The 114,988-nt window shown below is 57.8% G+C and overlaps 1 protein-coding gene and 1 long non-coding RNA gene across 8 annotated transcripts; both read right to left on the bottom strand.

Moving 5' to 3' along the window:
- Positions 1-47,028: 47,028 nt before the first annotated feature.
- LOC106979899 (uncharacterized) lies at positions 47,029-51,877 on the bottom strand. Of its 3 annotated transcripts, XR_008288979.1 has the most exons (4): positions 51,652-51,877; positions 50,808-51,001; positions 47,258-47,409; positions 47,029-47,184 (listed from the first exon to the last, which is right to left on the bottom strand). It is a non-coding gene; the product is annotated as an uncharacterized LOC106979899 (long non-coding RNA). The 3 variants fall into 3 exon arrangements; XR_003424186.2 differs by having other exon boundaries at positions 47,029-47,409; positions 50,877-51,001; XR_003424185.2 differs by having other exon boundaries at positions 47,029-47,409.
- An 11,591-nt stretch (positions 51,878-63,468) lies between these two features.
- On the bottom strand, positions 63,469-96,669 carry NFAM1 (NFAT activating protein with ITAM motif 1). 5 transcript variants are annotated; one of them, XM_027070584.2, is made up of 7 exons: positions 95,879-96,496; positions 91,873-92,397; positions 82,540-82,869; positions 81,228-81,340; positions 74,777-74,860; positions 66,868-66,955; positions 63,469-65,248 (listed from the first exon to the last, which is right to left on the bottom strand). In XM_027070584.2, the coding sequence occupies exons 2-7, from the start codon at positions 92,252-92,254 to the stop codon at positions 65,223-65,225; spliced, it is 1,023 nt and encodes a 340-aa protein (XP_026926385.1). In that variant the 5' UTR covers positions 92,255-92,397; positions 95,879-96,496; the 3' UTR covers positions 63,469-65,222. The 5 variants fall into 5 exon arrangements, with proteins under 5 accessions (XP_026926385.1, XP_053082851.1, XP_026926387.1 ...); XM_053226876.1 differs by lacking the exons at positions 91,873-92,397; positions 95,879-96,496 and adding an exon at positions 96,566-96,669; XM_027070586.2 differs by lacking the exon at positions 91,873-92,397 and having other exon boundaries at positions 95,879-96,480.
- Positions 96,670-114,988: the final 18,319 nt, after the last annotated feature.

Here is a 114,988-nt window from a genome sequence, read left to right on the forward strand (position 1 = left end):
AGGCCCCAGATAGGGGTCCCAGCAGGGCCTGCGGCTGGACACGCGATCAGAGATGCAGAAGAGGGGCTGCCTGAATGCTTCATCTCCTGGTGCCAAGACCAGACCCAAGCCCCTCACTCCACACGCCGGGGGGGGGGGGGGAAGGGACGCACTGGGCGGTGAGCCTTACCAGCGGCTGCTCTGGCCCCAACGCATTCTCGTTGGAAGGCCGTGAGTGAGGCCTCTTTGTGCCTCAGTTTCCTCATCAGAAGACAGGAGGGCCTTTCTGCCCGAGAGGGCGATGGCAAGGCCCCAACCAGATTCTGGCGTTGACTGCCTTTCGTCAAGCGCAGAAGGTGGTGAGGACCGAGCCCTCCTTTTTAGCAGCTGTGACCCCGAGGAGCTGCCCTTGGTGTCCTGTGGGGGCCACACCAGTGTCACACAACCACGTGTTGGACAGAAGTGAGGTGCGGTCAAAGGGCCTGGATGGGAGCCACACAGATGCCAGTCCTGGCCCCATCTCCTCCCAGCTGGGGAACCTGCTGAGGCCTCAGTCCCCTTCCTTGTCAAACAAATAAAAATACCTTCAGCCCAGGGCTGTGTGTCAGTCGGTCTAAGAATACTGTAATCCCAGGCACTCTGCGGACACACAGGACCTGCCACTTTTCCATGTTTCTCCTGCAAGCGCCTATACCAAAGCCCTGTTCAGTCAGTCTCAGCCTCCAGTCCAGAAACTGAGACTTCCTGGAGACGGTATGAGATTCTAGGGGTTTGCATCTTAGAAGAGGAACCTGGACAGGACAATAGTTATGCAAAAGCAACGAATCCCTAATGGTAAAATTTCTGCCAAGAGGCAAGGAAGGGAAAAAACACTGAGGATAGAGGAAAGTCCTTCCTAGAGTTCTGAAATCACCCCGCAGAGACGTGCAGTATTTGCAGGGTATGCATTACACGGCCGGCATTATACCAGGGACCAGAGAAAACAGCAATCTCCGATGCCTAGGAGGTGCCCGTCAAGAATGAGTGCATGAGCAAGAACTGAGGATTATAGCACCAAGGACTCGACCACTGGCTGCTTCCACTGGTGGTCAGTAGGCCACCCACGTGGCACCAGGACAGCATGCACAGCCGTGGCCCAGCCCAGTCTCTCCTGGGAAGGGGATCTCCATGGGCACAGTGGATGGGATGGGTTCCCTGCGTGGACTCGACGTCCTTAATGAGGACTGACAAAGCCATGCCTGGTGGGACCCCAGGCCTAGAAGACTCCGTGAAGGGAGCAGTGAAACAGCTTCAATTCTGGAATTCACACTCCCTGCCCTGATAAAAGAATCGCCACGACCAAAGCCTAAAGCGAGGGCCCACGTTCACAGCCACCAGCATCCTTTGCTGTTCATTCCCCTGTGGATGTGTGTCCTGTGGGGACAGAAAGACCAACAGCTGCCCTGGGCCTGGTCACCCAATTGCTGTGAGGCCCCAGTCACCTTCGGCCCCTGCTCTGAACCGTGGGCACCTCATCTGAGAGAAGTGAACGGTCACCTCTGCCACGAAGAACCGGGAGGTGGCAGGTCCGTGGAAACTCACGGAGAGTCGCCCTCCCCTCCCCGGGGTCTGAGCATCAGGTGAGGGGGTGGGGTGCCCAGCCCCTGGCCTCCCACCTCACCAGGCCCCACACCCTGCATGCCGGACGCCCAGGCCTCCGGCCCACATCCACAGAGCTCAAGGGAAGGGGGACAGCTGGATTCCTGCGCTGCCGGTGGGGGGCCGGGGGCGGTTCATCACCCTCCGACGGGTGGTGATCAGGACAACCAGGTGCCGGCAACCTTCCCAGCACAGGCTCCCCTGCCTGGCTCACACCGCACGTGACCCCTGAACAAGCCTCTCCACTCGTCTGGGCCTCAGCTTCCCCACCTGGAAGTGCAGGTGAAAATGCCCACCTGTGAGTCGTTACATCCAGAGTCTCTTCAGCGCCTGGCACTTAGTAGGTGGCTTCTGGGATGTGGGCGGGACTCCCCGGCCCGGCACACCCCCGTCTCACCCCTGCACACCTCATTCACACTGCGCCTGCCTCCCGGAAGGCTCCTCCCCGTATCTAACTCTCCCAGGCAAACCCGTTTCCCCTTCACGCCTTACACCCACTACCTCCTCCAGGGGTTTCCTCGGTCATCTGCCAGAATTCACCTTGCTTCCTCTAGATGCCTCTAGTGCTGTTAGGACCCTGGCTCTAATCCTGGATAACTCCCAGTTAACCAAGATTGACTGCAGTTAAAAAAAAATTTTTTTAAGGTTTATTTATTTTTGAGAGACAGAAAGAAACAAGAGTGTGAGCAGCGGAGGGGCAGAGAGAGAGGGAGACACAGAATCCGAAGCAGGCTCCAGACTCCAAGCTGTCAGCACAGAGCTGAGCATGCGGGGCTCGAACCCACAAGCCGCAAGAACCCGAGAGCCGACCTGAGCCGAAGGTGGACGTTTAACCAACTGAGCCACCCAGGCACCCCACCTCCAGTTTAAATAGAACCCTGTGCGTGAACACAGCAAGCTTACTCTCACCTCAGGAGTCTTGCACGGGGCTGTTCCCTCTGCCTAGGATGCTTTTCCCCAAGTCTTAAACAAGGCAGTCTGCTTCCTTTCTTTTTCCTCTCAGGGCAATGGCAGGGGCTCTGTCTGCTGTGTTCAATGCTGTAACCTGTGTACCTAGAACACTGCCTGTGACAAATGGCCACGGGGACAGCAGGGATGCTCCGTGAAGGGTCCTAGGCTCCTGCTGGTGCTGCCCCATCCAAGGGCTCCGTGTGGTCACCCCAATGAGTAGACACCTCCGCTGACCCACGGACCTAAAGATAAACTTGGAGGTGACGCAGTGCGTATCCGGAACGGGCCGGGACCCATCTCTTCTGGACGAATGCTCTGGGGAAGATACCTAACGCGAATCGTTTCTGTCATCAGGACACAGAGGGGCTTGACAAGGACCAGCTGCCGCCGCCGAGGGACAGGCTGCTGGAGCGCCGATGGGCTCTCAGCAAAATTGATGGCCACTGTCAGAAAATGATTTCCCCACGGCCTGACGCCAGTCCTCAGAGGAGCTCAAATCCCAGGCAGCGATGTCTCCTGGGGCGGGCGGGCGGCCCGCACCTGGCCCAGCTGCTTCCCAAAGCCGGGAGCCCGCGATGCCCAGGAGACAAGAGAAGCCTACAGGGCCGGCACCCGGGAGGCCGCGCTGAGAGGCTGTGGGGCAGCAGGGGGCCCTGCCCTCTGGGGAAGAGTGGGGGCTCCTGCCTGTACCCCCTTAAATCAATCTGTACCTCCAAGCCCAGCGCCGAGCCGGGCACAGCGCAAGCACCCGGTGAATGTTGAATAAATGAGGTAATAAATAACGATTCTAGAAAGCGTCAGGGGACACCAGACCAGCGTCTGGAGAAGGGATTCAGCAAATGGACAAGGAGGGCGGAGGGCCCAGGACCCTGGCTGCCCAGTGCCCGCCCATCCACACACCTACCCAGTGAGGGAGGGAGCGCGGCAGGGGAGAATGGCCCAACCTGGGCCAGACCGCACCTCCCAGCCCTCCTCGCACAGTCTTCAGGTCATACCCCGGCAGAACATTCGCTTTTAAATTAGCTGGGCCTTCTTTTTTAAAATGACAGGAAATTGAATCTGATGCTGCAAAGCTGTTTCCATAGTTTTTTAGAAACATCCAGAACTGGGGAGTGCCTGAGGAGACCTGGGGACACATGGGCAGCTGTAGCCCACCCACAGAGACTCCCACGGGACCCAGTCCTGTCCAGGAGGAAAGCTCTGGAAAGGGTCAGTTCATCACTGATCACCGACCGCCTAACACTGGAAAGTGGAAGAAGTCCGCTGGGGTCTCGAGGTGCTGGCACCAAGCTCGGGGTCCAGAAGGACAGACCCCCATCCTGGTGGGCTCTACTGAGTCCCCGTGGAAGGGGCGCCGAGGCAAAAGCATAAGCTCAGGGACGGACTCTGAGGGGCGGGGGGATGGGGAAGGGGGTGGCAGCCAGGCAGGTGGAATGGGTTGGCCAGGGGCAGGAAGAAAACATCCGCTCGCTCATTCACTCAACAAACGTTCACGGACTCCACCTCCAGACAAGGTGCTGAGCTGGCCAGGGGGGGTCAAAGCTGAGTGAGACTCCCTCCAACCTAGAAGGGTCCTCTATGGGCTGGCGGTGGAGGCAGGCTCCCGGGCGGTGTCCTGGCCCGGGCAAACCATGCCTGCTCCGGCCTCGGTGCCTTTGCTGCTGCTGTGCCCTCTGCCCGGAATGCCATCTCGTTCCGTCTGGTCAGCTCTTGCCTCAGACTCAGCCCAAATGTCCCTTCCTCCAGCAGGGGCTGGGTGAGGGCCTCCTCAGTGCTGACCTCACCCCGGCAGTGCTCCACTGGGGAGCTCCTCCAGGGCAGGGCCACACCTGGCCATCGCAGGTGTCCGGGGTCCAACCCTGGCACCAAGCAGGGGCCGCCACAACTGTGAACTGAGAGCCAACCAAGTCTGCGGACAGGGACGGAAAGACAATGAGAACAGGGGCCCTCACTGGCCACCGGGAGCCTCCGGGGCGGCCCAGGCAAAATGCCCTGCCGCAAGATACACGAAGCCACGCCCGTGCCGAGGCAAGAACACAACCGGCGAAACCCCCAGCCTCGGCAAGAAATCAGCACTGCTGCCCACGGCTGCTGTCCCCTCCTTCCAGAATACACAGGGCCGTAGCTCTTCCCTCCTGCGGCTCCCCACTGCTGCTGGGGCCCAGGAGAACAAATGCTCACGTCTACTGGCTAATACAGACCCCACGACCTACCACGAGAATCGCTCCATTTGACAGAGAAGCAAACCGAGGCCCAAAGACAGAATGCCTTTCCTGATCCCGCGTCCAGGGGAAGCGCCACTCTTGGCTACAGGGGCTCCCCAAAGGGACCGGAACTGGCACAGCTGTCCTTAACACCATCCATGCCTACTTCTGCCTCCTCTGGGACGCCTCGTGCCCTCTCCAGCCTTTTTTTTGTTTTCTGAAAACCAGGATCTGATCGCATCAGTCCCTTGCTCAAGTGCCGCTGATGGCTTCCACTGCCTCCTGGACCACATCCCGGCCCCTCTGGGGAACTTTCTGGTGTCCTCCCCATCACTGTACTCCAGTCACAGCTAAGCATCGCCCTTCCTCCAAATGCTGGGTGTCCTCTGAGCCTCGGTGCCCACCTGCTTCTCTCCCTGGAACATCCTTCCCAGACAAGTGGACTCTGACCCGGCCTTGAGGCCCCGCTCAAAGGTCCTTCACCCTCAACAATCTTTCCAGACAGCCCAGGCCCTGGGCAGCGCTGGCCAAACTACCTGTGTGCCTCCTGAGACGGCTGACAGAGCTTTCCTGGTGCCTGGCCCCGTCTGACTCATCCCCCACCTTCCCCACCCGCCCTCGCGCGGCACACCCTCAACATTTGCTGAAATGAATAAATTATCTCATTTAGCCACAGAGCACGCCCAGCTCGACTGCCGGCAGTTCAGCCAAGAGCCCTCGTGTGGAAATCACCACAATGAAGGTGGCAATATTTCACCTCGCCCAGAAATTTACTGCGAGTTCTCCAGTCTCACGAGTGTGTGCGTGTGTGTGTGTGTGTGTGTGTGTGTGTGTGTGTGCGCTCGGGCAGTGCTGGGTGACAAGAGCTGCGAATCTCCTCCTCCTCCAAATGGGTCTCTGGCCTGTCAGGTTCACCCAGGCCCTTCCCCAGGGCCACCTCGCTGTCCTGCAAGGTAGGCGACAGGGGGAAAAAAAACATACCTCCATTTCACTGAGGTGGAAACTGAGGCTCAGGGGCCACGTGATCAGTGGGCAATATCAAGCTACAAACGAAGGGCTCTGTTCTTTCCTCCCTATTGGGTCTGGGCAGGAAAGGGGACACCGCACACAGCAGTGGAGAAACTCGTAGAGGGTCGGCTGCGGGCCTTTCCCATGGCCGGGGGGCGAAGAAGGGGACAGGATGACCCCTCCCCCTCACGGACCTGGAAAGAAAAATGGCAGCCAGCCAGCAAGGCCCCATTGGGTAGCTGGCTTCAAAGGCATCTATGAGCCAAGAGGAGCCAGATCCCACTCGAGCCCGGGCGGGGAACCATCCCTGCTCTGCTCACGTGTGCCTGCCCGTCCCCTGGCAGCGCCATTGGCCATGCTCCCAGAGCCCCATGGGGCAGGCAAGCCCAGGCAGCCTGGGCCCACACCGGAGGCCCCTACCAGCCCCAGTAGAGGGACATGTGCCAGGGGAGGCGTGGACTCTGACCCCACCACCACCGCTGGCCCACTTACTTGCCAGAGGCCCCGGCCATGGCCAAAGGCCCTGCTGGGGCATCCCAGGCCCCAGTGGGCTCACCGGGCATGATTTGCATATGCTAATTGGCCACACATCCCTTGCTCCCCTTGCCAGCTTGTTTGGGGAACGGCTGGATCCGGCTATACCTGTACCGTGCTGATGTCACGCCAAGCTATTTCCAGCCTGGTTGCCATGGAAACCACAAGGCCTCAGCTCCAGTTAGGAGTTCAATATATAATTTACTTACTCCCCCATCCCCCCAGCCCCACCCCAAAGAGACTGGGGCGTATGGGGAACAATCGACTAAAATATACAACAACACCCTCCACTTCCCTCGGTGGCCTGTAAAGAGGAGGGGAGGAGGAGATGGGGGGGGGAGCATGGCGCAGCAGAATGGTAAATCCATTTGGGAAGAAGGGGAGACGACGGGGAGGAGAGAAGAGCTTTCCTCATGAAGAAGAAGAACAGGGGCTGGCATTTAGGGACGATTCCAGGGATTGGGCTCAGGCCTGCTAAGGCAGGCAGGATGCCACCCTCTGCTCCCGGGCCCCCAGCCCCGCCTGGCCAAGCCTTCATCAGGGACCTCAAGTGGGGAACGACTCCAGGCCAAGTCCCCGAGGTGCAGGTGACAGCCTCGCTCTGGGAGACCACGAGGCTACTGTCTTGCTGGCACCAGGGTCTGCCATTCAGAAGTCGTCCCAAGAAGGGGGCACTGGCCACCTCCAGACCCGAGCGGGCAGGATACCCCTGACCCGCTGCCGGGAGTCCTGCTGGCTCCGTTCCGCAGGCGTTCCCTGACAGCAGCTTCAGCGTGCCCTGTAAGCGGTGCTGGGGGCTGCAAGAGGGCTGGGACACGGCTCCACATGCGGGGAGCCCCCAGGCTGGGCTGGGGAGGACAGATCACGACACCAGGCCAAGTCCACGCCGAGTGACAGGAGCACAGGGCCTCAGGGGCACCAAACCGGTGTGTGATGTTTGGGGGCAAAATCAGAGGTGGCTTCCTGGAGGAGGTGCCGGCCTGAGCGGAGGCTTACCGGGTGAGGACTTGGCTAGAGCAGGAGGGCACTCCGGGCAGCAAGCAAGCAGGAGTGAAGACCAGCACAGTGCTCCTCCGGCCCTGCCCTGTGCCCACATGCAAGGAGACCAGAGGGCCAGGCACACCCACCGGTGCTCCAAGCTTGAGCTTCCCCAGCCCCACTCCCGCCTAGGCAGCGGTGGAAGGCTGTGGGGGCCTCACTGTGTGTGCCGAGCGGGGCAGGGGCCTCACCCCAGGTCTCTCTCCACCACGTGCCACAGCCTTCTGGGCCTGGCCATGCTAGGACCCAGAGGGGCTCTGGGCAAGTCATTTCCCTTCCTGACCTCCATTCCCTCCAGAGCCCAGAGAGGCAAATGAGAACAAGCAGTCAATGAGCAGAGTTTTAACCTTCCACCGGTGCCAGAACATTACAACCATCATATGTAATTCTCATGAGCATCAGGACCCCTATTTCCCGGATGAAGAAACAGAGGCAAGGAGTGAACACGTAAATAAAGCGTCAGGGGTGACATCTGAGCCTCCCCTTCGCATGTGCAGAGGCCTAGACAAACACCCCATGGGGGCAGCAAGGAAGCCAGCAGACAAGTCCTAGTGTTCTGATCCTCTAGGCAGGGCCCCAGAGCAATGGGGCTCCCCGCCCGGCCCCTGGGCTCTCCCAGGAGCTCCCTTCTCGCTCATCCTGCCCCACAGGGGCGCCCAGGTCCTGCCCTACCACACAGTTCTGCCTGCCCCTGTTTACCACCCTGTCCCACCACTGCTGCCTCAGTTCAACAACAGGACAAGGGAGCACAGTGAGCACCGCCCCCCCCCCAATTCCTCGTCACAGTCCTCCAAACTGGGCCCTTCAAGTTTTCCACCCCCACCCCCACCCCATCTTCCATTCTCACCCCTGCTCACTCTGCTCCAGCCACACTGGCTTTCCAGCAGTTCCTCAATCTCAGCAGATACATTCGGGCCTCTGGGCCTTTGCACGTCCTGTTCCACCCATTAGAAATGCCTTTTTCTCCAGAGAGCTCGGAAGAGAACACTGAGAACTTGGCTGACGAAGCCAGACAGCCTGGGTTTGATGCCAGCTTTGCCACTTAGCACCTGCTGAGCCTGGGCATCATCTGTGAAATGGGCATGATGACCCCCATGGCCTTGCTGTATGGCAGATGCAGAGCAGTGCCTGGGTCGGTTGCAGTCAGCTACTGTTACTGGGACCACCTTACAGCTGCATGGCTGGCTCTCTACCTCCTGCAGGTCTCTGCCCCAATGTGCCCTTCTACCTTGGCCCCCCAACCTGACCACCGCCACCCACTCCCATCCCCTTACCCACTTTCCTCCCAAGGCTATGCTGGCCCCTGGCAACATCTGTCTGGCAGGCTGATGTCCGTCGGGCACAACATCCAGGGAAGACGAGATGGTCAGCGCTCGGTGCGTGCCTGGGGACGGAGGGAGGGACGGGTGCACCAGGACACAGATGAAAGACGGACATGTGATCCACAGGCTTCCCCCGGGCTCCAGAGCCATCCCTAGCTGGGAGTCTGAGTTCACCAGCCACACGGTGGCAACCACAGATTTGGGGGGACTCAGGCACTGTGAATACCTAGAGCTGGCAGGAAACGCCTCTCACAGGGGGCCCCCTAGAGGTGGGGGCCCCTGGTCAGCCCCCAGGGCCGGGCACATTCCCAGCTGGGTTTGTCCACGTGCACGGCCGTTCCCACTCCCCCCACTGCCCCAGTAACGTACACACAGCCTCCCAGGAAACTGCAAAAAATGAGTTAATAGAACATTATGGCTGAGAATTTAAATACACAGGAGTCAGGCAACGCAGACTTACAGTTCCCCAAGCAACTGTAAAAAGCGCACAAGCAATTCAGGAGCAAGGGCTGGGAATGGATTTAAGGCCTTCTTGTGCAGAGACGGACCCAGGGGCTGCGGCGGCCTGACCTGTCGATGACGGACAGAGGCTTCAGACAGATGGTCCCCGGGGCACCGGGGACATGCAACTCAGGCCACAGGGCTCACTGGACACAGCCTGTTTGGGGATATGAGAGAGAGGCTCTGGCGGGGGCCTGTGGCCCCGTGAGCTGGGCACTCGGCCTCCCCCTCCCCCCCCAGCTCTGGCCACACCCACACCCCAAATCTGGCTTCTACGGCCAGCCCACCCTGAGGGCTCAGGGGTCCACACGCAGCCTGCACTCCCGTCTACTCCATCCACAGAGACGCGTCTCAGGCGACAGCTTCCCACACCCTCCGGTCCCCTCTTCAGCAAAACTGATTCTTGTCTATAATTACCGATTCAAGAAAACAGGCTCTGGGGACACTGCTGGGTTTCTCCCAACCCCACCGCTTACGAGCCCTGTGACCTTGGCCAAGCTGCCAGCTCACTGTGCCTGTTTCCTCACAGAAAACGGGGGCACTTACACCTGCCTCACGGCACCGGGACAACTGGATGACTTCACACACGGGAAATATTTAGAACAGCGCCTAGCACATAGTAAGTGTTCGATAAACATGAGCAACGATTATTGCCATCGTTACTGTTTTCCCTTCTAATTCAAAAAGAATCTGAGGCAGCGGGAGACACACACTGGATCCTCAGCAAGTGCAATAAAAAGAATTCTTTCCCTCCTTTCTTCCAGCTAGTAGACTTACCCACGGCTTCCTGTGTGTCAAGCCCTATGCTAAGCACTAGGGGCGGGGGCGGCAGGGGCAGCCGTGAACCCTCAGGAGATTGATACAAGATGACCTTGGGGGAATGGAGTCCTAACTCGTACTTCAACACACACTGTAAGGTCCTTCAGAAGCTAGCTACAAATCTGCTGGGGGCATCTGGCCCCCATTCCACACGGAGACAGAGAGCAAAGGGCGGGCTCAAAGACATCGGAGCCGCAAGTAGCCCTTTCCTGATCATGACATTGAACGTCAGCAGGGAAGGCCCAGGGTCCCCCCTGGAGAGGTTGCAAGGAGGGGCTTGTGTGCAACAGGCAGGGCCTGACATGGGCCAGGGAAGGCTGGGGAGACGTAGGGGCCGATGTTCATTCCTTCACTGGAGAAGCCTCCCTCCAGCGCGGACTACGGCCGTGGGAAAATTCCTAGCACGTTGGAGCGAGCGAACGGACGTGTATTCTGGGAGCCCAGGTTCACACCACTCACCTGGCTCAGTTTTCTCTGGCCTCCGGTTCAGAGGCTGAGGTGCTCACTGCACAACCCGGCCAAAGATGCTGCAGCCCCAGGACGCCAGGGGAAGGCCAGGTGGCTGGAGAGAACAGGGCAACCTGTGCGGAGGCCATGAGACAGGAGCGGCTGGGCTGTGGAGACGCTGGAGCCGGAAGGCCCTCAGCTGTCACCTGCCTCAAGTGACCGGCAGCCCAGGGAGGAGCTGTGTGTCTCGGTGAGGGGACAGAATAATGGTGAGAGAGGTGGGGATGCCCTCTCTGGGGAGGTGACACTTGAAGTGAGCCCTGCACGGTTGTGGGGTGCGAGCATTCCAAGCAGGGATCCCACAAGTACAAAGGCGCTGGGGCAGAAATGACCCTGACATGATGGAGGGACAGGAGAGAGGTAGGCGGGCTGAGCACTGAACAAGACCAGACTAGGCCCCCCGAGGCCGGCCAGCTGGCAGAGGACGGCCACATTTCCTCACCGAGGCAGACGCAGGAAAAGCCGAGAAGCAGCGGGCCCTGTGCTTCCGCGCACAGATCCCACGACGAGGGGTTTGAAGCCAGCTCTGAGCCTCAGTTTCCCCATCTACAGAATGGAGCTGACAGCTAGATCTACTCCAGGAGGCTGCTGTGAGCATTAACGAGCCACTGTGCCCCCGAGAAGGTGCCACTCCAGCGTGTTATTATTCTTTTTTTTTTTTTCTAAATGTTTTAACGTTTATTTATTTTTGAGACAGAGAGAGACAGAGCATGAACGGGGGACGGTGAGAGAGAGGGAGACACAGAATCCGAAACAGGCTCCAGGCTCTGAGCTGTCAGCACAGAGCCTGACGCGGGGCCCGAACCCACAGACCGCGAGATCATGACCTGAGCCGAGGTCGGCCGCTTAACCGACTGAGCCACCCAGGCGCCCCCAGCGTGTTATTATTCTTGTTATCACTTCTATGGGACGGGGCAGGGACCGAGGACACGGGATGAAGGAGGTGCAAAGCAGCCACGGAAACAAGTAAACGTGAATTAATCTCACTAGGCCCGATGAAGATCTGGGAGGCATGGAAACCAAAAGACAAACAGAAGCGGTGATAGCAGAAAATAATCTCCAATTTGAGAAATCATCCGCCCTATTGGTTCTGAATCATGCGGTTCGCTAATGTCCTTTCACAGCCATTGTGATCTCCCGGCCACCTGGAGAGTATCATTGCCCCCATTTTACAGGTGAGGGCACTGAGGCTTACAGAGGCCAGATGGCTGGCTCAAGGTCACCAGTGCACCCATGGATGAGGGAAGACCAGAGGAATCCAGCACCTGGTTCTCTCCTTGTCCCTGGTCTGGTCCCTCTTCGGCTCATGCTCTGCACAGGGATGGGGCTCAGGACACCACTGCTGAATGAATGAACGAATGAACGAATGAACAAACGAATGAACAGACGTCAAGCATACGTAAACCAGGCCACACGCCAGCAGCTCTGACTTCTCAAAGCAATCAGGCCCCTTGGCCAGCCTCCCTGACGGGACCTTTGCTTCTCTTGGGCTCTTCCCCACAGGGCACACAGGTGCTCAACGGAGCCACTGAAAGGTGCTGGGGACAGCAGCCATCTCTGCTGGGCACCCCGTGCTATTCCAGGACCAGGGTCAGGCAAGGGGACGTTCCTCCCCCAGACGCCCAGGACAGCACCAGCTCCCTGGCCAGCTTTGGGATGGGAAAACCTCCAAGAGAAGTCCCCTGAGATGTCCCCTCTGCCTGCTGGCCCTTGGTCAGCCTCCCCCCTCTCACCTCACCAGGCAGAACTCCCAGGGCCAGGCCCACCTGACCGTCCCAGCAACACCGTTCCCTGCCCGGCAAACCCTGATTTCCTCCTCCGTGAGCACCACCAAGAAGCAGGGGCTGCCCCCAGCCCAAACGGTGACTCGCTCGGCTGCGAGTGACACCAGCGGGTGGAAGGGGGGCCCTAAAAATTTAACCCAATTCTGCTGCTGTCTGTGCGGCGCTATGGGCCCGGGCATCATACCAGGCCAAGGTGGGCAGGATGGTAAGGAGGGGCCACAGCCTTGCCTTCAAGGAGCCCACGGTCCAGACCAGGGTCAAAGCCAGGCACACACAACCCCAGTGAGGGCCTGCACCAGAGGAAAAGGCCCTGAGGACAGGACAGAATGTTCACAAGCCAGGGCTTGGAGGAAGAGGTCTAGAGGAACCAAGACGGCCTTGGACGGAGAAAGAGACCACTCCTGGCAGAGGGGACCTCAGGAGCAAAGGCCCAGAGTCTGAAAGTGCGTGGTGCGCTGGGAGGTGGAGGCCGTGGGGTGAGGGGTACCACGTCCGAGCCTCCAATTCTGCCACCCTGCTCACTCTGAGGCCTGTGGGGCCCGTGCACCTCTGTGAGCCTCAGTTTCTCAGGCTGAAAGTGGCCCTACCTCAGAGGGTTGCTGGGGGGCGGGGAGGGGCTCTGAGGCACAGGAAGGCCAGGGGCTTCTGTTACTGTCATCCTTGCAGAGATGAGGCCGCTTGGCGCCTGGCTGTCGATGCCACAGGATGCCTGCAGCGGTGCCCCACCCGGACACCCTTCTGGGCCAAGGCAAGGGTTTCCCCGGCTGCTGGAGGTGTGGCTGCTGAGGGCACACAGCTGCCCCGGTCATCAGGCAACACGCGGCACAACGGCCTTGATCTGGGGCAGCCTGGCGGGGCCGCCCCGGCTCCGGAGCACCGGTGGGGTCCCGGGGCCTCTGCTGTGACTCCATCGCAGCCCAGTCTCACCCCCTGGCCCCTACAGATGTTGTGCCAGGAGTGCTCCCCAGTAAACGTCCTGCACAGACGCCCGGGCGAAGCCAGCCTGTGACAACGTGGCGCCTTCTCTCTTAGTTGCGGCACGAGGCCACGGAGTAAATGCCCAGCAGACATGAAAACAGGGCACCTTCACTCGCTCTAGTGGGGGCGTGTGCTGGTGCCCAGATGGCTGGTGCCAGCCCTGAGCCAGGATGGGGGACATCCCCAAGAGCGACCAGCACCGTGATGCGGCAATGCGCTCAGAGCCCCGTGGAGCTGGGCAGCATCCCCGGCCCGGCACTTTCCCACTCTGGGCTTCAGTTTCCTCATCTGTAAAACCACCACTGCGGTCTGGATGGGGCTTTTAAACTGGCGGAGCGGCCACCTCCACTCGCTTGGGGGTGGGCTGCGTCAGCCTTGCTCACCTTCAGAAGAGGAACCCAGAGGGGGCATACGACCCCCCGCCCCACCCCCGCCAACATCCCGCAGCCAGGCAATCCCAGAGCCGGAGCCCTGGGCAGTCCGCCTGGCTCTGCTAATGCCCACCTGGCCACTCGGTGTTTCAATGAGCACTTGCCAAGTGTCCTTTCTGGTGAGGAGAGTGCAAGTCTTTCTCCACGGCCTGAAATGAATCCCCGTGGCACTGGATCAGGAAGGGGAAGGGAATCTATATGCACTCAATGACTACTGTAGGCCGGCACGTCCCCAAGGGACTCTAACCCTCACAATGGCCACATGAAGCCGGGGGTCCTCTCCCGACCTCGGGGGGCGGGGTTGAGGCACAGAGCGGCCACAGAGCCGAGCCAGTGTTCTCCTCTTGTTTGACCCTGAAGCTGGCACTGCAGCAGTGGGGTCGCGGGGAAGCCCCGAGCAGAATGTCAGAGAACGCTGCTGGATGCAGCCCTTCCTGACAGTGTCTCTACGTAGGCACAGACTCCGTGCTGAAGGAACAGAAGGAAGGAGTGGTGGAGCCATGGCCCTCAGAAGACCTTGCCTGATGGAAGGCCCCTCGAAGCTTGGCCGTGGACCTACCCTCCCCCAACCTGCTGATGAGATAACTGCCAAAGGTTGGGGGATAGGCCTCCTCACCAACCTAGCGAGGGTCAGTGGGAACCCCAGGAAATGAGGAGAGAGGAAGGCTCCCTAATTTTCTGACTGGGACCTTCAAGGCTTGAGGGGAGGCACCACACGCAGGCATTTCATACACATCACCACAGTCCTTACATTCAGGCTTTGATGGGGGGCGGGTGGTGAGCCATTTTACAGATAGGGAAACGGGCTCAGAGACAGCACTTTCCTTACCCAAGAGAACACAAAGAGGAGGAATGGAGCTAGGCCGTGAAGCTGAGAGTTCCACACCTGGGGCTATGAGGGCTCCACTGATTCCCAGAATCCCGCAGAAAAGTGCATACGTGACATCTGATTTTGCCAAGTCCCACTCCCTGAAGGTCCTGCCTCATCAGGCACCAGGCCTCTGCCCCCAGATCTTGCTCCAACCTATGTGCTGCCTTCCACTTCCTTGAATGTATGGCACTCCCTACCACAGGGCCTTTGCACAGGCTCTCCCCCAGACTGTCACTGTTCCCTGCATCTGTCCATTTAGTTCCTATCTATCCCTCCGATCACAGTGCTAGGCCCCCTCCCCCAGGAAGCCTCTCTGATCTCCCTCCATCTTTGTAGCCCTTGTTTCAGTTCCACCGTTATTTTTACAACTGTGAGCATCCAATCTACCGTCACTGTGGTTGGGTCAGGACAGCACCTCTGTACCACTCTGGCTGCCCTGTCCCAATGTTCCCTTCAGCAAAACTGGACATACCTCCTGCAGAGTCCAGCTCTCCAGAACATATTCCTCAGTAAATAGCCAGGGTGGCCTGGGAAGGCAGGTGGCCTGGGGTCCTGGCCGCCCTGAGGGGTGTCCTGGAGAACCTCCCCGAGGCAGGACAAGATGGGTGCCTTCAGGATCCAGGTGTCTGATGGTCCCGAGGTCCAGTCCTCACCAAGGGTGTGTATGGAGGCAGTTCAGCCCCAAGAACCCAGCAGCGCTCAACCCACAGGGCTCAGACCCCTTCTCCAGCACGGCCCCCATGCCACACCCCACGTTGAGTCTGGTCCAGCCCCTTTTCCCATCCCTATTCCCTTGGTTATAAGTCCAGTCCTTAGCTTCAGACTGTGCAGGGTCAAACCCCAGCTCACTCACTCCCTGGCCACGGGACCCTGGCCAAGTCACTTACCCTCTCTGCGCCTCCTCATCTGTAAAATGGGGAGAGGGACCGCTCTACCTCACAGGGTTGTGAGCGGAGTCAAGTGGAATATTTAACCCGAGCCCAGCACACGGCAAGGGCCTGACACACCCTCGGGAGTATCATTTACTCTCGCGGAATTCATTTGCTGTGGCCTGTCCTCCAGAGGAAGCCCACGGCACAGGCCTCGGCCAGGGGAGGGCATTCCGGGTGGGGGAAGGGACACGAGCATGGATGGGGCAGGGGACCCACGGGCACACTGCTGCTCTTGGGCCGGCCCTCACCGACGCCGGAGTCCAGCCCGTGCCTCCCAGCCCACCGCTCATGAGGCCTGGGACACCCATACCCCTGACCTCAGGCCTGCTCTGTCCACACCCACGTCCCGCCAGCCTCTTCCACCGGCTCATTCCACCTCCCCGCAGCCCTCTCTGATCCAGGGCGGAGAGCCGGTAGGGTCCCCCAGAAGCAAGGCAGGTGAATCTGATGAGCCGGTTCTCCTCTTCCCGGAGCCACCCGGCAGGCAGCAGCAAGCAAGTCGCAAGCATAGCAGTCACACCATGCAGCAGTGATAAGGAGGGAGCAGAGCAGTGGGAATGCCTCCCTTCCTGCCGGGAGGCCATAAACCTGTCCTTCATCCCAGCTCTCAGCCTGCCAAGGGCTGCTCACGTCCGCCCGGCAACGGCGGGGAGCGGCTGTCGAGTCTGGCACCCAGCCTGGACACACTCGCTTCGAAAGTGGCCGCAGGACAGATGGCGGTGCAGGACCCAGGAACCCACACGCCCCTCTCCAGGAGAAAGAGGGAGCACAGTGAGGGGCAGAGCGAGGAGAGGAGAGGGGACGAGGCTGGGAAGCCATGAATGCTGGGCTCTGTGCTGGAACGGCAGGAAGCCTTGGACCGTATAGGGGGAGGCAGTGACGAGACCGAAGGGGCAACGGGAACAGGATGGCCACAGTAGATACATGCTGGAAAGCCACCTAGGAGGCCATTGTGGGCACGCAGAAGGGTGGAGATGGGGTCTGGCCTCAGAAGTGGCACGGAAAACTGGGAAGCAGCCAAGGGATGGCCTGTGGGGAGGCCAGTGCCCTCCCACACTCACCCTCCTTCCCCCCCATTCCCCATCCAAGCCAAGCCCTAGAGAAAGGGTAGCCTCAAGCTGGTTCGGAATGGTTCAGTGGAGGGGAGCCTGGGTGGCTCAGTCGGTTAAGCATCTGACTTGGGCTCAGGTCATGGAGTTCGAGCCCCATGCTGGGCTCTGTGCTGACAGCTCAGGGCCTGGAGCCTGCTTTGGATTCTGTGTCTCCGTCTCTCTCTGCCCCTCTCCTACTCATTGTGTGTGTGTGTGTGTGTGTGTGTGTGTGTGTGTGTGTGTGTCTCAAAAATAAACAAACATTTAAAAAAATGGCTCAGTGGGCCGTAGAGGGAGTGTGGGCTCAGGAGCTACAGGTCCTCACTGCCTGCTGGCCCCTTTCCTCGCCCTCCTCCACTGGGGAAGGGCTTAAGCCCTGGACAGGGCCCAGGGCCCAGCCCACACCCCTCCTCATCTGAGTGTCCGTGTGGACTCTAACCCAAGCTAAGCAGACAGCCGCTGGTCCGGGGCCTCTTGGGAGCCACCGGGTAAATCTGAGGCCACAGAGGACTGTAGGACACCGCCCTCCCATGCCATGAAACTGCTTCCCCATCTGCAGCATGGAGCAACGATCCTTCCTCCCAGGGCCTACAGAAAGATTGCACAGTGCACTTGCACAATGCAGGGCATGAAATTAGTTCCTTCCCTGGGAAGCACTGGCACCTTCAGTATGTCACCAGATGTCTCGCATGCCTACCCAACAGCATGCTCCCTCAGGGCATTTGCACATGCTGTTCTTCCTGCCCAGAACACTTTTCCTGGTTGTTCTGGGCTCAGCTGCCATCTCCTCCAGGAAGCCCTCTGTGGCTCCCCCGATTAAAGTCAAGGCCCCATGAGGCTCCCCCACCAGAATGTAAACTCCATGAAGGCGGGATGGTGATTGGTTTGCCCGCTGCCGTATGTTCTCATAAATATTTGCTGAATGCACGAATGAGACACAGTGACAACCATCCAGACCTTCAGTGACAACACAGGGCCATCCGGGGTTGATGGGGCCTTGAGGGCTGTGGGTGCCTATGGAGGCCTCTGACCTAGCCTCCGGGGTCTGGGAAGGATTCCCAGAGGAGGTAACACCTCAGCCTGAAATCTGAGACTTAAAGCTGCAAGGCCCCCAACACCCACCTTCCAGACGGGGAAACTGAGGTCTACGGTCAGGGGCCTGCCCTGTGAGTGTCCTGAGAAGCTACCCTGTTCCACATTCGAGGCTCTGCCGAGTCCCCCCCCCCCCGGGTGGCCCACCCCGCTCCCAGGGGCCAGCCAGGGCCCACCCAGGGCCACCACCTCCTGTCCTGGTCATGCTGATGGCAGGGCCGCTCAGGGCTAGGGCAGCGCTGGCTGAACGGCTGCATGGCTGAGTCGGGCAGCTGGGAGCAGCGCAGCTCCGAACCAGCTGTTTGGATGACAAACTGCGTTCAAGCTTCATTAGGGTAATCACGGGCTCCCCTCCCGGCAGCGCCGCGGAGCGCGACTGTCAACCTGAACTAATCAAACCCGGCCCCGGGACACCCGCCCGCCTGGCTGACAAGCTGCGAAGCTGCTGAGCCACCTTGCGCGGCACAGCTCCGGGCCGAGGCCTGGTCCAGCTGGGCCCTGGAGAAGGCTGGCCTCGCAGAGACCCACCGCACGCTCCCCCCGGTCCCGTGAACCTCAGAGGCCCTGTAAGGGCGAGACCATCGCGACTATCACTCCCATTTTTTCACAGCTGGGGAAACTGAGCTCACGGGGGAAGCGATTTGGCCAAGGCCGCACGGCTATAAGGTGGGGGAAGGCAGGCTGGACCCCAGGTCCACGGGGGCCCCCACCACTCTCACTCCCACTGCCTCCCACACCCAGGCACCCCTACTTTTTCCTTCCTCCCCAAGGCCCAGCAGGCCAAGCCTGGGGCTCAGACGCTGCATCGGCTGCGTGGCCTGGGCGAGCCCCTCCGTGGATCTAGGCCTCGAGCCTTGCACCCCAACAGGGACATTAGGGGGAAAGCGTGCTGCCACACACTGGAGCTGATGCTCCAACAGGCATTGTCGTCTGGGGTAGAATCTGCCTTGTGTGGGGTCACCTCCTTGCTCAGCTGACCACTCCCCCCCCCAGGCACCTGCTGGCCAAAGCCAGCCCCACACCCTCAGCATCAGAACCTGGCTCCTTCCTTCAACAACTGGGGAAAATGAGGCTCAGAGAGGTAGTATCAGAGATAATGGAATGTACGGGAAAGCGTAGGAGCTTTAGAGGCAGGGACACAGTCACCCGTGCACCCATCCACCCATCCACTCACTCAACAAACACTAGCTGAGAGGCTACAACGTGGCAGGGCCCCGGTGTTTGCTGAAATGAGCAGATGACGAGAAGGATGGATGAATGAATCAATGAATGGCGCTGGGGCTGCAGCCGTAAACGCAACAGACACCACGCCTGCCTCCCGGAGTTTACGGTCTAGTGGGGGGAGGCAGATGCTTAACAGACAATTAATTCCAAATGACACGGGCAGTGAAGAAAAAACATGAACCAGCCTGATGACATCCACCAGGAGGGCCCAGCATGTCTGGGGAGGTCCAGACAGACAAGCTGGAGGAGGCGGCACTCCAGCCGAGCAGCGAAGGGAAGCTGAGGGCAGACGGGAGGAAGGAACTGCATGTGCAAAGGTCCTGAGACAGGAAGGAGCTTAGGGCTTTTGCGGATAAAAGGTCCATTCACCTATGTGGCTGGAGGGCAGTGACAGGAGCTGACACAGGCAAGACCAGGGGGAGGATCGGGATCTTTCATCCAAGGGCAACGGGAGCCGCCGGTGGGGTGTCAGCAGGAGTGATTTCTGGTGCCAGGCGGAGAGTTAGCAGGAGGGTTCAAATCCCACTTCTGCCAACTTCTTCTAGAGCAATAACACGGACAACTCGCACAGACATCACACTGAGTGAAAGCCGCAGACGCGAAAGGAGACACGGGGGGACTCCGTTCACGTGGAATGCCCAGATGACAAAGCCAGCTTCCACTGTCAGATGCCAGGTGGCGGCAGGTGGGTGAGGACCGGACGGGGCATGAGGGAGCCTCCTGGGGCACCGGGGCTGTTCGAGGTCTGGACCTGGACGGGAACTAGATAGTTCTATGTGGATGTGAAAATCCACCCAGCTGCAAACTTAGGATTTGTGCACTTTTCTGTATTGAGTTACACCTCAAAAAAAAAAAAAAAAAAAAAAATCAACAAGCACAAAATCCTGTCTCCATCATGAACGAAATGTGTTCCATTTCTGCATCTGCAAAAATGGTGACAGGACCTGCCTCACTGCGCAGAGGGTTTGAGAGGATGATGCGTACAGACTGTGCACAGGCCTGGCCAATGGCCCCTACACCGTGAACGCTGAGCACACCGGAACAGAAATGCATCTGGCTTCCCTCACACTCGGCCCTCTGTGGGTCTCAGTTTCCCCATCTGCAAGGAGCCAGTGGTCTTCACCGCCTCGGGGACAGCGAAGGAAAAGGGGTACAAGCCCTCATACCCAACCCACCGTAAGCCTATCTGCTCCGAGCCATAAAAGAGGAATCCCGAGGGTGGGACCCATGGTTCTTTCTCCCTGCTCTGCACATGGTGGGTGCTGAATCAGGCCTCGAGGTGCCTGCTTCTAAACTGGGCCCTTCCTGCACACCATGTGCCAGACCCTGGGATACAGGCCATAGGCACGGGGGCAGTGGGAACCCAGGCCAAGGCGCCCAGGCAGGGGCCTGGGCTGGAGCTCAGGGCAGACTCCTGTGAGATGGGTTCCACGAGACCCCGGATGAGCAAGCAGACAAAGCCGATTTAATGTACATGTCACCGGAGGGGCCGCACAGACAGGTGCTTGTCATACCACAGGCCGCTGGAAGGAGGGAGAGGCCTGGTTCCCTGGCTGGAGCCTGCACATCACAGTGGCCTCCCGGAGACCCTGGACAGCCAGCGTCACTGCCGATATTCCTGCAGGCTCAGCTGTCCTCAGGGTCCCTTAATATCACCTTCTCATGAGTCTGCCAATGACCTGGGGACAGGTCGAGGGGTCAGGAGCACATGCAGCTCCATTTCACAGAGGGGAAAACCGAGGCTCGGAAAGGGTTAGTGTCCGAGGACTACCCTAAGTGGCTGGGATCTCCACAGTCACCCACCGGGCACGCCCCAAGTTCCCGGAGGGTAAAGCCAGAGTGCCCTGTGCCCTGTCCTCCTCACCACCTGGGGGCCACCCACGCACGCAGCCTGTTCACTCGGTCAGATGGTCAGTCAACAAACATCGACGGAGCACCCACGTGTGTTGCAGGCACCGTTCTGGGAGCTGAAGGTAGAACAGTGGACAAGCCTGCCGGGGTATAGACTCCAAATCAACAACAGCCCCGTCTGTTAACTCACTCAGCCGATGCCAAGAATAACCACGGCGGTGAGGGCAACACACCCAGCGCCCGTCCCGTGCCAGGTGCTGCACTGAGTACCACTATCTCATTTAAGCCTCTGAGCAGCCTCAGGAGGGAGGCACCGTCATGCCCACTTTACAGATCACAGATGCTCCAATTCAGTGACTTGTCTCACAGCCTCGAAGGGGGACGGGGTCTAACCTTAAACATGCAGGCTCCTCAATCTCGTCCGCCTGTCGAACGGGTGTTAGCCCTTCACACGCGTGAGCTCACAGGACTCGGTGCCCATCCCAAGTGTCAGGTCCAGGCCCTGGCTAAGTGTACCGCCCAGAGCTGCATACCCTCCGGCCCCGTAACCCAGCATGGCTGTGGTCTCTGCCTACACTCCCAGGATCTGGGGTCGGTGAGGCCACCGTAGACCATCCCTGCCCCTGGGGACCCTACCCGAACCAGCTTAGCCACAGCGAAGACCCTAGCTCTGTGCTGGTCCCCGTGACGCACGAGGAGTAAGACAAGAAAGCAGACGGCCCCATCTGGGATGCTCTCCCTGCTCCACCTCCCCTAACTGGCACTTTCTCTTCCCTCAGGTCTCAGATGAAAGCCTCCCTGACCACTGTCTCCGTCAGCATTTGCCCCCGTGCCCACTTGTCTAGCGCCCCACAGCTTTCCTACCCAGCTCTGTCTACAGTCTGGTATTAGACATGTATTTCATGTTTACTAGTTGACTGTCTTTCCTGTGATACCATGAAGTCTGGGACCTGGTCCGTTTTATTCACAAATGCATCCCTCCTAACCTCACCCCCCAGCACTGGATCCGGTGCATTAGTAGGGCCCCAATATCGTTATTAACTGGAAAAATTTGCTGGACGAATGTCGACTGGCAGAGGGAAAAGCCTAGAGGTTGTGGGGACACGGTGGGGGCATCTGTTACCCCCTGAGCTTGGCAGGGGGAGGGGAATGAGGAAGTGTTTCAGGCAGAAGGCACAGCAGTGGCAAAGCCCGGTGGCAAGAAAGCCCTGGGCTCTGGGGACCTCCAAGTGCAGTTACTGGGCATGGGGGTTGCAGAGGGTGAGACCGGGAGGCCAGGACGTCCTGGAGGCGGTGACGGGGAGCCCTTAGAGGGCTCCGGCTTTGGGGCAGGGGTCCCCCAGCATTCAGATCACCTTCCAGACCTGCCCAGATTAGTTTGGCCCCAGCAAACCTTCACCTCGAGGCCCGCCCATGATGAGCAACCCAGGTCTGTGGGCCAACCATCACGTCTGTTACCCACAGGCACTAGGGAGCATGGTCCTGGGCACCCGTCCGTAGGTCAGGGATCCAGCCCACCACCCATGTGGACCGCAGCCTGTGACCTTGGCCCTGTTAGTGTGGCCTGCTCCAGCCAAGCAAACGAGCTGGCACCAAGAGACAAGCAGCTTGGGTGAGCCTTCTCGCTGCAAAGGCCAGCATGGCTGCAGGCGGCAGGCTATGTCACTCACGTGTGGCAGCCAGGACCAGCAGGGGGGACGGCCGTGGCGAGAACTGGCTGCATCCAAGGGAGCAAACAGCTCTCACGCCCCACGCCAGCCCCACCTGGCACAGCTGGGGTGGTCAGGTGGGGAAAACCACTCCAGATGTCCTCCCTCTCCCTAGGCCTTGGCTCCTACCTCCCCTCCCCTTGGACAACCTCAGCTTTAATCCCCAGTCTTAGCTGCCCCTGGGCCCCTCCACCCAGATGTCACCCAGCTTAAGCCTGTTCCAGGTATCTCATCTCCCTAAATGACAACTCCACTCCCTTGCCAAATGCTCGTTCCAGGAACTGGGGCCCTATCCAGGCCTCCTCTCCCCCCCACCGCTGACTCTCCATGCCACTCTCCCAGCTCCAGCCCTACTGATCTCCCTCACACCCCTGTCTGTACCTCCAGACTTGCTCTAAACCTTCTCTATCACAGGGAGAAAATCCAAGCCCTTCCAAGAACGATCTGGCCCCTGGCCCCTGGCCCCTACCACACCTCGTGTCTACCAGGCTCCAGCCACACCGACCTCCCTTCTGCCCCTCAACGAGCCAAACTCAGACCTGACACAGGGCCTTCGCGCTGGCCTCTAGTTGGGATGCCCTTCCTCCCGATTTCCTCATGACCAGCCTTCCTCGTCCTTCAGCTCAAATGTCTCCTCTTGGGAGACGCCTCCCCAGAGCACCCTGGCCAGTGGTGGCCTCATCAGATGACAGTTTCACAGTCTGTACCTTCTTCCTTGCTCATTCTCCGTCTCCCCAACAGCATGGGAGCTGTAGGGTGAAATGCCTAAATCTCAGTGGTGACTGCCATATCCTCAGGGCCTGGCACATAGTAGGTGCTTCATAAATCTGTTCAGTGAATGAGTGAACGAACTGCCGATCCCCGTGGTACAGATGGATCCGACCACACCAGGGGCTCCTGGGACCCTCTGGATGCTGCTGCTTCACGTCCAAGGCCTTGAACTATGTCTCCAGGCTTGACTCGAGTTCTCCTCTCTCCTCCGATTCCCAGGCCCATGCTCTGTCGGGATGCCCTCCCTGCCCCCTCTCTCCCAGCAAACCCTACTCATGCCCTCACTTTTTCGGACCTGCTGAAACCCATACCTTCTCCTCCTGCCTGTCTCTCCCACGGTTCTCGGCCCTTTCAGCCTCTACCCCTCCTCACCCTGCCATTGACAGCCTGGCATCGGCTCCCACCCCCACCCCCTCTCTTATTACATATGCATGTGAGCCCTGGTGCCACTGCCGGTACTTGGGGTTCCCCCATCCTGCCCTTTCGTACCCCGCCAAGCCTTCGACCTCTGCTGTTCCCTCTGCCTGGGTGCTCTTCCTCCTCTCCTCTGCCGCACAACTCCTACGCATCCTTTAAGACCCAACTGGAAATGTCACCGCTGGTGTAGAATCCTGGCTGGTTCTTCCCATCAATCAGGACCCTACTGGTTGCAAGAAAAAGAAACCCAACTCCAGACGGCGTGAGCAAAGAAGGGAACGTTGTCTGTTTATGTAACGGATAATCCCAGGGGTGGTTTCAGGCATAGCTGGAACCAGGGGCCCAAAAGAAGTAGAAGATGTTTCCACCAACGCTCTGCCTCCCTCCGTGTGACGACTTTATAAGACTCCCTACCCTAGACGTGGCTGGAGGAAGAGCAGCTGGAAGCCCCACAGCCACACGCTCTGGGTTCAGCAGCCACAGCCAGCACTCTCAAAGTTCCAGGGCAGCCTCTGACGGGCCCAGATAGGCCGCGTGCCCATTTCTCAGGCAATCGTCACGGCCAGGAGCACGGGGCGTTTGGGCCCACCTGGGTCTCACGCCGTGGGTCCCAGGACCTCGGCGTGCCAGGAAGGTAACGCTCTCGGGCCCCGACCCCATGCCATACACACCCGCCCCCCGGTCTCCACGCATGCCCCACGCTGCGGGTGCCGTCCACCCCCACCCCCACCCCCGGGGCCCTGGCTGCTCACGGCTCCACGGCACAAGAAACCCCATCTCCCTCACAGCCGGGTCCACCCGGCGACAGCCCCAGAAGAAACTTTTCGCCCGATTCAGTGGAGGTGGGCTGTGCCGAGGAGACTTCCATGTGCTGGGTGTGTAATAACGGGTTAACCGTCACCCCTGGCAGGCAGCAGATCTGCATTTTCACGGAGGCCTCAGGGGGACACAAAGCTTAAATGGCAACGCAGGCAGGCGGGAGGGGGGTGCCCAGGGGGGCCCTCGGCAGAGCCCGGTCCCAGCAGCCCGGCCTGCGGGGGCCACTCGGCCAATAACGAAGAGCTCGCTAAGGGGCCGCGAGTGGAAGGGCTGGGAAAATAATTACCGAGGAGGCCGGGGCGGGAGGCGGGGAGGCTGGCGAGAGGCTTAATGAAACTGCTAACGCGTTAGTGATTCCTGCCTGCTCGGGAAAGGCGGAGGCAGACAGCCATGTTGCCAGCTCCTGCGACGGAGTCTGCCAGGCGGGACCGGCTGGGCACGGCGCGAGGCGGCAACAATAGGCACCTCTTCATCATCCGCCTCTCGGCACGTGACTTCCAAAGGGCGATCTTAATACATTAAAGTCCGGATGACGGTAGATTTCGACACGTCTCCCGTTCGATCGGGCTGCAGTCCGTTCGGATGCGTGCGAAACGGAACGGCTAGGATTCTGATCGGACGCGGAATCACGGGGATCTAGGGACCGGGGCAGCGGGGTGTCCGGTTCCATTTTCCGGTTGGGAAACTGGGGCCCCAGGAGGTTATCCACCTCTCCGGGGCCAGAGTTGTTCCAAGAGAGCATCCAGCCCTTTAATCCCTCCCACGAGCTGCCCCTCTCCCCGGCTCCGCATGTCTTTTCATTCTCCCAAGAGCTCTGTGAGGTAGGCAGCTGCCCCCTTTAGCAGATGCGCCCAAAGTCACAAGGCAAGGCCAAGGGGGCAGGAGCTCCCCCCCGACCCCCCACCCAGGGCACACAGTCCTGGCCCGATGCTCCATCATCCGCGCGAGGACACATCAATGCAAACTGTTCTGTGGTTCTCAGTTTACAGACATCTCCTTTCAGCTCCAGATGAGACAACAGAGGCACAGAGAGGTTAAGTGTTGTGCCCAAGGCCACACTGCTGGTTGGCTACAGAGCAGTAACTCAGAGCTGGGTTTTCTGACTCCAGAACCATGCACTTTTTGTTCAAACACTCCAGGGGCACAGTGGGTGCACAGTACTCCCCGGTACGTTGATGGAGAGATCTGGGGCCACAGAGAAGCCCAAGGTTCTCTGCGCAGCAAGCAGGAGTCAGGGCGGCTGCCTGAGGCAGAAATGACCACAAAACAGTGCTCACTGCGCTCTATGCTGCATCAGGTGTGTGCCACGCAGTGAGCACAACCAAGGAAACTGAGGCTCAGAGAAGCAAAGTCACGTGCCTCACACAGTGACCCTCAGCCAGTGAGTGGCACAGCCCAAATAACTCAACCATCCCATGGGGTGGTCCCGGCCCAGCTGCTGCCTACCCCCAGCCTTGAGCAGGCATCTGGCTAACCAGGTGCTCCTGGAACCCAATGTGAGGGATGGGCTGGAGGCCAGGGATACCAGGTACCAAGTTGGACCCGCCCCCGCCCCTCCCCGGCCCTGGATGCACAGGAAAGGCTGGCAGTCTGAGGAGTGGGCATGGAGAAGGGACTATCAGTCCTCAAATACTCAGCAAAGCGTCCCCTATCCACACCCCGGTCAACAGCCTGGTCCGAGGGACACAAGGGGTCAGCAATTTGGTGACTAGCTGGGTGCCCCTCACGTCAGAGTCTGGTGCAGACAAGATCTGCAACGAAAGGCTATAAGGAAAGGCTGACCTCATGGGTGTCCCTGTAGAGCCTTCCAGATATCCCCGGCCTTAGAAAAAGACTATTTCCTAGCAATCCCAGCAGCTCATGTGGCCCCGTCCCCATCTGCTCCTGGACTTACTTCCCCAGAGAGGCCACCAGGGGAAAAGGCCACCTCCGAACCTCTCTGTGGGTACAAGACCCCAGAATAGGAGGCATGTCCTGGATGAATGAATGAGTGACCACATGAATGATGGAACAAGCCAATACCACCTGACCTGCTGCTGTAGTCATTTCCCACAGCAGCCTGCGCTCAGCAAGGAGGCTCTGCCTCTGCCTACCAAAAGGGACTCCCATCCCACAAGACCAGCCCTGGCCCCCAACCATCCCCAGACAAGGAAACGGGGGCTCAGAGGGCCCAGGGCCTCGTGAGAGGTGGCAGCACCAGGATCTGAACCCGAGTGGCTGGGCTTGAGTCTGCGCTTCATCCCCAGGCTCTGCCTTGTTCTCATTTTCAAAGATGAATCTGTACGCACTCCCTTATCCGATCCCCACTCACCCCGGGGGGCATGACCGTGCCCGTCCATGGACCAGGACGCTCAAGTGCAGCGCAACATAGGGCCCAACGCAAGGTCACATGGTCACCAGAAAGCATGAGGTCTTAAACCTCTCCCATCTCCCGATCCTCATCGTCCCTTCCGCACACCAAAGCTGCCTCCTTCCCCATCATCAACGCAGTAAAGAGGAGGGGGAGGGGGAGAGGGAGGGGAGGGGGAGGGGAAGGAGAAAAGCCTCCCCCCCAGCCCACAGCAGGCTCCTTTCTGGTCAGGGGAAAGGCCTCTAATGAAGGCCCAGCAGATGCTGGCGGTGTCAGCCTGGGAGCCCTGTGGAGCTGCGGGGCGCGCATCTCTGCTCCCAATTAGCACACAGGTCCTCCATCAAAGCGCACGCCTGCTGCCAGGAGCAGAGGCCAGAGGGACGGCCCTTCTAACAGTAGGAAGAGGCCACGGCTCTCTGGCAGGCCCTGGCCCCTACCCCTTGCCTTTCTGGGGGGAGTGCAACCCCCCTCAATCCCCTCACTCACTCACACCCTCTCCAATCAGCCAGCTCAGGGCAGCCGCCGTCACCCTGGGGGACGCGCTAATGAAGATGGCCGACATTAATCTCTTCCCTCTCCCGACAGGTCAATTTATAGTTCCATGGGGAGCCCTGGCGCTTGGCCAGAGGGCCTGACATAACTCTCCCTGTTCCCCGGGAGGACGTCGGGGGTGGGCTCCATGGGGCAGAGGGGGCTGGCGAACCCAGGGGACGGGGCAGGGAGGGCCCTTCCACCTGAACGCCCATCATCACTGCACCAGCAAATCCAGGAGGGACCTTGGCCCCTGAAGGCGATGGGCTGAGGGTCAAGGCCTGCAGGTATCTGGGAGCAAATTTGGTCCCCAGCTCCCCAATCTAGGGCACCCTGCTCACCCGTAGCAGACCCCAAGGAGACAGGAGGCTTATGACTTTCCACTCCTCACTGACTCCCGTGGGGTTTTGAGAGCCCCTCTAAGGAGCTTCGGTTCATCTACTTCTGCCAGACTCGCCAATGCTCTTCTCTCAAAGATCACCGAGCTAGCTGCTCTGGGTCTGGCCCTGGGCATGCATCAGCCCAGGCCCCTACTGTCCCAGAGCTCCCAGTCTGGCAGGGGAGGCTGACTGACACAGAAGCACGTTTCACCATGCTGCATCATGTGAGAGCCATAATGGTGGGACCTGACAAGAGCAGGGGTGCCCGTGGGAAGGAGCAGTGAGTCCACCCGCCTGAGAGAGGTGAGGGTCTGGGAGGACTCCAGGGAGCAAAACCCAGCCGGGCCCTGAGGATGAGCAGTTCAACAGGCAAGAAGACCCAAGGGAAGGGATGTTTGGGGCAGAGATCGTCTCAGAGGAGACGCGGTGTTGAGGGGCTCTGTGATTAGGGGGCATCCTGCTGACAGTGGTAAGGCTGCAGAAGTGGGCAGGGCAGACCACATCGAAGGCCAGCCTCAAGGGACAGCTCGGGAGTGTGGCCTAGTTTAGGTCTATGGACAAGCTGAAGAGTTCAGAAGCCCAGAGCTGCCTTTAGAAAGGCCATCGTGTCCCAGACTGATGGTTGAGGCCGGGGAGGAGAGGTGGGAATGTCCAGGCCAGAGGGTAAAAGGAGGGACAGACATTGAAGGGGCAGGACCATCAGAACTCTGTGGTTGCTTTGGATAAATGGGCAGGTAGAGGTGTCTGGGAGGCCACCGGCCTGGGGTCTCCAATTTGGGTGCTGGTGGAGGTGATGTCATTGGTCTGGGATAAGAGAAGGAGTGGGAACCCAGAAGGCCCCAGCAGGGCCCCAAACCGAGGCCTGGGCTTAGGAGAAGCCAGCCCCCAAGTGTTGACCCTGGGTGCAAAATTCTGAGCAGTGCTGGACTCCCCCTCCTAAAGCCAATTCACCTCACGGAGGAGGTGAAGTCGGGGGGTGCTGCTCCCCTCCCAGACACTCCGGGGAGGAAGCAGGAGCCTGGCAAAGGCAGGGTGTGAGGTGAGGTGGCTCCACTGTGCTGGACAGAGCCCTCCTGCTTGGAAGCATGTGGGCCAGGCTGTCCCCACCGCCCCCAGTGCCCAGCGCTGGTCTGCACTTACTAGGTGCTCCACAAATCTCTGCTGAACCCACACCCCCGCCCCTCCCAGTCTCCCACTGTTCCTTCAGGGCTCCCCACCAGGTCTCATCGAATCCCCTCAGTAACCCTGGGAGTGTCCCCATTTTCCTAGGCTGGAAACCCGGGCCCAAAGAGCTAAGGGACTTGCTCAAAGCCTCTCTCAGTTTCTTGGTGCTATAGCCAGGATGGAACCAAATGGGTCCAAATGACCCCAAAGCACACACTCTTAAAGAAAGGGGGAAAAAGAACAAGGCCGAAATAAAGAACCTCGATGCTTACAGTGGCTGCATTATGGTGGTGGGACAATGGCTGATTTTTTTTTTTCTTCTTTCCTACAATGAAATATTCATACCCTCGCTCTGTGGCTGTGTGTGCCCTCGTGGGGAGAGCTCTGGCTTTGGCGTCAAGCAGCCCAGGGCTCAAATCCTGGCTTGGCCACTTCCTAGCTGGGGGCCCTGAGCGAGCTCTTTGCCCTTTCTTAGCCTCTGTTTTCTCATCTGTACAATGGGGACAAACCCCCCCCCCCCCGCTCCGGAAGAGCCGGTCATACCTGGCGCACAGTAGGCACGCACTAAGTGCCAGCCTTAGAGCATCACACCCCCGCGTTCTCGCCACCTGTCCGGCCTCCAGAGGGAACTTGAGACGCCCCCACGTGCCAGACGCTGGCGCTGGGCAGGCACCGGGTCCCCGGGGCGGGCGCCCACCCGCCCTCCCGCCTCACCCTGCCGCGCCCGCGCTGCCCCCTTACCCTGGCGGCCGGAGGGCCGGCATCGGTCCCGCAGGAGAGCCCGGGCAGCGGGGCCGGGCTCCGGAGCGCGGGGCGCGGGCGCGGGCAGGGCGCGCGGGGGCGCGGGCCGCGCGCTCCGGGCCGTGCGCCCCGCGGCCGCCGCGTCCTCGCCTCCAGCGCGGGCCCCGCGCGCCCCGGCCGGCCCGGGGGCAGGCCCTGCGCAGCGCCGCGCCGGGTGGGGGGCGGGCCTCGTGGGCCCTGGAGAGGCGCCCGGGCGGCGCGGGCTCCCGGCGGGCGCGGGCGGCGCCGCTGCGGTGGCCCCGCTGCTGAGTGGTGGGACGCGATTTACTGGCTGCAATTCCCGGCGCCCCTCGATGGCACTTAAGAGAGACCGGGAGGGAGCCGGGGAGAGCGGGCGGAGGGCGGGCGGGCGGAGGAGGGGCGGCGGGAGCCGTGCGCGCCGGCGGGGGAGGGGCGCGGGCGGGGGCGGGCGGGCGGGAGGTGGGGAGAGGCCCGGATGGAGGCGGCGGGCGGCCGCCGCGCGCGGGGCTGGGGTGGGGGGGGGGGGCCCTGCCTCCAGCTCCCGCCCACCCGCGCCCAACCCCCCCCCTTCCACGCAGTGGCGCCGCTGGTAGGGGTTAGGCCAACCCCCCCCCACCCAACGGGTCCACCCCACCCCTTCCAAAAAAAAAAAACCCTCCATCCAACTAACTGGCGCACCCTACCCCACCTCCCCCTTCACAACCACCCCCCCCCATCCAACCGGCCCACCCGGCCCAGCCTCCTCCCCCTTCCCGGCCCCCCCATTCTAACCAGCCTGCTCCACCTCCACGCCTCCTCCCCATCACCTCTGTCACTGGAGATCAGAAACTTGGCCCACAGGCCCGATCCAGCCAAAGCCAGCTTGGTTTGACCCCGTAGTATTTTTTGGTTTTAATGAACATTAATCCCGAACATTTAAAAATCGGGAATTCTCACATAAAAATCCACATTTCCAGCTTAGTTTGGAAAAGAGGAAGCTCAGGCAGAAGCCTGCCCCCTCGGACTGGCAGCAGTCTTGACAAACACCAGCCTGCAGTCTGCACCAGTCCCCACCAGGCCCACCTGCCTGGCCCCAGAGGCATGTGCTTTCTCTTGTTTGGAGCCTTTCAGACCCCAGTGCCTTTGCAGGTCCCTCTCCATGGGAGGCCCACCCCCGCCGCTTAAGGCCCCTCTTTTGGGAAATCTCCTGGCACTGATCCCCCGCAGGGGGCCACCCAGTCCCACCCTGCCCCCACAGCCCCCAGGAGGTAGTGGCGCCTGCCCCGCCCTGTCTGAGTCCTTGCTGGCTGGCACCACAGGCCTCTGCGGCTGCGCTCTCGCCACAGGGCTGCTGCTCTCTGGCTGAATTCTCCCTCCTATCCTGGCTCCGGGCCTGGCCCACAGTAGGCGCTCAGTAAGTGTTGGCTGAGTGGCAACCAAAGAAAGGCCAGGATAAGGATTCTACTAGGCGGCCCGGGCCATGGCGGGCACAGGGCACCGGTCCCTGCAGCTGATGTTCATTTTAAAAGCCTCAAATGTTCGTTCAGGGTGGCTCTTGCCAACCAAGGAAGCTAATGATTTCCACGCTTCATTTTTCTCCACCTTAATCCCACTGCCAAGGCTTCGGGGCCTCTGCTGCCACTGCCCTCAGACTGGCATCAGATCCCTCCCAGAAGGTACAGTCCACCTGGGGAATGTCCAGGAAGCTCCGGGAGGGTCCAACTGTGCCTCCCTGGCACCTGTCAGGTCCCAACAGGCCTCAGGGCCACAGGGGGTGGAGGGCAGCAGCTGGCCAGTGCCCATGGGAGGGACAGAGGAGCCCAGACGGCCCTTGTTGGGCAAGGCAGCTGTGATGACTCCCCAGGGCAGGTTTCTCCAGTATCCCTTCATCCTACTGCTTCCTGAGCAGAGAAGGGGATGGGGGGGGGGGAGGGGGAGGGCAGGCAAGAGCCACCCCTTTCCAGCCACCAGACACACCCCAGGTTTCATTAAAAACCTGTGTCACAAAACCCAAACAGACACCAGGATCCATTTTACAAAGAAGAAACAAGTTCAGAGAAGATGACCTTGTTAAGGTCACAGGTTCATAGGACACTAAGCCAGAAGCCTTCATGGCCCTCCAGAGTGCCCCCGCCCTGCTGGGAAGTGAGACCTCAGGGCGAGTTCCAGAGCTAAGTCTAAGAGGTAGGACCAGTAGGTGCTGGAGGAGATGCAGGGACCTGGATCCCTGAGCTGGCTTTGAGCAGTCCTCCCTCCCAGAGCCTTGCACACCTGGGCAAATGTCCAGGAACCTGTCATCCCCCTCCTGACCATCTCCTGGCCACAATGACCCAGCCAGGTGCCCCCTCAGAGAAGGGGCCGGAAGGCAGGCCTAGTTCAATAGCCAGCAACCCTGGACACATCACAGAACACCTTTCTAAGCCTCGATGTGCCCATCTGCGATATGGGAGAAGAGCTGAGCCTCGGTGGTTTTCAGGGGGCACAAACAAGACAGCACACCAGGAGGCAAAGAGGAGAGAGCCGGGAGGTTAAGTGCCTGGGTTCTGGGGTGAGGTGGCCCGAGTTCCGGTCCTGAGTTCCCAGTCTCCCTGCTGTGACTCACCTGCTCAAAGCCTCAGTTTCCTTCTCTGTAAAAAGTGTAGGGCAGATCATAGGAAGACCACCTGACCTAAGAGACCGTAATGAGGCTGATGTGGGACGATGCCTGTAGAACCACTCAGCATAGCCTGGCAATCACAAGGTTCAAGGTGTGTGACCTTTATGAGGGAGACAGAAAGGAACAGTTAAGAGCGTGGGCCCTGAGGGCATGCCAGCTGTATGGCTTTGGGCAAGCTACACGACCGTGCCGGGCCTCAGTTTCCCTGTGGGTAAAGTGAGAATATCTCTGACCGTTCCCACATCGTCGAGTTGTGCTGGGGATCGGATTAGATAGCTCAGCTCTGGTAGGAGTAGCCTGGCACCAGCCACGCTCCAACAGCATTGGCTCACTTCTCATTACTCTCGAGATTGGTAAAGGCAACCAGCCCCAAACTCAAGGAGACTCTCTTGCTGTCCTTAGGAGCCCACGGGCACGATTCCCAGCGTAGTCGGTTTTAGAAAACAAGTAGATCGAAGTTCACATTCCCCTTCTGCCAGCTGGGGCCCTCGGGGCCTCAGTTTCCTCAGCTGGAAAATGGGGGCGGACGGTGCCACACGTGAAGCAGGCCACCTCTACGAGCTGTGTCTGTGTCCTCGGGCTGTGCCCGCCCACTGCCTCCCACCAGCTCCAGGATGAAATGCAGACAGCCCGGCCGGGGACTCTGGCAGCCCCCCAACCTTGGCCAGATGGGGAGCACCTGACCCCTGTCAGCCCCTTGACCGCGGGCCTGGAAGGTTGCCGAGCCTACTGAGCCTTGGTCTAGCGATTGGCAGGTCTTGGGAGGACCAGCTGAGCCCCTCAGGGTTCAGGATTGTCCAAGAGGCCATGGAGAGGGGCCCACCTGGAGAGAGACTCCTCAGTGAGGACTTCCCTGCCTCCTCCCCCAGCGTCAGCAGTTCCCAGTCCTATTTTCCTGTCTCTGTGGTGACAGCCAGCATTTAAAATCATCTTGATTCGGCTGTGTATTGTCTGTCTTCACTCTCCCTCCCCCACGAGGACCTAAGTCCTGGGAGAACCGGGATCTTTATTTGTCTTGATCCCTGCTGTACCTCCGGCATCTAGAGCAGTGCCGAGCGCACAGTAGGTGCTCAACAAACATTTGGCCCCGGAGAGAAATTCTCCACTGGTAACATTTAGCTGGAAGGGTAGGATGGCGGACCCCCTCTGCCTGTGGGCAGCTCCCCTTCCCAGAAGACAGCCCAGTGCAGCTGCTGTCCCCTTGTTAGCTCAGTCCCCCCCCCCCCCACAGCGGGGGTTGGGAGGCCTGAGTTCTCCCACACTGCAGCCTGGAAGCATGTCACTGTCACTGCAGTGTAACCGGGCCTCTTGGGGTGAGGGAGGGACCCGGGCAATTTTCTGGCTCACAGCTCATTCCAGTGCTGCCTGGTGATACAGACGGACCCAGGAAGGTCCTGCTCCAGTAGATGCAGACTGGGACTCCTGCCCTGCAGCCCAGGAGGGCTTCTCCACCCCCGGGACTGGAGGGGCTTCCCAGCTGAGCCCCAGGATGTGATCTGGGGGCTGGGCTCCCACCCCCTCCCCTGCCACAGCCCCTCACGTGTGCGTGGAACTCCCCCGTTACAGTTTACAAAGTGCGTTCACAGACATTATCACATCGGCTCCTAAACGCCCCCTAAAAACCACAATAAATCTCTCACTCTGGCTCCGGAGCCCACCGGCTGCCGTGTAATCAGTGAGCAGAGGGGCCTCAGGGCCCAGAGCCTGCCAAAGCTGAAGGCGGCAGGGGCAGAGGGGGATCCATGTGGGCGGGTAGCAGGTGGCGGGTGGCGGGCCCAGCTGGGCCGCTGGGGGAGTGGGGAGCAGGTCCCGAGGCCCAATCCCGCGAAGGAGAGAAATGCTGTCTGGGAGAGCCAGCCAGTGAGGCTTGAGGGGAGAGGTTTACAGGACCCGCAGACCGGGCAAAGGTGAGGGAGAGGACCAGAGGGTTCCTTAGTACTTAGGAAAGCCATCAGGGAGGTAGGCTGGTGGCCAGGCACCAGGGGCCCAGGGACACGCAGCCCCAGCCGCCCTCTCGCCTGCTTTTCTTTCTTTACCCCCTAGAAAACAGCCCTGAACCATCTCCCGTGTGTGCCAGGCCTCTGTGCATGCTGTCCTCTGTCTGAATGCCATTACTGCCTTTTAGAAATCCTAACCCTCCTTGAAGGATAGTTCAGAATCCCCCCAGTTGTAGGTCCCTCTCCAGCTCCCAGAGGCTATACCTCAGGCCCACAGCTCTGCCTGGTCTCTGTTCCCTAAATTGCCAGGCCCCTTCCCCTCTCTGAACCTTTTGTGCCCCCCAAGGGCAGTGAATTCGCAGAGGCCGAGACCCCACCCTCACCCCCGCCCCCCACATCCCCACATATGGTCGCAAGCAATGGCATGAGGCTGGGGGTCACTGGTTGGGCAAACGCCCCAGCCCAGACGGTTGTAGGAGGTACCGAGACCCCCACATGACAGGCCCAGCAAGCACTGCCCCTGTGTTTTCAGCCTAGTACCCAGCCCTGGGCAGCCACAGAGAAAGAAACCCCCAAATGTCTAAGCCAAATCAGCCAGCAGCCACGGTTGGGTTTTTTTGTTGTTGTTGTTGTTGTTGTTGTTTTTTTACCATTTCCCTTGATTCTCAAAGTTATAGGAGCTCAACTTACAAACTGTGGAAAGTTCAGGAAAGTTTAAATAAGCAGGGTGAGGGAGGGCCTGGCCCGAGGGGGCTGCGGCTGGCCTGGCAGGCATCCCGCCCACAGCACAGCGCGCCGGGGGCTGTGTTCCCCCCTCTGCCGCCTGTCCATCGGGCAGGCGTCCGGGTAAGCTGTGGGCTCGACCTCTGGGCTGTGGAGGCGGCCGGCCGGGCGCAGCTGTGGTTGTGGCAGTGTCGCAGCGGGTGCGGAACAGGTGCTGACTTGTCTGCGGTCACCTCTGAGAGGATCGGTGTTTTCCCTTTTCCTTGATATGAAAACCAGCTGCTGGGCCCGGGCCCTGATGGGTGGAGGCTCCACGGTCCCTGTGAAGTGTTCGTCATGTGGTGTCTGAAGCGGGTCAAGGCAGTGGACGCCAGGGAGCCGGAGGTGGAGGGTGACTCATGGGGGAGGTGCCCACCCTCCCGGGAATAAAGGAGTCCCTCTGTGAGGCCTGGGACACAGACTCTGGGTCTAGGAGCGTGGACTCTGGGGAAGCCCCAGGGCCTGGCTTTCCACAAGTAGCCCAGGTTTTAAATGGGCCGGGATTATGAACAGACCTTCCTCCAAAGAAGATAAACAAACGGCCAATAAGCACGGGAAAAAGTGCTCAACTCAGTCGTCAGTCAAAACCACCATGCGATACCATTTCTCACCCACCGGCCCGGCTATCATGAAAAGTCAGGCAATAACAAGTGTTGGTGAGGATGTGGAGAATCGGAACCCCGATTCTGGTGGGAATGTCAAGATGGTGAAAGCCACTGCGGAAAACATCTGGCCACCTGTCAAAGGCTAAACGCGGTTACCCTACCACCCAGCAAGTTCGCCTGGAGGCACATGCCCAAGAGAAGTAAAAAGACGCGTCCACACAAAAATTTGGGCATGAATCTTTATAGCACCCTTTGCATAATCGCCCCAGGGTGGAAACAACCCACAATGCTCCCCAACTGAGGAATAGAGCAACAAAATGTGGAAATGGGGTCTACCCAAGCAGTGGAATATTATGTGGCCATGAGAAAGGAGTGAAGTACTGATCTGTGCTCTGACACGATCGAGTGAATCTTAAAAACGCACGAGGCCAAGTGAAAGAAGTCAGACGCCAAAGGTCTCATGTTTTCTGATCCCGTAATATGAAACGTCCAGAACTGGCAAATCCAGAGAGACGGAAAGTAGATGAAGGATCAAGAGAGGCCGGTAACGGGTACAGAGTTGCTTTGGGGGGTGATAAAAATGTTCTGGAATTAGTGGTGATGGCTGCACAACCCTATAAATATGCTGAAAACCACTGGATGGTACACTTTAAAAGGGTGGATTTTATGGTACATGAATTATATCTCAATAAAGCTTTTTTTTTTTTTTCTTCTCATGGCAAGGTCCCCACAGGGCAGTCTACCCCACAGGTCCCCAGAAGTTGGCCTCGGTGCCTATCCGGGCTCAGCCCTTGCCCCTTCCAAGCTGCCTTCCCGGGACAATGGCGGGGTGCCAGGCAGTGGACCCCCTGATGTCCCTGATGGGCGCAGGACTCTGCTTCCTCCGGTTCAGTCCAGCCCGTGCCTGCCTCGGGCCTTTTTGCTCCGGAGATTCCTTCTTTACTGAAACACTCTGTCCTCCCCTCCTGCTCATCGCTTGGATCTCAGCTAGGATGCCTGGTCCTCACAGAGGCCTTACCTGATCCCAGCCCCCGTGACGGAGTCTCTTCTCTCCGGCGCAGTTTCCAACCTTCGATGCGAGCACAGTGCCAGCACAGAGCAGGCACGTGATAGACCTTAGCCACCCGAGTGAAGCAAGAATCTTCAGTCTGAGGCTGGACGTACAGGGAGGGGTGGGGCTGCAGAGGGGAACAGGGAGGCTGAGGAGGCCCTGTGCTGGGTGGGCTTTCCTCAGGGCAACCCCGTGGGTAGCATCACCCCCTCGTCCAGACCCAACCAGTCACTCCTGTGAGACTTCCCCGATTCAACCCCCTTGACGCTCAGGGTTAGGTCTCTATACGCTGCACTGGCCAGGACCACAGCCTCCTCACTGGTCTCCCCATCTCAAGCAACTTGCCTTTTCTCTTGGTGGCACGGCAAGGTGGGTCATTCCCCAGCTCAGAAACTGTCAGTGGTTCCCCTGCTGCCTTCAGCACAAAGGCCAGATGCTCCAGTGGGCCCCACCTGGCTTTTCAGGCTCCCCACATCCCACGCGCACTCAAAGGTCCTGCTCCACACACTCTCCCCGACCCTTGCCTGTAGGGGGCGCCCTGCTTCTACCCCCTCCCTGCCTCGGGGGGCGCCCTTCCTCCCTGAGTCTTGGCAACATGGGGCTCTCAGCTCTGCCAGTCTTTTCTGGAACACAAATCAGGAGGCATGACCTGATCCGGGTTTTCAGCGCTTGTGACTTTATTTGAAATGACTTAGGAAATGGTTAACGATGAAATCGCATGTAGTCACAAACTTGTTGCGTGATCTTAGATGGGTAAGAATTAAGAGTCTCTATTGGTCTTATTCTGTCCTGTGAAGTTGCTTCAGGGCCGGACACGCTGCGTGGCAAGTCCGAGAGAGCAGGGGCCCCATCTGCCGAGTTGTTGGATACGGCCGCAGTGCCTGGGGCAGTGCCTGGATAGTTTGGGGTGCTAAGGAGGGGCTGGATGGGTGTGAGGAGGGACGGTAGAAAGACAGGAAGGAGACAGGGAGGGGTGGGGAGGAGGCCAGGTAGCTGTGCGGGTGAACGGATGGATGGATGGATGGGAGCGGAGGATTCATCTAGGACCACGGACCACTTTAAGCCCAGCCCTTAGACCAGAGTACAGAGAGGACGGCTCTTCCTAGGGCTGGGCTGCCATCCACGTAGCACCTGTGGACACAGAAAGAACCGCCGGACCCCAGCCCACTCCCTAGTCTCCAGTCTCCCTGAGGGCCTCCACTGAGCCTCTAGGCCTGGCTGGCCGCTCCAGCAACTTGCCCAGAACTCACCGGAGCCATCCTTGACATCTCTGCTCATGCCTTCTGTCCTCCCCCTCCTCCCCTCCCTTCCCGTCCCCTCTCTTCCCTTCCTCCTCCTCCTCCTCTCTCTCTCCCCCGGCCCCCAACCAATCCATCAGCGGATCCTGTTAGATTATTTTCAACGGCCTCCTATCTGGCTCCCTGGTCTGCCTTTGCCCCTCCCCCAGCCTACTCTCAGCAGCCAGAGGGATCCTTGTAAATGGTGAGTCTGGGAGGCCTCACCATCTGGCCCCCATTTCCTCACTGAGCTCCTCTGCCACCGCCTCCCCCTCCCTCACCGCCCCCCCCAACACACTGGCCTCAGCCTCCTCGCTATTCCTTAACTGTGCCAGGCACGCTCCCACTCCAGACCTTTGCTCTCGCTGTTCCCTCTGCCTGGAATGCTCTTCCCCCAGAGAGCCCTCTGACTCACCTCCTCACCTCCTTGCCATCTTGGCTCCAGTGTCATTTTCTCAATCAGACCTTCCTCGGACACCTTATTTATAAACGAACATAAAAATCCACCCCTCGCTTCCTTTTCCTGTTCTATTTTTCCCCTCAGGGCTTATCACTCTGGACCACGATATATTTTACTTCCCGATTATGTTTTTTGTCTGTGTTCCTCCGTTGGAACGCGATCTCCATGAGGATCTTGTCCATTGCTGTGTCCCCAGCACTGAGCACAACGTCTGCAAGGCACAAATGAGGTGCTCAATAAACATTTACAGCCTGAATGAATGGAGGAGCCTCTCTGGGGTCCGGGCTTGCTCTCACTGCTGCCCTAGGCCCAGCACCCATGCAGGTTCTCGCTGCTCCGTCGCTGCCTTTCCTCTTGGCCACTGGCTGGTTGAGCCCAGCAGGGGCCACTTAAAGAGTCCCCAAGCCCCTTGGGGACTGTGTCCCCCCACCCCTAAGAGGGCTGCCCACACTCTCTCAAGGGCTGACGGGGTGGCCGTAGCCCCGGGTGGCTCCCAGATTTGAGTTCAAGGGAAGACAGTCTAGGGCAGACCCGTCCCCCACGTGGTTGAGAACCATTCTTGTGGCACATTCCCCAGCGGGCCCAGGGGGGCCCCGGCAGCCAGTACTCCTATGAATGGCTCCCCTGCCTCCACCCCTTCACATTCTCCTGCTCCCCCATTCCTTTTCCCGCTTGAGCCTCCAACCCAGCCTGGCTAGGTAGACCCAGTGGACAGAGTGCAGCTGTAGGGTCACTAAGGACACTGGTTCAAGGAGGTCACATGAGCTGCCCAAGGCCCCCAGCAAGGTTCCAGGGGTGATCGGGCCTCATGAGACTGGGTGGAGGGTGCTGGCTCCTCCCTTACCGCTCCTACTGCACAGGGGACGCTGAGCTGGGGGCGGGGAGTCTCCAAGCCCCGTCAGACCTCAGGAGCACGGAGCCAGCTCGAGCCCCAGTGCCGACGGCTGGGGACAGAGGCCGACCAGCAGATGGGTAGTGACAGCTTGACCTGCAGCGTCTCACAGGGACCTCTCACAGGTTTGCAGTTGCAGACATGTGACTCTGGAGACTAGGGGGACTTGGTGGCTGTGGAGGCGGCATGTATACGTGCGCACGTGTGTATATGTGTGCATTTGCACGTGTGTGTGCACCTGTGTGTGCATATATTACAGGGCACAGGGCGCATGAACAGGCCAATTGCCTCGAGGCCCCAAATCCTTGTTGCCTCACCCCACTGACTCCAAGAGGGTGGCCTGAAGATGGAGAAGGGCGCCCAGGAGAGAGAGAAGCAGGTCTCCGGATCATTCAGCCAGGGGCATCACGGGACAGCAGCATCTTAACCAATACACAGCACAGCAGAGTCAGCCAGACCCAGAGGCAAAACCCGACTCAACGACCCCTCACTGGTTCTCCAAACCTCAACTACATTATCTGCAAAATGGGTCCAATAAGTCCCACATCGCAGGGTGGTCAAGATTAGACGAGACGATGTAGGTATTCAGAACGTGATAACTATTTAGGTTACGGGTAGTTTTATTAGAGCTCACATCTGAGATGGAGAACAGGCTTCCTATTTGTTCCAGAAGCTATCCTAGAGCCCCTTTTCTGCCTCGCTGTGAGCAGGGCACAGGACACAAGGCCCTGCCCTCAGGGGACTGACTTACAATAATAATGATGTGGGCGAACATGTGGGTCCCAGCTGGCTGACTTTTGGAGGCAGTGTGGTTTCCTGCTTTCGAAGCACAACCTCATTTAATCCCCTAGAGAATCCTGTGAGTTGGGGGCTGTTACTGTCACCCTGCAGATGGGAAAACAGAGAGGTGAAGTAATTTGTCCGTGGTCACCCAACAGATGAAGGGCAGAGCCAGGATTTGAGTCAAGGTTCTTACCCCCACACTCAGGCAGGACAGCGTGAGCCCGGTCACTGTTCAAATCGAGACAGCACCTGACGCTGTGGGAGCACTGGGGAAGGAGGGTGCTGACAAGAGTAGCTCAAGAAGAGACTGACCAATGAGCAGGGATTTAAAGGTAGGAAGGGTAGGGGCGCCCGGGGGGCTCAGTCAGTGGAGCATCTGGCTTTGGCTCAGGTCAGGATCTCATGGTTTGTGGGTTCAAAACCCGCGTCGAGGGGCGCCTGGGTGGCTCGGTCGGTTAAGCGTCCGACTTCGGCTCAGGTCATGATCTCGCGGTCCGTGAGTTCAAGCCCCGCGTCAGGCTCTGTGCTGACCGCTCAGAGCCTGGAGCCTGTTTCGGATTCTGTGTCTCCCTCTCTCTCTGACCCTCCCCCCGTTCATGCTCTGTCTCTCTCTGTCTCAAAAATAAATAAACGTTAAAAAAAATTTTTTTTAAAAACCCACGTCGAGCTCTGTGCCCAGAGCTCAAAGCCTGGAGCCTGTTTTCGATTCTGTGTCTCCTTCTCTGCCCCTCCCCTGCTTGTGCTCTGTCTCTCCCTCCCTCTCAAAAATAAACACTAAGAAAAATTAAAACATAATAAAGGTACAAAGGCTTGAACAGGAGAAGGGGGAACTGCCAGGCGGAGAGGGAAGCCCGAGCAAAAGCCTGGGGTCAGGAAAGGGCAGCCCCACCCTCTCTGCCCCCCCAGATCCTGGCTCCACCCTCCTAGCTGATGCGACCACACTCACACCCTCTTGCCTTCGTCAACACGGTCCCCTGTCTGCATGCCACCTCCCTTCTACTTCCCTCCAGCTCCACTGGTGACAGGGCAGGATTTGAAAACAGGCTTGTGCATTCCCAACAGTGTGCCTTTCCTGCTGCCCTGCTCTGCCTCATAGAGAGGGAGAGACTTAAGACTGAAGAGACTCAGGGTAGAGGGGAGTCTGTCTGGAAAAGCAAGTTGAACAGAGGGAACAGAATGTGCAAAGATATGAGGGCAGAGTCAGGATTTTGCCCTGGTATACAGCTCAGAGTCTCCCCATCACACCCCAGGGCTCTAAAGTCAATGCTCCTTCCACCGCCCCACCCAGGGGATGGCAGGGTATAGACAGAGGATGTTCATACCCTGGGATAGAACTCTGACTCTCATACTGCTCAGCCCAGTTTTTTCGTCTCCCTGAAATGTGGGGCCTTCTCACCTACCACATGAGATTGTAGCGCCCCCCCCCCCCGCCTCAATAATTATCTTGTAGCCACCCTCCTCAAGAATTATTCAAGCAGATGTAAGGAAACTCCCCAGCCCAGAGTAGATGCTCAGCAAGTAAATACCGGCTGCCGGGAGCACCATCTCTGGGTGAGATTCCCCCAGCCCTCTGGGTCCTGGCATTGAGCCATTTCCTAGCCAGGAACCAAGAAGCCCTGGAGGGTAGCGAGGCTCTCAGTGTAGCCTGGGTGGGTCTATGACTGAGCAGTGAAATTATCACAAAGACAAAATGTGAGCCCTGTCTCTCACGGGGGCCAGGAAGTCTGTGGTCGCAAGAGGTCCACTCTGTCCCCAAGGTCACTGTGGGGACCATCCCCACACCGTGTTGTTACTCCATCATGGCCCGGCCCATCTGACAGATGAGACTGGGAGGCAGATGTCCAGGGAAGTTCGCTCTCTGCATGGACCCCTCAGGTCCCCATATGGGGAAGCAGCAGGGGTCTGTGGGGCTGCTCCACAGAAGCGGGGCTGGTGACAGGGCCCCTTTCTCACCCTGCCCTCAGAGCCTGGCCATTACAGAAGAAGTCTGGGAGTCTCAGGAGGGGACAATGGCACTTACTGGGCATCTTCCGTGGGCCAGAAAAGGGCTGGGGGCTTTACAGCTAAGTATTAATACTCCCATTTCACAGGTAGGGAAACAGAACCTTGGAGAGGTCAGAGAAATTTGAACTCCTCGGTCCAACAGCCCCTCTAACTTTAATCTCCCTTCCTACCCAGTGCAGAGGTTGTTGGAATTTCAGTGGTGATGGGGAGCTCACGCCCACAAAGGCCTCATCGCGGGCATATCTGAGAGAACATTCTTCTCGGTGTGGGCTGAAACTGGCCCCCAGAAGCTCCCACCTGAGGCCCCAGCACCAGCTGTCAGCGGCACCTGGACCCAGGCCCTCTCTCCCTGAGGCGGCCTTCAGAAACTGAACAGAGCAGGACGTCCCCCAATTAACCAGCATGCCTCCCTTGGACAGGTGCTTCTCTCTGAGCCTCAGTTTCCCAAGCTGGACAACGGGGATAACAGCAGCCCCCGCGTGAGGGGTGGTTGTGCGGCTTCGGGGATTTTCCAGGAGCACGCAGAATCTTCAGAGAAGCTCCAGCCAAGGAAAGAGGCTCAGGGGGGTGGTCTCCAGAGCCTGACTCACCTTCCCCAAAGGAGGGAGTGGCCGTGATCAGGGCAGCTTCACGGTGGGCGAGCCGGGACTCAATGTCAGGCCCTGCCAGGAGCAGGGTTTCACCCATACAATTTTTTTTTTTTTTTTTAAGGAAGCTCTACGCCCAACATGGGACTTGAACTCACAGCCCCAAGATCGAGAGTCGCATGCTCTACCGACTGCCAGGCAGGGGCTCCTCACCTGTACGATCCTGGCTCCCCCCAGACCTCGCAAGAGCTCACCTGCCCCACCCAAAGGTGCTTGGTTTTGAAGGACAGCAGGGTGTGGGATCAAGTCCCTCATCTGCCATTACCAGCTATTTGGTAATGTCCCTGCCGGTCACCTCGCTTCTCTGAGCCCTGGCTTCTTCAGCTCCGAGCAAGGGCCACGGTGCTCAAAAGAGTCTGAGGTCAAGGCTGGCCGGCTCCTTGAGCACAGAGACAGGTGTGCCCCAGGCCCCTGTTGGGGACAGCCGGGCCGCCCCCTCGTTGCCTTCCCTGACTCTCCGCTCACTGAGGAAGAAGTGCAGCTCAGAGAAGGGCCCCATGTCTTCGCATGTTCTGTTCCCCCTGCCTGCTCTTCCAGGCAGACTCCTCTCTGCCCTGGGTCCCTCCAGGCTTAAGTCTCTCCCTCTCTGTGAAGTAGGAAAGGTACGTGGTCAGGAGTCCACCGACTGGAAACTGAGCCCAAGAGAGGAGAAGCCACGAGTCCAGGATCCCACGGGTGCAGAGGGAGAGCCAGGATCCCAATGCGGGCTGGGCCGCTCCTCTTCACCTCTCCAGGCAGCACTTAAGGCCTTTCCCAATCTGTCCCCCGCCAGCCAAGTTGTGCACATACATGCCCTGTACGTTCCCGCCTCGGGAAACCCCAGGCAGGAAGCCCTGCCCTTCTCTCCACCCACCCACCAGGTTCTTATTGACCTTGAAGGCCCCACCGACTACTCTTCCCTGCCCACAGCCCTGTCCTCGGCCCCCAGGGCGTACTGCCCCACCGGTCCACCCCACCCCCATCCCTCTGATTCCCCTTCCCCTTCCGGTCACCTCGTGTATGCCCTCCGGCCAGCTGGGCCCATGTCTCCACTGAGTTCATTCCCCGACACCACCCCCCTCCACCTGCTTTGCGATTTCTTGCTCAGTGTCCCTCTCTCTAGATGAGGGCTCTGGGGGTGGGACGGGGTGGGAGCGGAGGGGCCTTGTTCACATGGTTCGCCTCAGCACCCAGCGCAGAACCTGGGCACAGGTGTTCAATGCTTGCTGTTCCCGCGCGGCGCCCATACGTCGATCCTTTCATTCAACAAATGCTTATTGAGAACCAGGGATACAGCAATGAGAAGACAGGCAGGGCCCTGTATTACACACACATACAAGAGGGGATAGGTGCTAGGAGGAGCGACAGAGCAGGGAAAGGACAGGGGAAGGTGGCAAGGGAAAGTCTCTCTGAGCAGGTGACATTTGATCAGACCTCTGAAGCAAAATAGAAGGTGATATAAACATCAGAAGAAAGAGTATACCAGGGAGAGGGACCAGCAAGTGCAAAGGTCCTGAGGTGGAAATATGCATGGGATGGTGGAGGAAATGCAAGGAGGTGAATGAGTAGGATGGGGGTGGCAGGAATCGAGGTCAGAGAGGGATCCAGCTGGGGACATAGGCAGGACTCTGCTTTGACCCTGACTGAGCCGGGAGCCATTGGGCTCTGGGCTAAGGAGTACAGAATTTGACCTAAGTTCTAACAGGATCACTCTGGCTACTGCACAGAGAATGGATTCCAGGGGCCCGAGGGGGAAGCAGGAGACCCATGAGGAGGCTGCTATACTCATGCATAGTGGCAGTGGGCATGGTCAAGTTGTTGATTTTTTTTTTTAATGTTTATTTTTTAGACAGAGAGAGACGGAGCATGAATGGGGGAGGGGCAGAGACAGAGAGGGAGACACAGAATCCGAAGCAGGCTCCAGGCTCCGAACTGTCAGCACAGAGCCCGACACGGGGCATGAACTCCAGCACCGTGAGATCACGACCTGAGCCGAACGAAGTCAGATGCTTAACTGACGGAGCCACCCAGGTGCCCCAAGTTGTATATTTTGAAAATACAACCAGTGGTATTTGCTGATGGATTGAATGAGGGATGAGCAGGGAGAGAGAATGAGAGAAAGGGAGGGGAGGAGTTAAAAATGCTCACAAGGTGGGGCGCCTTGGGTGGCTCAGTCGGTTAAGCGTCCGACTCTTGATTTCGGCTCAGGTCATGATCTCACTCAGTTCATGAGTTCAAGCCCTGCATCCGGCTCTGCGCTGACAGTGTGGAACCTGCTTCGGATCCTCTCTCTACCCCTCCCCTGCTCACTCTCTCTCTCTCTCTCTCTCTCAAAATAAATAAAAAAACGAAACTTAAAAAAAAAAAAAAAAAACAAAGCAAAACATTTGCAAGGTTCGGGGCCTGAGCAAGTCACGGAAAATGGAGGTGCCATTACCTGAGATGGGCAAGATTTGGTAGTGGGGTGGGTTTGGGGCTGACGTCCTGATGTAGAAAGCTCAGTGGCCGTGCACTTGGAGTGCAGAAGGCACTGGCTGCGTGGGTCTGTAGTTTGGGAGAGGAGTCCAAGCTGGGTGTGGGCACCTGTTGTATGGGTCCCCATGTCTTGCACATAGTAGGTCCTTAGTAAATGGTGGCTCACCTGGCCTTCAGGGCCTTGTGGGGGACACAAAACTGGCCACAGCCCCACTCCTGGCCTCTAAGAGAGGTAGACAAGGGCCCCGGGGCCAACCACAGAGCCACACCGGGTGAGGGGCCCACGCACACCTGCCCGCATTCCTTGGATGACATCGCTGGAGGGTAATCTAGGAAGGCCTCTCGGTGGGGTAGTGGGAGACTCTTGGCAGAGATAGGGCAGGTGCTCCAGCTTTAGCAGGGAGGGGGGAACAAGTAGAGGAAGCCTCAACAGAGCCAGTGGAGCAGGGGTGAAGTGGACGGGCGCAGGCACCCAGCCCTGGCTGCGATCTGGGCTCTGCGCCCTCGGGCAAGACCCTTGCCGTCTTTGTTTTGGTCTCTAAAATGGGAATAACTGTCCCCCCTGCATAGATTGCTATGAAGATCAAATGAGTTAATCTAGGTAAAGTGCCCCAAATAAAATGATGGCAGGTGCTCAAAAATGTGACCTAAACCCATTAGTATTGTGTCCAAAGAAGGCAGCATCCTCCAGCCCTGGAGGACCACCAAACAAGGGGAGAGAAGAATGTATAAGGGCCAAGCGTCAGGTACCCGCGGATCGGATCAAGAGGAGAGCTTTATTCCCTGCAGGCAATGGGTGCCCGTGGAAAGTTCTGTGCAGAGCAATGAGGAATATTCCATTCAGTCCTCGCTTATCCTCCACCTGTGCTCGGCTGGACACATCCCCTCCCGTCCCGTGCCCTACAGTCCCGTCTGGCAACCCGCCTGCTGGGCTCAGGGGCACATCTCACAATAACAGCTTATGCTGGGCAATCGCTTACAACGCGGTCCTCACAGCGGCCCCGGGTGTGAGGCTGGTCCTATTACTATGATGCAGACAGAAGCTGCCAGAGCCAGGGTATAAAGTCCAGAATCTACACTGGCTTCCCTTGCCTCCGAGACTGACCCCAGAACCCTACAAAGTGGCCGGGCATCAGAGGGGTGTCTGATTCTCCCATCAGGTGGGGTGGGGTCCTTGGGTCAGTTCAAAGGAGCAGAGACAACAAGGTGATGTGATTTGTCCAGGGCCCCACAGCTTGTCCACGTTGGAGCTGGGACTCCACTCCAGGTCTGTTAGACTCCAAATCCCCGCGCTGGAGGCTTGGTGGGCACGGCACATAAGTTTCACGGAACCCTGAGCTTCCTTTAATCTGGGCCTGCATCGGGGGTGAGTTCCCTCAGTCTGGAGCTCTTTTTGAGGTCTGAGATCCTTTTTGGAGGGACAGAGAAAGACAGTAAATTCCCCTACTCCCGGGTTGCCTGGACTGGTGTCACAGGCCCCTTTACTGTCTGTCCTTTCAGAGAGGTTTTCATCCCCCAAACTACCCTGTCGCACTGGTCCTGGCCCTGCCCTGCCTGCCCTGCCCTGCCTGCCCTGCCCTGCCTGCCCTGCCCTGCCCTGCCCTGCCCTGCCCTGCCCTGCGAAGGGGAGACTGAAAAGCAGGCTGAACTGCATCCCCTTCACACTTTCCCAGCCAGAAAAACCAGCAGAGGGAAATACAATGTTTGCAGACCAGGTCAGGTCCACGGTCACTCTATAAAAATGGAATCCTGAAAAAAACATAAAGCAGCAATTTACCTGATGAATTTTATTGGCCTCAAAACAAACAAACAAACAAACACCCCCCAAACGACCCCATCTGAATAACGAAGGGAGATAAACCATTCCCAGTTCCTCTTTTATTAGTGAAGAAGGACACACAAAAACTCAGCCAAAAGGGAATGTTCACAGGCAGCTTCAGGTCTGATTTATTAGCCGCTTTCATTTCATACACGCCAGCGTCTTTATTAAAATAGGATGATGTCCAAAAGGTCTGTTTGCTTAAAAAAAAAAAATTGTATCGAATACGGGACAGGGCTTAGTTTTATTTTTTGTTTCTTAAACAAAGCTCACATTCTCCTGACTTCACGCCTGTTACCGCAGCCAGAGGGAAACTGATTTCAGAATCCATCTGATATGTCGGATTTCTTTGTGGCATCCACTTCATCGCTCAGCAGCCAGCCATGATGTCATAAGCCCATCAGATTTCCGGTAGGGGGGAAACGCTGGGGAATTGGAAAGAATGGATGTTTCTTACCCGTCAGGGAAGGGGGGGGGGGTGCAAGGAAGGGGCTGGGTGTGTTTGGGAGGTGAGGGACGGGAGGCAGGCTCCGTGTTTGTGATATTAAATGTCAGGCAGAAACCTGAAAAATCCAGCCACCCAGATGTTTTCTGAATATCCAGATGTCTGGCACTGAGCAGACCACGCTCCCCCCCATCCCCGCCCCCCCGCTCCTGTCCCCAGAGGCACTCGACATTTCAGCTTTGACCTCAGGTCTACAGCCCGTGCGTGCTGCTGGGAGCTGTACATCCTCAAGGCTGCCCACCCTCGGGTTTGGAATTTTCTTCTAAATCTTTACACATGGATGACAGGAGTAACTAGGTCCAGATTTTTAAAAGCTGTTGAAGCAGTGATTTGAAAAGTTCAGTCCCTGGAATTAGCTTCCACAGAACACACTCTCTCCGCCAAAAAGGAGGAAAGAAATCCCCTCGCCAACACTCACACAAACATATGTGACTCTTAAGCCATAGGACTTAAAAACCCCAAACAAAAACCAGTGAGTCTGAGAATCAAGGACTCGAGACTGACACTGAGAAGAGATGTGCCCTCCCCCAGGAGCACGCTTCCCCCAAATCAGAAAACCACCAAACAGCTTTGTTCTTCCTGACAAAGCCCCTCGCTTCCAAGGAACAGACAGTGCCAACAAAAGCACAGGGTAGAACTAATTTACGCTGAGACTCGGGGCTTCAAGGAGTCATAAAGTACAGACATGGAACCGGCTTTGCCTGGGAAGCTGCCTCCCTACAACTGGTAGTGGGGACCCCCTGGCCTAGGGGAGTCCCGAAGGCCGCAGAGCGCCCCTCCAGCCTTCCAGGCACACACGCCCACGGAGGCCACCACGGAGGCCTGTGACATCACGGCTAATTGCTCCTGAAAATGAGCCAAGAACTGCAGGCCCCCGGGGCCCAAACCCTGCGGGGCTTCGCGGGGAGCCAGGAGGAGAGGCAGCTGGGGAGGGGAGCAATCTCCAATTAGAACTGCGTGCTTGGATAATGTAAAAGGGGGGTGGCCAAGGGGAGGGTGTCTAGCAGAGGGCCAGAGGAGGTGAGCAGGGGGCTCAGGGATGGAGGTGGGGAGGCTCTGCGGCCTCATCTTCTAGAACAACCCCTGTGCTTTTCCGATGGGGAAATTGAGGGCCAGGAGTGGCTGAGTGGCCCATCCAAGGTCACCGGGCTAATTAGCGGGACAGCCTGTACTGGGGAACAGAAAACAGGCCTGGCATTGCACAGCTCTTCTGTGAACGTTATCTAATTTAATCCTCACAACACCCTGTGAGGGAAGGATTATCATTAACCTCAGTTACCAGAGGAGCCAATGGAGGCGCAGAGAGGTTAAGTAATTTGCCCAAGGTCACACAGCTTGTCATTAGCAGAACTTGGCCTGGACCTCTGCGTTTCACCAACTCCAAATCCAGTGGCCTTTCTGCTGGGTGGGGTGCGGGGAGGGGGGGGGCAGTTAAGGTTTAACCGGGAGCAGTGAATCTGATTTAAATACATATTTAAAATGCTGGTGATCCCCGCAGAACGCAAGGACGTAAATCATTGCAAATTAATTTTTTAAAGCACTTCCAGTCAGGAGGGCTGGCTGGCTGGCTGGCTGGGGAGGCCGCTTTTATTCTGTCCCTGCCAGAGCCTAAATAAAGCATGTAGACACTCTCCCTAGCCGTGCATGGAGGCAGTTCAATCCCCTGAAGTGGAGAGGGGGGGAAGCTAAAAGCTTTGTTGGGCATCTGTGAGAGCATAATCTGCCACAGGAAAGGTGCCAGGCGCACAGGTCTGAGAGAGCCAGGGGAGGGAGAAATTCACTGCGTGTAGAAACTACGAAAAATAAAAAGTCGGTCCCTCTAAGCCCGAGTCGTATTTTCAAGGCAGGAGTTTAAACAAACTGCAGGTAACCTGGACAGCTAATTGTGGCCCAGAGGCCGGACTCTGGGTCAGACAGGAGCTGCCCCGGGGCCTGTCCACTCCAGATTGGGGGAGGGGCAGGGGAGGGCGGGCAGTTGCTGTGGCCCTGTCCCGTGGCCATCCTGGGGACCCTGCTGGCCACCACCTTCTCCAGAGTAGCATTTAAAGGAAACCAAGCCTCTGAGAGCTGGGACAGAAGAATGACTAGGTTGGTCCTGCCTGGTCTGAACAGGACAGGCGCCTGTCCTCAGGCCTCCCCTTCTGCAGGTTCCTTCCCTTCCAGTGGAACAGCCTCGGAGCTTCCGTGGGCCAACTGTACCAGGCCTCTCCCTGCTCTCTTCCTTACCAGGCCTGCTGGTTTCTTTTACTTTGTTTCTGTGAACTGCAAATGGGGTGTGGAGCCCAGGACTCAGTCCAGGGAAGGGGAAAGAAAAGTTTCTGTCATCTGGATACCTGACCTGGCTGAGATTTTTTTTTTTTTCTTGTGCTTTTCTGGGGAAATTCTACCCATCCTTTATTCATTCTGTCTACCATCTGCCCCCAAAGAGGTTCAGGTCCGGCCTTTGTGACACTTACATTTGATGGAGGGAAACAAACATTAACCCAATAGTGACATAAAAATGTCCGTGGAGGGAGTGGTCCCCAGGTTACGACAGCCTGTCAACAGGGGAAGGGTCAGGTCAGTGAGGTCAGGGAAGGCTTCCAGGAGGAGGTGACTGGGACCCAAAGTTTGAGGAGGCATTAATCCCTCTGATTCACTGTCACCTCTCCAGTGAACCGTTCCTTCGTGCCCACCCAAGGTTGTCTCCCATTCCTATGCCTCATTCCCTTCTGGACTATCGTTCATCATCTGTGTCCCTGCGCTGGTCTGGAAGTCCCAGACTGGGTCTGCCTTGCTCACCACTGAGTTGCCTATGCCTGGGATGTTTGATGATTACTTGTCGATCAATCAATAGACAAATAAACAACACGTGCAAAGGACCCGCAGTGGAGGGATCACAGAGACTGGGAGGGTGGAGGAGTAAGAATGGGGGGGGGGGGACAAAAGTCCCAGGGAGTGGTGGGAGAGGGGACTGAGCCACCCCAAGAGCCACCCTGGGTGTACAGGTATCTCTTCCCTCCTCTGGGCTCCCTTCTGCCTTGCCTTTGTGGCAGAAACTGGGTTGGGGTGTCCTTCTTCCCCTACAGGGGAGTGTCACATAGGTGCTCTGCCCACTTGATCCGCCCGGGGCACAGCACCCCTGGGGACCAGGTAGGTGGGGGAATGGCATCACCTGCCCAGTACGCTTCCTTCCCATCTTTGCCTTCCCTCCTCCGTTCTTCCCTCCACTGGTGCTGAGGGGCCACCCAGAGCCACAGAGAGGCAGCGGGAGGCAGATGCGGCAGTCCCAGTCCTCCTACACCCCACCCCCAAGTCCCAACTGCCCCCCTCCACTACCACGCCTTTCTCCTCGCTGAGACAGAAGTGGAAGGAGGGAAGGAGCTGGGCTCCGGGCTTGGACCAGACCGGGTTTGAGTCCCCTCAGCGTGTGTCGTGTCGGTAAGCTGGCCTCTGCCCCTCAGATTCCTCCCGGGTGAAATGGAGAGACCCCAGGCTCCGGCGGGCACAGCGCGGGCGCTTCGAGAACCTGTCTGAAAGGCTCCAAGTCAATCTCCTCTCGTTTCCCTCCAGCGCTCAGTTCAGTTAGTCCCCGCCCCCCACCGCCCCCTCCCACCCCGCCGCGGCGGCTGAGGCTGGGGAGTGGGGGGTCCCCCGCGGCGCCGGCGGCGGGGAGCGGCGGGGACCCGCCGGCAGCGCGCCCCAGCCCCAGCGCCCAGCCTCTGGCGCCCGCCCAGCGCACTCCAGCAAACTTTCCGCGGCGGCCCCCCCGCGCGCGTCTACACCTGCACGCGGCCCGGCGGCGCCTCCTGCCCCCGGGGGGCTGGAGGCTGCCCGGGGCACATTCCGCGTCTCCACGGTCTCACCGCCGCGACTTGCGCTGACTGCCCACCTCAGCCTGGACTACGTCGGGATTTCGGAGGCGCCCCAGCCGCACCGCCTGCGCCGGTCTACACCGCCACGGCAGCCCCCGGGTCACCGAGGACTCCTCGGCTCAGGGGCCGCGTCCACGCCGCCTCGGAGATGCCTCAGCGCCCGGGCCGCGTCTACACCGCTCAAGGCTCACGAGGCTCAGAGCGCGCCCTCGGGCGCAGACCCCGCCACAGCCGCTCAGTGAGCGCGGTGGTGCCGCGATTCCTCCCGGTGTCCCCAAGTCCCGCGAAGCCGGCCGGAGGCTTCTTACCTTGCCCGCGCGCTCACGCTCCTGTCCTGGCCGTGCGGTCCCTTCCATACATTTTGCAATATTGTCGACTGCGAAAGAAAATATTGGAAATCCTCCCCCGGCCACGTGGCTGTCCCCCAATCTCCCCGCTTTCGTCTCTTTTCGGCCTTTGGGACAATACTCGGCCCCAGCGGCCGGCCGCTGGCCAGGGGGCTCCAGGCAGGCGCGGCTGGCCGCGGCGGGGCGGGGCCTGGGCGGGGCGGGGAGGGGCCGGGGCGGGGCGGGGCGGGGCGTGCGGGCACCAGCCGCCCTCCCGCGGGAAGCCCGGGCCCTGCTCCAAGCGCTCCTGTTCCAGCTCTGATTGGTCGGCCGGCCGGCGGTGCTGAGGCCTGATTGGCAGAGATGAAGAAGGGGCTCAGGCAGTGGGTGGGGGTTGCGGGTTTCATTCTTTGCCTTTTCTTTCCTGCGGCCGCCGCTGCTCTTTTGAGCCCTCCTGAGATCCGCAGCCTTTTCATCGCTGCTTCCGTGCACCCCATCTAACACTTAACCACCCGAGTATAGCTGCATTTCTTTGCCCTTTTCTACCAAATAGGTAGCACCTTGAGGTCGGGACACTGGGTTTGTGGTGCTCACCACTGTGTCCCCAGGATACAGGATGTGCTCAAACGCATGTGTTGATTGAATTAACGGAAAAGGTGCATACAGGTTTTTAGAGCTGTCTGTAAGGTTGGTAACATCTTTAGAAGATAGTATTCTTCTTCTTCTTCAAGAATGGGGAGACTGACGTGCAGAGAAATGCTGTTACCTGGGAGTGATGGCTGAACTGACATTAGGACACGCTTACATCACTGGACCTCAGATCTCTACACAGCGATGCTCTGTGGAGTGTCAGGGCCTCAGTTTCCCATCTGTCCAAGGATTGGAGTGATTAAACGGTGGTTTGGAAGATTATTTCAGTGCACGTGCTGTACGCAGCACTGTGGATGGCAGCATGAATGAGATATCCCTAGCCTCCATGTTAAATTCTGGGTCCTCTCCCTTGCTGGGACCCCCTCCTCCCCAAATCACAGGGAAAGTTAAAAGCATTGTGTTCCAACCAGGCTACTATGCCCAGCACTGAGGGTCTGGGAGCATGTGGGAGGATTTTTCTGGGGGGAGCCACAGGGAAACTGACTTGAGCAGACATGCTATTCTGGGGGTAAAGCGAGTCCTTGGAAAACCCCACCCTGTCCCAGGCTGGTCCTTTTTTTTTTTTTTTTTTTAATTTTTTTTTTAACGTTTATTTGTTATTGAAAGACAGAGAGAGTCAGAGTGTGAGCAGGGGAGGGGCAGAGGGAGAGGGAGACACAGAATCTGAAGCAGGCTCCAGGCTCTGAGATGTCAGCACAGAGCCCCGCACGGGGCTTGAACTCACAAACCGCGGGATCATGACCTGAGCCAAAGTCAGAGGCTTAACTGAGCCACCCAGGTGCCCCTAGGCTGGTCCTTTTGATTGAAGGGTGGTATCTGAGATGGGATTGGGGAAAAGGCTTCCTCTGATAAAAGCAGGTGTAGGAGCTGTTCCTGGAGTTGGGTGAGAGCATTAATCGGCCAGAGAAATGCTACCTGAGATCCTGGATGTTCAGATTCAGGCAGAGGAGCTGGCTTGGCGAACACAGGGAGTTTCCTTGTGTCTCTGTCTTCACACGGCCATCTTATTAGGGCACCAGTCATTTGTTGTAGGTCCTACCCTAATCCAGTATGATCTCATGTTAACTTCATTACATCTGCAAAGACCCTGTTTCCAAATCAGGTTACATTCACAGGTTAGGATTTCAACATATGTTTTGGGGGGACACAATTCAGCCTGCAACAAGGCTCAATGAAGAAAGAACATTCTGGCCAGAGGGGAACGGCAACAGCAGATTACCCTCCTAGTGCCCACTGCTTTCTGGGGTCCTATCTCCAGCCTCTCTCAGGTCCTGATACCTGGCAACTGCTTAAATGGAGCCAGGAGCAAGCTGATCTTCTGGATATCAAGTCTTCTCAGGCCTCGCCTTCTAGCAGACTCTCCGAAGCCTGCCTGTCCCTCCTCTTTCTGCCTGCCTGGTCCCCACCCCCACCCACATCCCACATGCGAGATGGACAAGGACAATAAAAGCTGTTTCACAAGCAGGTGGTGATTAATCGCCAAGTTAATTAGAGAGGCAGTAATTACGCTCAGATTTCAGAGGAAGGAGCGATGTCTTGGGCAGGGATGGGTGGTCAGCCTCGGTCTCCCTGAAAAGGTGGGGCTGGAAGACAGAAAGGATTTGAAAAGACGGAAGAAAAAGCAAGTCACATTTTTACAAAGTGGGTACTCCAACCATAGATGTAATGTTTTATTTGACAGAGTCGGGTGGCAGGCTTAGACGTTTAAGCCCGTCCCCGTGCTTTCCCATGTCTTTGAAATATTTCATTAGCAATAACAACAACAACATATCGCAGGGGGAGGTTAAGTTTGGGATGTATAAACAGCCTCGGATACCAGTGTGGCCACTTCACCCAATGGAGAGGGCCTTAAGATTATGTGTAAATCAAATCCCGTTTGCCCGCCGAACATCTTAACGTCGGCAATGCTCGATCTTCATTTCTGATTGATTTTCCCCGGCAGAGGCGCAGAATTCTTGGCTTTAAGTGTCAGACTCTCTCTGTCAAGTAGTTAATGACCTATAAAGCACTTAAAATGTACTGGAGGAGATGCTATTTGGAGGCACCCCGTGGTGTACCCTCTTCTATTGTCGGTAATCACCCCTCATTTATTTGCTCTTATTGGCTTAGGATTTGCTACCAGGTTTGCCTAAAGTGAAGCCCACCGGGAAAGGTCCAATTCCATATGGGCCCGGATGGGTGCTGGGGTTGGTGTCCCGAGGCAGCAGCAACAGATGAGGGAAAGGGCCTTTTCTTAAGAGTCCTTGACCATGGGTACACTTGTCACCTCCTGGCACATCTTCCCTAACTACCTCATTCCTCCCACAGCTCCAGCCACCAGAGCCTTCCCGGTTTCTCCTCACCATGGGTCTGCTGCCTCAACCTGTCTCCTGAGTCCTGATCCATTCTCTTGGCTGCCTTCAGGACGCCTCCTCTTGGTTGTCACCTGGATTTCTCCCCAAGTTGGTGCTGCACTCTGGTACTTCTGGTTGTGTTTACTGAACCAGCCTCTGTCCACTGGATGGGGCATGGACATCTGAGACCAGTAGATCACCAGGTCTTGTCGGCCTCTCCCTTCCAAAGTGGCTCTGGAGTCTGGTCCCCTGCCCTAGCCCACACCTCCTCGGCCTCAGTCCCAGTTCCAAACTTTTGCCGATCTCAGCAGCCTCCAAATGAAACAGGCCGGCCTCCCCAGAGACATTCGCTCAAGTTGCCTCCTAAAGAACAGTGTAGGGGGTTTTGCTCTCCTGCTCCCCGACTTCTGTGTGCCCCTCAGGCCTCAGTCTGGTACCCAAGGCCCTTCACAACCTGGGACTGGTGTCATCTCCCCAGCCTCCCTCAAACACCTCACACATCCTTCCACCTTCAGGCCTTAGCTCATGATATTCTCTGTGTGGAATGCCTTCATCTTTTAAAGTCCCCTCTTTCAGGAAGCCTTCCTTGGTTAGCTCAAGCTTGGTTTACTCTCCTTGAGGCTCCCACAGCCCTCCCACAATGTGTTTTCCTTGGGTTTCTGTGTCTTCCTGTCTTTCAGGAACACTTTATTGACTGTCACTCATTCAGGGGCATTTCTTGAGTGTCCACTGAGAGGAGAGTTATTAGTAGCAACAGTAAGAATCAGCCAGGTCCAAGTTCAAACCTGGCTTTGCCTCTTGCCTGCTGAGTGACCTTGGGCACCTGCTGCCCCTCTCTGAGTCTCACTTTTCTCCTCTGCCATGCCCCAGAGCTGCCTACCCTTGGGCAACTGAAGGATGATGCCAGCCTGGCAATGTCAATGCCAGGAGTGAGGGAAGAGGTCAAGGTTGGGGTTAGCACAGCGGCTGTGGCAGCGGCGACCTCCAGGGTCAGAGCTGTGAGAGGCAACCACGAGGAGCACAGGGTGAGCCACCTGACCAGGGGGACTGGAAGGCTGAATAGACCTTTCCAGTAGGGAAAGTGTACTAATTTTCTTTTTTTTATTATTAAATTTTTTAAATTAAATTTTTATTAAAAAAATTTTTTAACGTTTATTCATTTTTGAAAGACAGAGAGAGACAGAGCACAAGCAGGGGTGGGGCAGAGAGAAAGAGGGACACAGAATCCGAAGTAGGCTCCAGGGTCTGAGCTGTCAACACAGAGCCCAACGCGGGGCTCAAACTCACAGACTGTGAGATCATGACCTGAGCCAAAGTTGGACGCTCAACCGACTGAGCCACCCAGGCGCCCCTTAATGTTTATTAAAATTTTTTTAATGTTTATTTATTTTTAACAGACAGAGAGAGAGACAGAGTGTGAGTGGGAGAGGGGCAGAGAGAGAGGGAGACACAGAACCCAAAGCAGGCTCCAGGGTCCGAGCTGTCAGCACAGAGCCCGACGCGGGGCTTGAACTCACGGACCGCGAGATCATGACCTGAGCCAAAGTCAGACACCCAACTGACTGAGCCACTCAGGCGATCTGAATGTTTATTTATTTTTGAGAGAGAGAGAGAGACAGAATGTGAGCAGGGGAGGGGCAGAGAGAGAGAGGGAGACACAGGATCCGAAGCAAGTTCCAGACTCTGAGCTGTCAGCAGAGACCCTGATGCGGGGCTCGAACCCACGAACCGCGAGATCACGACCTGAGCCCAAGTGGGCCGCTTAACCGACTGAGCCACCGGGGTGCCCCAAAAAGTGTATTAATTTTCTAGGGCTGCTGTAACAAATGGCCACAAACTCAGGTGTCTTAAAACAGTGCATGTTGATTCTCTGGCAGCCCTGGAAGCCAGAAATTCAAAATCAGTTTTACCAGGTGGGTACCAAGGGGTTGGCAGGGCCATGTTCCCTCCAGATCTTTGAGGAGAATCTGCCTCGTCCCCCTTCCCAGCTTCTGGAGCCGCATTCCTTGGCTCCTGAGCCCTTCTTCCATCGTCCCCCAAAGTGGGCAATGGAGCAACTTTACATCTCTCTGCTCCCATCGTCGTATTGCTCTCTACCTTCTGTCTGTCCTCTCCCCCGCGCCCTTGTATAAGAACGCTTGTGATTGTAATAACCAGGATAATTTCCCCATTTTAAAATCCTTAATCACACCCGCAGAGTCTTTGCCATATAAAGTACCATTCGCGGGGTCCAGGGATTAGGGTGTGGACGTCTCCGTGAGGCCCACTATTCAGGCAACAGCAGAAGGCAACGGAGCAAAGAGGTTCAGATCGTGGGCTCTGAGGTGACTTCCGGGCCCTGAATCTGAATCTCAGCTTCACCATTTGCCAGCTGTGAGCACTTGGGCAAGGTGCTATTATCTCTCAGATACTCAGTTTCTTCATCTATAAAATGGGAACAGTGTCTAACTCCAGATAAGAACACAGTAGGCATGCAAGTTCATGGTAGGCAGAGGGGACTACACCTGCCAGAGCCTGGAAGGACCCTTGCGTAGGAGGGAGGGAGGGAGGGCAGGGCAGGCTGGGGTGGAGGGGTGGATGGCGGACTTGGGCCGGGTCCCAGGGAAGAAGTGTGTGTGTGTGTGTGTGTGTGTGTGTGCCCGGTCCTCTGTCCTGGGGGTCGTGGACAGGGAATACAGAAAGTGTTTAAACAAGGCAGTTTTTGTTTACTTTTGTTGTGTCTCCTTCAGATATAATTCACGTACCATAAAATTCACCATTTTGAAGCGTACGATTCAGTGGCTTTTAGCCTATTCACAAGGTTGTGCACCCATTACCATTATCGAATTCTAGAACATTTTCATCACCCCATAAAGAAGGCCCATACCCATTAGCAGCTTTCTGGGGCATCTTAAAGCTCTCTGCAATCTCCCACTCCAGGCTTGAACCCAGGGAGAAGACAGCGTGCCCTCTAGCCCTGAGCTGTGGGGTTGGGGCACCGGCCACAGGGCCAGGCCGACCTGGGATCAGCTCTCTCCTCAGCCTCTCCCGGCTTCCTCACAGCATCCCGGGAGGCAGGGTAACCCACTGCACAAGGCTGAGGAGGCCCGGGTGTGGGAGCTCAGGGCTCACTTTCCATCACCACAGTTATCATTTTTATTCCTGGGCCTGGTCACTTGGCCCCAGAGTCTCTCTCCCCCCTAGGCCGCACCCACACAGACTTTTCCTAATAGGTCAAAGGGGCCGGTAGCTCTTCTGGCTTCACCCCCAATACACAGCACCTCAGGGCTCCTGCCCACAGGAGGTAGTAGGCTGTGAGGCTGCCGGAGGCAGGTGGGGAGCATTTGAGGTTGGGTCCAGAGAGGCTGGAGTACGGGGCCTTTTCTTTTTTTTTTTTTTTTAATGTTTATTTATCTTTGAGAGAGAGAGAGAAAGACAGAGTGTGAATGGGGGAGGGCAGAGAGAGAGGGACACACAGAATCTGAAGCAGGCTCCAGCCTCTGAGCTGTCAGCACCGACCCTGACGTGGGGCTTAAGCTCACGAACCACGAGATCATGACCTGAGCTGAAGTCGGGCACCTACCCGACTGAGCCCCCGGGCGCCCCAGTACGGGGCCTTTTTAAGGCCTGAGCATCCCTGACGCTCCCCTACCCATCCAGCCATTGTCTGGGGGGGAGGGGGAGGCTCTGACCTGGCCGGAACATGAGGACACAGCAGGGGCGTCTTCTGTGCTCCCACCCCGCACGCTGCCATGGGATCAGTGCTGCTGGCCGCATGGAGGGGCCTAGGCCCTGCATGGTCAGGACTGCCTGGCCTAGCCTAGAGGTGGCTGAGGCAGGAGGGAAGGCCATCTGGTGAGGCGAGGGACAGTGGTCAGAACATTGCTGAGCCGGCTGAAGCATTCCCTGGCAGCGACAGGGGCTTCTGGGATCAATTAACAGAACCACCCTAACAGGGCTCTCGGGCCCTGACGCATGTTCCACAGGCACGTGGCATCGATCGAGCCTCTGACAGCTTTGAGAGCCAAGAGGTGAAGCCAGGGGCCCGCTGCTCGCCTCTTTCTCACGTGCCCCGGCCTGGTCTCCCACAGCTCCACACAGAGCCCGCCCCCTCCTGTCTGGAGGGAGGGTGCTAGAGGCTTCCAGGACCCGTGCTTTCAGTCTCCCCTCTCCTGGTGCGGATGGAGCAACATGCCTGTCTCGATTTTCACCTACGTAAAATGGATCACCTACTAGGGCTCACTTCCTGGGAATTGGAAAATACAGTCGTCCTTCCTCTTGCAGTGAGAACTGGGGCACTAAATTGCCAGCAAGGGAAGAAGTTCATTTATTCTTCAAACAAATGGTTCTTGGGCCCCTGCAATGCGTCAGGCGCAAAGAGAAATGCATAGCACATTCGCCGCGCTCAGAAGGTTCAGGGCCGGCCGGGGGTCGGGGAGATGGATGTGGGTGAAGGGCTTCAACTCAAAGGGGTCAGAGCAGGTGAGAAACGAATAAACTTTTCGGTGGGGGAGGGGTTTTGAAGGAGGTTTCACAGAGAAGGTACGATTTGAGCGGGAATTCCTCGAGCAAAGAACAGGGTGAAGGGCCTTGGGGCGGAGAAAGTGGGAGAAGCACAGGCTGGGAGGTGGGGGAGCTTGGCATCTTGGGGAACAGCAGCTGCGGATGGCCGCACGGCTGGGGCTTGGGGTGCCCGGGCCGGTGGGAGCTGGTCAGAAATGAGGCTGACGATATCACGAGGACAGAAGCATCTGTCTCTTGTCCCAGACTCCGCACACGCACTGGAGCTGGACAAATATTGTAAGAGCCCTGAGTACTGGCCTGAGGAGTCAAGGCTCCATCCCGTGGACAGAGGAAGCCACCGTAAGGTTTCGTAGAGGGTGTGAGGAAGGGGCCCAACTTCCTCCTTCCGCATGTGGACGTCCATCGCTCCCAGCACTATCTGCTAAAAGCCTGTTTTTTCCCCCATTGAATTATCTCGGCTCCTTTGTTGAAATGGATAAATGGGAGGTATTGCAGGGTTTTGAGAGAGGGGAGAGGTGTGGTCAGATCCGTGCCATTGGAAGATCAGTTTGGTGGTAGAGACTGGGAAGGGCTGGAAGGAGAAGGAATGTTCTTTAAGTTTCTTTATTTATTTTGAGAAAGAGAGAGAGAGAAGGGGAAGAGCCGAGAGACAGGGAGAGAGCGAGAATGCCAAGCAGTCTCTGCACTGTCAACACGGAGCCTGACGCGGGGCTTGAGCTCCCGAACTGTGAGATCATGACCTGAGCTGAAACCAAGAGCTGGATGCTCAACTGACTGAGCCACCCAGGAGCCCCTGGAAGGAGAAAGGATTGAAGGGAGACAAGCTGGGTGGGCTGGACCCAGGAAGGAAGGGGAATTGGGGAGAAAAGCAGTCCCCTGATCAGGCTGGGGCTCCTGTGGGGAGGCTGTACCCTGAACCAAGGCCACGAGGTCAGCCAGCCTGGGCCACCCAAGGCCTGTGGCACTCACTGGGGAATCTGAATGGGGGCGGGGGGTGGGCCAAGGGGCCCAGAGGAAAAGCTTGTGCTCCTCAGCCCCTCAAGGTCCACCAAGTGGTAAAATTAAACCCCCTCCAGATACAGCCATCACAAGCAGGTTTTCAGGTAACGAGAGGACTGTAAATGCAAAAACAATGCCAATTACAGCAGCATTATCCCGGATTATGAAGCTTCCAAGAGGCAGTTCACACCTCCAGGCATGTTGTGCCCGGAAATTTCCAGGGGAGGCTAAGGGATCCAAATGTCTAGGCTGCCTGAAGCCAGGCCCCGCAGTGTGGGTGGGCTGCTGGGCAGCCCCGACTCCATCACCTCTACTGACCTGCCTTCGTTTCCCCAAGAAGACAGACCACCCCAAAGAGGACCCCCCCACCCCCCGCCCCTACGATTCTGAGCGATATAAGCCTGGTGGTTGATCTCTGGCAGAAATTTGTCCCTTCAAGGACTTCCCCAGCCCTGGGGGCTGTGAGTCCATCTAAGACACTTTATGCAACCCCCGCCTCACCTGACCCATGGAGTCAGGAGGGCCACACACAGTTGGAGGCAGCCCAGCGCTGCCCCTTCTGTGCTATATAACCTCTAGCCAGTCAGCCTCTCTGAATTGTGGTTTCTGCTTTGGTAAAACGGGAAGACGCCCCCCCCCCCCTCACTTGGCAGGGTGTTTTCAGGGTTCAACGAGCTCTTGTAGGTAGGCTTGAGGAACGGAAACCGGTACAAACTCCACGCGTGACCCCTCTGGCAGCCTCTGTTAAAACAGTGAATGTCCACGCTCTAGGCCCCGGGGATTCCTTCTCGTCATTTCCCCAAGGAGAAAGTTTTTGCAAATGACGCCCAAGGATGTTTCCTGCGGCCCCTTCTGTGAGGTTGGAAATTGTAAACAACGGAAAAGGCCGTTTCTAGGGGCTTGGCTAAATTAGGATCCATCGGTCCTGTGGAATCCTTTGCTGTAATTAAAGAGTCTGGTAGCTTCTGCGTGGCTGTCACGGGCGGATCTCCACCACGTGGGGCTGTATGAACAAAGCAAGCACCTACAGAATCATTCCATGTAAGCTCTTCGGAGCCCCCCGCAAGCACCATACGTTTTATATGTTCGTGTACATGCATATATGTACGTGGATGCAATAAAAACAGCCTGGAAAAAAACGCGCACACACACACACACACACACCCCCAAATGACCCAGTGGTCACCTCAGGGCGGGGGCACCGGGATGGAGGCTGTAACTGGCGGGAGCATCAGGGGGACTTTTACAGCCTGCGTTATGCCTGTTACACCTGCATCACCTGCTTGGATAAACACATCCTAAACGCAGAGTGCAGAGAGGAGGGTCGGCCCCGTGCCCCGCCAACGCTCGAAGGCCGTGATTATGACCGCAGGTCAAGGGAGGAGCCTAGTAAGGGAAGTGTCCCAGGGCCCTGTGCTGCTGATGTCCCCAAACTCTTGGAGTCTGAATCCAGGTCTGAGGAAGCCCCTCAGGCGGGTAAATGACGTCCGTTGGCACGAAGGAGGGACAGAGAGACGCCGCTGTGGCAACCTGGCGGGGCTGGGGCCATGGCCCACCTCTCCTGGCTGAGCAGTCTGCCAAGGAACCTATTGAGCTACATAAAAATCCATCCTGGAAATCCCAGAGGCATCCTTAGCATGGAGGGCGCCTTTAAATTAGAAGGGAAAAAAAAAAAAAAAAAAAAGGCAGATTTGCCAGTAACTTGATTTCAGGTTGGCGAGGGCTGATGGCCAAAGCGCAGTGGCTCTGCTTGGCCAAGGCCCCCAGGCCACACGGTCCTGCAGTATTGGGTGAGAGGGGAACCCCGGCCCCACCGAGGTTCTGTGTGGAACCGCACATGTTCCCATGGAAACTCTGCTTTGCAGAATCCTCTGGAAATTGTCGCTGAGGAGGGGCAGCCGCTTCCCACACCCATTTTTGTGTTCCTGGGTTTGGTTTCCAGGGATGATTCTCTCAGGCAAGCACCTGAGAGGAGCAGGAGCAGAAAGGGGGTTGGAGGCTGAAACCCGGAGGGAATGGGCAGCGGGGGCCATTTCTGAGTGGCTGCCCCAGAGGAGGTGGAGGGTGCCAGAAGTAAGCTGAACTGTTTCGGACGCCTGAGGCTCAGAAGAGGGTGTCAAGGCCCGACCTAGGAGGGCAGGGGGGGCTCCGCTGAGAGCTGGAAGGAAATCCCCGTCAGAGCCAGGCAGGCTAGACGGAGACTGTCCCCCTGAGTTGGGGCAGGGTCTGGGTGGGAAGAGGCGGTGCCCAGGGCCTGGCCCTCAGGGGCCGCGGGGTGGGGGCGGGGGAGGGGGGTTCCACAGCGCTAGGCCAGGGATCCGCCCTCAGGATGTGGCCATCCACCCTTTGGGTCTAGGGCCCCCTAGGGCTCCACTCACCAGGGTCTCACCTGTTCCCCTCCGATCCGACTCCCTCGGGTGCTCCCAGCTGACCCTTCTTCCTCCGGCCACTCCTGTCCCGCCTGGGCCAGGAACAGCCCTCCCCATGCCATCCCTCTCTGTTTGCCTTGCCCCCACCCCGGGTGCTCCCTGTGGGGGCTACAGAGCCTGGGTCCCCATCTCCCCCAGGGAGTCCTAACCCCTCTTTTAGCAGACCCCCTCTACACTGCTCCGTGATAGCCCGTTTTTCCTGGAGACTGAGTGCGGAAGAAAATGCACACCCGCTGAGCCTCTGGAGGAGCAGAGTTCCCCTCTGTCCTCTCTGAGCCATGCCCAGCGGTCTTGATTGTCACTGCAAACAAGGCTCAGGGGGACATGGCTGCTGGGAGGTAGAGGTGGGATTCGAGAGAGGCCAGCAGCCACCTGGCCTCAAAGGGCTCCCAAGTGTGGTTGGTTCTTCCCCCCTGTGCCCATTCAGAGTCCAGAGGCCACACAAGCCTGCCTGCCCTCAAGGAGCGCCATTCGAAGCCCTCTCTGTCCCCTTCTCCTCCCTTACTGCCACCTGCACCCCCCTAAAGTAATCTGCCACCCCTCCACCTACACCAGCCCTTCGGGCTCAGGTGGGAACTGTTGAGCCCAAGGAGGGACGAGATCCTATGTAGGTTTTATCCCTTTGTGGAGAAGAGACAGGGGGCGGGGCAGGGCAGCCTGGACCAGGGCAAGCAGGCGTAGCCCGGTACCCCCGGGGCCGGCTGGAAAAGTCTGACTCCCAGCCTGAGGGGCTGGGGTCCTGGGGCCAGGAGAGAGAGGCCCAGGCCCAGCAGGTAGCCTCCTCCTGGTCTTGCTGGCTTTGGTGTCTCTGGGGAGGCTTGCTGTCCCCTGAGCAGCATGCCTCCCCTCCCCCCCAGTATGCCTCCCCTCCCCCCAACTCCCAACCCTGGCCTCTGCCTCGGGCTGTTGGAGTCTGCCTGTTGGAGTCCGGAGCCTGGAAGACACTTCTGCAGGCAGCTTCGCCCCCTGAACAGGCAAGGAATTCATTCAACTCCAGCCTCCTGGTGAGCAGGGCCCTCTCCACTCAGCCTTATAATCCCACTAGAGCCTTCCTTGCGCTGTGCTCACAGACCAGGCTCAGAACCAAGCTTGGAGGCTGTGGGCTGCCCTGTCCTGTGGGCCCAAGGAGGCTGCGGGCCAGCCTAGCAGAGGGGCCGGGATTTCTTTCGAATGCCAGTCTACTGCTTCCCCTCCCCCAAGACCCCTCAGCCCATCTACCCTGAGGGAAGGGCCTGACCTGCAGACCCAGTGCTGCCTTCAAGCTGCCCAGTATGGCTCAGGGACCAGGGCCGGGGCTCATGCCTTGGGCCCCCCCAGCGTCCCTAGACACGTTTGGGGTTTGTGTGCAAGGGCCCCTCCCTCAAGGACCTCTGGGAAGAGCGCGGGGGTGGGAGGGAGGATTTTACAAATGAGATCTCGGAGAGCAGCAGGGGTGGAGGAGAGCAGGGGAGGGAAGGAGCAGAGCCCAACAGCCCAGGTGATCCCCACCTTAGCCCCCTCCTGCCTGTGTAATGGGTTCCAGCAGGGCTGCTGAGGACTTGGAGCCCCAGAAACGGCTCTGTGCAAGCACTGAGGGCCACTGTCTGCACGGGGCCTGCGCTGTGGCCACATCGAGGGGGCCCTCCTGCAGCCCAGAGGAGCCCCAGGCACCAAACCACTCGGCTAGAGCGTGTGAGGAGGTGCCCCGAAGCACTGGGGCAGGTGCACAAGGCAGACAGAGGGAGGAGGTGGGTGGCGTCCGCGTAGATCAGACGGTGAGGGCTCTGGGGGAAGGAGAAGTCGCTGAGGCCCTGAGGGTGGAGGAGGGCTGCAGGTGTCGGCAGAGCGTGTAGAGGGCCAGGCCGATGGGAGATGGCTTTGGGGTCCCCGTTGGGGGATGGAGAGCTTCAGGAGGTTCAGCCCGTTTGGCCAGCATCTGCCCCAAATGTGCCGGATCTGCTTCCTCAGCTGCCCTCCTCCAGGCCCCCAGCCTGATGACCGGCACTCAGCCACCTCCTTGGCCTCTGGCTCTGTCCCAGAGCCCAGCCCTGCCTCTGCACAGCTCCTTCGGGCCCACACCCCATTCCTCCTGTGCCAGCCCCCTCCTCCACTTTGTGCGGCCGCCGCCTGGTGCCTTTGACCTAGCCGGGCAGGGGCACGGAGGTGGGGTATTTGTGTAATCGTTCCTTTATTCATCCCTGCGGATGCTTGCGCTCACGGCACCGACAAGGGTCCTTTGCTGGGAACCTCCCCGAGGAGCTCACGGTTGGCCTCGCCGGCTCAGGCCATGGTGCAGGCTGGCGCCCAGAGAGCCCATGAAAGGGTGCGGAGGGCTTGGGGAGGGGCTGTGTTGAGGAGAGCCTGTGAGGACTGAGGAAGGGCTCCCGGGCAGAAGGGACAGTCGGGGCAAAGGCCAGATGTGAAACGCTGTGACCGGTGGGTCTGGCTGGGACACGGAAGGAGGGGGTAGGGGGCAGACCAAGGCCGGAAGTGCCTTGAATGTAGGGGCAAGGTAATGGGATGCCCCTGGGGCCTCACTCCTGGGATAGGACAGGTCCTGTGGAAGGAGGAGCTGCTGTGGGGCATCTGATCCAGGGCGAGACCGAAGGGCCCGTGGAGCTCATCTTAGAGATTTTCATAGACCAGGTTAAATTCGCTGTCATTCGTAAATCTGTGCATTTTCTCCTGGGGAAAAAAAGGAAGGAGGGAAGGAAGGAAGGAAGGAAAGAAGGAAGGAAGGAAGGAAGGAAGAGTAGGACACAAGGAGAGAAGAAGTGGAGAAAGGAAGAGAAAGAATAGGTAGGAAGAGAACAAAGTTGTACCAATGCAGTTTTAGTCAGAGGCGCAGCTCTGACTGGGAGGCCTGTCCTTGTCCCCAAGGCCACCTCACCAGTCTCTTCCTCCACTCCACCCACCCTTGCTCTCTGCCCTCCAGCCCTTCCACCTCCCCACATGCTCCTCCCTCTGCCTTGGGTGTTCCCCCACCCCACCAACTCCCCGACCACCACTTACTCCCCCTGCAGGGTTTGGTTCAGCACCCCCGAAAACCCCCTCCCCTGGCCCTAGTCTGATGCCTCCCCCCAGCACACCCCTCACAGGGGGCTGCAAATGCCTCTGTTTGTCAGTGAGTGTTCCTGCAGACCCGAGGCTCCCGAAGGGGCCAGCCGTCCTGGCGACACCTCAGAGCCTGGCACAGGGCGGGCACTGCCTAGGATGGCCCAGACATCCTTGGGGGTCTCGGCATGGGGAAGCCCTGCTTCCAGTAAGGGCCTAGTTCAGGGCTGAGTAGAGCACGGGCTTGGAGAAGAGGAGTCAACAATGCCAGCCTGGGCCTCCTGGGCTGGGGGGAGGCCAAGTTCCAGCTCCCTCACTTCTGACGGCTCTTCCAAGATGCCCGTGGGCCCACCCACTACCCAAGGGCTCCTGTACTGGCTCGATGAACCCCCTGCACCTTATGATGCCCAAAGCTCGGGTGTTGACATTACTTAACCTGGAACTCATTCGAATTCAGGGCAGTTGGTTTTGTAGGAAAGGGTCACTCATCCAGTTTACAGATGAGCAAACAGGTTTCAGAGAAACCATGACCGGTGGCGCCTGGGTGGCTCAGTCGGTTGAGCGTCTGACTTCGGCTCAGGTCATGATGTCCCCGTTCGTGGGTTCAAGCCCCGCGTCGGGCTCTGTGCTGACAGCTCAGAGCCTGGAGCCTGCTTCAGTTTCTGTCTCTCTATCTCTCTCTGCCCCTCCCCTGCTTGTGCTCTGTCTCTCTCAAAAATAAACATTAAAAAAAAAAAAAAAACAGAGAGAGAGAGAAAGAATAATGATCAAGTGATATGCCTTGGCCTCCCTCATGATGAACACAGACCCCTGACCAGGCCAGCTCAGGCTGGCACCAGCCCCGACACCAGCTTCCAACTTTAGCCAGTGTCAGCCTGGGGACAGCTGGAAACCTAATAACCCCTGCCCGATCGACCAGTGTAGACATTGCTCACACCGCAAAACCCTACAGGGCCCCAGTACCACGTTTGACCCTCATGGCAAGTCTGTGACTCAGTTTACAGAGGAAGGGACTCGGGCTCAGAGGTAAGCCCCTCGGCCAGGGCTGCGCAGCTGCCTGGGGACAGAGCAGGGGTTCAAACCCACTAGTCCTCTTAACCACTAGGCCGCCTGCCTAGGGGAGAGGGCTCTGATTCGACTGCAAGAGGTTTACTCCTGTGGTCCTATTTACCCCCATTTCACAGATGAGGAGAGAAGGTCTCATGGAATAAAAAGGGGAGCCAGGCACGCTGCCCCACCCCCCTGCATACCTGGGAGACAAGGCTCTGGGTTGGGGGGCAGGCTGCTGGGCACGGTCTGGATGCAGGAGTAGATTTCAGTGTCTCTGCCCTGTAGAGACTGTGGGAAAGGGCAAGGGTCAGAAGAAGGTGACCTGGGGGGCAGGGACTGGGTCCCAGCAGCCAGGCCTCCCCGTTATGATCACCTCTGCCTGCGGGCACCTAGGAAACAGGGCCCTTTGGGCCACAGCCTGTGAGGGGACAGTTACCTCGCCCAGCTACATCATGCACGGCCATACCACTGTACCTTTGCACCTGCCCTCCTCTCTCTCGCGGAAACGCTTTGCCCTTTCCCACTTGTTCACGGAGACTCTCCTCTCTGTGCCCCCTGTTATCTGCCTCACACCATCTCAAGGTCTTCTGCTCAGCCTGGGTGGGCCCTCTACAGGCTTCTGCCAGGGGCCCAGATCCACTCCCACAGTCCTTGCCGGTCCTTAGGCCCTCCAGAGCCTGGTTGCCAGCAGTCCCGGCCATGACACCCATGGCCGTGGTTCCAATAGGATGCCCTCCCGGCACCTGTCCTCACTCCCTGGGTCCAAAGCCACTGCACCCATGAGGGTCCTGGCCACCCATCCACCCCTATAGGATTCCTTTGACACCCCCACCGCGGCCCCTGCTCACAGATGACTTAGGCACCTGCCGGGTCATACACCTCTCCCATTAAGCTGTACCTGGTGCGTGTCTGGGTCACTGAACCTACAGCTTGCTGGGCATACTTGGAGACTGGCACCACAGGAGCTATGATGAGGGGGTTCCTTGCTCACCAGGGCGTGTGCCTTGAGGCCACAGTTACTCTTGGCCTAGCTATGAACAGCCTGGCCAGAGGTGTCAGGATGGTAGAAAGAGCTAGGCCTTGAAATCAGACAAGAGTAAGCATCGCTCTCAGCTCTGACCATGTGCCAGCCCTGGACAGCCCCTGGAACTCTCTGTGTCTGAGTTTCCTCACCTGTGAGATGGGAATAATCATATTTTACCTTGCAGGCTCAAAGCACGATTAAATGAGATACTGTATGTTTGGCACAGGGTTTGGCAAATAGTAGGTGCTGAACACCTACTGAATGACTATGAGTTGAACAATTGTCCGGGGAGGCTTGGTGCCTCCCTCCCCTCTCTGCGGTCAGAGCCTGGACCCTCCTCCAGACTCTGCGGGGCACCCGGGTCCCATGCGAGGAGCAAACGCTGTTCTTCGGGGTTGGCACATCAGAGCCACCAACGGCCTCGGCGAGAGGCAGGAACCTTCCCTTCCCGCGCGCGCGCGTACATGTCATATGGAAGCCGGCTGGTTGCCAAGGAGGTGGTTTCCCTGGCAACAGGCAAGCAGGGGTTGCCGAGGCAGGCTGGAGAGACAGGTGGTGCTCTGAGGCAAGGGAGGGGGGAGGTGGGGAGGAGAGGAGGGAGGGAGGCGCTGAGAGGTAGCAGTGCATGAAAACCCGAGTAATAAACCATTGGCGCTCCGGAGACCCTCACTTCAAGGGCATCACACACAGAGATGGCTAGGCAGCCCTGGGGATCAGTTCAAGGGGCCCTGAGTCAGGGGTCTTGAGGAGAGGGGCTTCTGACCCTCCTCCGGGAAGGGAAGGGGGCCAGACTGCCCCAAGGAGAAGCCCCATCTCCAGTGGAAGGCGACCTCTAGGGCCCCTGCTCAGGCCTCTCTGGTCTTCAGGCCTGCCTGGCACACAGAATAGGCATCTGCTACTCAGCAGCCCTGTGCCCCCAGCCTCTGTCCGCCAGACCTGGATCTCCTCCGAGCTGGCAGGCCTTCCAAGCTGGACATTTCCGGTCACAGAGTGAAGGGAAAAAAGGGCCTCCCTGCTGACATCTCAGCAGGGGAGCCGGTCTGGGGTCCCACACGTGGCTCCCTTCTCCCTCACGTCCAGCCCACGTGGGCTGCCTGTCACACATGAGCCCAGAGAGGCTCAAAGATGTCTCGGGTCACACAGCCCCCTTGGGTGGCAGAGCCAGGATTGAAACTCGGGCCTCCTGCCCCAGCTCCACGCACTTCCCCTGGGCCAGGCAGCGGCTGGGGGACTTCTGAGACACAGAAGAACACCCTGTCACGGGACCCCACCGGCCTCTGACCCTGCTGAGGGCAGGAGAGGCAGGGGGGCTGCGGGCAGGGCAGGCTGCAGGGGTCGCTGCCAGTTAACAGCTGCTGAGTGAAGCCTTTGACAAGCCCTGACCTGCTGGGCTGCATTTGCATTCAGGGTGTGACCCGCTTCGCTGGGCTGTGAAATGCCTGGCGGCCTCGGGGGCTCCGCACCTCCTGGCCTTCCTTTGTGGTGATGGGAACTGCCTCCCTCGGGGTGTGCCTGCTGGGAGAGGACTGCCCTGGCCTCTCAAAGGGCGGCACTGGGCTGGGCTGGGCTGGGCTGGGGCGGCTCTGGAACGTACTGTGCTCAGGCCGTGCTGGCCTGTGCTGTGCTGGGCCAGGGCTGTTTGTCTGGGACCCGGGCCCCCCAAGTCCTTTGCTTCCTGCTGCTCTGTGGGCCACAGTGCTGACCCAAATGGCTGTCAGTGCTGAAGTGTGGAGTCAGTGGCAAAGCCTTCCTCCAGGTCAGCTAAAGCCAAAGCTGAAGTCAGCTGCCCCGGGGCCAGGACCTAGTATGAGGGTTCTAGACATTGGTCCCCCTGCAAGACCTACCCCTCCCTGTGACCAGGAAAACGCAGGAGCTGCACTCTCGCGGGCACCTGCACTTAGGGACTTGCACAACGCACTCTGGGGGCAGCTGGGGGCAATTTGGGGGTGTTGTGCCAAAAGGGGCAGCGCTCATCGGAGAAGTACCTCTGCTGTAGGTCAAGGTCCTGGCATGTCTGAAATGAATGGCCCACTGAGGGGACAGGAGTCCGGGGAGGCAGGGCTGGAAGAGCCCTCCAACGAAGGCTGCCAGGCTGAAGAGCTGGCAGTGGGGAGTCCCTGGAGGCTTCTGAGTGGGAAGCGACCGCATCGATGGCGTGTTAGTGAGGTCCCCCCGCTGCAGTGGGCAGGAAGGAGGGCAGCAGGCCAGGCTGAGGATGTAGCAGAGCTGAGGGAGGTGTTCCGCAGAGCAGATGCCCCACATGTGCCCCGGGGTGCCCAGCACCAAGCCCCGTGGAAACCCAAGCATCTGGAGGGTAAGAACGGCCCTCCGCTTGTCCATATGGCACTTGACTGCTAGGTACCCACTGTGTGAGACAAACCACGGTCACAAAAGTAAGAGGTGGCCATAAGGACCACAGAGGGACACGGAGAAGGAGGATAGGGAGGCTGGGGTCGTGGAGGGGGTGGGGAGCTTGTATTCTAAAAGGGAGGTCAGGAAAGACCTCATGGCCAACGTGCCATCTGAGCAGGGTGCTGGGGAGGGAGGGAGCAGCCCCCATGGACAGCTGCAGAAAGGACACTCCGGAACAGAGGGCACGGCCGACAGCAAGGCCCCGTGGTGAGGGAATGCCTGGTGTTTGGGAACAGCAAGGAAGCCACTGTGACTGGAGAGAGGGGGAGACCATGAGGGCAGAGCTCATGGAGGCTCTGTCGGGGGCTCTGACGTCAACTCTGAGTGAGGCAGGAACCTTGGGAGGTCAGTGGCAGTTGTGAGAACGTGCTCCCCAGACCTCCAGGCCCAGGGACCAGTACTGACCAGGGGCCCCGGCTGCGGGGCTCTGGAAGCCATCATCATGGGTACACGGAAGCCACGGTGGCCCTCGGGGCTCCTCCCAGCCGGTGGCCAAGCACAGTGGGGGTGCCCGCACAGCCTCCTACCCTGGCAAAGGACCTCCTCTCACACGCGTGCACACTCCCACCGGCCTTGCCGAGCCTTCCCTAGACGGTGCGGCCTCGGGACTTCCTCTCTGCCGTCCTTCCCACTTTCCTCACTCAGGACCAGCTCTGCATTGGTCTAGTGGCTCGCCCAGCCTTCCCCATTTTCTCCCACAGGTGGTTTCCTTACTAAGACCATTTCAGGTTCGCCCCAGCTCTGTGGCTGCTTCTCTGACTCCCCAGGGGCCCCGAGCAGAGCGAATATGATCTGTGCTCGAGCAAGATCCCTCTGGCTGCTGCCCAAGGACAAGGATAACAATAGGCCAGCTGATCAGAAACCAACTGCAAGGCAGCAGACAAGAAACGGTGGTGGCTCCCACCAGCGTTAGCACCGGGTGGGGGGCGGGGATTCCGGACATGCTATGAAACGCGACGCGCTGACAGATCAGATATGAGCCGTGACAGAAACGAGGGAAGGACGACTTCCAGGGCTCAGCCTGGACAACTGGAAGGCTGGAGCAGTCCGTCCCTATAACGAGGACCATGAGTCGAGGCACCTCAGTGGGTAAAGACTTGGAGGCTGGTCTGAGAGAGAAGCCGGTGACTCAGATGGAGGGACTCTGGGGTTCAGAGGAGGTGTCTGGGCTGGACGTAGAAACGTGAGAGTTGTCAGAATATAGATGGTGTCAAACCTCAAGGCTGAGTGAGATCACCCAGGGGTTGAAGGTGGGGAAGAAGATCAAAGAGAAAGGGTCCCAGGACTGGACTCTGATGTTGAGAAGTCAGGGTTCCACGAGGAACCAGTGAAAGAAGCTAAGGAGGCCCCAGCAGTGAGTCTGAGGAGGGGGCATCACGAGGGTGTAGAATGTTCTGGAAGCAAGTAAAGAAAGCGTGTCAAGGAGGGAAGAGTTTGGTAGTGTCAGATGCTGCTGATTCATTAAGGAAGATGAGGACCAGGATTTAATCCAATGATATTTGGATGTAACAAAGTGGAGGCTGATGGTGACCTTGAGGAGGAAGATTTTGATGAATACCTGGGCAGGAAGCCCTCCTGAGGGGGGTGGGAAAAGGAGAGAGAGGAACTGAAGACAGAGAGTTTTGACATTTCTGTTATGAGTCGTGGAGAAAGGGCAGGGTCACTGGAGAGGGACGTGGGCTCGATGTAAGAAATCCAGGATGGAAGAAACCATAGCACGTTTGCAAGCTATAAATGCAATATTCTACTGTTAAACCCTACTTTACAGATTAGGGAACCAAGACTCAGAAAGTTTAACAGAACCTACGAGCAAAAGAAGTAGGCTTCGAACCCGTCTGCCTGACCCACTCCAAATCCATGCCCCTGAATAGATTACTGTTAAAAAAACAAATTGGAGTGGTACAGCTTTTTTTTTTTTTCCTCATGCCACAATATATCATGAGTATTTTCCCACATGAATAAAAAGGAAGACTTGACATAATTAAAAGGAGAAATATACAAATATACAAAGAGATGGACAGATTTAACTCACTTCTCTTAACATCTGATAGACCAAAACCAAAAACTGATAAGGAAATGGAATATTTTATACAGCACGATCAACAGACTTGACCCAATTAACACACGTAGAACACCTAGTCAGCCGTGCACAATGCAAGTTCTTTGCAAGTGCACACAATACAGGCTGAGCCATAAAGTAAGTTTCGAGAGACTTCAAAGGATTAAAGTCATACAGACTATATTCCCTGATCACAGTGGAATTGGCGAGAAATAAAAAATGGAACAATGACTAGAAAGTAATTAAACATTTGAAAATGAAGCAAAATACTTTTAAACAACCCATGGGGTAAGGAAGAAATCCCAACAGAAAATTTAAACTGAAAGATAATAAAAATATGACATATCAAAATTTGTGGGATACAGCTAAAGCCATAATTAAAGGGAAGTTCATAGCTTTTAGTGCATAGATGAGAAAAGAAGAAAGATTGGGACACCTGGGTGGCCCAGTCGGTTGAGTGTCCGACTTCCACTCAGGTCATGATCTCACGGTTCGTGAGTTCGAGCCCTGCATCACAGAGCCTGCTTTGGATCCTCTGTCCCCCACCCCCACCCCACCTCTCTGCCCCTCCCCTGCTCACTCTCTCTCAAAAATAAACGTTAAAAAAACCAGAATTAATGAATTCAACAAGGTGACTCTATATAAAGTCAATATGCAAAAGCCAATCATATTTCTACATACTTACGATAGACAATTAGGAAATAAAATTGAAATGGGGCTAGCACCTGTATGTGAAATCCCTAACGTGAGACTCAATGACATAACAGGTGTAGAATCCCACCACAGTGCCTGGCACATAGTAGGCACTCATCAAATGCTCCTGAAGTCATCACCCCTGTCGTTAATGTCATGCCTACCTGCCCAGCTGGTAGGGACCAGCCTCAAGGGCTCCCAAAGTCTGTGGCCTCCCTTCACGTCTCCTTTCTTGTCCCGAAATCTCTTGAAACCACCCCTTAACCCCGCGGGGCCGTTGGGCTTCTTCTGCACACCCTGGAGAAGTCTGCCTGAGCCTCGGAGTAATCTAAACACGGGCAGGAAAAAGATGTTCCGTGCAGAAGTGAGTCTCTTCCATTAAAGCCACGCTGGTAGAAGGATATTTATTCATGTGGAAAGATGTTCATGAGATATTGCAACACGAACAAAAATAGCTGTACTACTCCAATAAAAAAAAAAAGTACGTGTGAGTGTGTATATGGGTCTCTTTGTATGTATTTATAGAAAAAAGACTGGAAGGTATAGAAGTCGATGTTACTAGTATTTATCCTGGAAGAAAATAGGCTTAGGATGATGGTTATTTTCTTCATAGACATACATACATATATAATAGAGAGAGAGAGAGAGAGACAGAAAGATCGTGTGTGTGTGTGTGTGTGTGTGTGTGAGTGTGTGTGTGTGTGTGTGTGGAGAGAGAGAGAAATGTTTTTATTCAAAAGCTGACACCAGAATCCCTCACAGGGAAAATACCCTGAGTCGTCGAGAGAGCAGAGGGGACATGGGGAAGTCTGAGACCACGTGGGAAAGTGGCTGGTGGAAATTCCCCAGAGTGGAGGGCTGGCCGTGTTCTGTTCCATTTGGAGCCGTTGGTGCTGGAGGGACATTGCCTTTGCCCCATCCCCATCTGTCCCCTCAGGACATAGGACATCTGTCCCCATCCTCAGGAAGTAGGGCCATACTCTGAATGCCCTCTGTGTGGCCCCGAGTCTCCTGCGTGTCCGGATGGTGGGAACAGACCAGCGACAGCAGGTCCCAGCAGAAACGTGCAGGGGCAGCCCTCGAACATGCCCCTGGGGAGCCCGCAGGTCCCCGGCAGGGCTTGGTACCTCCAGGTGTGGAGCCGAGATCCTGACCTGGCAGCTGTCGGTCTCATGGTGCCGAGAGCCCAGCTGACACTGGGTGGCATTTATTCACTTCCTCTACAGTGAGCATATGCTGCTTATGGAACTAAACTAGACGTAGCTGAAAAGTCACCTTCCCGGCCGCTGGGCAGAGAGGGGCTGTGTGGGGACCCGTGGGGACCGGTGGGCGGGCTCATTCACACCCCACAGGAGCGCCAGGCTGAGCCTCCCCCAGGTAGATACGAAGACAGGTACAGCACAGGAAATGCTTATGACACGACAGACATCCCAGCTCATCCCAGCTCGTGTCTCTGCTTGATTTTAAGGAGAAGAAGCAATGCCTGCGTGTGGGGGAAGGGAGGTGTGAAAAACTGAAAAGCGTTGATGTGTTAAGGGCTCGCGATGGCGCCTGACCTTTCCCTCTTTCTGCTGTTTGCTGTGATGCTGTTCGTGCAATAAAAACAGGAAAGAGCTGCTGAGCCCGTCAACGTCACTCATTCCTCCCCACCTCGTGCCCCGGCTGGCCCTTGTCCCAGAAGCGGAGGGGCGTGCCAGGGAGCGGGGCTCGGTGCCACCTCACAGCTCCCTGCCCGCCAGGGGCCAGGGGCCACACGCTTGCTCATCTTCACAGAAATCCCGCCAGGTTAGAATTCTTGTCCCCAGTTTGCGGGCTGGGAACTGGAGGCTCAGAGGTCACGCAGCCGGTACATGGCTGAGCCGGCCCCGGCCCCTGTGCCAGGCCTGAGAGAGGCAGAGGGAGCCCAGGCCCCAAGACTCACTGCGTAGATGGATTCGGCCACAGGCTGCTCCTGGCCGTGGGCGGTGCCGGGGTCCAGGCGCTTCGGGGGAGCCCGCATCTGTCCCTGCGAGGAAAGGAGTCGGGCGTCAGGGCGGGGGATGGGCAGCTCCCACCGCGCAGACCCCACCCCCCCTTGGGAAAAAATAGCAGATTGTCACCAGGCTGCTCAGAAATTGATCACTCAGCACCTCCTCCCACCCACCTTCCCCAAGGAAACGGGGCAAATGCCTCCAAGACCCACGTCGAGCCACCCGTCTGCCTGCGCTTACGGAGCGGTCAAGACCCCCACGGGGTCAGCCCGTGCCCGGCTCAGGGGAGACAGGCAGTGCAGGACACGGTGACAGGGCCCCTGGCTACGGAGCTGACTGCTGTGGGTGGTCCGATGTCCAGTGCCACTCTGCCCCTCATTGGCCCTGTGGCCTCATTCATGCCACTTCCCCCCTCCGGGCCTCACTTCCTCCAGCAAGAACCCTCTTTTGCGAGATTGTTGCAGAGAGGCGGGGAGGTGACCAGGGCATGAGTACTTGGCACTCAGTCCTCGGCCAACCAACACATGCCCGTCAGCCACCTCCTGTTGGCCAGGTGGTCCAAAGAGGTGGACGCTGTCCCCGCGTTCCTGGAACCGAGGACCCCGTGGGGAGACGGACGATGAACTCCCAGTTTTGCCAAAGCAGGGTTCATGCGCTGACCGACAGGACAGAGAGCCTCCGGCGCACACTGCGGGGGGGGGGGGCACGCCCCTCACCTGGCAGAAAGGGGGTTTTAACCCTGAATGCTGAGGAACTACGTCGGGCAAGAGAGGGAGGGGAGGCAGGCAGAGGGAACGGCATGTGCCAAGGCCCTGAGGTCTCCAGGAACTTCAAGTCAACGTGGCCAGAGAGAGGCGAACCTGCCGCAACGAGCAGGGCTGAGCTAACAGTGTGGTCTCAGTGGAAAACATCTGAGCGCTTCCAGCGGGAGGACGGCCCTCCTCGTGGCAGGCACCACACCGCCACCAATGGAGCCATAGCAGCCTCGTCTCGGGGCAGGGGCTGATTAAAAATCCTGGCCGCCTGCCCGTCCCCAGCCCGTTTACTCGGATTAGCTCTCCAGAGCTCCTCAACTGTCAGGCAGAAGCCTGCGCCACCCCGGTCGCAGCCTAATCATCGCCCAGGAGAGGAAGGCTCACCGGATGCCAGGTGGGGCCCTCTCTGCGCGCATCCCCCGCCCTACCTCATGTGCTTCTCAACACACCGGCAAGACAGGTTTTCAAGTGACCTCCGTTCCCCACGTGAGGACGGGGAGGCTCAGAAAGGGCAGGCGACCCGCCTGAGCGACCCCCCCCAGAGCCGGAAGGGGCAGAGGTAGGATTCGAACCCGGGTCCGTGTGATTCACCAAGATGGCCGACCTGAGAGTATCAGTTTTCGCCTCTCTGTTTTGTCCTAACGTGCGGGTCTCGTAGGCGGTTAGATAGGCGTTGGCACCCGCGTGGCACTTCACAGCTTACAACACAGCCCTGAGACTTGCCCTCGTTTGATTCTCTTTACTGCCTGCAGAAGTAGACCCTACAGAGGGGGAAACTGAGGCATGTCTAGCTAGTCAATGACCGCCTTTGCACGGAACCTAGACGTCCTGTTCCAAATCTAGTGTCCTTCCCCTGCACCATCTGTCACAGAGGCCATGGCTCACCTCAAGACAGCCGGGGGCCTGGTGCCTCTCCCCTCGCTGACCCTGCCAAAGCTGGTGGGTGCGAGCTCATGGGCAGGGGCTCTTCTGGGCCCTGGGGGGGAGGGGGGGAGGGGCAAGACCCAAACCTGTCCTCGTGGTGCTTCTCCTGAGACCCGTGGGGCCACCAGGCAGGTAAGTACCATTGTGGGGGTGTGGGAGGGAGCCCCGAGACTGCCAGGAGGCCGGGGCAGACTTCGGAGGGCTTGCCGTGTCTCCTGAGGATGGGAGAAGAGTCTGAGAAAGTGTCACAGGCCACGGGGACAACGCACGGAATAGCATGAGGGCAGGAATATCAGGTGTCGGGGACACGCTCAAGGACAGACTGTCTGAAGGAAAGTAGCTGATGGAAGTGAAAGATGGAGGCAGCACATGAGCAGGAGGCTGGCGAGGGCGTTGCCACACGAGGCGGGGTCCACAAGCCACCAAATTTGGTGACATTTGCATTTTCTAAGGCTTCTCCACTCCCGCCGGTTTGGGTGGGCTGCAAGTGGCGAGGGGCGGTAAGGGGAAGAGGCAAGAGATCTCCAGGAGTGAGGGGGGGGGGGAGTCCTGGGCTGTGGCGCAGAGGGGGTGCCCCCCTCAAAAAATCAGATGAGCGCATTCTGTTTCGGGGCTGGGGATGCTCCGCCCCTTGGAGCCAGCCTTGCCCTACCCAGGTGCCTTGTTCCCTGCCATCAACACGTGCCCTTCCAGTTGGGCTTTTCAAATGAATACACCAATCCGTGTGGCCGCCAGCAGCTCGGGAAACCTGTAGAGCCCCAGCTTCCCCCTCTGTGAAATGGGAACAATCCCGTCGCCTTGCCTACCTCACAGCCTGGCCATCTTCGACTCACCTTCCAGGTCTCAGTGCTCACTTACTAAGCCGCTCCTCCCACGAGCACCGAGCATGTGTCAGGCTCCCCCTGGCAAGGGGGAGACGAAGTCCCTGCCCTCTAGGGCTTAAGTTATGGTGGCGGAAACAGTGGCAAACACAAAGCACAGGTGTGGGGAGCAGGGCCGAGGGGACATGAGTGGAAGCAGGGAGACCGGTGAGGGGTGACGGCAGCCCCAGGCTGGGGGGCGGGGCAGGGGAGAAGGGGCTGGATGGCAGACAGATTGTGGGCAGGGCTTGCTGTGGGGGAGGGGGAGGAGCCCAGCACAGCTCTAAGGCTTTGGGCTGAGCATCTGGGGGCATGGTGCCATTTGCAGAGACAGGGCAGATCGGGATGCTAAAGAGTGATGTCGGGGGCAGGGGGTGCGGACGCCTGTGGGCCTCACACAGCGGGCCTGGTCTGGAGCCCGGGGAGGAGTCTGGGCAGCATCAGGGGTGAGGAACATCACTTCAGGAGCAAAGCCGTCACCAGGGAGTGTAGACCGAGCAGGGAGAGCGCTGAGGAAGGGGCCTGAGACGTGCAATGTTTAGATATGTGTGACCAGCCCAGGGCTGCTCAGGGGTCCTGGAACCCGGGGAAGAAGCCTGTGGCGGAGGAGGGAGACCTGCTGTGTCACATGCCCTCAAGGGCTGAGGACCGATCAGCCTGCTCCCGGAAGCAACCTTCATCCCCCAGCCGGGTGGGAGCCCTCCAGCCTGCTCTCGTGGTAGGAAATCATCGGCCTTTTCCGGGCCAGTGGCTCCCGGCTTCGATTCATTTCTCCACAGCTGCCTGTGCTCCTGGGGTCCTCTGTGCCTCCCCCTCCCTTCTCCTCTTGCCTCTTGGCCCCCATGGCCGACTGCCTGGCCTGGTCACGGGCTGGGAGGGCCCCCTGCACGCTCGGTTCCTGCACTCGGTTCAAACCATGCTGGCCTGCGAGGGGACGGGCCACTGGCGGCCATCCAACTCTGGAGCGGCATCCACGGGGTCTGCATCCCAAATTTGGATCCAGTTCCAGGGAGCTCTGGGCACACAACACGAAGGCAGCAGTAACTTGTGGCCTTCCGAGATCTCTCTCCTTCAAGGCCGGGTCTTGCACCAGCCCTTCCTTCCATATGTGCACGGAGGGAAGACAGGACGTGTCTAAGCACTTCGTCCCCCTGGGGGTCAGGCACCCAGCTGGTGCCTCGCAGACGCTGTCTTTTCCACCCTGGCCAGGTGAGGGGGAAAATCTATCCTTCTCCCGATTTCTGGAGGAGGAAACCAAGGCTCAGAGAGGGCTATGGCTCGAAGCGAGGGCAGGGACTGCATCTGTCTTGCTTTCCACTGTGTCTGGCACTCAGCCCAGTGCCTGGCATATACTAGATATTCGAGAGCTATTCCTGGAAGGAGGCAGGGAAGGTAGGAGTCATTGAAGCCAGGCAGCGGGGTGAGGGGCTGGGATTGGAAGTCAAACTGGGATCGGCTGAGTTTGACCCCGCCTCCCAAGACTTCCCTGAGCACCTACTCTGTGCCTGGTGCCTCCTTGGCCTTGCAGGACCCTAGACCCACTCATCACAATCCTGTTTTGCAGAATAGCGGCTGAAGCGGAGGCTCAGGGTCAAGGTCTCGCCCTGACCCGGCTCTGCCCTCCACCTGCTGTGCTTTGCGCCCACAGAAGCCGCTTGTGCGGTCACTCACATAAGCCTGGCGTGGGGGTCCGCAGACGGAGTGTAGGTCCCTCACCACCCCCGCCTGAAGCACGGTTTCTGGGTCCACACCCCAGTTCCAGTAGATGTTCGCTGAGGGGCAAGCCAATCAAGAGCCGCCCTGCCCGTTGCCGTCATGGGAAGAGCAGAAGTGGTGCAGGATGAGAGCCAAGCTGGACACACAGTAGGTGCTCAGCACGTGTTGGTTGAGGGAGGGAGAGTAGGCCCAGTGGCGGGTGGGTCTCTGTCCTAATCCTGGGATTCCTGGGAGGCCCAGAGAAGCGTTTCGTGCCATCTTCTGCCTTCACTGCTCAGCTGTCCCTGTGGCCAGGCCAGGGGCAGGGGGTGGGGGGTGGAGGGCAAGGGCCCACAGAGCCGGCATGGCCCTCTCGTACCTCATGGCAGAGTCCACACCTGGCCAGAGCAGAGTGGACCCCTTCTGCAGCTTGTCGGCAGGATGAGCCACATTAGGAACAGGTCATGCCAAGGCCACAGCCCCCATCTGTGGTGTCCCAAAGCAGATCACAGGACAGGAGAGGAACTGGAGGGGCAGCTGAGGTTGTCACCAGGCTCTGGCCCACAGCTGGCGGGAGAGGCAGCCTCTGGAAGTTAGTGGCAGATAAAGTGGCCGCGTCCACCTTTTTTGAGACCTTGGAGCCTTTTCTGGAAGAGCGATTGTGTCTCCAGCCTTGAAACGAGGTGGGAAACTGAGGCCCAGGTTCAAGTCCCAGGCCTGCCATCTCTCCCCCCACCTCCCTGCACTCAGGCCACACGACCCACGTGGGTCTCCCTGCAGCTCCTGCCTCAGAGCAGCCACGCCTGCTGTTCCCCTGCGGGACACACTCTTCCTGATGTCTGCCTGTCCCCCATCCTTCCGGGTGTGCTGTGGGGAGGTCCTCCCTGGCTATTGCTTAAAATAGCAAGCTCCCTCGTTCCACACTCACCACTCTCTTCGCTTTGCTATATTTTCCCCCAACACTGATCGCATCCGTTATGCTACTTATTTGTGTATTTGTTTATAGTCTGTCTCCCCTCAGCTGGAATACAAATTCGATGAAGGCAGGGATTTCCTGGGGATGAATTTTAGTCATTGCTGTAGCCCCAGGGCCTAAACAGGACCCGGAATTTAGTAGGTGCTCGATAAATAAGTGTTGAATGAATGAACACATGAATTCCCATCTCAGGGTTCGGTGGGGGGTGCTTCCCTGGGTGTAGATAGGGACCAGCACTTTGGGTGCAGCCGCTGAAACTTTCTTGACCCAAGGAGCCCACATGGCTGTGCGAGAGCCCTCGCCCCACACTCAGGGCCTTAGCTGACTGAGATGTTCCCCAGGCTCGGCCCCCAAGGCGAGGAGCAGAGAAGCTCTTGGTCCCTAGAGAGGGGAGCAGTGGCCTGAGCTGCTCTGATTAAAGCCTCCAAGGAGCCAGGACAGAGGGTCCAAACCGCAGCCCGGGGCCCTGATGGCCATCTTTGCACCCCAGAGCTGCACAGAACCTGGCACCCACCGGGTAACGAATTATTCTTTCACCCAGCATTTACCGAGCACCCACCCACCACGCCTGGGCACGCGCGGAGCCACGGAAACAAGCTTGCCCCGGTGTCTGTCTTCATGGCACTTGCTGCCTGCAGGGAGGGCGGGCAGGCGTAGAACGAGAAACCACAGGGCTGGGTGACAAGGACCGCGACAAGACCCCTGTGGGGAGGCACCCCGAGCAGGAGTCGGCCAGGCGTGGAGCTGGACGAAACCGCCCAATCCACCTGCCCTCCAGCCCTGACGGCCACGTGCTTTCTGCATGACCAGGGGAAAGTCACCCCCCTCTCTGGGTCTCACTTCCCAGGGCTGCACGGTGGGGAGACACCTCCCTCACAGAGCGACGGTGGGACACAGATGAGAGCAAATGCTTCTTCCTTCCTTCTGGGGAGCTGGGGATCCAGAAAACCCAGGACAGGGGCTCCTGATCTGGGGAGCTAGAAATGTTGGCATGTGGGCTTGAGGGTTCCACCAGATACCCAGAAGGGCCCATGACCTGGAAAAGGCTGAAGAGCCCTGGTTTCGAGCAACGAGATCGAAAAGCAAGGAAGGGGTCCCTAGTGCAAGAGGCCAAGGCCCACTGGGACACCGCGCCCCTGAAGCCGCAGGGAACGGGGTGGGGAAACAGCCGCTGGGTGCGTGCGTCCCCTACCTTCTTCCAGAGGAGCAGAGCCGTGACCAAGATGCTCAGCAGGGTCAGGAGGCCCGTGAAGCAAAAGAGCAGAAGCTTCTGGGCGCCCTGTGGGGGCTCTCGGTACCCTGTGTCTAGGAGGAGGGCAGGGAAGCAGAGGGTTAGTTCCCCGAGAAAGGCTGGGGCACACCCCACCCGGCCAACCCCCAGGCCCCCAATTCCCATGTTCTCCTTTACCCAGGACTCCACCCACAACGCTCCCTGCCGAGGGACCCCCCCCCCCCCACCAAGCCCCCACCTCTACCAAGGTCCTCGCTTTTGGCTAAGCCCCTCTCTGTGTTTGCCGCCTTGATTCTGGTTAAGGGCAAGGACCACGTCTTTGCTTCTCAAGTGCCCCTGCCTCAGGGTGAGCTGGTGCCACCGATGGCCGCGTGTGGGACCCTAGGCGAGTCATGTCATCTCCCAGGGCCTCCTCACCTGTTTGCCGCAGGTGAGACGGGGCTCACGCGGGCAGGTGCGGTGAGGGTGAGGGGCCTGGTTTGTCCTGGGCCTGGCCGGTGGCTGGCCTGCACCAGGGGTAGGTGAAGGGCACAGTCCATCCTTTTATCCCTCCCTCCCTCCCTCCCTCCCTCTGGCTGGCAGAAAACTGCAGAGTGCCAACTACGTGCCAGGCGCATCAGTGTCTGTTATTTATCAAACACTTCCTATCACCAGACGCCAGCCCTTGCACACGGCATCTCATTCTTCCCCGTAAGAGCCCTTGACGGGCAGGGTTTTGCCACGAAGGCCGGGCCCACAGCCGCACCCTGGCCAGCCCAGCTCCGTGGCGTTCCCAGCCCCCAGCCCCTGCTGGTGGGAGGCCCCGGGGCAGGTCAGAGAGTCACGGCTTTGCTGATAGGCTGTTCGTAATGGTCTATAGTCATCGCTCCTGTGAGGATGTGATGAAACTAGGAAGCTTTCCCAGAAATACGCACATGAGCCCAGCGCTCAGTCACGGGCTGCCACAGACACACACGTGCGGCAGCCCAACTTGTGCCCAGCCCCCCCCGCCCCGACGTTGTGCCGGAGGGACATCGAGACCCAGGGCCCAGTGGTTTCTCTCGGGCACCCGTGGGGTGGCCAGAGGCATAGCTCCATCCCAGGCCTCCGTCCTTCCCGAACCGAGGTGGGTGTCGGCACGCCTGTGCGGCCAGGGGCTCCCCGAGGACACCCTGTTCTGTTTTGCCAAAGCTGATAGAGGAGGTGTTCCCCGCTTTAGGTCCGGGGCCCCAAACCCTGCAGTGTGAACTCTCTGGGCCCTTCGCCCTGGGGAGAGCCCAGGAGGGAGCCTCACCTCGGACCAGGATGAAGATTCCTTTGCTGATTCTTATCAAGTTTGGCCAGTGCACGGAGCAGTAGTAGGTACCGGTGGCTGACGCATTGGGCAGCTGGGGCGTGACCCAGCATTTCAGGCTGTGCGTCTGGTTCTCTTGGACCGGGTGGGCTGAGCAGTTGATCTGCTTCTCGGAGCTCCTCTGACTCTGAAGGTCCACGTGAAAGTACCAGGCTGTGAAATCCTTCAGTTCGGGGGTGTGCGGGTAGGAGATTTTGCAGCCAAAGGAGATGGCCTCGTTGGCCAGAGAGACCATGATGGGGGCGCCGATGTGGGTCACCAACTGTCCTCCTGCAGGGGACGGAAAAGGAGAGAGCGGGAGCTTACCCTCCGGGCCGCTCAAGTCCCTTCTCCCTCCTGAAGGCCTCAGCTCACACCCCTACCTGGCAACGCAGCCACGGCGTGCGGTAAAGCCAAGTGCTTTGTCCGTACAACCCTGCATCTCTCAGCACACCCAAGGCAAAGTGTGTAAGAGCTCCAGTTCACAGAGGGGAAGAGTCCGAGGGTCAGGGTAGCTTTCAATCTCTCAGCGGGTAGGGAGTGGAGCTGTAGCCCCGCCCAAGGCAGGCAGACTCCAGACCCCACATTCCTAACCGCATCCCTGCTCAAAGGCCGGGAAGCCACGTTGGATAAGAGCACCGGTTGGAAAAGACCCAAAGCTGCCGAAGGACAAGGAGTAAAAGAGGAAGGAGGCAGGAGACAAAATCAAGAAACCCTTCCTGGCAGAAGACACACAGAGGGGAGCCATGGCTCTCCCCGGCCTGAAGGAGGAGGCACGCCAGGCATCAGGAGGGACAAACCTTGCCCTGAATCTGTCGCACCCAGCGGCGCTGTTTCCCCACCCCGTTCCCTGCGGCTTCAGGGACGCGGTGTCCCAGTGGGCCTTGGCCTCTTGCACTAGGGACCCCTTCCTTGCCTTTTGATCTCATTGCTCGAAACCAGGGCTCTTCAGCCTTTTCCAGGTCATGGGCCCTTCTGGGTATCTGGTGGAACCCTCAAGCCCACATGCCAACATTTCTAGCTCCCCAGATCAGGAGCCCCTGTCCTGGGTTTTCTGGATCCCCAGCTCCCCGGAAGGAAGGAAGGAAGGAAGGAAGGAAGGAAGGAAGGAAGGGAGGAAGGAAGAAGCATTTGCTCTCATCTGTGTCCCACCGTCACTCTGTGAGGGAGGTGTCATCTGTCGCACCCAGATTCTGTCGGGACATTCCTTGCCCTGCCTAGCAAGGTCACGCTGGAGTCCTTCCCCGCCTCCCACCACGGGCCACTTCCCGCCCTGCGTCCACCCCTGAGGCCCCTGGGCCTGGGACTCCCACCTCTTCATCTGGCCCCCTCCCACCCAGTCCCGAGACTCAGCGCGGGATCCACCCTTTTAGCCACATTGTCCCGTTTGGCCCTCCAGGCAACGGCACCAGGCCAGTGCTTCCTCCTGGGGGCCGGGAGGTTGGAAGCCAACCAAAACCACCAGGAAAGTGGTCTCGCCGGGGCCATTGAGGAGGCCTCTCCTCCTCCCCCCCGCCCGCCCACCCCGGGACCTCCGCGTCTCTTCTCTGTGTGTCTAAGAGGCCTGGGGAGGCCAGACACGCTGTCACTACTCCAAGGCCACCTTCCTGTTTGTCCAAGCAGGAAGACGTTCATCCAATTGTCTTCAAAATTATTTCCCCTTTTGAGGTATCCTTCTAGAAAATGATCTAACGTGCTAGTGTGATTAGGCCAATCTTTACAATTCGGGGGACATCCATAAAAAGAGATGGCCTTTGTTCTGCATTCTGCCAGGGTTCGTTATTTTACGGTCAGAAGGTTAGGATAGAGACAGCGTGTGGCCCCGGGTCAGGTCTGCCTCGGACAGGAGAGCCCCAGACCTCAGAGAAACCACACTCTCCAGCAGCGAAGAAGGAGGAAAGTCTCTGTCGACCAGGAAGGACGGACAACCGGGGAACAGCGGGTAAAAATTGAGGAGGAGGGGGGCAGGCCTCTCACTGCCGAGAAGGAGCCTGGGTCCTGGCCGGATGGTGCAGCCCACCGCCTCCAAGGCCTCTTACTCTTATTGGGGTGTTAGCAACCCCGGAGCCCGGACCACAGCAGCCCGGCTGCCACCTAGGCCGTGCCAGCCCCTGCCCTGGCTGGGCACAGCTAAACACCACGACAACCCTTTGAGGCCACCACCGCAGCCCCATTTTGCAGACAAAGACCCCAGAGGGTCCTAGAGGCCCGGAGCCACGGAGTCCCTAAGTGGCCAAGCGGGATTTGAGCCCAGGCTCTGTCCGTGCTGAGGATGTGAAACCAGCCCCCGGACAAAGTGGGTAGTCGAGTCAGGGACACAGTCCTGTGTGGCCTGGCCTGGGGCTGGTTCACGGTGGCACCGACGCCACGTGCAGATCCCTGGCCCAAGTCCCAGCTTCCCAGAGTTGGAGGCCAGGGGGCTGCGTGACAGAGAGCATGGGTGCCGAGAGGCTTGGAGAGGGCGCCCGCCTGCCCTTTGGGCACCTAGCCCTCACCCCAGACCCAGAGGGGACCCTCCCAAAGCCTGGAGTGTGTCCCCCACCGAACGAGGTGGGTTGGGGCAGAGCGAGCTCCCTGGGGACCCTCTTGCATTTCATGGGCCGCCCAGAGGGGCACGCGGCCCAGGGAGGAGGACTTGAGGGTGGGACTTAAATTCCTGGGGCTGAGGAGGGAAGCAGAGCCGCAGGAGCACAGCCGGTGCACAAAAGTGCCCGAGGGGACCCACTGCCAGCCCTGTGGGTACCCAGAGCACAGGGCCAGCTGTCACAGCACCCACCAGCAGGGCTCCTCTGCCCTCTCCCTGCCCCTTCCCTGTCCCCCGTCTCGACCCAGCTGACACACGGGGCAGGACGCCGAGGGGGCTCCAGGGGGGAGAAGAGAAGGGGACCCTCACCCCTCACTCCCACACAGGCCCCAGACGCTGCTTCAGCATGCACCGAGTTTAGCCTTTTGGCTGTTACCCTGGTTGGAGGGACGAAGAACCAGGGCTTCGAGTCTGCCTGCGAGTGACCGCTGGGCAGAGCGGCTGGAGCGGCCAGGCTGGCTTGGCTTCCCCCGCAACATCTCCCTGCGATGAAAGGTCTACGGGGCCTCGGGAGCCCTGCCAAGTCGCTCTTTGGATAATCCTCCGGGAGGCTGGTGGGTTCTTGGTGCAGCCCAGGCCAGGACTCAGGCAGGGAGGAGGGAGAAGCCTGGCTTGTTTTCTGTAGGGAGATGGGTTCGTCCAGGTCACAGAGCTCCTTGCCTGGTAGGGAGAAGGGCCTGGGGACGACGCTCGCGTGGAGCTGGGGCAGAGGTGGGGCAGTGGTGAGGAGAGGACGGCCAGAGATGGGATTGGGAAATAGTCGGATGGCGTGATGCCTGAGAGGACCCCACTCCAAAGGGCCACCACCCCAGCCTGAGAGGACCCCGCTCCCTAGGGCCCCCAGCCCAGCCCAGCCCTGCCCCGGAGCTTGCTTACTTCCAAGGCATCTCCAAGATCTCCCCTCCCCACCCCCACACCATTACAAGCACAGCCGGTTTGCTGGGCAGCGTAGGCTCTACAGCTAAGCCCTCCGCCAGCCCCCCACACACACCCGCCCTGCCACCAGCCTTTGGCAGGAGGGGTGTCCTCAGGGATGGCACACCCTCCACCCCTCACTTCTCTGTAGCTCCCAGGACTGCTAGGAAGTCTGGGGCCTGGCCAGAAATGTGGGTGGGGGGCGCCTGGGAAAAGCCTAGTTTCTTGAGGTATCAGGCCTGGGTTTGGATCCTGCCTTTGCCGCCTGAAGTCTGTGCCACCTCCAGCGGGTGGCTTTCTTTCTCCGAAGCTTGGTGTTGCCCCTGAAAATCAGGGAGAGCAGCAGAGGGTTGGCATGGGATTAAGTGGGGCCAGGAACATCAGAGGGGCCACCAGGCCGAGCTGCCTTTCTTCCCCGGGCACCAGAAAGAGGTGAGGAGGTCAGAGGAGTCCTCGCTGAGCCTGGAAGGCCAAATGCAGCCCGACCCTCTGCCTGTGTAAGCGACAGGCCCACAGCAGGGCGGCCTGCCAGCACGACAGCCTGTCTAGCTCCCCAGGCCCCGGCCTGGCCTGGACACAAGGGAGTGGGTGACACCCCGGGGTGCAGACCCTGGGCCTCGTCCCCAGGCCCCCCCGCCAGGTGTGCAGGGGCTCAGAGCCCGGAGAGCCCTCCCTCCGGCAGTGTCCCTCTGTCCTCCCCCCATCCTGAGGATCTGTTGCCCCTGTTGGGAAAGAGTCTGTCTGCCACCCGCTGTCACCAGATCCTTCCTTTTCTGGTTCTTCTTTTGAGTCTGTGGCCGCTTGAGCCGCGGGTCTCACTGCCACCCTGGCCCCGCGACACTGTGCTGAGTCCCTTGGGGGAGGGGCTCGCGGTCAAAGAACTTGACTCGATGCAGGAAGGTGCCCGCTCCGTCTGCCCTCCCCACACCCCACACATCGCACGCCCCCATTCACCCGACAGCTCCCCTCCCCTGGGCTCCTCTCCCCTGCAACCAGAGACCTGCCCTGCACTGCTCCCGAGGGAGCCACAAACCATCCTGCTCACCCTGCTGGGCTGCCCCACCAGGGGAGACCCAGGAAGGAGACTGAAACCAATTTACATGGTGAACACCAGCAGCTAAAAAGAAAATAGAACACGAAGCATTTTGTGCATAACAAGGGCACTTTCTGTGACCTCCTGGTTTCAGTTAAATTCACATAACTGGGTTCAGACGGGGTCATGCTATAACACGCGTCCCTTAGCTTTGGGCCACCTTTAAAAAATAAAAATTTCAAGTCCCTTGATTGGAGGATCCAAGCCGTGCCTCCAGGCCCTGCGCGGCCCAGCTCAGCTGCCCTCTGCTCACTCGCCCCCAAATACCAGGCCTGCCAGGCTCTTGAGTCTTTGCCCACGCTAGTCTCACTGCTCAGAATGCCCTCCTGTCCCCTTCCTCTCCCAGGACTGTGCCGTCACCCTCTCAATCTGCAGGACTTCCTTCCTTCCTGAGCCACTCCTGGGTGCCCGACTCCCCCTGCTTGGCACAGTTTCTCAGGCATTGCTGGTAAGCCCCGTGATGAGACGCGTTAATGTCCCCGGGGGCACCCTCCCCTTTTGCAGATGAGAAAACTGAGGCTCTGAGAAAGGAAGAGGTTTGCCCAGCATCACAGCTGGTCAGGAGTGGGGATGTGATTTTAAGCTGGTCCTTAACCCCACACCCTTTTTTTTTCTTTTTTCTTTTTTCTTGTTAATATTTACCTATTTGGTGGGAAAGTGCAAGTGGGGGAGGGGCAGAGAGGGGAGGACAGAGGATCCGAAGGGGGGTCCTCACTGACAGCAGTGAGCCCCGCCTTAGGGCTCGACCTCTTGAACTGTGAGATCATGACCTGAGCTGAAGTCGGACGCTCAACCCACTGAGCCACCCAGGTGCCCCAAGAGCTGCACCCCTTTAAAGGGAGCTAAAAATTCGGAGGCCATTTCCCTAGATTTGGGTCATCTAATAGGCAGACATGTCTGGCAGCCTATGGGATCTGGGGACGAAGGTACTCATCAGAAATGACCCTGCAGCTTACGGGGGACAGCGACTGCTGTCCAGCTCAAGGAGAGCTTGTGGCTCCCAGAGCAGAAAGCAAGGGGCCCCAGGAGCCCTCCACAGACTGGCCCGGTGGCAGAGGCAACCAGTGTCCCTCCTTCACTCCAGCAATGACATCCCTCCACCCCCAAAATCTGGTGCTCCCTCCTTCCCCACTCTTTCCATCTGCCCTGGCCTCGAGGCCCCTCTGACCCACCCACTCCTAGGCCAGGCCTTGGCCCCAGCTCCCCGCTCTGCCCGGAACTCAATCCCTTCTACAGCCCCCAAGCATCAGCATCGTCAACCAGGGGTGTGAGAGCCCAGACGTGCCGATCAAAGGTATCCATCCCGACTCAGGTCGATTTTAAAGGAAAATACTTTGATTCCCCAGCTACAGAAGAAAGCCGTTCCCACGGTCTTTATTTTAGGCATGCAGTTTTGCCCTCCAATTTAATTCTGGCATCTCTCAGACCATGCCTTTTTTTTTTTTTCAAGGCCCATCTGAAGGGCTCCCGGGAAGACACAGAAGTGGGGCTGCTGGTCTTATCACAGGGCTCCGGCCGTTTGCCTGAGCACGCATCCCAGGATGCCGCAGAAAAACGGGTGAGTCCTTCAGGACACGGGCATCAAACACAACGGCGCGTGGCCAAGTGGCTGATTAGGGAGAAGCGTATAGCAGGCGTCGGAAGGCAACCTTTGAACAGAGAGCGTGTGTTATGAAGCTTTTAGTGCTGGTGCCCTCCAACACTGCCATCAGACTGGCTGTCACATCTTTCAACACCTCCGAATTACAAAGCTACATACGGATGTGGCTTGCCTCGGGGGCCATTTCCACAGCCCGCCTGCGTTCTGTTCTAAAGCCTCCAATCTTTGGACCCCGGGGTGCACCGCGGCCAGGAGGGGACACAGACCAAGTGCAGGATGTCAAATGTTTGGTCCCAGGAATGTAGAAGCTTCGTGGGTCTTAATTGGCATTTTTACGGCATGACCTCTCCTTCGGCTTTGTGAAGAGGCAAGTTGTTCAAACTTTGGAGCTCGTTTGGACTCCGTTTCTCCCTTTGTACCCTCCTCTGCCAGCAAAGACGGGCATCAGGACGGAGTGGACCAAAGAGGAAGGGTGAGAGGGTAGACCCCGCCACGGCACCCACCGCAGTATGCTCTCTCCAAGTCCTGCCAGGGAGGACCGGGCCCTGCGCCTAGGCAGAGCTGACGGGTGAAGCTGGAGAGTGGGGAGATAAAGAGACGTCTCAGAGCCTGCACAAACCCAGAGGAGGGGACCCAACCCAGCCGGGAGGGGGCAGAGACTTCCTGGAGGCATGACCCTTGGATGGGGTCCATTGTTTTTCAAACTATGATTCTTTAGGCCCTCTTCCCCCCATTATAAAAGAGAGACATGCTCACTGTAGAAATTCTAGACACTGCAGCGAAAGATCAAGAACACTGAACCGGCCTGCGGTTCTGCCGCCGTGACATCACGGCTGTGGACCTCGTGCACAACCCTTTACGAGCTGGGCTTTGAAGGAGGAATCGGAGGCAGCCGGGTGGGGGAGGGGGGCGGAGAGGGGGTTTTCAGCGCAAAAACCTCTCGGATGAAGCTTCGAGAAATCTGGAAACCAGACACCCGTCCTGTTGGTAGTTGGGGGGCTCAACAAGGCGCAGTGGAGTCGTAAGGGTTGGGGGCTCAGGGAGGCGGGAGGTGGAAGGTGGCAAAAGTCATCCTGGAAACCCCGGGGGAGCCTCTGTGGGCTTCTGGATTGGGAATTGACGCAGTCACATTTTGTGTTAGAAAGACAACAAGAGAGGGGCGCCTGGGTGGCTCAGTCGGTTAAGCGGCCGACTTCGGCTCAGGTCATGATCTTGCGGTCTGTGAGTTCGAGCCCCGCGTCGGGCTCTGTGCTGACAGCTCAGAACCTGGAGCCTGTTTCAGATTCTGTGTCTCCCTCTCTCTCTGACCCTCTCCCGTTCATGCTCTGTCTCTCTCTGTCTCAAAAATAAATAAACGTTAAAAAAAAATTTTAAACAAAAGAAAGACAAGAGAAATACTACAGAGTTCCAGTCTTCCTCGACTGCCTAAGCCCCTTGCGTTAGTGATTCGGTCTGAGGGCTTGGGACCCCCTCCTCTTCCAGCCTCCTTTTAAAATATAAATGCTTCTGGCCGTCAACACACTAACTCCTTCCTGTAGACGCCTTCCCCAGATCACTTTTATCCTGACTTCTCTTAAATCTCTACCTCCCCAAAGACCCGGTACCCTCCAGGCACAAAATCACTCACTGCCCTCTGTCCTCCCCACCCTCTCCTTCCACTGGGCCAGCCCTGTCCCTGCCTCCTGTAGGCCTCCTCCCCTCCCACCACCAGCGGAGCTCAGCAAAGACCTTGGAGGCTAAGCTGTGGCTCCTGCAGCTTCTGGCCTTGACCCTAACCTGCCGGTGCCTCCCTCTTTGACCTTTCCTCCTCCCCCCAGAGCTCCCCAGCCTGCACCTTCTCTCTCAGGCCTCTCTCCGGCTTTTTGTACACAGTTCACCTCTTAAGGTTGGGCATGTGTTCCCTGGTGCCATCGGCACCCTCGCCTGCCCCGGTGAGCCCAGTCGTGCCCTTCAGACCTCTGAGCTCCTGAGGCTCAGAACCACAGGTGAACTGGTGGGACAAGCCAGCCATTGGGTTTGTCAGGGCCTGGCTGAGTGGGCCACAATGGGCACCACAGAGAAGGTAGCACAGTTCGACCTTGGCTGACAGGTTGGAGTCACCAGGTGGGGGAGTGAGAGGACCCCTCCCAGGAAAAGGGAGCAGGAGCAAAGGGTTAGCGGCAGGCAGTCCTCCAGCATGGCTCCAAAGTGGGTTGTGGGTGTGGGAGGCAGGAGCCGGAGGAAAGGACAGCTCAGGGCCAGGGGGTGGGAGAGGGTCTCATCCAAACCCCCCGCAGCAAGGGGCCAGCCGATGTCAGTGAGTTAGTCTCCGGCCGTGGTCCACGGACCGGTGAGCGACCATCCTCGTATATAAAGGTTTTCTGGTCCAAGAAGGGGAGTTGCTGATTCAAAGGGCATGTACCCTTATAAACTTTTAAGTTTTGCTTTGAGTTGCCGAGGGGCCTTCAGAAATAGGCCTTGGGCCCTATGAGCAGAGCTGCAGGCGAGGCGTCTGCCGGCTGTGGGATACCAGCCTGTGGGTTGGCCTGGCTTGGTGTCCCCTTCCCCTGAGCCACCGACAGCAAGCACAGACCTGGTTCTGACCTCACCTTCTTCCGCACGGCCCGTGCGGCCCTGAGGGGAGCAGACACACATCAGGTTCACCACACCACCTCTTACAGGCACCCCGCCCCACAGACCCTTCCTGAGGGGTCCCTGATGGAGGTCCCAGGGCCACCGGTGGTCCTGGAGGTGTCTTCCTGTCACCCCAGCAAGAGGTCTGCACGGGAGGGTGCCGAGCGCCCTGCCGGGGAAGTGGGGGGCTCAGCGTGGTCAGGTGACTTGGCCACATCTTCCATGACTGGACCCCAGACCGGCCAGACTGTCCTCACCAGGGGGTCAGGAGCTCCGCCTGCCAATTTCACACCTACTCCTTCTCCAGGCTCAGGTCACCCCCTTCCCTTCCTCTGCTTTCGGCCCCCTACCCCAGCGCCTCAGGCCTGCACTCCCACCAGGGTCCCTAGATCCACAACAAGCGTGAGATCCTATTTCAGGGCCCACGTTTACCCGGAACTCCAGTATCCACACTCTTATTCCCAAGACATCAGGGTCTTGTCCCTCTACCTGAGCTGAGGAGCCCGGGGCCCACCTCCTGCCCCTGGACCCAGCTCCCTCTCCTGGAGGCATCAGTCTCCACCCAGCCTTCTTGGACCGCCTCCCGGGGTTGTCTGTGGCTGAGGACTTGAGTCCTTCCTGCTGTGGTATCTCCGGCACCTCCCCCGAGGACCAGGCACCGAGCTGGGGGTCGAGGATTCGAACCACGAAAGTCCGCATGGTTTCCAGCCCCCCCGAAGCTCACAGTCCGCTTGGAAAGAAGCAGCCTTAACGGGAACGTGTCCCCTGGACGCACTGAACACACAAGGGCCGGAGACCACACATGAGTGTTCATAGCCACAGACAGGAAGCGCGTGAAGTGTGGATCATAACTGACTTGCGGTGAGTTCATCCAATGGGACGCTCCACAGCGGGGGCTGGCGGACGTGCTCCGTAAAGGGCCAGAGAGTAAACATCTTACACCTCATGGGCCAGATGGTCTCTCTCGCAACTACTCAGCGCTGCCGACGTAGGGTGACAGCGGTGACAGGCAATCTACGAATGAATGAGTGTGGTTTGTTCCAATAAAACTTTACTTATGGACACTGGCATGTGACTATTGTATAATCTGCACGTGTCACGACCTGGCCTTCTTCTGATTTTCTTCCAACCATTAAAGACCAGAAAGGCCACTCACGACTCGCAGGCCAAAAGGCAGCGGGCTGGAGTTAGCCCTGGGGCCTTTGCTTGTGATCCCTGCTCTGTGGCAATGAAAATAAACAAACCACAGCCACACCGTCAACTAGATATATCTTAAAAAGCGTAACTTGGAGCGAAAGGAGCAGGTCACAGAAGAACAGACGGCATGGCTCTGATCTACAAAGTTCAACACCAGGCAAGTCTAGTCTATACCATTCAGGAACACATACCGAAGGGCAAAACTATAAAGAGATGCCGGGACACGATTGCCCTAAAAGTCTGGGTGGGAGAGAGGGGTGTCTTGGTGGGGGCAGGAGGGGGGCCAGGGGCTGCGGGGGCCTGCAGCGTTCTCTGAGTGGGAGCCGCACAGGTCTTTGTTTTAGAACACTGGTTGTACTTTTCCGTGTTCGTATTATAGCTCACGAGTTAAAAAGAGAAAGCAATGACGACAGGGCCAACCGGAACCCCTACCTGACAGGCATTTCAAATCCACCCGAATATAGCCCAGTGGGATTCGTAACCCACTGCTCCGCCGCGAGCCCCTCCTCTCCAGTCAAACTGAACCTCTCCCCGTTCCCTCCCCCTGCCTCTGCCTTCTGGCCTCTCACGCTGTGCCTGCCACCCACCCACCTGCTCCGCCTCCTCCCCATCTCGGCTCCCTTGCCCCCTCCAGCCCTCCCCCTGCCCCACCTCTGGCGGTTCTCTCCGCCTGCCTCGAAAGCTCTTTATTGGGATTAGACAAAGATGAAAAGCAGAGGCCAATCCTGACAGAGGCTCGGAGCTGCGAGCAAGAAGGCAGGAGGCTCCTGAACATCTTTAGGACAACAAAGCGAGCGGGGACACCTGAGTCTAGAGCCAAGGGGGAGAGGGGCGAGCCGGCATCGGTAACTCCCTCCTTGGGTCATGTCCTGTCACATCCTCTGGGCAGATCTCAGCGTTTCTGCCAGGCTGCGGGGTACGGGTTCTTCACCTCCGGGTCCCCCCCCCCCCCCCCCACCGCCAGTGCCTAGAAGCGGTCCTCCTCCAAGGACATTTGAGAAATCACTATAGCCCAGAGTTCTGGGAAGGCCGGGAAGAGAAAGGGGACTGACATTTGTTGAGGACACAGAGGCTCAGAAAGGTTAAGTCCCTTGCCTAAGGTCACACAGCAGTCAATAGAAGAAGGTAGGACTTGAACCTGGCCTGTCTGGCCCCAAAGCCCCGGCAGGTGACTGACGAGCCACCCCTGGGGGAGAGCAGTTGCCCATGAGACCACAGTGGCTGCCAGACCCTTTGAGAAAAGCAGAATTGGCAGGGAGCTCAGAAGACCAGAGGAGAGCAAGCTTGAGTCCCGCCTCACGATGGGAGGAGGGTTGGGAACAATAGCGGTTCTGAGACACCATTCTATTGGGATGCTGTGCTAGAGGCCACTGGAAAAGTCAGAAAGACCCCAAGGAGCCAGAGGGCTCGCCAAGATATCCAGCTGGCCAACTGAATCTTGAGTTTCGATGGGCTCTGCTAGGCTCAGCCAGGACATTCTCTGAGCCCCAACCAGGTGCAGGTACTACCATCCCACCCATTTAACAGATGAGGCAGCGGAGGCAGAGCGACATTAGGAACCTGCCCAGGGTCCTGGGGCGAATTACAGAGCTCAGATCGAAACTCAGGCTGAATGCCCTCGCACGCACTCAACCCTGCATCTTTCTGCAGTTCAGGAAAATGGCACGGTGACCCTGGGCGTCAGTGACAGAGAGAGCCAGGCACCCGCAGGGGCAGGACCAAGAGAATCGGGGTGCCGTCTGCTGCTGCAGGAGGTGCTGGAGGACCCCCAGGCTTTTCCACCTCTTGTGAAAGAGCAGAGTTTCTCTTCTGCACAAACTTCGCTGCAACACTGGGGGGAAAGGTGCTGCGTGTTGACAGTGAAGACAGTTACAAAAGTGCTTCTCACAGTAGCATCCCGCAAAGTGTCATCCACTGTTACCCAGGCGTGCAGGGTCCCTTCGGGGGAGGAGGGGCCACACAAAAAGAAATGACGGGAATTGGAAGGCAATTAAGTTAGAAATGACTAAGCGTGGGTCCCACCAGCAGGCTGCGTTTCCTCGGGCCATCTCCGAGCCGGCCATCTCTGGGGGACGGGAGAGGTGCAAAGGGCACAAGGTTAAAGGGGATGATGTCGCAAGGGGCCCAGCCCAGGAAACCTACAATAGGTACCACAGTCGGCTCTTGCCTTTTTGGGGGGAGGGGAGAGAATTTTTTCTATGAGGAATGTTCTTTGCAAAGAAAGCGGAGAGGAGCCCCACGAGCCCGCTGCCAAGGGTCCAGGCTTGGGCTTCAGGCTGACTCAGGTCTAACCTTGACCTGTCCTCACCTTCTAGGCCTCAGGAAAGCTACCTGGCGTCCCTGGGCCTCAGTTTCCCTGTTTTTGAGTGGCTGGCAGGGACAGTACCCCAAGGCAGGCCGGAGCGGGGCTGAGTGGGAGAGTAAAGCCCAGATCAAGTGTTCGAAGAGGCTAATTCACGACAATAAGGATAGCTGCCGTTGTTTACGGTATAAAGAAAAAGGTAGAGGACGAAGCAGAAAGGGGGGCATAAAAGTCTAGACGAAGAGGAAGAAACATTCCTCGGCTGCACGGTGGGGCGGGGGGAGCCTGGGAATCCAAGAGGGACCCCGATGTGGACAGCCCGGTGAGGCACACTCCTGGGGGTGGCTTGGATCCAGGCCCCCCAGCTTCTGAGGGGACCTGGGGCCAGGAAAGGGGGCACAGCGCTGGTCCTGGGAACAGCATAAGCTCCCGTTGTGGCCTCTGGTTGGACTTGAGGAAGTGGAGCGTGCCACCCTTTCTGGCAACAGTGACAATTTTGTGGCCCGGGGCACAGTGTTCCTGGTGGCCAGCCCCTGGCTGCCCCTCGTCTCCCTGGCTAACACGGGGAACAACGCTGAGGGTGGCTCTGCGGCTTTGCAGGGTCAACTCTGTGGCTCCACCGTAAGATTCCTTAGGGGTGAGCTGTCCCTCCCCACTGACCCCACGCCTATTCTGATGCCCCCTGGCCGCAGCATGCCTGCCCCCCACCTTGTTTAAGGCCCAAAGTTCAGGCTGTCGGAAGAAGGCTGTGAGCATAGCAGTGGGGGCGGGGGGGTGGGGGGGAGCGCCGTCCCCACCCCTTCAAAAGCCACCTTGGCAAGGCATTAGCTAAACATCTCCTGGGTCCCTGAAGGCTTCCCCTGTGAAGTCTGCAATGTTCAAACGCAACCAGCAAATCTCCCGAGACAGGTCCCCAGGAATTAGCTGCTCGGGCAGATGAAAGTCACTCTGATGTGCGAGCCAGGGAGCGCGTGGGAAGAAGGAAGGCGGCCGTACCTGCGAGCTGCAGGGTCCAGGGAAACAGGAGCAAACCCAGGAGCTGGGGGCCCGAGAGCGGGTCTGGCGGGGCCCGACACCACGGAGGCCGCCTCTCCATCCGGGCCTCCTGGTCAGCGTTCCTCCTTCCTCTCTGGTTCACGGGAGGGGACGGCCTGCTGGCTGTCCGTTCCCCTTTGCGTCCCCACAAAGCTCCACCCTAGCCACCCTTCTGCTTCCTCGGGGCCTCACTGGGCCTGCTCCTCTCAATAACCTGGGGCGCCTGGGTGGCTCAGTCAGTTAAACATCCGGCTCTTGGTTTCGGCTCAGGCCGTGATCTCACGATTCATGAGCTCGAGCCCCGAGTCGGGCTCTGTGCTGCCAGCACAGAGCCTGCTTGGGATTCTCTCTCCCTCTGCCTCTGCCCCTCCCTCACTTGCTGTCTGTCTCAAAATAAATGAGTAAACATTTTAAACAATAACCCTGGACTCTCTGAGCAAGTTGCGGGAACAGCCCCAGGCAGCGTGGCCTCTAGGTGAGGAGTCTGGGGCTCACACTTCCCCCCGACAGGGCCTCCGAATCCACCCCATGTGGTGTGCTTCTCCCCTCCTCGGCCCCCTTCTAGCCGGTGGCCCAACCCGAAGACACTGGTGACACAGGATTCCCTCCCGCCAGTGACTCCAGGGTTTGGTTTAGCTGCTCACTCACGTCTGACGCTTAAAATGACTGTGTTCACACAGACTTCCCCTCAGAGATGGTCCAGGGGCCCCCTGATGGATGTGCTCATCCAAGGGCCGGGTTCCAGGTGGAAAGGGCTGGGAGGGGCGGGGTGGGGCGGGCGCATGATGGAGGAGGGGCCGGCAGCGAGGGTGAGGGCAGGAACTACACGGTCCCGGCCCTGAATGGTTCCAGAAGGCCGGCTGCCCGTCATCGGCACAGCTAGGGCCACCGTGGGAGCAGCGCAGAGGCCCAGCGGAGGCCTCCTCCCTGACTCACCTGAGATGTCTTTCCCTCCCCTCCCGCACACCCCTGCTGAAGCGGCCCTCGGCTTGAGCTCATCCCCTCCCCCACCAGGAGACAAATGAATTGCTTCCCCATCTGGCCCGGAGCCACAGCCCCTTTCCTCACCTCCAGCAGGCACTGCCTCTGGGACAGTAAGCAACGTTTGCTGCCCGCACCCCTCTCCCCAGCAGGCTGGAGCCTCTACCCTTGGCGTTCAGGAGCCCGGCACTGGGCCAAGCTGGATGAGGTAGGGGGCTAGACGTCTGCCTGCATATCCGGAGAGGCAGAGGGAAAGGGGCTGGGGGCCGTGGGGAGGATCCCAGCAGGAGGCTGGGGTAAATGCGGCCGAGTTTCGGCACCTGCTAGCCCTTCACCTCCTTTCTCCACCAGTGTCCATGAACCCTCAAGATAAATGTGATGCTCCCAGTTTTACAAAAGAGAAAACTACGCCCCCCAAGAGGCAACGCAGCTTGCTCAAGATCAGGGCAGGTACGCGGGGCCAGCATTTAATGGCCAGCGGTGTGAAAGCTGAGCCTGCCCCCCACCCCCACCCGGCCCCATGCAGCCCCCAGTGACGGCACACAAGGCGTCCGGTTTCCGTCCTTCTTCCAAATGCTCTCCCCTCGGCGGCTTTGCACATGAACAATGAAAGCCGGCAGAGGTTTCCCACCGACTCGGGCGGCGGCACCGGGAGGGCTGCCCCCAGGAGCAGGGACTGCCCACCAGGTGAGGAAGACATATAAACGCAAGCCACTTCCTACTGGCTGGGGGGCGGCGGGGACCCCGGCGGTATTGACTGTTGATCCATCACGGTGATACATGATCGCATATGTCACAGGGAGACACATAATCTGCTTCACGCTGTTTCCGACCTCCGGGGGGAGCAGGTTGTCTAAGCACCTCGATGCCATGGTGATAGACGTCATGTTAATGCCTCTGTGCACGGAGGGAGCATTATAAAGGCATCGGTCTGCGCCTCTAGGAGTCTCTTTACGACTTGGCACTGGGAGGCGGCCGAGCGCCAAGCCGCCTCGGAACGCGGACGCGGGCTCTGCCCCCGCGCCCGTCTGTCCTGGCAGGTGCTGCTCTGCAGCCTGGGCCCCCAGACGGTGCAGGCCTTGATCTTCACCTCTTCACCTCTGACTCTTCTGTGCTCGCCACAGTGCAGGCGCCTAGTACGTGCTCAGTAAATATTGGTGTACGATGGACGGATGAATGAGCTTAGGATGGGATACAGCACTTGAGGCACCGGGGTGACTCAGTCGGTTAAGCGTCCGACTTCGGCTCAGGTCGTGATCTCGCGGTTCGTGGGTTCAAGCTCCGCGTCGGGCTCTGTGACGACAGCTCAGAGCCTGGAGCCTGTTTCAGATTCTGTGTCTCCTCCTCTCTCTGCCCCTCCCCCAATCGAGCTTTGTCTCTCTCTCTCTCTCTCTCTCTCTCTCTCTCTCTCTCTCAAAAATAAACAATAACACTTTTTTAAATTTTAAGACGGGGTACAGTGCCTTCTTCCCAAGCTTGCCATGAGGGTGGGTGCCCAACCCCAACCCCGACACAGAGCAGGCTCCCAACAGGCCTCAGGGGGGCTCCCGGCGAGAGGCAGGGAGGGGCCCTGGGCAGGGAACCGGCGGGCCCAGGCTGTGCTGTCGTCAGGCCCTCAGGAACCGGGGGATGGAAATGAAACCACAGCTCATCCAGAAACCTCATTTTCACCAATACTTTCCACCTGCTCTCACCCACGTGGTCGCCGCGCAGTGAACCTGCCGGACTTGAATCTGATGGCATTCCCTCCCCTCTCAGTCCCCGCTCCTCACACTCAGTGGAAGCTTTGGGTAAGCAGGGACAGGAGGGTAGGGGACACGAGCCCGGGTGGCATCCCCGGTGGGTATCCGTGGGCCAGGCCTCCGCGGCTGAGTTTGCGGGCGAGGTCCCTGGAGCACTTGTGCTCATCCAGACATATGTCCCTGTGTCCGTCCCTCCGTCCGTCCCTCCGTCCCTTCACATTTTGCTGAGCGCCTGTTCTGCACTGGGCACGGACCTCAGCAGCAGGAGGAGGCAGAAGTGAGAGACCCAGGCTTCGACAAGCCCACGTTTGGGTGAGGAGTAATCATCCCAGCATAACTGAGCCATAACATAGCGGTTCGGAGCAGGTCACTAAACAGCACTTTTCAAGACACTTTTAATCTACGATTCAACTTAATCCTCGCCACAGCCCCATAGGTAGGTACTATGCTCAATTCTATTTTACAGATGAGAACAGCGAGGCACCAGGAGGTTCAAATGAAATCTGCCTGAGGTCACACAGCTGAGAAAGGTATCCAGGGGGAGTGACTCTGAAGACAGCCCCAGGGTCTGGGGCCCTAACCCCTCTTCCTGCCTTAATGGCACAAGTGTGTACAGAGCGAAGAGGGAGGTGGGGGGTAGAGGGGAAGAGGTTATTTACTCAGGGCGTGGGAACGAAGGCGTACCAAGGAGGGCTTCGTGGAGGAAGTGGCAGGCCTGAAGAAGGAGGAAATGGGAGAGCGCAGAAGTCCCCTGCAGCCCAGAGGTGCCTTGACCCCCGAAGACTACCGCTTTCCGAACTGGGCCACAGTGGCGGCTCTTTTCTTTTCTGTGTAGTTCCCACGCACTTATCAAGTGCTTAGTGTGTGCCAGGCCATGCAAAGCACAGAACATAAGCCACCGTTTTGCCCTCCAGTTGATTCCTCTCTAGAGAAGAGAACAAAACCCCCAGGCAGGATTTCCAGCCGCCCTGAGTGAGCAAAGGGGAGTGAGCAAGTGACAGTGAGGCCCCTGGGCAGGCTGCTTCGGTCGGTTCCTGCTCAGGACCTGCCCGACTTCTCTGTGTTCCCTCCGCCGGCTGCGTGCATAGCGAGCAGCTGCAGGAAGTCATTTCCTTCCTCCCCACAGACTCCAGCACCAGGAGGCCCACCCGTGGAGGAGCCCCCTCAAGACCACCCTCTGCGCTGGCCTGGTGGCCAAGATGGAGAGCGTCCACTCTCCAGGTCCTCTCCTAACACCACCCAGCTGTGCCTTCGGGGTCCCCCTTTCAGTGTCATGTAGCAGCCTGGGTGCCAACCTCCTCGGAGTAGACCTGACCACTAACTAAGCCAGGGACATGATCCAGCCCGGACTCAATTGAGGGGACCCATCTAATCGTGAGCTGGGCTGGCCCACAGGAGACCAGCCTCCTTTCTCGGGAGAAAATGAGCTGTTACTGGACGCGTGCACACCCACCTGGAGGTCATTGCCCCTGCACGCTGCTAGGAGATTCCCGCCCTGGATGGAGGGTCCACAGGGCCCATTTCCAAAGTGCCTCCTCGGTTCAAGCCAGTATTTCTGCCTGTTTGTTAAGTATTTGTTTCACGCCAGACGTGGTTCTAAAGGTTTTTCACGTATTGACTTCAGTCCTCACAGAAACCTCATGTGGGTAGGTATCATTAGGGCCCCTATTTTACAGGTGAAGAAACTGAAGATCAGAGAGTGTAAGCCACTTGCCCAAGGCCACACAGCGAGGAGGCAGCGGGACAGGGAGATGAGCTCCCATGATTGTGCTTTCAGTCATTATGTTCTGCAATTCGCTTTGATTCTCCCAGCAGGGCTGGTATTATAACTCTCATCTTACAGACTTAGTGATGGAGAAAAATCACGTAAATGGCCTGCTCAAGGTCACAGAGGGGCTCAGAGGCGTACCTGGGACCAGAGGCCGGGGTTTTCCTAATGGACACATGCCCACAGTTAGACAAGACCCTCCCCGCTAATTCTGTTGGGGGAAGGCGGCAAGGAGGTAATGGCCCCTCTTCAGCCCCTGCCATGCTGGAAACAGTCCTGAAGATCGGGGGGGGGGGGGGGGGGGGGGGGGGGGGGAGGCGCGGAACGAAAAACCAAGATGGCATCATTTTTCACTTGTTCCACGTTCACCATGTGCCAAGGCCTTGTTAGGCTCAGACCCTTGGAAAAACTGCGTCCCTGGGAGACATAAGCACCGACTAGGAGGTTAATCATTGCAGGTCCTCAGGTGGCAGGCACCGCAGCCTTGAAGGTCTTGTGCTAATGGCACCACCCCTGTCCTGACCCGCCACCGGGGACAGCCCCGGGTTGTCCTGTGCCAATGGCGCCACCTGGTGGCACATGGGGGAATGCTCCATGCCCCTTCCTCCCCTTCCTAGGGTCTTGGGCTGCCAGAGGCTACTTCCCAGCAAGCTCAGGTTGGAGCTAGAGGCAACGGGATAGAGCGGAGGGAGGACGGAGAAGGGGGGTCGTCAGGGGCCGCCAGGACCGGAAGTGTGCTGGGGGTGGTCTGTGGGAACGGAGTGCAGGGCACTCTGGATGTAGACCCCCCAACCTGCCTCTGTGATCTAACAGGCTGCTGCTTTGCTGGGAACACTTTGTAAAATCCACTTGGGGAAACTTGACTGGAGCCAGCTATCGGCCACCAGGCAAACCAGTCCCCCGGCTTTGCAGGGACAACTGGGCTCCCACAGTGAGATCAGCCAATTAAGGAAACAATTAGCCTCCCCTGAGGCTAATTCATGCATTGTCACCCCTCACAGTTGTCTGGTTTCAGGAGCCAGAGGGCCTCGGCGTCCTATGGGCAGAGGGGTGTGTGTGGCAACCAGTAATTATGTGCATTTCTGGCCCCACCCCAGAGAGCCCAGGGGATCAGTATTTTGACATCCTGTGGTTCTCACACTGGAGAAACTGCCTGAAGCACTTTCAAGGCAGTTTCCCAAGGGGCTGTGGGCAGGGCCGTGGGCGGCCTTCCAGGAGGCCCGTTCTGAAGGGACCAGGGAGAGCCCCTCAAAGAGATCTGATCCCCCCCCTCCTCTCCTCTCCTCCTTCCCCCTCCCCTGGAAGGCCAGCAGGTGCCCTGGGAATGTAGAGCAAGCCCCGGCCGCCTCCGAGTGCCCCTCTCCCCCCATCTTCTAAGCCAACGGGAGTTGTGTCTTCATCTACCATATGGGGGTGAACTAGCTGCCTTGAATGGACCTGATGACAAACAGTTGGGAGTGACAGAGGGGAAATCGCTTTGCAAAGAATAAGATGTTGGTTGAAAGGAGCTGCGTAGGTCTCTAGGTGGGGATGGGGAACTGGCAGAGAGCCACAAGGGTCCAGCAAGGGGTGATGGGGCACGCACAGACTTCGAGGGTGTGTGGTCATGGACGAGGAATCCGTGGAGGGTGGCAGGTCTGGGAGGGGCAGCAGGGAGACATTCGGGAAGGCAGGTGGGAATAGGAGGAGGGGCAGGAAAGGAGGTTCCCCCCCCCTCCCTGCACCGAGTCTGGACTTACAGCTGGCCCGTGTTAGGGCTCCAGAGATGGGGGCAGGGGGCTGGGCAGGGGCAAAGGATTCTCCGGGGACTGTCCCACCGGCTTGGCCTGATTCCTCGGGAAAGCTGTCTCTCTCCTCTGCCCAATAGGTTCTCTTCTTCCCACTTCTCTTCAGTGCACTGTGCTGGGCCATTTCCCTCAAATACTCCATGCCTGGGGAGACCTGGGTCGTAGGTCAAGACCAGGCTGAGGCTGCCACTGAAGCCAAGGCCACAGCATTCACAGGGACTCAGTGAGAAGCTTCTCAGCATGAGCTGGCCAGAGGGACTGGGGTGTCACGTCCTGAGCAGGACCCAGGGGAGCCGGGCCGGGGAAGGCCTCGGTCGTCTCCACCCTTTGCTGAAAGAACCTTCGCTCTCCAATGACAACGGTCAGATGAATAAAAACCATTTATTTTTCTATTAAAAGATTACCGGTATTGCGACCGGTATCGATTTCTACTGTTTTCATTTCACGTGTACAGATTTTCAGCCACATCTGAGTCGAGCAGCTTTCTGGCCATTCCTGGAAGCCTGGCATCATTTACGATAGGCTTTCGGAGTAGAAAGACCTTCTCCACAAGACAGCTTGTCTGGAAGTTGAGACACTCCCGGCATTCACTGGGGTGAAAATCCCATTCTGGACAAAACGCCCTGCGACCCCAAAAGGACGTGGCAGTCTTTTTAGGACCAGAAGGCTCCAGAGGACAAGCCGATCAACAATAACCATGGTCTGTTCTTCGTCCGGAAAGAAGGAGGAAGGGAAAACATCAGCTGAGTGGAGATCTTGGGCTCGCTGGACCGTGATATTCCCGGTAGGTCACTGCAGATTTCTCTCACCCAGAAGCCTCTTCCCCAGGGGAATCTTCCCACCCCACCCAGGGCCAAAGGAAAGTATTTTCAGGCTTTTTGCCTCTGACTTGGGAGAAAGTCTTCCTAAGCTGTCCCCCCGCTTGCCTTTCCTCCCGCATCTGTCTACTGATCTTTGTGTCAGCACCATCTGGGGACGCGCAGAGGACATGGCCATCCCTGAGCTGCCCATGGGACGGGGCTGGGCTCCCTGCTGGGTGTGCAGCAGGAGGCCCTTTGTTGCCTGGACCCACACAGGGGTCCCCTCACTCCTCACCCCCAGCTTCGTGTGACACCACCACTCATGGGGCGTCCAGCGGTCGGCAGCTGGGCCCGGCCGGTGTCTGGAGGCGGGCAGGGCAGGGGGTGTAGCGGGGGAGTAGTCCAAGGAGGAAGTGGAAAGTCATCTTTGCCCAGATGCTGGGCAGTGCCACCCTCTCAGCTACCCTGCCGTCTCAGCTCTATGGCACTCACATCTTGCAGATGAGGAAACTGAGACTCAGAGACAGGAGGTCGCTTTTCTTTTCTTTCTTTAAAAATACATCTTAAAATGTTTATTTATTTATTTTGAGAGAGAGAGAGAGAGAACAAGCGGGGGGGGGGGGGGCAGAGAGAAGGAGAGACAGAATCCCAAGCAGGCTCCACAGCACCGAGCCAGACGCGGGGCTCTGTCTCACGACCCGGAGATCGTGACCTGAGCTGATATCGAGAGCCGGATGCTTAACCGACTGAGATACCCAGGTGCCCCAGGAAGTCACTTTTCTAAGGCCACACAGCCAGTGAGGGCAGAGCTGGGGTTTGAATCCAGTTTGCCAGCTGGTCCTGCCTTGTGACAACCTTGGGGGTGTGCACTCCCTGGCTAGATTGTCAGCCCCCTGCAGCCTCCCCAACCTGTTCGACCTGCAGCCGCCCTCCCTTCCCAGGTGAGGACACCTCCATTTAGCAGGTGCTCAGGCCAAGCACATGTACCTCTTGAATGAATGAATGAATGAATGAGAATTTGGGGGCTGGGGCGGCCAGGTGGCTCAGTCAGTTAAGCGTCCGACTGTGGCTCAGGTCATGATCTCACAGTTTGTGGGTTGGAGCCCCGCATCAGGCTCTCTGCTGTCAGTGCGGATTTGTTTTAATCGAATGGTGCTGATTAAGCAGGTACATGCAGGCAGGTGGAACCAAGCCACTCCCTGGCTGTTCCAGAGAGAAAGTTCCAAAAGAGGATCCGGCAGCCAAACTCCAGCTAGGTTTTGATCTCACTCATTAAGGCCCAGCCTTCGACACACCGCTTGCGGGTGGGTGTGGCCTCCGCCTTAGGGGAACCCGAGCCTGGACTTGGAGGCGGGAGATCTGAGTTCAAGGCCCGGGCCTGCCACTTCCTACCCAAGGGGGCTCGGGCCAGTCATGAGGGCCTCTGAGGCTCACCTTCTTCCTCGCCAGGCACTTCCTGAGAGCAGTTCGTATTCCCCTGCCGGGCCAGGCTAATGAGAGGAGGAAAGGCTATTGGGAGCAGAAAAGCAAGAGACCGTGGATATGTTTGGGGCTATGCTCCCTAGAGAGGCAGCCAGCTCGGGTCTGGGGAATAAGGCCTTGTAGGGGGAATAAGGCCTTGTAGGGGGAATAAGGCCTTGTAGGGGGAATAAGGCCTTGTAGGGCTCTGCTGGGCGGAGCTCATCCACCTCCCCAGGTACGGAGAAGGGACGGTGTTTCTGAAGCAGGATTCGGAGCCAAATCCCAAACTGGACTGTGGTTTACCAGCAAGCTAGGCCCCCAGAATCCCCATCGCGCTGGCCTTGAGTCTGCCCCGGCACAACCTGGCGGTGCTCGACCCAGCCAGCTCAGGCCACACTAGCAAGCCAGGCTCCAAGGAGAGATGGGGAGGCCCCATTTCATTTTCTCTTTCAGGCTTGACAGATGACAGGAGACTCCTCCTCCAGCCAAAGAGAACTCCAGCCCACACTTTACCTCCAGCTCAATCACGCGGGGACTCGGCCCTTCATCCTGGCATCAAAGTCTGTTTGATCAGCTTTTCATCCATTTTCTGAAAATGTGGGATTTAGGGGTATTCTGAATCTTGCAGGACTACAAATGTTGCGCCCTGAGAACATATCGGTGTGGGCCCAAATTGGACATTGGGTGGATTCCCTGCTCTGTGCCAGCCAGTGCTCCCCCCCCCCTCCACCTTTGCCTGAGCCTTTAGGAGGGAGTTAGAGAGGCGGGGACCTGCCCTCACTGGGTGGAGATCTGGTGCCCCCTGGAGGTCAGACAGGAAGGGGTAGGAGGGGGAGTTGGGTGCCGAAGGATAAGGTGGCCTCCCTGTCCTGACCTCCTGGACCCAGAGCTGCCCTACTCAGCCTTCCTGACAGTCAAGGACACCGACTGAGTGCTGGTTAAGTGTTGTGCATCCTGTGTCTTTAATAATAAGCTTTCTCATTGGGTAGCAAATCCCAGTTTCACGGAGCATTTTTTCAACCATTTTCTCCCTTGCGCACAGAACCCTGTGGGGTGGCAGCTCCCTGTGTTTTCAGAGAAGGGAACGGGGATGTGAGAAACTGCCAAGTTCATGAGTCACTATCCAGGAGGGCCTTGGTCAGTCGGTCAAGCGATGGGAAAGGTCAGGGGCACCTGGTGGAGGCCTGCGGGCATCAGGGCCAGGGAGCCAGGGCTCCTGGAAGGCAGGGCTGTGGGCGGCAGGACTCTGGACCAGGGCTCAGGACGACAGCCCGGAAATATTTCCCAAGGGTGAGGAAGGAGGCAGAACAGAGCGAAAAGGAAACCGAGGCCCCAGCCAGGGTTGCTGGCGGGGCAGAGCGATATCAGAGCTCAGAGAGTGCAGTACACAAAGACCTATAAAGAAAAGCTCATCACCCCCATTCTCCCACTCCCAGTCCCTCTCCCCAAAAGCATCTACACCCTCAAACTCAGCTGCAGCCTTCCTCACTCTCCTGACTCTGCAAATAAATAAAGCCACAGTTGGGGGCCAATCTTGTTCTATTCACTTCAATGCATCCTGCTTGGGGCAGCGCCGGGCAGGTCGGCTAGTCAGGCGGGGAGGGCCAGGTAAGGCTGTGGGAGAGCAACCCAGCAGTGGGGAAGGAGAGGGCAGGGAGCTGAAAAAAGCCAGAGGTAGTTGCTGAGGGTAAGGGCAGGCCCAGCCCAACCAAATGACCTTGGGAGGCCAAGAGTCCCCACCAGAAAATCTAGGCTGTTCCTGGGGGGTTGGGGGAGGACGCCAGGCAGGCAACAACTGGCAGAACCACTCCACTCCTAAAAGGATGTTGTGTCAGGCACTTTTCTAATCCATAATCATCTCCCTCCGTTTTCTCCGGGTCAGCTGGTTTCACCGCAGACATCACTGGGGAGATTGCTGGCAGGAGGGAGAAGCAATGGGGTTTATTAGGAAAGGGGAATTTGTGATTCTCTGCCGCTAAGTGGAGACTCTAGCTCACCTCCTCAGCCCCCCTCTCCCCACTCCAGGGTGACAGCGGAGGACAGGAAGGGCTGCAGGCCCCCCAGTGAGCATCAGGGCTCCGGCTTGCCTCTGCCCTCATTGAGAAAGTCTCACTGAACACGGTTAAGTTCCTCAAAAGATATGTTCAAGTACTAACCCCTGTTCCTGTGAATGTGTCCTTATTTGGAGAAAGGGTCTGTGCAGATAGATCTCGAGATGAAGTCATCTTGGGTTTAGGGTGGCCCTGAACCCAATGGCTGCTGTCCTTATAAGAAGAGGGGGACGCACAGAGAGGCAGGAAAGATAGACCCCGCGTGAAGATGCGTGGCAGAGGCGGGAGGGATGCAGCCTCAGGCCAAGGAGCACTTGGGGGCAGGATTCTTCCCTAGAACCTTCAGCAGGAGCACAAACCTGCTGACTCCTTGATCCTGGGCTCCCAGACTCCAGAACCAACCTCCAGAACTGTGAGAGAAGGAATGTCTGTTGCTTTAATTTTTTTTTAATGTTTATGTATTTTTGAGGGAGAGGGAGAGGGGGAGAGAGAGAGAGAGAGAGAGAGAGAGAGAGAACGCAAGCGGAAGAGGGGCAGAGAGAGAGGGAGACACAGAATCCGCGGCAGGCTCCAGGCTCCGAGCTGTCAGCACAGAGCCCGACTCGGGGCTCAAACTCAGAACTCAGAAGCTGTAAGATCATGACCTGAGCCAAAGTCAGAGGCTTAACCGACTGAGCCACCCAGGCACCTCTGTTGTTTTCAACCACCCAGTCTGTGGTGCTTTGTTACCGTGGCCTCAGGGAACAAATACACTGAATAGAGAAACCAAGCAAGCACCAGCAGAAAAAATGGTGAATCTCCTTACCAGGAGGCAGGTGAACACTTTTAAGTACTTCTGAGGCCACGACAGGACCAGCTCTTTTACAAGCAATGAGTTGGAGGAAGGAAATAAGTAACTTTTCACTGTAAAGCCACATAACCTTGTGCTAAGTCTGGAAAATAGAAGACAGCATGTACCCGTTATCCCCTAACACCCTCTCTGGACCCTGCAAGACCCAGGTTCAAATCCCTCCTCTGTCATCTTCCTTTTGGCTCGGGGCTAAGTCACTTCTCCGAGCCTTGGTTTATTCACCTGTAAAATGGGGATAGTTAGCTGCCGTCCCAAATTTGTTAGCATTCAATGAGAAAACACACACGAGTTCCCAGCATGCACCTGGTTACTCACCAAAGCATACTAAGATGCTCACTGATTCCTAGTTCCTTCCCCTCCCTGATTAAAAAACAAAACAAAACAAAAACAAAAAACTCCAAAATGACAAAGTTTGGTTCGTTTTAAAATCCCTAAATTTGGATGTATCACAACTCTCTTCTTCCTTTATTTGGAAACAATGATGGTTTTTCTTTTTTAACTTTTGAAATTTTATTTTTGAATTCGCATGCAGGGGAGTGCACCTCCTTTGGTGTAGCTTTCTGGGTTTTGACAAATGCAGAGCCACTACCACGGTCGATATAAAGAACCCTCTGTCACCACCCCCCCCCCCCCCCCGACGTCCTTTCTCTGTCCCCTAAGGTCAGCTCCTCCCCCAGCGCCTGGCGACCACCGGTCTGTTCTCCTCCTGCCTTTTCCATGGTGTCAGAGAAGCGGAATCAGTCGGCATGTGGCCTTGGGGGTCTGGATGCTTCTTTCACCAAGCGTAATGCTCCCGAGCCTCCTCCGTGCTGTTGTGGGGACCCCTCGTATCGCATATGATCCCACCATCTTGCTGAGTAAACCGTGCGTCCCACCCACTCTGTTCGTCCCTTCACCAGGTGAAGGATGTGGGCCACGTCCCCAGATTCTGGTGACTATGAACAAAACTGCTAGAAACATTCATGTCTGGGTTTTCGTGTGAACCTAAGTTTTCGTTTCTCTGGGGTAGACCCCTGGCGGTGAGGTTCTGGGTCCCCGTCAGGTTTCGAATGACCTCCACGTCAGGCTGGCCAAAAGGTTAGGTTGGGGAGAACACCACATGGTCAGCTCCGGGGCCCTGTCAGCAGCATGGGGGTGACAAAGGTCAATCACCACGTTAGCGGTCACTTCAGCCTCCTCCGATTCTGTGCCTTTTCCCTCAGAACGTGACATCGTTGTTCTGGTTTTCTTTTAGTTCCACAAACGTGAAGAAATGCCTGAGAGCGGTGAAAGAATGCAAAAGGGGATCAAAACAGCCCAGAAAAGGGTCCATAGTCCCTGAACAGGATGGTCAAGTCCCAAGTAACTGGTCATCAACCTTAAAAGCCAAAAAAGCCCCAAAACAAACAAACGAAACAAAGTCTTAAAGAAAATCGTCATTATATCCTGATTTTTTCCTCCATCACAACACATTAAGCACTTCCATCCTGCCCTGAACATGACAGCAGAGGGACATTCTAGTGGTGAAGAGGCCGTGGCCCCACGTCAGATGAAGGCACAGCGTCATGACAGCAGGGGACCCGCAGGCTGGGTCGGGGTGACCCTGCGCAGGGCTCCCGGACGAGGAGACTCGGTCTGCTGGGCTCGCTCCAAATCTCCCGCTTGGAGCCGCAGCCATCTGCCCCGTTGCCCCCGAGTCCCGATTCTGCCCAGACGTGCCCTGGCATGGCTCGAGGTGGGGGGGACATCTGGCCTCCCTGTCTGTCTCCACAGCTCTGGCCATTTTTCAAACCGTTCTTATTGCTAGAAGAGTCTTGGAAACTGTCTTAGTCTGGAGTCTCCAGAGAAATAGAACCGATAAGGTGTGTGTGTGTGTGTGTGTGTGTGTGTGTGTGTGTGTGTGTGTGTGTGTGTGTAAGAGACAATACAAAATTGGCCCACATGACTACAGAGGCTGAGAAGCCCTAAGACCCACAGGCGGCAAGCTGGAGGCCAGGAGAGCCGATGGTGTAAGTCCCAGCCTGAATCTTCGTCCAAAGGCAGGAGAAAAACCAATGTCCCCACTTGGAGACAGGCGGAGAGAGCAAATTCCCCCTTCCTTTGCCTTTTGGCTCTATTCAGGCCTTCGATAGATTGGAGGAGGCCCGCCCACATCAGGGAGGCCCACATCCGCTTTACTCAGTCAACTGATTCAAATACCTGAGCCCCCAGCCCCCGCCCCGGCTCATGGCTCAATCAAGTCACGGGTGAAACGAACAATCGATCGCAGGAACCGGGGGCCCCCTACCTGCTAGGTAGGCCCGAAGCCCTCCCAGGCAGTGCGCCACCGGGTGCCGCCTTCTCAGGCCTGGCTGCCGGCGCCGTGCCTGGGTCTTGCTGCTGGACAGCAGGCCAAGCTGGGGTCAAGGGTAGTGGGCAGCCGGCGACCGGCTCCTGTCAGCAGAAACCCTGCATCCAGCCCTGTCCCCTTGGGGAATAAACACGAGTTTTGCAGGGTCATTCCATCAGGGTTCTGCTGCAGCCTTCTTGAGGAGACCTGCTTCCTCCTAGTCCCGGCTGCTACTGAGCCTGGAAATAGGGTCTGTGCCATCCTTGCTCCTCAGTGCTGCTTCTGGAATATTCTCCTCCACCCTCCTCATGAAGGCTGACGTCTGAACCTCCTGTTGTCAGATCTTCTTAACCTGCTACCTCTCCTCACCCCGGCCACCTCCAGCCCTCCAGCCCACCTACTCTCAATCCTGGGAGATTTTATCTTATTTTTTACAAAAAAAATTTGTTTAATGTTTTATCTATTTTTGAGAGACAGAGAGACAGAACACGAGTGGGGGAGGGACAGAGAGAGGTGGAGACACAGAATCCGAAGCAGGCTCCGGGCTCTGAGCTGTCAGCACAGAGCCTGACGCCGGGCTCGAACCCATGAACCGTGAGATCATGACCTGAGCCAAAGTCAGACACTCAACCTGCTGAGCCACCCAGGTGCCCCTCAATCCTGGAAGATTTTAGTGCTGGGCCCCGCTCACTTCTTGGTGACGCCAGCATCCTTGCAGAGGGTCTTTCGGCCTCCGTCCTTCACCTCCTCTCCTCCAATGGCTTGGTCGTCCTCACAGCTCGGTAACTGGTTCCTGAGCACACACTAGGCCTGGCAAGTGGACCCAGATCCTTCAGACCCCCAATTTCTGGCACTTTCAGGCCACTATCTCCGACTACCCATTTCTTGCTTCTAGATTCCTGCCTCCCAGCAATCCTTGGCCACCTCAGCAGCTGTGAACCACAGTCCTAAGGTGCCCTCACCTGGTCCTCACTCCTGGACCCCTCTCTCTACTCTCATCCCACCACCTGGGGGACCCCCCCACCCTCCGCCCTGTTCTCCTGAAAGTGGCTGGAGACGCACACGTTCCCGCTGACCGGTCTCATTCGCAACCAAAAGTGCTCACCTGGGTGCCCCCTCACCCCCAGGCCACCTTCCTTCCTGGGACCCACTGCCTCCTGGCCCAGTCTCTGCTCCGCTCCTCGGAGAATATTCCCGTCTGCCCTTCTCTCCTGCCCCAGCCTGCTTCCATCGCACTGAAGAAAAGGGGGTCCGTCAGCAAAGAGCCCCCCGCAGGCTCTCCTGACCACATTTCTCTGTCTGTCCAGAGGGGCCTCGGAACCATCTCTCACATAGCCGCCTCTGCCTGCAAAATGTCACCAGGATACAGGCCCTCTGCACCCCTGCCTCCCACTGCCTGCGAGGCTCTCTGCTTCGGTGTCCTTCACCAACCTGTTCAACACAGCGGCCAGAGGGATGGAGTTAGACACAAGCCGGGTCACATCACCTCTGCCAACCCTAGCGGTGGCTTCTCTTCTCTTTGGGGATCAAACCTCCCTCGGCCACCTGCCGATGCTGGGAGCAGATTACCTTCTGCCCAGTCCCCAGTTCCCCCCTGCCCTTTCTCTCTCAGGTCACCTACTGGTCAGCCAGCCTGCTTACTGGTTCACCAGCCACATGCTCCCATCTGAGCCTTGCTGTTCCTTTGCCTGGAGCCCTGCCCCAACCTCAAACTCAAGAGTGTCCCTCCTGTCGCTGTTTGTGCAGCTTTAAAAAAAATTTTTTTTAATGTTAATTTATTTTTGAGAGAGAGAGAGATGGCATGGGCAGGAGGTGGGGGCAGGAGGAGTGGGGGAGGGTTAGAGAGAGAGGAAGACAGAGGATCTGAAGCAGGTGCTCTGTGCTGACAGCAGAGAGCCTGACGCGGGGCTCAAACTCACGAACCAAGAGATTATGACCTGAGCCAAAGTCAGGCATCTAACCTGACGTCAGGCGTCAAACCCAGGTGCCCCTGTTTGCCCAGCTTTTAGAAAGTATTACTGTCCTAGGGAGGCCTTTCCTGGCCGCTGCATCTAAAATGCGTCCCTCCCTGAACCCAGCATCTCCCTCCCTGCTGTGGGTTCCCCCTGGCATTTAGGGCGCTGTCTTGTTTTAAATCTTTATTTACTTTTTGAACGTCCCCCCATACAGTCATGCAAGCTCCATGAGAACACACAGTTTTCGTTTCATTTATTCATACTCATGTATTCATTTACTTCGTTATTTTCATTGACTTAACGAACAAATGTATTATTTCATTTCCAGCTCCCCCACCCCCCACCCCGTCTACGACCATGTCTGGCATGTGCCGGGAACCCAGTAAGACTCTGTGCTCCTCCGGTGTCCCTGCCCACCCCGCACCTCCACTTGGGTCCAGATCCCACCCCCTCCTGCTGACTCCAGCCCGATGCTTCAGCAGCTCCCCGATCCTGCACCGTTTCCCCCTCGCCACCCGCTCCTTCCCGTCAGTATGCCAACACGCAGACGTCCTGTCATTTCTCCCTGCCTAAAAAAACAAAACAAAAACCAACCCAAAACCCCACAGAAGCCTCTCTCGGCCCAGCATCGCTTTCCAAGAAGCGCGCCATTCCTCTGATCTAGAAAACTCCTTGAAAGAATGTCTGTCTGCATTGTCTGTGTTGCTCCGCCTCCTTCCGCTCTCTCCAGATCTCTCTCTGAGGGGCTTTCCCCCTCTCCTCTCTCCTAAACGCCCTTGGCAAGGTGCAGTGATCTTGGGGCTGTGATCCAGCAGCCCTGTCCCAGGCCACACCCTACATGGCACAGGGGTCCCCTCCCGCCTGGTTTGCCCTCTCTTGGTGGCCGCTCCTTCTGGTCACCCCAACCTCCAAATGGGGGCAAGTCCGAGCGCGCTCTGCCCACACTCGCTCCCGTGATAAATCTCACTGGAGGGCTTGGACTCTCGGCCTCAGACTTCTGGCCAGGACCTTGCCCTGAGTCCGGACATGACTGCCCAGTGTCCTACTCCAAACCTCCACTTGGGGTCCAGTGGGCTCCTGAGACTTTGCACTTCCAAGCCCATCGCTGTGTCCCCCCCTCACCAACATGCTCCTCTCTCAACCACCCCATGTCAACAAAGGACCAGGCCCTCCCTTCCGGCCAGGCCCAACACTTTCCTCCACATTTTCCAGCCGCGCCCCCCTCCTCACTGGGTTGGAACAAGCCAGACATTGCTGCTTCGGGGCCTTTGCACGGGCCGTTCCCCATTTCTGGAATGCTCCCCCAACCCCCGCCTGTATCTGCACAGCTTGCTCCCACCCCCCTCCTTAATGTTTTTCCTCCACGGAAGCTGTCATCACCTTTTACACTATATATTTGATTGATTGATTGATTGATTGATTGTCTGTCTGTCTCCCCCCTACTAGAAAGTGCCAGAATCTCTTTTGTTCACTACCAGAACAGTATTTAGTACATAATAAGTCCCTGCAAAGATGTGCTAGATGAAGAAAAATGACTACAATTGCACTTGAGAATTTCATGTAAATGATTAAAAAGTTTAAACGCCATGCATCTCTGCAGGCACATGGGAAGGGCAGCGTTTTGCCTTTTCGGACTAACTCAGAAAGGAGAGCACCAGAAAACACCATCCGCTGTGATTCTCTGCATCCTTGGCAGGGATGATGGGGACCAATGATTCCTGATGGAAATCCAGAACCGCACGTAAATCACAGAAAAATGGAGACTTGAGCGGGAGCTCTGCCGAGTCAGATGCTCTGAGATACGTGGTCTGGGTCAAAATTCCAAGACGCTTTTATTGAAGTGGCCGGTGCACACGGCGGACCCGGCACTGAGAGTGTCTGTGTGATCCTTGCTGATACTTCCCTGGGGCCAGGCTGCTGCTTAGACCCCGCTCCGCCCTCTCCTGGCTCTGGGACGCTGCATAAATTGCCTGTGCTCTCCATGCCTCATTTTTCTCATCCATCAAGTGGGGATAGTAATGCTTCCCTCATGAGGCTGCTGTGATTGTTGAAGACGTAAAGCATGGGTAGTAGTCACCTTCCAAAAGGCTCTCGGAACCCCCCCTCCTCCTGCGTTCACAGCCTTGTGTAATTCCTCCCCTTGCGGGTGGGCTGGATTTACTGCCTACTTCTAACCAACAGAACGTGGCACAACTGATAGGGTGTTACTTCCGAGATCAGGCTGTAAAAGACTTGCTGGTCCTCTCCATCTTCCCTTCCTTCCCCCTCCCCTTCTCCTGCTCACTTGGTTACTCTGATTCTGTATTGCGAGCGGCTCTCCGGAGACGTCCACACAGCAAATAACTGAGGACAGCCTCCGGCCACCAGTCTGCCAGGAACTGAATCCTGCCAACAACCACACGAGTCAAGCCTGAAGATGACCACAGCCTTGGCTGGCGACTCCTCAGTTGCAGTCTCACGGGACACCCAGAGCTAGGAGACCCAACCAACTAAACTATGCCCAGACTGCCATCCACAGAAACCATGAGATAATAAATGTCTGTTGCTTTAAACTAAGATGTTGGCTGTTGTGTGTTATACGGCTGTAGGTAACTGATACAGCATATAAAATGCTCAGTACGGGCATCTGACTGGCCAGTTGGTAGAGTATGAGACTCTTAACCTTGGGGTTGTGAGTTCGAGGCCCATGTTGGTTGTGGAGATTACTAAAACTAAACAATAAACTTAAAAATAAAATAAATAGAACATTTTTAAAAGAGCAAATAAATCATAAAGTGTTTTCAGTAATTACATTGTTAGCAATAATCTTGGTATTTTTCTGAAATATATAGTATAAATTAAAGACGTTATATTTATAACACATATCATATAATGTATATTACACATAGTTATGCATGCGGATACAACAAATAAGTAACATGATTAATGTTTTTAAGAACCAAGATTTTTCATGAGAAAAAAATATATAAAATCAAAGAAGATAAGTAGAAACCTATAACCCTAAATTTAAGCTGGAAATATAAGCATAAATTCATTGTGCATTTTCCCTTTAAAATGAAAAGTATTTCTCAGCTCTATCCACTAAAAACACCTAGAAACTAATAACTAACCAGTAGCAAAGCACTCAGCTCCCAGACTGTGGTCTCTAAACACGATTTTCCACTAAAAGAAGTTAGAGCTTCTTGGTTGCTTCCAAGTCTGGGCAAAACAGAGAGCTTGAGCCTGGAATATCTGGTCATTCTAGAAAGCAAGAAAGCTCTTCCAGACTACTGCAGCTGTCCCTCTTTCCTTCCCTGCTTTAGAAAATACTCCTTGGCTTTTTCCTTTTTTTCTTCACCAAAAAGCCAGTAGGCAGATGTGAACAAGGT

This window comes from Acinonyx jubatus, chromosome B4 (assembly GCF_027475565.1).
Source record: "Acinonyx jubatus isolate Ajub_Pintada_27869175 chromosome B4, VMU_Ajub_asm_v1.0, whole genome shotgun sequence".
NCBI lineage: Eukaryota > Metazoa > Chordata > Mammalia > Carnivora > Felidae > Acinonyx > Acinonyx jubatus.

Bases quoted from the DNA above. Each gene is read 5' to 3' on its own strand.
- NFAM1 (XM_027070584.2), bottom strand. From the start codon at position 92,254: ATGAACTCACCGCAAGTCAGTTATGATCCACACTTCACGCGCTTCCTG. The intron at 74,861-81,227 runs GTAGGGGACGCA...CTTTCCTCGCAG, and splicing joins CTCTGCTCCTCTGGAAGAAG to GGACAGATGCGGGCTCCCCC. The intron at 66,956-74,776 runs GTGAGTCTTGGG...CCTTTCCCACAG, and splicing joins TGGCCGAATCCATCTACGCA to TCTCTACAGGGCAGAGACAC.